This window comes from Camelus ferus, chromosome 12 (genome assembly GCF_009834535.1).
Source record: "Camelus ferus isolate YT-003-E chromosome 12, BCGSAC_Cfer_1.0, whole genome shotgun sequence".
NCBI lineage: Eukaryota > Metazoa > Chordata > Mammalia > Artiodactyla > Camelidae > Camelus > Camelus ferus.
Genome location: NC_045707.1, coordinates 5690135 through 5834313, shown reverse-complemented (window position 1 = coordinate 5834313; position 144179 = coordinate 5690135). Strand labels below are relative to the sequence as shown.

The 144179-nt window shown below is 38.9% G+C and overlaps 4 protein-coding genes and 1 long non-coding RNA gene across 8 annotated transcripts in view; 4 read left to right on the top strand and 1 right to left on the bottom strand.

Annotated features, from left to right (window-relative positions):
• Window positions 1-31993, bottom strand: part of XPNPEP3 (X-prolyl aminopeptidase 3) — a 46640-nt gene extending 14647 nt beyond the window's left edge. Inside the window, 7 exon segments of the mRNA XM_006174711.3 lie at window positions 389-502; window positions 1392-1454; window positions 8871-9073; window positions 10970-11018; window positions 11020-11378; window positions 21417-21533; window positions 31718-31993. Of these exon segments, the coding sequence (XP_006174773.2) occupies window positions 389-502; window positions 1392-1454; window positions 8871-9073; window positions 10970-11018; window positions 11020-11378; window positions 21417-21533; window positions 31718-31781 (969 nt within the window). The 5' untranslated portion in view covers window positions 31782-31993.
• Window positions 15109-20796, top strand: LOC116667529. Its single transcript, XR_004324348.1, has 3 exons — window positions 15109-15653; window positions 18956-19032; window positions 20269-20796. It is a non-coding gene; the product is annotated as an uncharacterized LOC116667529 (long non-coding RNA).
• DNAJB7 (DnaJ heat shock protein family (Hsp40) member B7) lies at window positions 25024-26325 on the top strand. Its single transcript, XM_006174710.3, has one exon. It carries the CDS (start codon window positions 25345-25347, stop codon window positions 26278-26280), a length of 936 nt encoding a protein of 311 aa, XP_006174772.2. The 5' UTR covers window positions 25024-25344; the 3' UTR covers window positions 26281-26325.
• ST13 (ST13 Hsp70 interacting protein) lies at window positions 31985-59861 on the top strand. 2 transcript variants are annotated; one of them, XM_032492311.1, is made up of 13 exons: window positions 32151-32522; window positions 37853-37910; window positions 39801-39876; window positions 41959-42029; window positions 46073-46139; window positions 50010-50094; window positions 50224-50334; window positions 52440-52542; window positions 52885-52989; window positions 53979-54095; window positions 55365-55413; window positions 56962-57095; window positions 57558-59861. In XM_032492311.1, the coding sequence occupies exons 1-13, from the start codon at window positions 32413-32415 to the stop codon at window positions 57684-57686; spliced, it is 1215 nt and encodes a 404-aa protein (XP_032348202.1). In that variant the 5' UTR covers window positions 32151-32412; the 3' UTR covers window positions 57687-59861. The 2 variants fall into 2 exon arrangements, with proteins under 2 accessions (XP_006174774.2, XP_032348202.1); XM_006174712.3 differs by lacking the exon at window positions 52885-52989 and having other exon boundaries at window positions 31985-32522; window positions 57558-57991.
• A 3261-nt stretch (window positions 59862-63122) lies between these two features.
• SLC25A17 (solute carrier family 25 member 17) lies at window positions 63123-126718 on the top strand. Of its 3 annotated transcripts, none has more exons than XM_032492310.1 (10): window positions 63123-63298; window positions 81860-81920; window positions 83731-83797; window positions 85201-85352; window positions 93573-93689; window positions 94614-94759; window positions 94845-94940; window positions 96578-96660; window positions 125699-125853; window positions 126048-126718. In XM_032492310.1, exons 1-10 carry the CDS (start codon window positions 63245-63247, stop codon window positions 126158-126160), a joined length of 1044 nt encoding a protein of 347 aa, XP_032348201.1. In that variant the 5' UTR covers window positions 63123-63244; the 3' UTR covers window positions 126161-126718. The 3 variants fall into 3 exon arrangements, 2 of the variants coding, with proteins under 2 accessions (XP_032348201.1, XP_006174776.1); XR_004324347.1 differs by having other exon boundaries at window positions 63124-63298; window positions 125699-125941; XM_006174714.3 differs by lacking the exons at window positions 125699-125853; window positions 126048-126718 and adding an exon at window positions 101502-102373 and having other exon boundaries at window positions 63128-63298.
• Window positions 126719-144179: the final 17461 nt, after the last annotated feature.

Below are 144179 nucleotides of genomic sequence, written 5' to 3'. Positions count from 1 at the left end.
AACTTCCCTCACAGCTAATAAGGTATCCTTAAAATCTGCCTGCTTCCACAATGTGCTTGGCCCACTGCTGCCACAAGTCCTTAGAGAAGCAGTGTTATCAAAGGAAATGAGCAGAGGCTTTAGAATAGAATAGATGGTTCGGCACTAATGAATTACCTAATTTTTTAAAGTTTATTTTCTTCATCTATTCAACAAGCATGTTAATGACTGCTCCTACCTCACAGTGCTAATGGAAGGATCAAATGAGATAATGCCTGTAAAAGCATTTTATAAACACCATGATTTATGAATGGCAGTTATTCTGTGAAAGCTGAGGGTGAAGGGACCGTGAGTTTTCTAAGAGGGCATCTGGACCCAGAGGGAGCAGCACTGAAAGCATTTTGTGTACCTTGATGAGTTGATTATTCTTCACATAGTGCAAAGTGTTTGACCGATTACCTCCAGCAACCACAGGCGGGTAGGCTAAGATGTCTGCACCACGGGCCCGGCATTCAAATTCAAACTGAAAAACAACAGCAAAGTATGACTAAAAGTCTAAACTGAAGAAAGGATTTCTTTAGGGCTGTCCCAGCCCAGGCTCTCTTCAATGGCCCATACGTCTACTCAAGTACTGAAGTCATTACTAGAAAACCAGCCGTCACATTTAACTGAAATTTTATGCTATAATTTCAGTCCATTTCTTTTTTTTCAGATGTACAATTTGATGAATTTTGATAGATGTATATACTCAGTCTATCTTTTTCATTCTCAGCCCAATACTGTTATTCAAATCTATTATTAAATCTGTTCTTTCCTTCTGAGTGCTCTAAATTTCCTATGATTTTCAAACTGTTAAGTCAAGAAGAGAACACAGAAAACCTACGATGAAGGCTGAGTACAGAGATAGTCATGTAAAGTTACTGTTTGTTTATTTTTATTTAGATCAACACTGGAATACAGCTTGCATTTTGAACAACAGCTCTCAATGAGCAATTTCAACCTTTCAAAAAGCTACCAACCTACAGACTCTGGAACTATGAAAAAGGATGCTAGGCAAGTGGTAAACTCTACTAACTTCATTATGTCCTAGGACAGAGCTGGCGACTGTTTCGTATCTGATATCTACCATATTGCCTCAGATTCTCTGCCTTCACATTTACTTGAACAGTATTCTTCTTACCTCACATTTGTGAAAGTCTTTCCTTCTGTATCTGTTATACTTTGCAATTTTCTCCTTTAGTTGTGGCTCTTCACATTTTAGGCTCATCTAATAAATTACTTGTGACATTTAAGAACCAAACCCTCTCCACTGATATTCTGCTCACTTCCATGAAAGCCAAATGGATGCCATGTGCAAATCAATGAAATTACATTTGCCTCCAGCAAAACTTTTCCAGCCATTTAAAGCTCACCTTAGCGTAAAGAAAGCCTTCCTCCACAGGGGCTTTACTAGCAAACATGGTCTCTACGAAAGCCTGCAAAGAGAAGGAAGGATGAAAAGAACAGTCTCATTTTAACTATGTTGCTTATTCAAATATTCAAAATACTGGAGCTCAAACGAAAAGCACGTTTCTCCTCAATTTTGTTGACCTGAAGCTGTGACTTTGCAGGCATCATAATATAGATTTCCAAAGAGGAAAAAAGTGCTTTCAGGAATAGTTGACTAGACAGACTTAGTGGCAGGGCACCCAACCTTCCCAGTTAGAATATACATTGTAAGCTAGAATAAGCTACATGGAAACGCTTGTCATTTAGGTTACAAGATGTTTCAACAGCCCTGGAATGTATGAAATTATGGATTGACTGGTCCAGTCTATAGCAGTGTTTCCCATCGTTGGCACTATCAACATTTTGGGCCAGATTATTCTTCATTTGTTGGCTGTCCTATTCAACATAGGATGAAAGTAGCCTTCCACAACTGTGATAATTATATTGCCAAATGTCCCCTGGGGGACAAAACTGCCCCAGTTGAGAACCACTGGCCTATACAATAAAGACTTTAATTCTCTGTGATAGTCACATTATATGTGTTACGATTTTTTTTTTTTAGTATTTATTTACTTTTAATTGAAGTATAGTTGACTATATGTTTTCTATTTTTATAAATATACATGTTTATAATTCACCTTGTTCTAGAAAGGATTTTGATTAACTTACATGGATACATAAAATATAACAGGAGAGCATAAATTCATGGTAGAGTTAAAGAAAATCAAGGTTTGAGGGTAATGGAGCTAGGAAAAAAAAAAAAATGGCACACCATAATGACCTTCACAAGTACTATGGCCAATGAAGACAGGGCACAAATTAATCCCTGAGTTTTCTAGCAGTCAACGTGGAAAGAGAAACTGTCAGCTATATAATTTCCAATGTCTGTGGGATAAAAACAAATCAGCTACACAGAGATATGATTATATGATACTACAACTACAGACTTCTCTTGACTTCTTATTCTGAGAGTAAACGAATTGTGGAAGGAATGTTTTTAATAACTTTTCTCAATACAAGGTAATGACATCATCATAAAGCCCCAGAGAGGAAAAGCAAGTGGGAAGCAATGGGATTATCTGCTTGGCTGCTCCTTTTTCATATTCTGATCTTTCCTTAAATGTGTCATCCTTAGAGAGGCCTTTCCTGACCACCCTATCTAAATCAGCACTTTTCATCATGCTTTATCTCTTTCCATTGCTTTATTTTTCTTCACAGCATTTAATTCCAGCTGACTATATATGTCTTTGAGTTGCAAGAATTCTTTACATGTTGTGAATACTAGACCCATATCTAAAAAATCCACTGACAAATTCAAGGTCATAAAGATTCAATTTTATATTTTCTTCTAAGAGTTTTATATAGTTTTAGCTCATAGGGTTAGGTCATTGATCCATTTTGAATTAATTTTTGTATATGTTATGAGGTAGAGGTCCAACATCATTATTTTGCGTGTGGATATCCAGTTTTTCCAGCATATCTGAATTATTATTAATTATATAAGGTTAAGGCATTATTTTGAAAGGAAAAAAGAATGATTCTGATAAAGGGGATGAAAATAAACTATGAGCTTAGGTGATTGCCAAGCCACCACTAGCTTGAAGTAGCACTGGCTTTGAAATCAGTAGAGTCTGGAAATGACAGAACCTGAATGTTAGGAGCTAGCATAAAATGGATTGGAAGAGAACTGCAAATCGATGGCAGTTCAGCTAAAAAACTCTGGTGTGGTTGTGGCTTTCAGCATTGTCTGAAAACAAGCTCAGAATCTTCTTTAGATGAGGTTCACCCTCTTTGGGCTGCAGGGGGAGCTCTAACCAAAGGAAGCTGGGCCACTACAAGTTTTGACAAACCAGCTAAGCTTGTGAGACACACTACAACTAAGATAATTCAAGTAGGGCAAAATGATAGATGGAGGACAAAAAAACCACAGAAGGGGTTATTCAGTAAAGGAAATGGGCCATTTTTTAGATTTACATGCAACACCCTGATAAACTTCTGCTAAAAATGGCTCCTAAGAATTTAAGATCAAGGAGCAATGTCTCTGGCTTTAAACACTGTTGAGTGGAGGAGAATGTTAGAGCTCACTTTTGTTACAGGGAAACCCCCAGTTGACGAAAATGGATTAAGGGAGGGGTCCACCATATATATCCAGAGATGGACAACTGCTCTGCCTCTCCCTTGTCTTATAAATGGACCCTGGTCTTCATATCAATCTTCTTCCAGGGTCCCTGGCAGGGGATTCAAGACCTTTTACAAATGTATACGTGAATGACTGGAGGTAGAGAAGAAATTCTTTTAGAACTACTGGGTACAGGAGCATAGTGTACAGTAGTGCTTAGGGCTGAAATTAGACACTTAGGGATGACAGAGTTAATTCAGGGGAACATGGGGATGCTGTGACAGGGATAAAAATTAAAGTCTGGTTAAAAGCTGGAATATATGATAGAACAATATATATTGTGGTGTCTCCCTTACCTGAATGTATAATTGATATGGAGATAACGTTTGAATGGAAATTCCTCCCCTCTACTGAGTAATATACATATATATACATAAGAGAATAACTAGGATCATCCCTTTATCCTGTACTCATCAAACAGGCAACATGGAGCCTTTAGAATTAACCTAAGCCAACTCAGCCAGAAAACCGAAAACTCTACAGGATACCTGGAAGGCAGTACTCCCCTGAATAAAGAAATTTCATGTGCAGTTATATTAGTGTCCATAAACTCACTGAGACAGCCCAGTGGCCTGTGAGGAAGGCTAATGAATCAAGTCACTAACAGTAGGCCATCGGGAGAGGGGGGCTCAATAACACCACATCCTCAAGACACTCAGCTGTCCCCAATATGGTCCAGACTACTCAACGGATACAACAAACTAAAGGAGACCAGTATCCCACACTGATCTCGCTAATGCATTTTTCTCATTATCAGTCACCAGTGAAAGCCTGCAACAATTTACATTCATGTAGAGTGGTTTCCAATGTACATTTACAGTATTACTTCATGCCAGAAAAGCATTCCAATAAAAGGGCAAGGCCCAGAGGCGTTCCATCATAAAATGGAAATGCACTATATGGAGCATGTCACCAGGGTACCCATGGGCCTTTTTTCTCAGATCCTTCCTCTTCACCAACTGCCCAAGGATGCTAGGCAATTGGTCTGGTTCACCAATGGTAGTTTCAGAACTGAGGGCAATTTGGTACTGAAAGCAGATGTTGAGTCCAGCAGAAGGTGAAATCCCTAACAAAAAAGGTAAGAATGAGTTGATCCACTAAGCTGAATTACATGCTATGTTCCTAGCCATGACAGAGGAACCGGACACAAATAAGAGCCTTATTATGTGGGTAAATACTGACTACTGGGCTGTTGCCAGTAGACTTGCAATTGGTCCAACAAGCGGGCCACAAATAACTGAACAATAAAAGATCCCCACATGTGGGCCACCACCTGTTGTAAATCTCTGCGGAAATTCTAAGGGCAAATCAAAGTAGGACATGTTGATGCTCACCAAAAAACCCTATGCTAGGGTTTGAAGGTGATTGGAATAACAAGCTGATGGCCTAATTGGATCTCCTGAAATAGCAACAAAGGTCCATGAAATGAATGGACATGGAGGAATTCAACCCAGGCAGATGCACTGGACAATGGCATGGACCACTGGCTCCCACTGAAGCTCATATTGTTAATAAAAATTGCCCCTACAGCTAATAGTATAGCCCCATTTTTCTGTAATTATCCAATCTTTCCCCTCGTTATTGGGAATGGACTAGCTCAGTGGCTGAAACAGAACATTCTACGTTAGGGGGAAAGGTGTGGGTTAAAATTAATGATAAATGGAAAGGCAAGACTGTTGCTGAGGGAAAGGGAACCAATAAATGGGTGCCACAAAAGGGAAAATTAACATAATTTTGGTGCCTCAAGAGATGCTTAAAGCAGGAGAATAATATTTCTCTTAGCTTTGACTCAGAAGCCCCTTGGGGCGAAGGGCTCTGATTGAAATCTCCTCCTCTTCTCAAGAGCCAAAAAGGGAGCTAGACAATAGTTAACCTAACAAACACACTTCCCAGAGTGCATGTGTCCTCAAAATGGATGAAGAGACAGGAGCTCTGTGTATGACTATATGAAGGTACCTAGCTTCTTTGATCCTCATTTCATAGGGTGGATCTATCATAGAGGATCTGTGTTAGGAAGCAAACTGTGGGACTATTTAACTGGTTGAACTTGAAAAACACTGATTTAATAATAAGGTAGGGGGGAGGGTATAGCTCAGTGGTAGAACACATGCTTAGCATGCACGAGGTCATGGGTTCAATCCCCAGTACCTCCATTTAAAAATAAATTAAATAAATAACCCTAATTACCTCTCCCCCTCAAAAAAACAAAAAATAATCTAAATGAACATTATGTAGCCATTGATTGTATGATGAAGATTTAAAAAAGGTATCACAATATGATGGTAGAATGACATGTCCCATCTGTCATAATAACATTATGTCTAAAAATAGCTATTTGCCCTGTTACTGTGGGTGAATAGGCCTGAAGAGGAGGGACATGTGGGACACTGGGATTACTGACAAAAAAAAGAGAACTAAGTGAAACTTAGTGAGGCTACATTCCTGAGAATTTTGAAATTTGTTGTGGTTGGTCATGAGAAGTGCTATAGAAAACTCAAACCAAAGTCTGTACAGGAGTGACTACTTCTCATATGATCTAGGTCTGGAGGGATTACTGCTTTGGGGTACCAAATTTATTTCTTAATTATACTAAAGCAGTTAGTAATTAATGGCAACAACACGTCTGGTGTTGGCCCATCTGAAATGAGAGCTGGGCTAGGAGTGTTGGCCACGCAGACTTGCTTTCAGTGAGGAAACACCTATGATTGAAAAAGACTACTAACGTGAATAGGGTGCCCTGAAGGTATCCCATTCCAGGAGTAAGGACACGTGTGGCAAGCCACTTGAAGGATGACACAGTGCTCACAAAGTGAATCTTTTAATTAGAGCACAGACAGACAACACGCCCAAATCAACCCAGGAGTGGGAACAGAACACGCTTGCATGCTAACATAAGTGAGGTCATTAGATATCTTAATTCAAATGGAGTCCAAGGCACCCCAAGCACTACAGCCAGGGATTCCCCAGCAGAAATCCAGGGTATGCAATTATGGGAGAGTTACAGGCCCTGCAGTCTACAGAAGATGTTAACTAGAGGATGCAACCTGTCCAGGTGCTCTTTACTGGCTTTAGTGCCCCAAATGAGTGCTAACCATTCTTTCCCTATAGAGCAGTTTGTGAGTACTGGACAAATTTGAAACAGCACTACAGTGCTTCCTGTGGCAGATAAATGGGTTCTGTTGCAGGGCTCTTCTCCCTGGGCACCAGTATCTGTCAAACCACATAACCTGGGAGAAGGAACGTGGCTATGTACTCAAGATGTTTTGACTTCTGAAGTAACAGATATGGCCTCTGATTTATACTCTAATGAGAAATACTACATGGTATATGGGAAAAGGTAGACTGGGTGGAGAACAACAAAATAATTATACCACTATTTTGCCTGATTTATCCTGTAACTACAAAGGTATTATTGTAAGGTGTAATATGGAGTCGTAAGTAAAATTAACATTGTAGATACTAATAAAACTTATGATAATAATGATACTAATGATCAAATATAATGGCAGACTGCATTAAAGCCTTCTCAGGATGTTATCCCCTATGTAGGAGAATTGGCTGGTGAATATTTACAGTTGATTCATGATAGATTATGATTCTTAATAAATCAGCAGACATATGCCAAGAAGGACAGAGAGATATAGATCCAAGAAGCAAAAGAATTGTACAGTTTGTACACAAACACGAGAAAGTACAAATGGATGGTTTGGCTATCTGTTTAAATCTATACCAACCCCACATTAAATACTGTAAATGTTTGGATTCAGCACGTGCATTTTGATTGTCTAATCTAATTATAAGACATTGTAAGGCAAGTAATTATTATTAAACTAAGCATTTTATCTTATTAGAAAAAGCCTTAAAAATGGATCAGGGTGGGGTAAACTGTTAATTCCTGGAATTAGTTGGAGCTGTTTTGCTAAATTTCTGCATGGTAATATTTTGGTTAAGGCATGGCATGAAACATACTGATTAAAAGTGTTTCGAGGGCAATCAGCACATGAAAAGATGCTCAACATTACTAACCATTAAGGAAATGCAAATCAGCCATAAAAAAGAACGAAATTTTGTCATTTGCAGCAACATGGATGGACTTGGAGGGCATTATGGTAAGTGAAATAAGTCAGACAAAGACAAATACTGTATGATATCACTTATATGTAGATCTAATAAATATAACAAAAAAAGTAGATTCACAGATACAGAGAACAAACTGTGGTTACAATGGGAGAGGGAGGGAGAGGGGCAACCTAGGGGTTGGGGAGCAGGAGGTGTAAGAGAGGCTACAAGGATGTACTGTACAGCATGGGAAATACAGCCAATATTTTGTAATAACTGTAAATGGAGTGTAATCTTTAAAAATTATATTAAAGAAAACCCCCAAATCAGATATCACTTCATACCCATTAGGATGGCTGCTACCGGAAAAAAAAACAAAAACAAAAAAACAGAAACAACAACAGAAAAACCCAGAATGTCATGGATATGGAGAAATTGGAACCCTTGTGAATTGTATCGTGGTTCCTCAAAAAGATTAAACATAGAATTAACATTTAATCCAGCAATTCCATTTCTCAGGATATACTCAAAGAAAGTTAGGACTTGACCAGATATTTCTACTACAGTGTTCTCAGCAGAATTACTCACATTGGCCTAGAGATGGAAAAAACCCAAATGACCACCAACAGATGAACAGATAAACAAAATGTTGCATATACATACAATGAAATATTATTTAGTCTTAAAAAAGAAGGAAATTCGGATATATGCTACAAACATCATGGATGAATCCTGAAGACATTATGCTAAATGAAATAAGTTAGAAACCAAAGGACAAATACTGGATGACTCCACTTATATGAGCTGCCTAGACTGGTCAAACTCACAGAGTTAGAAAGTGGGACAGTGGCTATTAGGGGCTAGATGAAGAGAGGATGAGGATTTACTCCCTAATAGGTACAGTGTTTCAGAATGAGATCATAAAACCATTCTGGAGAAGTACAGTTGTGGTGGTTGTACAGCAATGTGAGTATATTTAATGTTACTGAATTGTACACTTAAAAATGGCTAAAACATTATTGTGGTGAAATATATATATATACATCAAAGTAGAAGCTAAATGTCCATGTGCTGTGAGGTTGCTGCACTGCCTCAAGGTGCCCACTGAACCCTAAGTGATGAAGATTCTTTAATTTTGAAGGAGCTTTTTCAGTAGTAACCATACCTGTGATGTCAACTTCCCAGCAATCCGCATTCGTTCAATTTCTGCAGGAGATTTGATCAGCCTGAGGCGCTGCACCAGCTGCTGGACAGCCCGGACCTTGTTCTTGCTCCTGGCTTTGACCTCTGTCAGCTGCTGCAGGTAGTCACTGTGGAGCTGTGTGTGAGCTGGCCTCATCCAGTCATACCACAGTGTATGTGTCTCGGCTCAAAGTGAGAAACCAAAAAAGATTTAAAATAAAACACCACCTGTCATAATGACTTGAACAAGAATCAAAACTATAAAATGTGTAGTGCGGAACTCTAAAGGGTTGAGCACAAACTCTCTCAGGACTAAAGTAATTGAAGGATTTGATGAGAAATCACTTGGAAAGGTCATTCACTGAAAATAGCAAGATATTCTGAGACTGAATATACAGCTTTTCTGCCTTCAAACTGCGATGTTCTCTATAAAGGTGACAAATGAGACAGCCTTTACTTAAGCTTTGATTTTATTATTTATTAACTGTTAAAGAACAGTTATGACAATTAGTTCTCCACACCACAACTGAGCTAAAGGCATTGTTGAATAACTGAACACTCAGAAAAAAGTACTCAGCTCATGACCTTATGGGTAAAAATATTCCATCCCTTACAAACAGTACTGGTGAGAGGAGTTCTCGCAGTTGGTAACATAAGCTCATGCACACGTATCCATGGAATCTTTCCTTTCCCATCTGCCATGTCTCATTATAGACAACCACAGGTCACCTTCTCACTTTAGAGACCCAAGGAAATGGTCAATTTTTCCCTGATACAAGATAAGAAGGCTCGTTACGAAAATCTTTTCCACTTACACCAGGTCTCCACTTGTTCCCTTCTTTTTTCCTGACAGAAACCTGTAAGCAGTATTCCCAACAACCTAAGACTGAAGGGTTGTATGTTTTATACAAAGTACTTTGGCTCAGACGAGGAGAAAAGTCCGAATATTTCTGACTGGATAGGTACTAGTGATACAATCTCTTAAATATTTTTACTTTAAAACAAAAATGGTTTTCAATGTATATTACATGTAAAACTCCAAGCTTGTCTTCAGTAGAATTTAACTGTTGTAGTTTCTAAAAAGTAAGACAACCTCTACTACCCGATGTCCGCGTGTGAAAGCACAGACCAACTGTCTCGGTTTTACAGTCTTACTCCATGACTGCAGAAAACTACCTTGGAAGTCTCCTTTAGAGACTGACTTCAGAAATGGTTTATAAACCATACAAGAATATCAGACTAAAATTTTGCCATCATACATTATTTTGTCTAAAATCAGTATTTTCCAACTTGATCATCTATCTTATTTATCAAATTTGGCTCTAAGTGACTTTTGGACACTTGAAAAACTAAAATGCTCCCCAGAGCTGTTATGATTATGATCACTCAATGTTTTGGGACTTCTTTTCTGGAACTTTACAAGAACTACTAAGGATAGTTTATAATGTAGTGTATATTCTGAAAAGTTCCAGAAAAGAAGTCCCAAAACATTGAGTGATCATAATTTCACCAGAATAAATGTAGGGAAAGTGACTATTTTGAGAGGCAGGAACTCAAATGTTTATATGAACCACCTGAGAATCTTGTAAAGAGCAGATTCTGATTTAGGAGGTATAGAGTGAGGGCCTCAGATTTTACATTTCCAGTACCTATCATGCATTAGTAATTCTAGTATGCATCACCAGGTGATTCTGATGCTGGTGATGAACAGATAATTCTTCGAGAATAATGCCTCTTTTCTGAAGACTTGGCAAAAGAAGTAAGTAGTAGTCAAAGGTCAACAGACTAGTCAGTGATCTTGAAGAGTGGCCCATGCCCACTCTCCACTTTAAAAGAAAATTCTCTCTCTGGGATTTCAAAGTAGGATAGTTAACAGTCTCTGTAGATGAATAATCTAATGAAGATTTAGCAAATGAATACACGAAGTCTTTAAAGTTCTGTGGAAAAGATTTACATTCTTTCCATGGTGCTCAGGGAATGCTGCTATGATAATCATTTTATGAAATGAAGAACTTTGTCTAAATAGGCAAGGAAGGTCTTAATCACAATATGGCCTGTGATTTGACTTCCGTTCCCACTTACCTTTCAGTTTCGGTACTAGATGTTGGAATTCTTCCAGAGTATAGGCTTCAGTCCACTCCAGTTAGAGCTACTGCTCCATCAGTGCCAGATCGGGGGCCATCCCAAAGTTCTCGACTGGGGTCTCTCCGAGGCACAAAAAGAATGGCCTTGTGTGCTGGTAACTGCTTGCCGGGGAGGCTTTGAAGGACCAGAATGCTATCAGGCTCTTGGAATCCACACAGGTACAGGAAATTGTTGTCTTGATGGAAAGTATAGGGAATATCATTGCTCATGTAGTACGTAGGGTTGGACAGCAGAACCACTGTCTGGTCTGTCCCACTCTGCCCATGTGCTTCCTTGTGGATCAGAGACATTAGTTTGTGTCTGCGAAGTGCATATTCCACCTGAGATAGTCCTGGTGTCACCTCCCCTAAAAATGACAAACAACAATGATGTTTCATATTTCTATAGTGCCAAAGTACTTAAGATAGCTTAATACCAGATGGAGACACCTAAGTTCATTTTTTTCTATTTATACCAAATCTCCTCATAGCACATGGCAAATTAAGGATAATCCAGGTTTCAAATTTCTACTCCATTGCAAAAATTTGGAAGAAATGATAGTTAAATGTGGTCCTGCCTGAAAACTGGGATCATGACCTATTAAGGTCTCTTCCAGCTTTTTGGTTCATTCTTTTACTCATTCAATCCAATATTTGTTATATATTACTATGTGGAAGGCATTGTTAGTCAAATAATCCAAGTTGCCGTTAAATTTTAATATATAAGGTGATGAGAATGATAACATTATCTGTGTATGACTTCCCTAAAAGAATGCAAGCTCCAAGAAGATATAGATTTGTATCTATTTGCTCAATGTTATATTCCCAGGGCCTAGAATAACAACTGACATTAGTGGGCATTTGATAAATATTTGTCAAATGAGCTATAGTTTTTAATGTAACAGTGTTTAAGGCCAAAAAGTTCTCCCCAATTTCAAGAGCTAGAATAAATTTCTCCTTTTGAATTTCTAAGGCATAATAATACCTTTCTAATAGAGCTTTTTACTTTTTACTTTGTATTACCAGTGAGCTGGGTATACATAACCTCTCTGAGGGTCAGGGCCATCTTTGTAGCCTCCAAAAACTCTAGTAATATTATTTACCTCTTGGGGCTGTCATGAGAATCAAATTTGATAAAGCATATGGTTCTTAAGGATTTAAAGATGCCCTAGAGAATCTTTTAAAAGTTATGGACTTATTCTGTTTACTAAACTGCACATAGGCACATACAAATTTTTGACATACTGTTTTCAGAGTCTCAGATTCCCTTCAGCTCACCCAAAAAAACCCATATTAAGAAGTTTTGTTATGAAGTGTTATGTGTTAGTTCTTAGCATTAGTATTTAGCAGACTGCCTGGCTGCTAGCTCAGTGATGAATGGGTGAATGCTTCACTTCTGAAATAGAGATTATGCTTGCTTTCACTTTAGGTTCTCCAAAGAAAAGAACTATTAAACAATCACACACAAAAGCTGTATCTCTAAGCCTACACTTAATAATAGTAAAACAACATCTAATGCTTATTGAATGCTTAATACGTGTCTAGTTCTATTCTAATTATTTACATGTACCAACTCGTCTAATCTTAACAATGACTCCAAGATGTGGGATACTATTATTATTCTCTGGCAGTAGCCAGTCTCCATGTGCAAGTATGGAAAGACAGCCATGAAACACTGCAGTATAAAAAAACATAAAGAGCAAGATGGACACCATGTTATCTATGTTAAAAAAAAAAAAAAGGAGAGAGAGAAAAGAATTTTTTTTTAAATCACAATATTATAGTGGTAATCTATGGGAATGAGATAAATTAAAAATTTCTATTTAACAACATTTTTTATATTATTTGAATTTGTTTCAATGAGTATATACTTTTATAAATAAAATACAAATATAAAGAGAAAAAAGAAACTAAAAAAGAGAAGCCATGGATAGTCCTACTCCATATTCATAGCCTAAAAATGGTTCTTTATTGTCCATTAGATCAAATTCCAACTCTTAAGCCTAGATCTTAATGTTGTCTACCAGGTGACTCCAATTTATCTGGCTAACTTTTTTGGGTAACAGCTTTACTGAGATATAATTTATATACTATATAATTCTCCCACTTAAAATCTACAATTCAATGGTATTTTTGGTATATTTGCAGAATTGTGCAACCATCACCCTAACTGATTTTTAGAATATTTCATCATTACAAAAAGAAACTCCATGCCAATCAGTGGTTACTCCCTGTTTCCTCCAAATCCACCCAACCCTTGACAACCGCTGATCTATTTTCTGTCCCTATGGGTTTGTCTATTGCAGAGATTTCATATGAATGAAATCATACAACATGTGGTCTTTGGTGACTTGGCCAACTTTTTTCTTATCATTCTCCCAATTATTCTGAAATTAATTCCTTCTTACGTTTTATGTAAGTCAGTCCAATCTGTTCTTTCCCTATGACTTTGCTTACAATGTGTCCCCTTTCTAAAATTTCTTCTTTCTCCACAACAATTCCACTCCAAGATGCTGGGATCAATATATGCTTGTTTTTAGACTTTCCTCATTTAAAAGGCTTTCTTGATTAGCCCAGATCATGTTGATTTATTTCTTTAAATTAGTTTTCTTCACTTCTCTCTCTATATATATTGTAGTTGTGTATAAATGTAATCACACCACACTGAACTCTTTCAATAGTTAAACATTTACCCCCCTTTCCTCTGTTGTTTGAGTCCTCACTCCCCTTCCCTCCTTCCACCCACATAGCACCTTGCCCCTGTTTGTAAGTATGTAACCATTCCTATTTTTCTCAATACTCATACAATCACATACACATACACCTGCATTAAGGGTTTTTTGAGTCACTAGTGTTTCACAAAAATGGGATACTACACAGTCTTTTCTGTATGTTGCTTTCTAACACAACAATACCTCATAGAAGTCCCTCCCACCAAGTCATCCCGCACAGCTCCTATTCATTCTGCTTGATGTCCCCATAGTATTTCTTGGGGTTATCATAACTTACTGACCCATTTCCATACTGGTGGGCATTCATATTATTTTCAGCTTTTTGCTGCAATAATAAACACTTTTGTAGTTACATCTATAGGGTACTTTCATGCGTTATATACTGAAGCTTTTATTTCCATGGTATAGTCCTAGGAGAGAAACTGCTGGAGCAAAGTCCTTCAAGTTTTCTTAGTACTCATGTTCAGTACATGTAACTCAGCTGTTTATGATTACCTTGGAACTGTCTAGTTGTTTTACCTAAGCAGAGTTTATCTCTCCAGAAAATTCTGTAGTTTGTGACCCATTAATAATTTCAATTTAACTTTTATTTATCTATAATAGAAAAATTTACATTTTTATTGAGGAGGCTGATAAGAAATAAAAGAAATAAGTAAGAGAGGGCCTAACTGGTCAGTTTGAATTAGGCAAAGCAACAGAGTCAGTCTTAGAAGAGCTCATACCACATTTCTTTCTCGCAGGACTGAGTTGGCTAAGAGTCCCTTAGGGCTCTTGAGCAGAATACTGAACTATGTACCAGAGCAAAGAACAGCTTAACTATTTATCTCTCTGATAAATATTCATGTTAAGTCTGCCACTGTTACTCAATATTGGAAGTTTCCCAATTTACCCAAGTAGTAAATACTTTTATAAAAGCAGAGACTGGTTATAATTGGTGGTTATCCAATCTCTCCTTTTTATCTTTTTACTTTGTCCCTTTCCTGCATTTTGCTGCAGTCCATGTAATAAAACTAAATTAAAAAAATCAATTCATTTTGTGTGTTTTCTTCAAACTTTGGAAGATAAGAAGAAAACCCATAATATTAATGACCCTAACCTATGTATTATCTCTCATTTTCATTAGAGTATACATATACATACATTAGGAAGTAACTTCTGCAAAAAGATAAAAATTTGGAAATCAAAGCAGGGATTGCAAAACCATATTTTACACCCTTCAAAGCATTCCTCTTTGCTAAATCTAATTTCATACAAATGACTACATGAGAAATATTTAAAACACTGGCTACATTTTCCCCAAGCTTACTAATTATAAACACTATGGAGGGATAATTAACTAAATGTTTCCAAACTTCTGAAATTCCAAACAAAGAACTCTTGGTCACAACAGAAAAATTATCCAAGGAAAAACACACCTTTTCTTATCATTTGAAGGAGGGGGAAAAGCGATAAAGCAATGAACTTTAACCCTAGAGGTAAACCTGGCAGTTGTTTTGGCCTTTGATCACAGAACTAAACATTACAGTCAATCTAGCCTGAATTTCTTCAGATAAAACTATATCTAAATAGACATTCTGGCAACTTTGTCAAATTGTAAAGTATTAAGAAGCAAAGCCAGTATTTCATCAAGTGGAATCAATTAAGGATAGAGGGGCTACTCTAATAAGCTTATTTAACCAATCAAATGCCTAGATGTCACAGTCTGGACTCTGCAAATAGCAAAGTCCCACGATCAATTCTGAGATTTTGCAGCCAAGAAGAAAAGCTCTTCCAGGACACTTACAACTGGGCCTCTCAAGAGAGTAAGAAAAATGTTTTTCCTATTTTACCAGCCAAGGAGAAAAGCCAGAGAGGAAAGTTTTATAAATACTGAAAATGGATGAAAAGATACAAGTCTTCGCCACAGTCTAGGTATGTATGTTAATTATTTTCTGAAACTAACTAGGTTAGGATTTTAACATGGTCTGATTCTGAAGCAGTGTCCTTAAATTCTGTTTAGTATTAGTTAGTTTTCATTGTATATAAGGAAGTAGTTCATAAAATGATCTATTACTATATGGTATGGGGGTAAAGAAAAAGCTAACACCTGTTTCCTTTATAAAGTAAAACAGACCCCTCTGAAAAAATGAAATGACCAAAATAAATAACTTAAAAATACTCTAAATGGATTTTATTTGCATATGTTGACCAAAACAAGCCAGACAAGAAACGGTCCATACTGTATGATTCCACTTACATGAAAGTCAAGAATAGGCAAAACAATCATGTTGATAGAAAACAGAGCAGTGGTTAAGGATGGAGGTGGGGACTGACTCGGGAGGTATGAAGGAAGTTTCTAGGGTGACAGAAATGCTCTCTACATCTGGAACAAGGCACAGGTTACATAGCTGTACCTTTGTCAAAACTCACTGAATTGTGTATTTAAGAACTGCACAATTCACTGTATGTAAATTTTGCCACATTTTTAAAAAGTACAGTTGGCCCTCCATATCCACAGGTTCTGCATCTGGGGGATTCAACCAACCACAGAACAAAAATATTTGGGGAAAAAAAAATCCAGAAAGTCTCAAAAAGCAAAACTCAAATTTGCTGGGCAAGAGCAACTATTTACATAATATTTACAACGTATTAGGTATTATAAGTAATCTAGAGCTGGTTTAAAGTATACAGGAGGATGTATGCAAATACCACGCCAATTTATGTAAGGGACTTGAGCAGCCACAGATATTAATATCTGAGGGGGTCCTGGAACCAATCACCAGCGGATACCAAGAGACAACTCTAAAGCTGAAATAACTTTTACACTAAGACTTCTCTCAGTTGAACTTCTTACCAAAAATATTATAACAAAAAGAGACTTCAAAAAAATTCCCAGATCGTATTCTTTGGCACAAGTGTTATGTGCTGTTTTGTGGTTAAGTGTGGACTCACACTTTTGTGAGTTGGAATTCTGGCTTAACAACTTACTGAGTGACTTAGGGAGAACTACCAAACTGCTCTGTGCCTCAGTTTCCTCATCTATAAAATGGACAGTAATAGCACCCACTGCACAAAATGTCAGGAATATTAAAGAAGTTAACGAAATACTTAGAACAGTAAGCACTATATAAATATTAGTTATAATTACTACCACAATAAAGAATATACACTTGAAGAGGTTGTCATTCTGGTAATCCAAGGCTAGGCAGGATCTTGAAACAGTAAAATTTGCAGGGACAACCACTATCCCTAATCAAAATAATTATTTACATAAAACCCCGAACATCTCTGGCTTTTTCACACAACAAGAAGAATGAGTTTCAAGTGATTCAAGAGCTTTTTTAAATTCTTTTCTGGGGCAGATTCTTGCTAATCTCTACCACAGAGAATTTCTGGATACAAATGAGAAATATGCACAAAGGTTAAAGAGAGAAATAGACAAGTATATATTTTTAATGCACCAGTATTTAAACCACATGAAAGTTAATATATTTCAAAATTGTCTTTCTCCTCTCAGTATTAAAAAAAAGAGAAATACTCTATAATTCTGCACTAGACAGCAATTTATGGAATTTCTATAAGCTAGTTATCAGTATAATGGTACCTTGAAATGAGTAGCCAACATGTATCATATATACAAGTTAAATATAGTTTTTTTCACCTATAAACTTATATATGTAAAGACTCCAGTCTTTACTCTGCATTCAAATCTAATCACAAGATGAAGATGAGAGGAAAATATATAACTATGTCAATATGAATATACACTTATTTTAAAAATTCCATAGGTACACAGGGAGTAGGAAAAATATATATTACTTTATAAAAACAAGTAGACTTCAAGGTGAAATATCTAGGAAAAAAATAAGTCTAAATTTAAAAACTCTAGAATACAAAACTTTTTTAGACTACTACTCTGCCTATCAGGCATAATCTACAAAATGTGTTTTGAAATGGCTAGATAAATGTAATCATTCAGTAAATGTTTGATGGTGGTGATTTAAGAACTGAGTGTTTGGGGATGAGGACATCAGAGAGACATGGGGAGGGCACACTCTGCTTCAAAACATGGCCTGTGGCTAAAGATCTGGCTTGCCTCCTTAAGTCAGTAGGCATCCCATGTACCCAGCTGAGTGAGGACCCATTAGGCCAGTGGCCTGCATCAGAAACACCCAGGGAGCACTTCAAAACACATGGTCCAAGCCTTTCCCCTGAGATTCTGATTCAGCAAGTCTTTGGGATCCTGGCATGCATGTATAATTTGAAAAAGCTCACCCAATGGTCTAGACAGATTCAAGTCACTTTCAATTTTTTATTTCTTGGACATATATTTTTATGTTTATAAAAACCTCACCCTACCAAAATAAGTCTTGATCTTTTAGTTATTAAAGTCAATCATGTTTAACAAAACTTAAAAAAAAATACACCCCTTGCTTAAGGCAGAACTACAACTGAATTATCACTGAAAGATTGATACCTAACTGATTCTGAAACCTTTATGGGAAGGAGATTTGAGAATTATTATCTACAACCCACTCTAGAATCAATCTTTTCATCATTTAAAATATACTTGACAACAACTATATAGTCTCAGCCATTATTTGACGAAAAGGGACAAAAAGGTACATGGTAAAAGCATTCCCTCAAGTTGTGGGCCATACAGCTTGTATTCTGATTATTTCCCAATGAATCTATTCACTGCTGTAGTTGACAGAAAACCAAGAAGTGGTTCTGGATGTCAGACAAGTCATTTTGACAAGCCCAACTTTTTGAATAGCCCTTTCTTAAGCTCCAAATTATATCACATATTCCAAAATTAATTTTGTTCAGGAAGGTAAAAATTTTAGAAATTAAGTTTTTTGGGAACAATGCATAAGGCACTAATTCTTTCTATTCCCTGGAAGGGAGTTGTTTATGGAGCTGAACATCTTACAATGTCAGGGAACTATGTAAGTGTCTTTCTTGTACAGATATTATAAAAAGCAGATTCACAGAGACACCGCCTTGGGAAAGACCCCTGTTCTCCTTACTTTGCTGCAAGTAATAAATCCTTCCTTCGCCCAAGCCGGGGGAGTAGGGGTGGGGAGGGGTGAGGAGGTTCACGGTTCGTAATAGTATACAGCTCAGAATGCTATTTGCCTTCTTATATGGAATCACTTTTTCCCCTGGGTGATAATAAGTGGAAGGCATATTAATGATCAAGGAGGATGAATTGACATTTTCTGTCTCTACAGACACAATTCTTAACAGAGATGACAATGTCATAAAAAGAAGAAATGGTCTACAATGCTCAGATTTCTTTAAGAAAAGGGTAAGCTTTAAAAATCACTAAGAGGACTTGGGGGGAGTCAATCTAACTCTGTTTCCATCTAAAGCAGTAGTAATCACAGCCCGCACAGAATTCTTTTATCTCCCATGTCATTCTGCTGAATATTTTCCAAGTTACTGTTGCTTCAGGAAACTTGGGTAGATATGGCCAAAAGAAATACAAGGAAAACAGCTCCCCAAAATTCAGAAGGAACTGTAATTCCAGTAATTTCACTTCTAGGAATTTATTTTAAGGAAATCGTTGATCAGTATACAGAGTGTGTATACATGTACACAATATATATATACATATACTAAAATCTCCATAGTGGTTTTGTCTGAATGGTGGGATTATGAGTAATTTTTTAAAAATCATGCTTATCTGTATTCTCCAATTTGTCTATAATATACATGGAACCTGTAAAATAATTAGGAAAGGGACTGAGATACTTTTCAAAAGTTTAAAGTACTGGCAAGTATTGGAAAATATGCCAAATATGAAACCTTTTGGTCAAACCCCATAATAGAGACATAATTTTATACCCCAAACTAACAAACTGACTTTGACTTTGTAAAAGAGATTTTTTAAAAAGTATTACATGCCTCTTAATTTTTCTTAATAATTTACTCTTCCTCCACCCCTCAATTATTTTAACACTTCTATAAGTTTTGCATCTCTACATGGAGAAAGACAAGTGATTAATACTTTGGATACTTACACAGTTTTGGAGACAAAAACTGTATCTGATGGTTTTTTTTAACACTGATAATTCTGTTTTAAAATTCCATCTACTTTTATCCCTTCTAACTTACCTCAATGTCCAAAACCCTATTATCAAAGAGAATAAAAATTAAGGCAGACATTCCTCCCCTATCCCCATAGTTTATATGAACATATGTATGAACATGTATGTGTGTGTATTTGTTTGCATTCATTTCTTACATAGTTAACATGCACATAACATAAATAACAAACAGTATAGATACAGAAGCCATCATCTTGGCAATATGGTTACTAGTTTCAAGGCCTGGAAAATGCAGCTCACCATGTAAAAGTATCTCATCACGAGAAATCAGTAATTTTCAAAGCTGGTTAAACTCAATATCAATTCTACTGAAAAAAAAAATTGAAGCTACAGTTAGGTTGATTGGGTAGAGAAATACTTAAATTAATACCTACTGTATTGCTAGTAAGCTTACCTTACAGCTTTGAAAACCTCTGATTTCTTGTGTATTTCAGTGGTGAGCTGCATTTCCTGAGTCTCAGTCAACTTCCCAGCAGGAATTCCAGTCTGATGAAGAATCAGCAAAAGGAAGCCCTCACTGAGAGACACACTGGTATCATTCACTGAGTGGAGACAGTGAAAGAGCAACATATTTCTAAAGGCAATTTCGATTATTACTATGTGTACTTACACAGTAAGGACACATTTAACTTCCCATGGCAGAAGCAACAATTAATCTCCCTTGAAAACCTGACTGTTTTTTCTACAGAGCATTTGGTTTTACTTTACCTACCTCTTTGGGATGATATTTACTCACCATAGTTCATCCCTTAACTGTCTTTTTTAAAAGAAACAAAACCCTTTAGGTATGAATTTGAGCAATAGCTGATGATACATCTTCTAGCAGTAACACTGGAATCTTACAGTAGAAAAAAAAATTAATGAGGTAAACCTTTATCAACTTTTTGCATCACCTTTATCACTGTAATCACATCTCAAAGCTGTGACAATCACATCTGGAAATCTTGCATAATCTATATAGAGACACTTTTATTAATATTTTGAAGTGAGCATTTAACACTTTCAAGAAAAACATGTTTTCTAAAATGTCTTTAACAAAGTAGTTCACAAGGAATCAATAGTTAGAATACAGTTCTAGAAACTATGTTTTAGAAGTAACAGAACTTTTGAGGGGGGATGGGTGTAGCTCAGTGGTAGAAGTGTGTGCTTAGCATGCATGAGGTCCTGGGTTCGATCCCCAGTACCTCCATTAAATAGTAATAAAAAAAATAATAAATTTAAAAGAAAAAAAACAAGAAATAGAATTTTTCTTTAAAAACATCTTGAAATACATATTTTTTTACTGATACTTCTGAATTGTAAGGCTTATTGTATTTATTGTTCTAGACAATGCTGTCAATACAGTACTAGTAGCCACATGTATTTGTTTAAATTAAAATAAAATAAAATAAAACAAAAAATTGAGTTCCTCAGTTGCATTAGCAATGTTATAAGTATACAGTAGACACCTGTACATAGTGGCTACTATATTGGATACCACTGATCTAGAACATTTCCACTGCTGCAAAAATTTCTATTAGCACAGTTCTAGATAAAGCACAGACAAAGAGAGAAGAGAGTCACTACAGTTAAAAGGCCTCACCTGGTCTGAGGAGGTGTGGGTGTGTAAAGGGGCTGGGCTGGCCTAGGTATCGGTTTGGAATCCTCCTCTCTGGGATGGGCTGCAGGGAGTACTTTCGCTGTGAACATGACACACATCCTGAAGAAAAAAAAATCAGAATGAAATGGAACAATGTATCTAGAAAGCCCTCACAGTATACACACATTTATCTATCTCCAGCAAGATGCTTTAGAAAAACGCAAATTAGTATCTCCTTCAGTATTTACATGGCGCTTCCTCAGTGCCAGCCAGAGCCTGGGTTCCACTCTAGGAATACAGAAATAAGATCATCTTTACCTTTAGTGACTTTAGTCTACTACAATATAATAGAGGTATATATACATACACTATGATTAACGTATAAATGAGGAGCGATGGAAATGAAGGAAGGCAACAAACAAAAGCAGGGGAGGGGTTGGGAAGTATTTCACAGAGGTAGTGTTACACTGTGTCCTAACATTCAGAAAAAGAGAATTAACCTTTTTTTTTTGAGAATATGTGAAGCTTGAGAAAATATGCACACACTATCTCACTCAATTGTGGAATGTTAGAGCTAGATAAAATAATGTATGAAAAATGCTTAATCACAGTTAGCCCCCAGCAAGCAATATTATTAGCATTCATTCAACAAGCTTTATTAAGCATGTGATTGGAATACATGCTGGAAAACACACAAGAATAAAACAAGACTATCTGCTGTGGCCTTCAAAGAATATATAGCCTCGTGGAGGTGAGACAAACAAAGCATTACAATACTACATGGTGAACGCAGTGATGGATTCATACACAAGGGTTTTGAGAGTGCAAAGACTAATACAAGTCTGTGGGATGGGTACAATAACAAACAGGCACACGGTGCTCTGGGGAACAGAGAATCACACGTGAGGCATTTGTGTGAGACTGCAGAAGTAGGTGATGCCTATTCTGAATGGGAATTAGTCAACTGAAAGCGACAAGGGGAGGGGAAGGTATCACGAATAAGATCATGAAAGGGAAGGCATGGAAGGCACCACGTTGATGTGTGCACGTGCGTCCGTGCAGGGGTAAGAGAAGGAGAGTTTCAGGTCAGTGTTGCTGCTGGAGGGAGATGGAGAGGTCAGCAAGTAAGGCTCAGACCACTGAAGGCTTTGTCTGCCAAATTAAGGAATGTCATGTGAGGGAGGCATTTCATCACTTCTTTTTTGGTACAAACAAGGAATCAGACTCAGAGAAGTAATTTGTGCAATGCTATACAGTCAGTACTGGGGAAGCTGGGATTCAAACCCAGGTTTATTTAACTTCAAAATCTTTGCTCTTATCCCTCCACCCTGCTGCTCAATAGATCTTCTCTGCTGAATCCCAACAACACAATTAGTACTAAACAATCTCCTTGTGAACATACAATCACTGCAACAGCCGACTGGTTAAGTCTGGATCAAGTTAAAGGTTTTCATGGGGATTATGAAGTATGAATGACGGTGTGTGTATCTGAAGAGTTAAGTCTTAAATGTTAACTGTGAATTAAATTTACATTCACCGAGGATTATTGAGAACTTCTTGAATAATTAAAAAGACAGAGAAAATGGTACAGGTTTTCAGGCAATATGAAAATACAGGTAAGAACAGTGGAAATTGAGAAAAAGGAAAAATATTAAACAAGTATTTCCTGGAATCTATCTTAGAAAATGTACAGAATTAAAAAAAGAAAAAAGAAAAAATTGTACAGGCATATTAAGGAATATTCCCAGTCTATACACACTGAAAGTTTAACAAAGATGAGGCAATTTACAAAAAATACAGAGGAACTTACTAAGTGACACCATAAGAATGCAAATCAACACAGTCCAGACTGTAGAGGGCACGGTATAGCTCAGGGGTAGAGTGTGTGCTCACCATACATGGGATCCTGGGTTCAATCCCCAGAACCTCCATTAAGATATACAAATAAAAACCTAATTACCCACCCCCTCAAAAAAAGTTAAAATTAAAAAAAAAAAAGAAGCCCAGACTGTGGGAGACACTACAGGACAAACTCAGTTTCTTTCACATAAATTCCAAGGCAGGTAGGGGTGGTAAGAGATGGAAGAGGGAATCTGTAGATTAAGAAAACCTTAAAAGACATTATCAATCAATTGTAACATGTGGACCTGATATGGGTCCTGACTCAAGCAACAAACTGTAAAGCAAATACCCATTCACACTATTTATTACATTTATGAGATCATTGGAAATTTGGACAGTGATTGTATATTTGACGATATAATGGAAGTAATATTTATCTTTTTAAGGTGTGACAGTGGTGTTGCAGTTATGTTAAAAAGGAAGAAACTTATCCTTTAGAGATATAAATTGAAATATTTACAGATGAAGTGATATGATCTCGGATTTGTCTCAAAATATAGGGATGAAGTGGATTGGGGAGATGAATGGGGATTTGGATGAAACAAAACTGGCCATGAGTTGATAATTATTGAGTCTGGGTGATGGGTACATTGGAGTTTATTATACTTCTCTGTCTCCTTGTGTATATATTTAAATGTTTACATAATAAAAAGAAAAAAACAGAAAAAGAGATGAGGTGAACGTAGAGAAAAATGAAGGAACTAAGTATGCACTCTGGAAGGCAATCTAAGACAGTTAAAGGCAGCATGGCATAGCAGAAAAAACTGCTAGTTCTAGTTTAATTCTACTACCTGTGTGATCTTGGCATGATTCCTCTGCACTTGTTTCTTCACCCGTGAGATAAAGCCAGTATATTAGGTAGCGGCTTTCAAGTTTTTAAAACCAAGACCCACAGTAAGAATTATATTTTACACAATAACATAGTATATACACAGACCATTTTCTATATATGTATAGAAAATGTATATGTATATATTATGTATATATATATAATGCATATAGATGCATATAGAAATTTCACTAATACTATTCTATGACTATTATTTTTGCCGCCCTATTTCAAAGTTTGTCTCAGTGCACTAAAATATTATTGCAGTGTCTTGAACGGTGGCCTTAAAAAGATATGTTCATGTCCTAGTCTCCAGAACCCAGGACTGTTAGTTTATTTGGAAAAGGGGTTTTTGCAGGTGTAATTAAGGAACTTGAGATAAGATCACCCTGGATTATCTGGGTTGGTCCTAAATCCAATGACATGTGTCCTAAGAGAAATACAGAGGGAGATTTGAGACAGAAGAGGAGGAAGGAAGACAGAGACAAAAAGCAGAAGCTGGAAGATGTAAAGAACGGGTTCTCTCTTGGAGACTCTGGAAGGAGTACAGCTCTGCTGACACACAATTTTGAACTTCTGGCCTCCTGAACCGAGACAATACACTTCTGTTGTTTCAAGCCACCATGTTTGTGGTAGTTTGTTACGGTAGCCTCAGGAAACTAATACAATGACCTACTAAGGTTGAAGTAAATGTCAACTGCTTGAAAACCTTTTCACCTACTTCATGAATTTTTCATTTTTTCCAAACCAAAACATGGAAGAACTGAGAAGAAAGATATTAAGGTTCAGTAATCCAGAGGTCAGATTACACAAGGGGAATGCTACGGCCATCAACAACCGGTCCCACTGGTTTATGAGGCACTGTCCGAGGCTTCCAGGAAAACATGGGGGAAGTAGTCCAGAGGGTTCAGGATGGTCTGGTATGACTCTGGACTAGCTCCATTTGGAAGGTCTGGTCCCTATCCTAACCCCAGAATGACACCATAATGCAACCCTCTCTGACATAAGCTTGTAACTCTGCTTGCCACATAATCAGTGTCCTAATGTCTCCTAGCAGTGGCCCGTGGTAATAACACTGTCTTCAGCGTAAAAATGTGCCTATTTGCAGTCACTGCCTCTACCACCACCACCAGCAGAGCCTGAGCTGAGAGGAAACCACGGTTCTCACTACCCAGACGACCCCTTTCCAATCGTTAAAACATGGTGGATTACTATGAAGTTCTAGGAGTGCAGAGATATGCTTCACCTGAAGACATTAAAAAGGCTTATCGAAAAGTGGCACTTAAATGGCACCCTGATAAAAATCCAGAAAATAAAGAAGAAGCTGAGAGAAAATTCAAAGAAGTAGCTGAGGCATATGAGGTATTATCAAATGATGAAAAACGGGACATTTATGATAAATATGGCAAAGAAGGATTAAATGGTGGAGGCAGGAGTCGTTTTGATGATTCTTCTGAGTATGGCTTCACATTCCGTAAGCCAGATGATATCTTTAAAGAAATTTTTGGTGAAAAGGACTCTTTTTCATTTCATTTCTTTCAAGACTCACTTGAGGAACTTTTAAATAATCCAAGAAGCTCCTATGGAAGCGGAAACAGAGGTACAAGATCCTTTTTCTCTGCATCCAGTGAATACCCAGTGTTTGAGAGATTTTCTTCATATGATACAGGATATACACCATATGGTTCATTGGGCCAAGAGGGCCTTAATTCATTCTCTTCTCTGGCATTTGAGCATAGTGAAATTGGCAACTACGTATCTGTTACAACTTCAGGTAAAATTGTTAATGACAGAAATACTAATACAAAGAGAATTATTGAGAATGATCAAGAAAGAGAAGATGAAGATGATGGTGAGTTGAAATCCTTTCTTTTAAATGGTTTGGCAGATGAAGAGAGCTCTGCAGAAGAATGCAGCTGGAGAAGACAGTCATTCAACAATTATTCACCAAAGTCCTACAGCCCCAAACATGTATCTCAGTATACTTTTGTGGACAATGATGAGCAGGGTATACCTTGGGTCACCAGCAACTGGAATCCCTCTATTTTCTCATCAGGATTCAAAGAAGGTGGTAAGAGGAAAAAAAAGAAGCATAAAGAGGTACAGAAGAAGAAGTCAACCAAAAGGAATTGTTAAACTGACTCTTTAGACACACTATGTTCATATAACATTTGAACACAACTCTTTGTGTGTTTTGGTTAATTAGAGTTTTGTAGATAATATTTGTTTAATACTACAGTAAGATTATATTTTTAACGTTTTAGCAGGATTGTAGACATCTGATGAGTGGCTGTTCGGATTAGGTATGCTAGAAAAAGATGAGTTTGTGGTGACAGTGATGTCAAGAATTTAGAAACCAGCAAAGATTATTTTACTTTTTGTTTCTGAGATAAATGTTTATATACCATAAAATTTTTCTTTAGTAGAGTCTATGATCTATTTTATTTCATTCTTTTGATCTAATTAAAACTACTACAGCAGCTAAAAATGTTATTAAGATACACAGGTTTAGACTACATAATTATTCATGAAATGACTTTTTCCCAAGAGCATTTCACACATAAAGATACTATAATTAAAGTATAAAAGTATTTCATGTTAAAAATAGCTAGACTTATATTTGCACAACCATATTCACAGCAGCACTTATCACAGCAGCTGAGAAGTGGAGCCAATCCAAATGTCAATTTATGGATGAATGGATAAATGAAATATTTATACATATAGGTTTATACACACAGTGGAATATTACTCAGCCTTAAAAAGGGAGAAAGTCCTATCACATGTTACAACATGGATGAACTTTGAGACATTATGCTAAGTAAAATAAGACAGTTTTAGAAAGAAGACAAATAATTTAATTCATAATTCTACTCAAATGAGGTATCTAAAGTCAAATTCATAGAAACAGAAAGTGGAATTGTGGTTACCAGGGGCTAGGGGGAGGGGAGGGAAGTTGTTAATGAATACAGTTTTGAATTTGCAAGATGAAAAAGTTCTGGAGATCTTTTTCACAACTGTTTATTTAAATATGATCAACATGATAAATTTGACGTTACATGTATTTTACTACAATTTTTAAAAAAAAGCCAGACTTACCCTGGATTCCTCAGAGCAATTTGGTTGTATCATGTGTGGTAGGCCATCAATGAATCACACCAGATAAGAAATTTTCTGTTTTCTATTTTCTTTTTGAGTATGTACCCAGGATATACAAATACATTACTCTAAAATACCACCTTTAGCCATCATAATTTAGGGTTATAATGAAAGAAAAATAGATAAGTTATAGATACATCCAATATTAAGCAAGTTGAGCCCAGTGTTTGCATGCATTTGCTTCTCTTAAATGAACTTAGTTTAATTTTAACACAATTACTTCTTAGTTTCCTGCAATTATTGCATTTTCAATGTATATTGCTTTTTTAGCCTATTACTTTTGTTCTTTCATTCATTCAACAGTATTTTTTGAGTACCTACTGTTTGTGAAGTAGTATTCTAGGTACCTGGGATACAAAAACTAACAAATAGCAAAAATCTTAGCTATCAGCTTAAACTGGAGAGAGACAATAAATAGTAAGTAAAATATAATGTTAATCATAGGTGCTGAGGATAGGGAAAAGTGCTAGTTACATCTGATCACAGATCTAAAGGAAATGAAGGAGTTAGTCATGTGGATATCTGGTCAGAGAGTATCAGGCAGTAGCAGGACTAGCAAGTGAAATGTCCCTAAGGCAGGCTGTGTAAGGTATGTTTGGAGGAGACCAGTGTGGCCAATTATGAGAGCAAGTAGACAAAGTAAGAATGGTAACAGGAGATCAGATTATGCAGGGACTGCTAGATTACAGTATGGACTATGTTATAACATGTGAAACAGGAAGCCACTGGAGGCTTTGAGCAGAAGAATGACATAATCTGACATATTTAAACAGGCCTACTCTGGCTGCCATCATTGAAAACAGACTCAAAGAAAGCAGTAGAAGCAGGGAAATCAGGCTATTGCCATAATCCAGGCAAGAGATTGTAGTAGCTTGGTCAGAGTGGTGGAGGTGGTAGTGATAAAGAATGATCAAATTCTGGATACATTATAAAGGTAGGTTCAAAGAAAATTTGTTGACAGATTGGATGTTGGGTATGACAAGAGTCAGGGTTTTGAGTCTCAGCAAATGAAAGAAGGGAAGTACCATTAATCTGAGATAGAACTGCAGCTGTTAAATTTTGGATATGCTACAGTTGAGATCCCTGAATTTATTAAGCAACAACAAAAAAGAATTTCCTGCATTGACTTGCATCCTGCATGTTCCCTGTCACTGAATTCTTCTTTTAAGCAAAAAGATCTTATTGATCGTATTATTTTAATATTTTATCTTAGAAGTATAATTACTGTAAATTTTAATGTGACCAATAGATGGGAGTAAATAATTTAACAGCATGAAAACCCCATCACCTTTGGCAAAATACAATTCACTGGTATATAGCAATGCAATAAATTTGGAAACCAGAAAAAATTCTAACATCTACTATTTTTAAATGACTGCTATAGTAAAGTGGGAGCTTCTGTTGTGTTTTGATTTTTAGCTGGTAGGTAGGTGGGGAGGAAAGGTCATTTATTCTACAAGAGAGACTGGGGACAATTAGCATTTAAAGCTTATTTGCAGAAAATAAAAGCTTAGAGTATTTTAAAATGCTACTTATATAAAGTGCGATATTTAGTAGAATTTATCTGTTATCACATTTGCGGCACTAATCAGACTTTAAAAATGCAATTTTTCAACACAAAAGCAAAAACCAGTGTCTTTGAAAATTTGAGAATGCAATGCCATGCCTTCCAGCCCATTTTTTATGTCTATTCTTAACAGGTAATTAAAAATTCAGATTTAATCTACTCAATAGTTTAAAATTATTCAATTGTTTCCTCTTGCCTAGCGGAAAAAGCTCAATGTTTCTTAACATAATATACAAGGCCCTCTGTGAGCCAGCCACCAGCTTTCTTCCCAGTTTTATTTTCTATCACCTCTTCTTACACATCTCATGCTTGAGCCCAATGTTTTCCAAAATGTGTTCCAAGGGATATCAGTTCAAGACTCACCACAAAACAAGGGCTCCATGGTCAAATATGTTACATATGAATGTCAAATACATTTCTCTCTTAGAGACTTAGGATTAGTCTACTTTGAGCACTATGAAATGTATCATTCCTATACTTATTTGACCACAGAACCCTTTTGGTGTAACACCTATTAACATGCCCAGCAACATATTTCAAAAAAACTCCTCCAGGCTTACTAATGATTGCAAAGTCTTGCACAGTCATTCTGTTTCAGACTTCTGCGACTTTGCGTATGTCCTCTCTGCCAGGATGGCTCTTTTACTCTAGTTTGCTTGGTGAAGGCCTTTTTTCCAAGTCTCAAATCAAATATCTCCTAATCTTTAAAGACATGCACACATTTCCTCCTTGCCCATTTCTGCACCCAGAAAGTATCTGTCACTTTGTCCTTCTCCCCACAAGTCTGTTATATTACAAAAATTTGCTTTTTTGTCCATTTCCCATGATGTTAGAAACTTTGTGTGCTTAGTGCTCAACGCTAAGTAAATTAACTGCAAACAGGCTTTTAAAAATTATTTTCCACTTATTCTTTAATATTTTTAATGTTTCCTCATCTCACAATTATATTTATCTTAAATGATTTCATCTTTTAAAATATAATTTATGTATTATTGTTTTATTAAGCTTTTCCTCAGATGACTAGATGGTGTAAATATTTCAATTAATGAAAACAAACTCTTAATTAGCTAGTCAAAGCTTTTTACTTTAGGAATGCATGATTTTCACAGAAGAGAAAGTTACCTATGGTACTCAATACTCTGCACCTAGAGGATTTCTAAAGAAGGGCAACCAGGAGCCACAGACATTCAAAGTTCTATTTATGAGCACCTAAAGACAGTGGAATTTTCAAATTCTAAAACTTGGTAAAATTCCAGAATAACATATATACAACCCATTACTGCTTTTCTTGAGCTCCCATCTCACTTCAGTCAACCTTCTAGTACCATCCTTTGTCATATTCTCATTTCTCTGTTGTTTCTCTATCATCTGACTAAACTATGAGCAACTCCCGGGTGGTGGAGATTCATTCTCAATACCTACTAAATCAAAAGTTACTGAGTGAAGATACATTCTTTCTGGCTCAATAAAAAGTTCCAAAAGGACTCTACTAAGTCAGAGTAAGACCTAACAGAAGTATAATAGAAAAAGGACTAGATGGCAATCAGACAACTAACATTCCTGACTTGCTACTTGTGACATTGTGTTAGTTTCAGTTCCCCATCAGTAAAGTATTTGCTCTAACTTACTGGACCTGTGAAGATCCAAGGAGAGCATTCATTCGTTCAGAAAGACTAGATATGCATTTATGATGTTAATCTAAGAAGTATAGTTAAATTTACTTATTCCATTGAGGCAAAATGAAGCACAATGAATAACATTTTTCAAAGATCTTGGTGTGTATAATCCAGTACCTAGTCCTAAACCTTGATTAATCAGGTTTTACACAAAGCCTCAATAAATACAGGGAAAAAAAAAAGTCACAAGCGAATAATGGTTCCAATACTAAATCATAAGTTGTGGCCTCTGTGATTAAGGTTGACTAACTGCACATCTATTCACCTACTCCCACGCAGAGGGACAGCTTTCTGCAGCTTAACTATTAGAAGCAAAGAGCAAGTTCTGTGCATTGGACAATGATTACTTTTTATTTTTATTTTTTAGAGTAAGGAGTGAGTCTTAATATAATTACCATTCCATGTTCAATAAATTCAAGAATACTGACAAAAAAGAAACATACGCCAAGACATAGCTTTGATGTCAAATACAATGTGCTCTGGTTCACACATTGTTCACATCTTGGCCCAAAAAGCTAAAATATGATCCAAATGACAGATCTGCCTGAAAGGTAGATGATTCAGCGTTCACTGATCAAGCTTCATACTCATCAGATTAACTGCTCGCGACAGAGTTCACCCTAAAAAAACGATCCCCCATACTCCTGGACTACTCCACAAGCAGGGCTTTCAGACAGAAAAAGCCTCAGGAGCATTTCCAAACATTACCTCTTCTGAGAGGAACTACTCAAAAGATTTGTATTACTAAACATGTTTCTTGTACATTCTGGAGCCAGCTCTCATGTGAAGTCTTTGAGAACACGAAAATACCATTTTAGGTTAACCTAACAGAAACAAGAACTACTTGATGTGAGAGACTCTGTCACCTGAGCAAGTGTGAAAACTGACACAACTTCCACGAGTCCGAGTTATTTTGAAGACAGCCCCTCTTGGAAGATAGCACACACTTTTCTTTCTGCAGTGATTTCGACCTCCCAGAATACCTCAACGACAGAGAGAACACAGGGCCCACTCTGTTTCAGGAGCAGCCGGTAGAGAAGATATCCGAGGAGCACACAGGTTTGGGAGTGGAGGCCCCAGCAAAAGGGTCCGTCGAACCAGGGATCGCCTGAGACCAACTTGGATCCCCCTGGTGCGCCTCAGAAGGGACACTGTGGGAGGTGAGTCTAACCTGAGAGGCTGCGGGCGCTTGCTACGGCGGGAAGAAGCTTAGTTGTTGAGAGTAACCAAGGCATGACTGCCACGCTCACGCGTCAGGGAGAAAAACAGAAAAACAGTCGGAGAAGCTGCCGCCCGCAGGGATGCGTCGTCAGGAAACCCAGCCGAGAGCCCCTCCCCTTCCGGCCGGCGCCGCTTGCGGGGCTTTCCTCACGTGGCGGCGCAGAGTGTTGACGTCACACCCGCGGCTGCGACCACTGCTCCAGCCTGAGGGCCCTTTTGGCGTCGTGACGTCGTGTTCCATTTTACGGCCCCACTCACAGAACGACCTCTTCTAAATGACTCCCTGCAGGGGACTGCTCCCGCCTCCTTGAAAGCACCGGGTAGGGGCTTGACCCATTAAGAGAGCACTGGTTCTGAGTTAATATAAGAATGCGTAAGTGGAGAGGCAGGCAACAGCACGAACAGCCACACTTCTAGAAGGTTCTAGCTAGTGCGCAGGGCAGAGGTAGAGAGAGTAGGAATGAACCGGCGAAGGACCCGGGGTCACGAGACCGTTGGGTGGGAGGAGCCAGGGGCCGGGGAAGTTCTAGTCTGTTCTGCCTCGCGGCAGCCGCCCCCTTTACACGGTCACGCTGAACTAGCGCCCGGGCCTGGAATCGGGCCGAAGCTTCCGCCGCGCCCGCCGCCTCCCGCCGCCTCCCGACCATGGACCCCCGCAAAGTGAGCGAGCTTCGAGCCTTCGTGAAAATGTGTAAGCAGGACCCAAGCGTTCTGCACACCGAAGAAATGCGCTTCCTGAGGGAGTGGGTGGAGAGGTGAGACCCGGGCCGGAGGACCGTTGTGGGTGGGAAGAAGGACGGCCGGAAGGGGAGCTGGGCCGGGCTGGCGCGGGGCGGAGGAGCCTGGAGCTCTGCGGCGAGGCCAGTGGAGTCACCGTCTCTTTGTGGCTCGCTCCCTGGCGAGGAAAGGGAGGAGGCTTGAAGGGGCTAATGGAGGTTCGGGAAACTTAGATAGTTCCGAGGCAGGGAAAGCAGAGGCAGCGCTGGGTTCCCTGCACCCTGAGGTTGCCAGGGGTGTGTCTTGGGCGAAATACAAAGATGCAGACGGTTGCGGGAACTTGGGCACTGTAGACGTGAGGAGGAGGAGGGGTGAGAGCTGCTGGACTTCGCTTTCGCGTAGAGTTGTTTTTCTTGCGATCTCTGGTTTCTTGGGATGACAGGAGGCAGCTCCTTTACGCACTGTGCCTTTGAACAGTGTCGCAATAGTGATTGCTTGTTTAATAAGTTACAATAAAAGTGATGGCTGTGTTTGATTACCTCTGCATTTACAGCGATTCTAACTGCGTAGAATTATTTTGGGAGCCATTTACTGTACCTGTGTAGTGGCAGTGCTATCACTCCAAACACTAAGAAAAATGATTTTTCAAGGACCGGTATTTGAACACGATCTATTCGTGTTATTTTTATTTCTAGAGTACTTCGCTACGTGCATGGAATTAACTGAACAGGCATTGTGCCAGATGCTAGGAAGCAGTATAAGTACAACCTACTTAGGATACTGGTGAATAAATACGGAAATTCGTTTTGATGTTTAGCATGTAACAGAGGTTAGTATTCTGCGTATTGGAGGGAAACGTAAGGGAGAAAGGAAAAATTTCTCCGAGGTGATTTATTTTAAACCACTACTACTGGTGAGTTTAGAAGAGACGTACAAATTGCACCTCGCTGTGATAAATGTCGACAGTGCAAAGCACTGTGACCCGTAAGAGGTACTGCCCTAAACATTTTCTATTTATTTTACTAACATGTTTTATAGGGGAAGATGAACCCACGATTCGAAAGAATATTTCTTCCAGTTAGCTTGTTCTAAGCAAGAAACCTAAGCTCAGATCTGTCAGCGTTGCCGCTAAGAAGTTTCTCAGTCCTTTTCCCCCAACCAGTTTGCTAGCTACTGTAAGATTTTTGCTCTTGTTATTCATATGAAATTTTGAGAGCGCTTATGATTAGTTACTGTCGTAATTTAATAACGGTTGTTACTAGCTAAGAATACTGTTTTGCAAATTCTGCTTTTTAACAGAAAAAAAAAAAAAAGCCCATAAGATGTTAGATTTTCAGGACTAGAAATTTCTTCTCTATTGAATAAGTTGTTCCAAAAGCTTCACTTAAGATATTTGTATGCTTTTATCCTCTTGTTATCTACTCATTAGAGGAAAAGTCTACAATTAAGTTCCTAAAATTCAAATTAAAGCGGACATGATTACTGCAGGAAGAAATAGCTGGCACCAAGAGAACATTATACTGAGTGGATACATTATTTTGTTCCACTCCTAGAGAGGAAACGAGGACACTGAAGAGAGTTAAAACATACCTAAAAACAGTGTTGTAACTTGTGCTGGAGTGATTATGACTATGTGGAGAATTCCAATTTAAGATCTGGAAAATACTGTCAAGCATTATTTCCAAAAAATAGCCATGTATCTTATTTTTATGTTTCCCATAGATAATTCCAGTTTTCCTTTTTGGTTCCATGTATACATACCTTTTGGTATCCTAAATTGTTGGTTTACATATGGCTTGAAGGATTTTTGGTGTGTATAAGCGATTTATCCTGAACCTTAAATGGAAATACTAACATACAAGCTTTTGTTCTTTGTTTCAGTCTAAATCTAAACTTACATTTTTGTAATCGCTGAGGTGTATCAATTCCTCTCTTTTCTGCCTTTATAAAACCGTCTTCTTAAGGCAATTTAAGACTATAGAAGATTGGGCAGATTGTGGAGACTCTAGGCCCAGGAATATTTCTAAACCTAATAGTACTTGTAAGGTTCCTCAAGTAGAAACCATTTCAGGAGTTCCTCTACTCCATACTGAGTCAGTCATGGATACCCAGTCTTAGATATAAAAGAATAGTCCATTTGCTTATTTGCCATAATTTTTACCATTGTTTATGGCTTAAATTATTTGATTTTTAAGAATTTGTTAGTTTAACAAATTGGACAAAGAAAAAGAAGAAAAATAACGTCTCAATAGTCAGGATCAGGGAAAGTACAGTCTTTTCAACAAATATGTTTTGGAATATTTTTATTTTTCTAGAGGGAGAAGCATTTTTTTGGCTTTGTTTTTACCCATTTGACAACTTTGTCTCCTTTCTATCTTGTACATGCTTTTTCATTTCATTTCATGGTAATTTAAGAACAAAGGGAGTATCTTTGTATTCTGGCCTCCAGCACAGTGCTTGGCACCTGGCTTTTCAGCGAATATTTAAATGAAGTGAGAAGGATGCATTTCTACCCTCATGAATTCAGAATATAGTACTCAGTTTTTTGTGCATGGGTGTAAGTAACTACAGCACAGAGTAGATTGAATGTTACCAAATTAAAAGAATTATGACTGAAATCTTGTGTGATCCCACATGAAGTAAGCCTCTATACTACTCCTACTTGCTCACATAAAAAACTACTGGCAAAGTCCAATTTGCAATTTTTGGCAGGGAACTAGCTTGTTTTAATCTTGGAAGCATTAAATGAAACTTCTGTACCTATAAATTGGTGTTAACCTTCCAGAGCTAGAGTTTGACATGCAAGAAACTTTGAATCTAGTTTATGAATAAAGCCTCTTGTGTTTTCTCCCAAGTTTTAAATTTTTAAATTTTTTGGAAACAATTTCTATCTTGCAGACAAAATGCAATTATAGTACAAAGAATCTTTTTCCTGAACTATTTCCAACATTATGTCCCCAACACCATTTACTGTGTGTTTTCTACAAACAAGGACAGTCCTGTGCAGTACAACCATCAAACTCGGGAAGCTAATACTGATGCAGTAATATTATCTAACCTTTCATGTTACATTTCGTTGTCATGTGTCTTATTAATCTCCTTCATTCTGAAATAGTTCTTCAGTCTTTCTCTGATTTTCATGACCTTGGCAATTAATATTCAAATACAGACCAGTTATTTTGTAGAATTTAACTCAATGTGGGTTTGTTTGATCTTTCCTTAGGATTATAGTTAGCGTAATACATTACTTGGCAGGACTGTCACTTCCTAGAGTTTTCATGTGAATTAGGCTGTTGTAACTGTTTGCATGTCACCCTAAATACATATCTGGGTGCTGCATTTTGAAACTTAGGAAAAACACTTTAAAAAGTCTGGTGTTCTCATTAAAATTTAACTGCAAAGCTGGGGAGAAAAGGGGTGGGGAGGGATAAATTGGGTGTTTGGTATTTGCAAATGCTAACTATATATAAAATAGATAAATGTTTCTGCTGTATAGCACAGGGAACTATATTCAATATCTTGTAATAACCTATAATGAAAAAGAATATGAAAAATAGTATATGTACATGTATGTATGACTGAAACATGTTGTACACCAGGAATTGACACAACGTTGTAAACTGACTATATTTCAATTAAAAAAAATTTAACTGCAGAGAACTAGTACTTGATTACTGTGCTTTGTCAAAATTTTTTAGTAGGACAGAATTTTAAAGAGTTGTCGTGTTTGTGTGCTTGTTCCTTATCACTAAATTATTTTACTTTCCTGAATCACATACTTAGATGTTTTGGATCATTTAATGATTTAGTGATTGGCACATGGGAGCCATTTTTCCTTATCAAGGATGCTGAGTAACAAGATTTTTTTGGTTACTATCACATTAAATAGAATGGTAAAAGTGCATATTTTTCTTAATTGAATGGTACTTATAAGAAATTACAAATTTTGTTTCTTATTACATTAGTTATTTTGCATTTATACATTTGCTTCATGTTGGCTTCATCAAAAGATACCATGAAGTGAAAAGGCAAGCCACAGGGTGGGAGAAGATATTTGCAACTCGCAAAACTGACACAGAGCACATATGCAGAACATTCGAATATACACCTACAAATAAACATCATGGACACGCTAATAGAAGGCTAGACAAGAGCTGAACTTTACAAAAAAAGACTTTTCAAATGGCTAACACATAAATGAAAAAAGACTCAGACTATGATGAGATACCACTACACAGCTATCAAGAATGGCTAAAAATTTAAAAGATGGGCAATAACTAAGTGTTGGCCTAAGTGTGGAACAACTGAATTCTCATATACTGCTAGCGTAAATTGGGGAAAGAACTTTGGAAAATCGATATTCATTTAAATCCAACTTAACGCATACCTAAGACTAGAAATACCCACCAACTGAAGTGAACGTAAGCCTGGATATGATAACTCTAGTTACAAAGAGTCGATCTTAAGGGTGTTGTGGAGTAGGTTTCTTTCTGTTTTCCAAGTTAACATCTCTTTGTTTTACATAAAAGTTAATGGCCTTTTAAAAATTATTTTTCTAAGGCACATTTTAGTTAAGTCTTTATGACTTCCAGCTTTAACTCTTGTGGAGTGCCCTTAATCCACTGAACATTTTAGTCATTGGACTGTTGCTCATAGCCCACATGCTTCAGATACTGCCCCAAAAGGAGTATATGATGCTAGTTCTTTGTGATCTTTTTTCCTTGTTTTAAAGTTGTTTATATATAACTCATGGTGTTGGCCTGGAATACTTGGGAAGGAAAGACTTAAAAGACCAAGAAGTAGTTCTAATGGGTGAAGTTTAGAGGGAATGAGGCCAAAATCTACAATGTGAAGGGCGTATGAATATAAGCAAGAATTCTTGTAGGTACTAGCAGTCAGAAGAAACAAACATTTTGTATTGTTATACTGTGACTTCATAGTTATTTTAAACTGTCTATTTGAATTAAATTGAGCCATTCTTACTAAATGTCAAACATCAAGTTTTGGGTTTTATTACACATACTGAATTCTAAATTAACGTCTTGTACAAATAATTTTGTCACTGCATGTTTCTCTGCCTCTTTTCCTTTTTCTCTGGGAATGGGCAGAGAAGCTGTGTAACTATGCTTATTAGGCTTATTGAGGCAAGGAGAGGGTTAAGAGTTTTATTAACCAGTATGCAAAAAAATAAATTTTTAAGTTGAAAAAACTTAATCATAATACTGAAGATTCAAATTAATTGAGTTTACTCTCAAAGATTTGAAAAGGTAACTATAAATGCCTAACTTTTTCCCCAGCATTAATGTTGTTTGGCTTAGTGAAGTTTAATTTTCTAAACAAATGTCTTTTTTTTCCCATTGTCCTCAAGCATGGGGGGTAAGATACCACCTGCTACTCATAAAACTAAATCAGAAGAAAATACCAAGGTAAGTACGAATTTCATTTGTATGTTTAGTGATAAAGTACCAAAAGGTTTCTTAGGGATATTTTTTACCTGCTGCCCTCAAATTACCACTTCTCATTTCCCCAGGATCACTTGGAAATAAGATCTTTGTTAAAATCTCTTTTGGACATCAAATCTCTGGAATCTGATTTAAAACTGAAAATGGAGGGGTAGGGGGAAGGGTATAGCTCAGTGGTAGAGTCCATGCGTCCAAGCAAGCACAAGGTCCTAGGTTCAAGCCCCAGTACCTCCGTTAAATAAATAGACGAATAAACTTAATTACCTCCCCCTGGAAAAGATTAATCAAAAATATATAAATAAATAAACTGAGAATATGGCACTGGATGTTCACTATGTTATAGAATAAATGGGAATAAATGCTGTATGTATGTAATATGCCTGACCTGTAAGTGGTAAGCTCTGGAATTGTGTGCATTGTAGTGTTCATCATTACTTTCTTTTTAGCATGTAGCATAATGTTGTTGTAGCTACTTTATTAATATTTGGAATATAAACAAGAAAACAGCCCAAATTAGTAATTATCAATTTTTTCTGCCCTACCTAACCTGGAGGATATTTCTGAGTGTGATTCATGGTGTTTCTTTAGCATATTTGCCAAAAGGATGTGTATAATCAGGAGATTGCCAGTAGCTCAAGTTTAGAGGTGGGGATGAGGGGGAATAGTCTCTTAAAAATGTTCCCTTCAGTGTTCTTATTTTCCCACCTTCTGTCTTCATGACTAAAAGGTTTTTTTTTTTTTCAGAGTTTTCTGATTAGCTGTCTTAAATGGTTAAGAAAATTTGCTGTTTTATTATTCAGCATATCTTTGAACAGTGAAATGAGAGAAGTTAAGTAAAAGCTCCAAAAAGCAGTTATTATTTTTTTAGATGAGTCATTTGTCAGAGTTTGGTAGATTCTGAGCCCTAGATAGGATATTTTGCCATGTGATAAACATATGTGAAGACAAGATTATATTTAACCTTAAATCTTTGCTAAAATTTTTGTAATAAAAATACTATGATTTAGAATTATGACTAGTCTTATTCTCAGTACATGCTAAAGCATTTAGTACCTTGCACATGGTAGGGATTCAACAAATATTTTGTAATAATATGGGGCTCCAATTCCAATTTTTAAGAAACTGAGTAGCAGCCTAAATAACTGGTTATGGAACTTATGATATACAGTTGAATGAATAGATTTAGGTGGGCTGATCATGGTATATTCTCTGAGATGCACAGCATCGTTAAACAAAAAAAGGCAAAGTGTAGAGTTGTGTTATACTCAGAATTCAGAAAACCGCGTCAGTTACTTAAAAGGATGGGAAAGAAATTTTCATTCATCTGTATACTTTTAAGTTTTTTGAATTTTCATCCTTTGTGTGTTACAGTTCCATAATCCCTTATTTGCAATTCCAAACTCAAAAAGCCTTGAAAATGTAAAAATTGTTAGTAAACTTTTTTGGCACTAAAACATGGTCCGAACAGACTATAGTCTTTATCCCACATTATGAATGCTCAAGCTTTATTTTATAGAAGTAGTAGTGTGTTTGATTATGGAGAGTTGTGGACTTCAGTGCCCGTTACATAACGTATGGTGTTTCCACTTTATTAGTTTCCTAAAATACAAAATTTTTTCAATTCTGAAACTCATTGTCTAAAGGGTTTGGATGAGGGACTGAACCTGTACTTCATTTAAAAAGAGAAATAAAAATAGAAAACTAAAATTAGCCTACCAAAACAAAAGACGAAAGAGCGTTAACAAGTGAGATGCCATGTTTGTGACTAGTTTATATATAAATCTGTATAAATTAATAACATATATTGGGTGTGTTATTAAATACTGATAACATTGTTTGCCTTCCCTTTGTTAGGAAGAAAAAACAGATAGTAAGAAGGCGGAGGAAAACATAAAGGCAGACGAACCATCAAGTGAGGAAAGTGATCTAGGTGAGGAGATGGTAGTTTGTATTTGGTAACCTCATGATATGGTCCTGTGTTGATTTTTACAGAGTTAACTAAATCAGTGCTATTTAATAGAAGTGTAACTTGAGCTACATATGGAACTTAAAATCTCTAGTAGCCATGTTTAAAAATTAGAGACAGTTTAAAGTCAAAAAATATATTTAAACCTATATATGTAAAGTGTTAATAACATTTCAGCATTGTAATCAATATAGAAAATTTTTTTTCAGTTTTATGTAGAATTATAGTTCGACTGCACATACACATTATATTGCATGTAAATACATATAAACAGTATACTGCACATTTTTTTAGTTTTCATGTATGTACTAATTATTGTTTCTAAGAACAGATTAGATCTTTAGCTTTTTAAATATAGAAAAATTATTAATGAGCTATTTTTCTTCTTTATTCATACTGGGTCTTAAAATCCAGAGTGTATTTTCTGTTTATAGCTTAATGCAAATGTTATATTTTTGTTGGAAATACTTGATCAGTATTCAGACTATATGAAGTTTGTAGTAGAAGAAGTTGGGTCACATACACAAGTTTTTTTAGACATGTAAAAGTTTTCCAGTAACCTAATTGAATACCAAAAAATTATTTTTCCTTTAGTATTTGCATCTGTGTGTATAAAACTGGTTCAGTTTAGAAGAATTGGTATCAGTGCCACAGATTTGGGGTTTTATTTGTTTGGTTTTTTTTATGCTGCAAACTGACGAATTTCTTCATAAATTTGGAAGTCCTTTGAGACAATAAATATATATCCCAATTACTGGGCAGTCTTAATTCACAGAACTAAACTAAAAACTAAAGAGAAATAATTTGAATAATTTTTCAAATTTTGAATCAGTTGATCTTTGATATGCTAGGATTTGTTGTTTGAAGACTTAATAAGATCTTTTAATTTTTGGAAAATGTGTTTTAGTCTTAGATGATTCTTTAACAATTACCATAACTATAATAATTTTTAAACTCCATCTAGAAGCATTTTATGCATGAATGAAGCTGTTTTATAATTAGAGAGTTTATAACCTCAGTTCCTGTTAAAAACTGATTTAAAATTTTTGTGTTGGATGTTAATTCTGATTTCAGGTAGCTAATTTTTTTCATTCTTTTTTTACTGTTAAGAGGAAACTGCTTTTATCAAATTCACTCTGTTTGCTAAAAATGTCTAATATTGTCTTGTTTTTAAAATTTTTAATATATGTTATTTTGTTTTGCTCTCTTAGCAAATTATAGTTATCCATCATGAAATTTGCAACATAACTCTAGTCTCTTTACCATTTTGGTCAAAGTGCTATCTTTGAGGCTCAATTCTGCATTCATAGTATGCCTTTTGTTGAAAATTTATCCATATTATGTTTTCAAAAAGAGGAAATAGTAAAATAATTCTTCCTGATTAGCAGCAGAGTATCACTATACTTGTGCTATTTGCATAAAATGTTTTTTTCAAAACATTATAGTATATTGATGTGTAGAACAAAATATTTGAATCATTTTGTTGACACTAACTAAATCAGTGGTGCATCTATGTGTAATACAGTAGAAATTATGTTCTTGCCAGTATTCCTGATACAACATGATAATAAATATCTTAAATGATGTGACTGTTAAAATGAAATGTAGTCTTGGAGGAAGTGGGTATAACTCAGTGGTAGAGTGTATGCTTAGCATGCACAAGGTCCTGGGTTCAATCCCCAGTACCTCCATTTAAAAAAAAATTTTTTTTTTAAATTGTGTCTCTGTGATCATGTCAAGTTCAGTGCCTTAAGCTGCTCAGTAAATACTTGTTGAATAAATGGGTCAAGCTGCCACAGAGAATTAATTAAAAAAAATGAAATGTAGTCTTACCAAAACAATGAAGTTGTGTTTAACAGGGAAATATTTTATGGTGTATCAGTTTAAATAAAATTAACAAGGTAAAATACTTAAATTAACCTAGAGTAAAATATTAAGTTCATCAGTTGCACTAGTCAAGGTTAATCAATTTTTAATAGTCTCACGTGACTGTGGCTGCATATTGGACAGCTCAGGTCTTATTGTCATTTTTCTTAACTTTGACAGAAATTGACAATGAAGGTGTGATTGAACCAGACACTGATGCCCCTCAAGAAATGGGTGATGAAAATGTAGAGGTAAGTTCAAAGGCTTATTTTGTGCTTGTTGTAAGGAATATGAAAGCCTACCTATTGCAGTTATTTTATGATATAATTCTTCCAGGAAAAGCACATATTAAATCTTTCTCTGACTTAAGGCATTTAGGAAAGCATTCTATTTCACTACTTAAAATATTTGTGAAAATTCCCGTTATTTTTAATCACACTCTTAACAGTTTCTGAAATACCTGTTATTTTCTGTTTGCCTGCTCTTTAAATTTGTGACTGGTTGGACTGCTCTTGAGACTGTGGAGTTCATCTACCATATATTTATTTCTACAAGTAGAGTTGCCTGTTAGTGGAATATCAAATGCCAAATTGTTTTCTAAAATGGTTTTGTCAGGCACAAAATTGCTCTCAAGGTGGTTAGAATCGGTTTTTGGTAGGGGGACTTGGGAAAACGTAGGTGTTTACAATTGGTGGTGGTGCTGCAGGGGTCGTAGCACATTTACGTGTACGCAGTGCGTCTGTGGTGTTAAAATGGAAGGAGTGAGAGGCAAGGGAAAAAGTCTAAAGAGATTCTTTGGGGGTTGATAATAAAATAGAGCTTGAGAAACACTGTAACATACTAATTACAGCTTAAAAGATTGATCTAGATTCTTAGCAACACTTGATATTGTCATATATCATCTTTGCCAGACTTAACTGTGTGAAATGTTATGTTCTCGTCGCTTTTAATATGCATTTCCTGATTTGTAATAAAGTTGACATAATCTAATGTTTATTGGTTATTCACAGATATTTGTGAAGTTCTGGTCTGACTTTTCCTATTTTTTCTCCTGGGTTGTTTATCTCTTTCATGCAGACTTGCAGTTCATTTTATATTCCATGTACTAACAGTTTGTCATCTGTCTGCCCCACGTATTTTCTGCTAGTTTGTGATTTGTCTTTACTTCCTTTGCATTGTCTTTATAAACAAAAATTTTTAATGCAGTTAAATTGATAATTCTTTTATATGCTTTGTTACCTCAAGGTTATAATTGCTGTAAATAGATTGTTTTTTTCTTCTAAAAATTTTATGTTCACCTTTCATCTTTACCCATCAGCACCAGTATTGAAAAATCCCTTTCCTCACCAGTGCCAAACAGTGTGTGGGTCTGTTGTGGTGTCCTCTTAACATTCTGTGCACTAATGACACATTTGTACAAAGCTTTATACTGAGGCTTATTACCTGGTAGGGCAAGGACCTCTCCCCCAACCAATCCTTCAGAAGTGTTTTTGGTTGTTATTGGCCCTTTGTTCATCCATGCGCATTTTAGATTCAGATTGTCCAGTCCCTCTCGCACCCCATTAGAATTACATTAAATCTAAATCAACCAAAGGGAAGCTGCATCTCCTCACTGTCTTTGAAAACTTAACAACATGTTCTCCCTAAAGATGTACATCTTTGTTAAGAACAAATATAAATACTTTTGGTGACTATTTGTAAAATAAAATTTTTTAAACTGTGTTCTGTGTCGGTGGTGCTGTGTCACCTCAGCGTGTCTAGGTTCACAGCACTTTTTATTTATCCTACTTAGGATTTATTGGGCATCTTAAATCTTATGGTTGTTAACTTTTTTAAAGCTCTGGAACATTTTCAACTAGTATCTCTTTCAAAAATGGCCTGTACTCTCATTCTGGAGCCCTAGTTAGGTATATTTTAGACTTTTTCTCTGCTGAGTTCCATCTCTTAATCATTCCTCTGAACTTTGTATGCTTGCTTTGTCTAATTGGCTGTCCCATTTATTTTTGAATTTGAATGCTTGTTTTTCATTTTGATACTTCCCCTTGGGTTCTTTTTAAAGACCGCTTAGTTATTTATAAATCTCTTGCTCCCTACTCATTTTCAGAACTTGTCTTTATTCCCTTAAACACAGTTAAATTCTTTATCAAACTCTCTTGCTAGTCTTATTTTTCTGTTATTTTTTCTGACTCTTGGTCATTGAGACACTATATTTATTCGTGGGTAGTGTGAGAGTGTGTGTGTTTGTTGATATTTTGACTATGAGTTCTTTACCTGTGGAAAGTTTTTGAGGCCGGAATAGAAGGTTGTTCCTCCAAAGACAGATTGTTTGCTTCCATCAGGACTTTGAGTTGGTGCTCCCAACTCAAGGACCACTTTAAATTCTCAGCATAGTTTTTTGGTTGCTTGTTTAACTAAACAAGTAATGTGAATTCCACTGGAAAGGCTGGCATCTGCTTATGAATTTTCAGGAGAGATTTCTTTTTTCTCCTTTCTATGGCTGTCCCTTTTTTTGAGCAGGTTTATTTTTGTTTACCATTATGCTTGCAGATACAGGCATTTGGGGTTCCAGCTTTGTTTTGGAGGACGTCTGATTAGACAATTTAAATTCGTTTCACCTAAATCTAGACTTTGTTTCATGTGTCCTACACTATCTTCAAAAACAGATTTGAGGGGTCACCAGGTTTGACACCTTCCATGAGGGTGAAGGCAGATGGAGCACATGGCGCCTCCCTGGATTTCAGACCTTCACGTAATCTTTGTTCTTCAAAGATTTCTACATTCTTGGGTCAAAGATAGCCTTTAAAAGGTATTTTTTAGGCTTGTTCAGGGTATCATGTCCACCATATTGTCATAAACTGAAGTTACCTTTTTAAAAATTATCTTGGCTCTGTAGGATGTCTTACTGTCTGAAGAAGTGTATTTTCCTATGTTCTTTTAAAAAGTTTTTTTAGTTTGTCCAAAACTTGCAGGAATTGCTTTGAATTTACTGAGTAACTTGGGGGTAATTGTTACAGTCAGTTGTTTCATGAACATGATATGATACATATCTGTGTCTCCCAACCCCATGAAAGTCTTGTGTGGTCTTAGAATGGTATCTTGTTCTGTTATATTTTATAGTTGATTTTTACTGATGTGGAGGAACTCTGGGTTTGTTTTTTATGTTACTCTTATATCTGAGAACTTTATTGAATTGTCTTAGTAGGTCTAATACCTTGTCAGTTCCATTGCGTTTTCTAGGTAAATATAAATAAAGACAGTTTGGTACTTTCCTTCCAATTCTTAAACCTATCAAATCATTTTCTTAATGAACCAGCCAGTTCTTTCAGTGATATTTTTACACAGTGATGGTGATGGAGTAGATTTTTTTTTTTTTAAAGAAACTGCTTCTTTATGGGATGTTTGCTACAGGTTTGTGTTAGCTAATAATCGTACTGTCAGCATCTTGTACGGTATTTGTTCTGTCTAGTGTAGGTGTTCAGTAGATCTTTATTGGAACAAAAGAATGAGACATTTGTCTGCTGAAGATTCAAACTTCTTAGAAACTAGCTGTTTCAATTGCAAGGAGACTGGGTTTTAGTACAGGCATGCCTCCGAGATCTCATTGCCAGTAAGGTTCCAGACTACCACAGTAAAAGTTATGTCAACCCTATACTGTAGTTTATTTAAAGTGTGCAATAGTATTATGTTTAAAAAAAAAACCTTACTTTAATTTAAAAATACTTCATTGCTAAAAAAAAAAAAGTGCTAACCATAGGAGCCTTTCCAAGTCATAGGAGTAGCATCACTGATCACAGATCACCATAACAAATATAATAATGATGAACTTTGAAATTACCAAAATGTGATACAATGACACGAAGTGAGCAAATGTTGGAAGAATGGCACCAATAGACTCACTCATTGTAGGGTGACCTTCAGTTTGTGAAAAGTGCAATAGTGTCTGCAAAGTACAGTAAAACAACATATGCCTGCACTTACGAGTAACTAGAAAGGAGTTGGTAAAACTAGGGCAAAACAGCCTCTCAGATCAGGATGGAGGGAAGCAAAAGTCATAGTGTAAAAAAAGTCAGAGTGTAGGGAGTGAATTTATTGTTTGGTGTGAAAGATTAAAGTACGTCCTGTGTAATTTCTTTACTTACCATTTATCATAATTGTCCTCTTTGCTCCCTGACGACTAAAGAAGAATGAATGGAAAGGTGGGTTGTGACTACCACATTCCTAAGAAAGTCCGAATTGCTTCCTCCTCCTATTTGCTTTTCTGCTAGTTCTAAGGTGATCTTCAATTTCGCCCTAGGTAACCGAGGAGATGATGGATCAGGCAAATGATAAAAAAGTGGCTGCCATTGATGCCCTAAATGAAGGTGAGTGATATATATTATGATCTCTATTCAGTTCCTCTTTTTTTTTTCCTTTTTTTAAAGTATAGTTTCATTATATTTTAATGTGCATTATTGTTTTAAAATTGCATACTGTTACCGTTTTACAGATTAATGAGTAACCTGAGGGCTAGAGGGGTTTGACGTGTCCAAGATCTCACTGTGCCATACTGTCAACTCATTATTTCTGTCACTTATTTTGGCATATTGTCTCATTTTATAAAAAAGAGTTTTAATTTATTTTTGGGGGGGAGTAATTAGGTTTATTTTATTTATTTATTTTTTTAATGGAGATTGAACCCATGACCTTGTGCATGCTAAGCATGCACTTCTACCTATATTCTACTTCTAGCTATACCCTCCTCCCAGTCTCATATTTTTAAAAATTTACTTACTTATATATTGCCTAAACAACAATTAACAAAATGGAAATGAGGTAGCCTCCACCTAATAGGTCACATTCTTATTTTTTCTTATATTTTTCCAAGTTTTGTTTATATGTAAATACAGCCCAGTTCTAATTTTAGGAGAAATGCAATTTTATAGTATATCCTAAAGGAATAAAACACTAGTATTCTAAACTAGAGATTGTAGGTTCAGGTCCCACTTTGGGTTGGAGAAGCAGGAATATAGTTAAACCCTGCACTTAATGGAGCCCTAGTTTCTGGATTTGAATCCCAGCTCTGGTACTTACTAGCTAGGTAAACATAGAGAAGTTACTCTCTTTGCCTCTGTTTTTGTTTCCTCCTTTGTAAAATAAGGATAATAGTACCTATCTAATAGTGTCACAAGGAATAAATGAGTAAATATGTGTAATGTGCCTGGGATAGTACCCAGCACTATTATTAAGATACTGGTAGTGTTCTTATTAAGACCTTAGTATTTTCAGCTGTCATATTATTTGTGGTATTTTTATCATACTTTCTTAGTTTAATATATTTATTTAACAAATATTTATTGAAGGCTTACCATGTTCCAGGCAGTTTTTAGCTGCTAGATCTACAGTGGTAAACAAAACAGACCAAGTTCTTTACCCCATGGACTCATATTACTGGGGAACAAAAATAAGCAAATTTATAGTATGAAGTTAAATGGTAATTGTGAAGAGAAGTAGAGCTGAGTAAAGGGGTAGTCAGTGATGGAAGCTATATTTTATGTAGGTGATCAGGAAAGCAGCTCACGAAGTAAAGGGAGCAAGCCATGTGAAGAAGAGCTTTTGAGACAGAGGGGAGAACAAGTGCAGAGGCTAATTGGGGGAGCGTGGGGGTGATGACATGTCCAAGGGAAAGCAGAAAGGCCAGTGTGTTTGGAGTGTGCTGAGCAAAGGGGGAAGAGAGGGTAGAGCTGAGGTCAGAGAAGTGCCTGGCAGTGGGAGATGGCTGCTGGAAAAGTGCTGAGGAAGACAGGTGGTTGACAGCGGTTGGTAGATCACCAAAGAACTTTGTAGATCATGCTGAGTACTTAAGATTTTATTCTTAAGGATGATGAGAAGCCACTGAGGGGTTTTTTAACTAGGAGAGTTACTTTTGAAAAGGATTATTCTTGCTACTTCATGCAGATCAGATTGTAGGGGGCAAATAAGACTATGTTAGTTTATGAGAGATGTAGAAGCCAGGACAACAGTTGATATGCCAGAGATGAAAATACCTGTGAGGGAAGATGAGGGGAGCATCTGGGAAAACAGACTATCACCTTGGTAACCTTGGTATTACCCCTATGTAGGAGAGATGAAAGGTTTTGTCATGGAAGTTGTCAATTGTAGGTATGTTTCTTAAAAGGTCTTAGCAAGCCAAGTTGCCCGTTAGAGGAGTTGCGGGTCTCACAAGAATTGGCCTGCCCCTGTGTCCTTACTGTATTCAGTCATTAGCTGGGAGCAGCTTATGGACTATAGCCTTGAGCCTAAAAGATGGGGGGTTTTTTGTTTGTTTTTTTTAAATTTTTTGTGGCAGGGGGGTGGTAATTTGGTTTATTTATTTATTTTTAATGGAGGGACTGGGGAATGAACCCAGGACTTATGCATACTGAGCATGCACTTCTACCACTGAAGACGGGGTTTTCAATCAGGTGTGCTCACAGCAACAAATCTAAGGTGTATTTTCATGGCTCCACGGAGGGAGGGAAGAAATTGAGCTTTATTTTGTCCGGGTGGCTAATGATGGCTTGCAATGGCCAAAGGTTCTCAAACTTCCTCTATTTATAGTGTTCTTACCATTTTTACTTTTTCATAGCACTCCTAGGCCAAAAGAAATAGATTAAGTTTTACTTTCTAATGTAGTTAGTTTCAAACAATTTAATAAGTACCTATGTCCTAACAAGTTAGTGATTGTTTGAAGAAAATAATACACATAAATTGAAAGAAAACATTTAATTTCTAAATAACTGTATTTATTTTCTAGTAAGCTGTGGATATATGTTGGGCATTAGACAGCTTCTCAGATCTTAGATTGGAGACTGCCACCCTCATTGCCTACTCCACACCTGTTTTTGTACATTTCTTGCTTTTTATCCTAGCAACTACTTAAAAACACAGTTTTTTCCCAAAGATATCATCAAAAGGAATGTAAGTGATCTAATGTTGATACTGTGAACTACATCAAGGCAGTAGTTGGTTCAGTGCTGGACAAACTGTCTGTGTCTCTGGTGCACTGTGTGGAAACCTTGGGGCTAGGTGATAAGGTGAGGAGTGATTGGATACACTTTGAAAGTAGAGATGAAAGGATTTAGGTTTCATATTGGGGAATCAAGAATGACCCCAAAGTTTTGGGCTTGAGGTAGATTAGGAGTTCCAAACTACAGTCTGTATTTTTTGTAAAAACTTTAACATAGCCATATCTGTTCATTTACGTCTTGTCTGCGGCTACTTTCCCACTAAAATAGCAGAGCTGAATAGTTACGATTGTTACAGTCTGCAAAGGCTACAATAATTACTAAATGATCCTTTCTAGAAAAAGTTTATTGACCTCTAAACTAGACTGAATGGAAGAGCTATTTATTTAGTTGGGAATGTAGGATTAGGGAACGAATTTGCAGATGGGGTAGGAATTAAAGAGTCCAGTTTTGAACATGGTAGGTGTTACTTGGTAAGAGTTGCTTGTTAGACATCCAAGTGTAAAAACTTCTAGTAGTTATCTGTAGTAGTAACTACAGTAGTGGAAAACCATTTTTCTGGGTTGTTTCATGAGTTCTTTTAAGGTCCTTAACACATTAGTTAATTGGGTAAATATATTTTTCATAATGAAATGTGGCATTTACTTAACAATTCTCTCTTGTCTCCCCATGTTTCCTGTGTCCAAGAATTAGACTTTGTGCAAAGAACTGTTCTAATTCTATGCTATCTTTATTTCTTAAATGACTTTACTGAAGGGACTAATAAACACAAGAAGCTAACTATGAGAATGGAATACAATAAATGAATTTAAAATATGGGTTATAGTCTCCCATCTGTTCTAGTTTTCTTGAATTTTTGTATCAGCTCTGAATTTAGTATAGTTATTTTTTCCTTTATAAGTTTATAAGTTTAATTTTATCTTTTTAACTTAATGGATAAAAGAAAATTTAATTAACAGAATAAAATTGATTTATCCTTTAATTTGATCTTAATTAGAAACTCCTACTAAGAATGTGGTATTCTAATATTTTTTAGGGGGTTATATTACTCAAAATTGTGTGTCTTGAGTCATTTGCAGTATAGACGTGGTGAAGATTTGTTTTGAAGAGCCAGTTTTGTATATTAATTTAGAATCTAGTCTTTTTACTGGACTAAAAGGGAGATGTGAAAGGCTGATTTGATGAGAGATCAACAGTTTTTATTAATATATTTTATCCTCTATTTCTCAATAAACTTTTTCACTTTAGGTGAACTACAGAAAGCCATTGACTTGTTTACAGATGCCATCAAGCTAAACCCTCGCTTGGCCATTTTATATGCCAAGAGAGCCAGGTGAGAACTCTACTAAACAGAAAAGCTAATTTATGCTTATTTGTTTAAACGATTGCTTCTGTGGCAATCTCAAAGATGTTACATTTCATTTTGAAATGAAGATTTTCTAATATCATACTTATTTTTTAGTGTCTTCATCAAACTACAGAAGCCAAATGCTGCCATCCGAGACTGTGACAGAGCTATTGAAATAAATCCTGATTCAGCTCAGCCATACAAGTGGCGAGGGAAAGCACATAGGTAAATAAAGGAACTTAGTTTTTTTCACAGCTTTTTAAATTTAAATCTGATGTTTTAATATACTTTCTTTTTAAAAAATTGTCTAAGGATTTAATTTTAATGTAAAGCATGCTCAGTATGAAGAATTGAGAGAATATCATAAGGAGTATAAAGGAAAAGAAAAATTCTTTTCACTCCTTCCATTCAGTGAATTACCACTATTAACAGTTTTTGGCCACATGTAGCCGAATGTAATAAGGATTTTTCTCAGTTATCTCCAAGGAAAGAGAGTGGCTTTATATCACTTTTACAAACTTTGTTATTTTCAGACTTTGTCTTTGTAACTTAACATTAAACAATACATTATAGAGGAAGGAATACACTAGCTTCAAAATACTTCAGTAAGGTCATTGGAAAAATCAGATAAGGGGGAAAATACAGAGGTGAATTTAACCCAGATTAGTATTCAAACCTGGAATCAAAACATACAGATGAGTATTTGTGGTTTGGGAATGAAATACCAATGCCATTTACATCTTACACGGATTGAAAAGATACTGTGCTTCAAATGTGAATGGAGATGAAGATGGATACACTTGGGACAGCAATATTAGGTGACTCAAAGTGTAGCTTTATTGATTATGAAGACAGACGTCAACAATATAAGTAAAAGGTTGAAAATTTTTGTTAATGCTCTTTGGATATTCAAAAGCTCTTGTATTACTGTTGATTGTCTTGAGATCCACCCCACCCTATTAGTCTTTCAGCATTTCTTTGCCTTCCAGTACAAGAGCTCATCTTGTACTTTGACTTGAAATAAACCATTTCTCCAGGAAACTGGTTTGTTTTAGTGGAGATTATTTTGTAGAAACTGAAGTTTGGTCACTAGATACATTCATTGCTTCCAGGATAGCATTGCTTCTGTCATTTCAATGAACAGAGTCAGAAAAAATTTTTTAAATAATGATTTTAAGGAAAATAGTTTAGAAATTTTGAGTTTATACTGATAGTTTAAATTAAAATTCAACACTAAAATGTTTTTTCTTGCATTTTGTATTTTCAACAGTATTCTTCTAGAGTCAAAATCTTGGTCCCTAATATATTTACTTATGTTATCCTACAATATACATAACATTGTTTCAGAATCATACCTTAAAAATAATGTACCCTCTGAGTAGAGTTTAATGGGTTTTTTGGCAGTTCTTATCCCTCAGTTAGGAAATGCAGTCAAAATACTGGTTTTAAAATTACTTGAATTAATTTTTCCCATGTGGTTTACGTTGTCTCTGTGATAAAACAGCCTCTTTTTAGTTCTGTTTGTATTCAGGGTTTAGGTTTGCTTTATTCTGTGACTTTTCTGATTTAATTTCCTTATTTGGGTATATAAAACATTTGTCTGTTTAAAGAGTCAAAACTTAGTTAATAGGTATGCCCTGAGTTGTTTTTTTTGTCAGAATTTTAATGAACTGTCATCTTCTTATCCTTAAAAAGCAGTTGGCACATCTATTTAAAATTTAGAGTGATCCTTGGTCTTTAATACAAAGAATGACTTCCTGAACCCACTTAACAAATAGTGATTTATAAGAATGTTTTAAATCGATGACAAACATCTTTCCATTCAGATTTTCATTGCACGTTTTATATTCTCATTTCTGTTGTTATCTCCTCTACTCCGTTTTTACCAGTCTTTACCAACCTTTGGTTTCTGATCCATCCTGTCTCTCCTTTTGTAATAAAATGTGCACACGTGTATTGTTACTGTTTTCTATCTTATGTAGAAGGTGACATACTGAATACACATCGTGTTAACCCTGTCTTTGATGAGTTGACTCTACGTAATTTTTTAAAATTTCATGATATTCTGAATTAAAACAATTTTTAAAGTTTTTAAATTTTTTTTTTTTTTAAGTATAAGAGCAGTTTCACAGTTACCATGGAGGAAATTTAAACTTCTAAATTTTTATAGAGTGGAACATAGTAATTAAGTTGGTTCATGAAAATTTATAGTTCAAAATTTAACTTAAACCTTTTCTGTAACAATCCTTTATTTATAAGGAAGAAAAACACCATGCCACATAAGTGAATGTATGTAAAAGTTTCCTAAAATTACTTTAAATCTATTTCAGACTTCTGGGCCATTGGGAAGAAGCAGCCCATGATCTTGCCCTTGCCTGTAAACTGGATTATGATGAAGATGCTAGTGCAATGCTCAAAGAAGTTCAACCAAGGGTATGTTAAAGTACAGAAAGGGGAATCATTACTGTAATACTCCATGGCTCTAGTACGTATTCCAGTAGTAACTTAACTGTAAAACATGCAAAGAAACAAACATTTGGAAGTTATAATCTGTATCACTTAAATTTGTGCTGAACTTAGGAAATCTCGTTAGGTTTTCATGCTTTCATTTCGCAAGCAGTGTTACAGCAAGCTCTATTACTTTGGAAGCCTGCAGAATTATAATCAGAAAATTAGAAATGGAAAAGGGGGCATCAAGTTTACAGCAAGGAAAGAAATAGAAAATTTATGAACTATGACCCATGGTTGAGTCTGGTCTGTCCTTATGCGTTGTAGGTGTATACAGCGACTATAAAACACGAGGGCCCTGTGGAGTTAACAAGTGTCAGCCTTTTAAAAATGATAATTCTGAATCCAAAAGCTAGAATATTTTGTTTTAAGGTAATTTCTATTTAAAATTTGTTAGTTAAAATTACTTTAGTGGTAAATCTTTCAGCTTTGAGGGAAGTTACATTATAAAGAATTTACTCTCAAAGACTTAAGATAGTGGAAATTTTATTGAATTTAATCTATGAGATGATTTTGATTTTCTTTTCTATTTTTGTAACAGGGCCAACTCAGCAAGATTATTGTGTGAGATATTTTAGAACACATAGTTCTTAAAAATAATCATAAACAAGCTAAAGTAATGGTTAAATATGAATCATCTTACATTTATTTTATTCTGTGAATAAATAATTGATTATAAATGTGTGGCAGGGACCATGTACTAGTGCCTCGTGCACATATTTTCTCTTGATCCTTATAGCAGTTCTTTAAGACTAACTTCTCCCTGCCCGCTTATTTTATTGATGAGGAAAACTTAAATATAGTTAAAGTGTGGGAAATATCTGATATGTGTTCCCAGTCTCTGCCTTACTATGGCAGGTATCAGGCAAGATTTGTCATGCAATTTGACATTTATTCGTCATCCTTGAACTAGTTAATTAATGGAGATTTATAACGCTTCTAACGTCAAACCCCGAGTTAGGTCTTTTTCTGTAAGATAAATCATAGCTCATTATTCAGAACTATGTGTTGAATTAAAACCTCTCCACAAAGAAAAGTAAATTTTTGCATAAATTTTATTTTTAAATTTTTTAATACAATTTTTAAAGGTTACACTCCATTTACAGTTATTACAAAATACTGGCTATATTCTGTGTGTTCAGGACATCCTTGTAGTCTGTGTATTCTGTCTTAACACGCAGTAGTTTGTACCTCCCACTCCCTGACCCCTGCATTGCTCCCCGCCAACCACTGAAGTCTGTTCTCTGTATCTGTGAGTCTGTCTGTTTCAAGAGAAGTGATTCTTTAACAAAACCATTGATTTGTGTTGACCTTACTCAGCTTTTGGAGAGGATATCTTTCTATGGCTCCTTTTTCCCTAGGCCCAGAAAATTGCTGAACATCGGAGAAAGTATGAGCGAAAACGTGAAGAGCGGGAAATCAAAGAAAGAATAGAAAGAGTTAAGAAGGCTCGGGAAGAACATGAGAGAGCCCAGAGGGTAAAGTTCTATAACTCAACTACTAAGGAGAAATATAGTAGATTAGAGTTTTTTGGGTACCACTCTAATTCCTGGCCCTTTTATTTAATGCTGGCTGTGGGTCTGTACAGTAATACTACTACTTAAAGGGAATTTTCCTTCCCTTCATTGTCTCTTATTTGTGGGAATATTTTTAGTCTTCAGATTAAGTGAATTTATATTTCTCCAATTCATATTCTTGTTTGTGTTTTCCTAAAATCAAGACTTTGCCTAGTCAAGTCTTAATTCAGAACTTGCCAGTGTTGTTTGTTTACTTTAGGATGTATGCCGTGATATTTTAAGTTTTATGATTCCTTCTGTTTCAGTCGTGGATTCATAGCTATTTCAGATTGACTCTAGTTACTTTTTAGTTTTAGTTGTAAATCATACTATATAAAATTTCAAAGAAAAAATTATCCAAAATTCATCTACAGTATTGTTGCTACTGTTCTCAAGGTTTCTGCTAGTTTTCCTTCTTTCCTGTATTAGCTTCTTGTGTTGACACTATCAGTTTTCATCTACTTATTTCATGACACTATCAGCATTGTTGGAAAAGGATAGAAGACTGTATTATAGTTATATAACATTACATCCTAAGTTTTTGTCATTTAATACTTTTAGGCAGTAATCTTATTTTTTAGGGTTGTCATTCATAGTCCTCAGAAGTAATTTTTACATTTGTATATTTCCTTGATGACTTCATAATTGGTTGAGAGAAATTTGTGTGTATTTCCTTTTGTTTTGTCTTTAAGAAAACAGCAAAAACAAACCTGTAGACCTCCAGTTGCATTTGTTGTTGAGTTATGCAGGGGAGAGTATGGAAACAGTGAACCTGGGAAACAAAAGCATGGTAGTCTTAGTGCTCTAACCATGTGCTTTCATTTTGGAGTTTTAAAAACAGTAAGAATGTATTTATAATTTTCATAAGCATGGACAGGCATATCAGTACTGTGAATTGCTTTTCAGGTTTTTTTCCCTTCTCCAAGTAGATGTGCAACACTGCGTGAAATCATTACCAAAAGTAGTACTTAATCATTGAGAATCCAATTGAAAGTTGTTTTTGGTGGGGGATGGTGGTATCTCCTTTAGTCCAGTATTGCCATTTGAAACTTGTCATTATAAGTTCTCTAACTAGCTTATTTGACAATTTTTATTTTATAACCAATTCTGGTTTTGCATGGTTAGAGAAGGGGTTGGACAGCAGACTTTTCCCCCTCACAGTACCTAATTTCTTTCTTTTTTATATTAAAGGAGGAAGAAGCCAGACGACAATCAGGAGCTCAGTATGGCTCCTTTCCAGGTATTTTAAAAGAAAAATTAGAGCTCTTAATATTGTAAATAATAGGAGAATATTTTGATTTGGGGACTGAGGTATGTATATTATATTTAGTACTATTAGTCCCTGGACCACTGAAGAGTCTTAAGAATGTTAACCTATAGAAAGTTTCATTTTTGTTAAAGATTTTGTTACTGGAAGTAAAATATATTATTTTCCTCACTATGAGCAGTATAGTTTTTAAAAAATAGATAACATTTTGAGGCTGAGCATTGTATTTTATTAAAAGACTAAGAATTTGTTATGATGTAAGTGTTAAGTATTAAAGTATTCCTAAATTGCCATAATGGAATTTTGTTCTATTATATACTGATATTACAAGAGTAGTAGGTAAAAGCATGGAAATCATTAAGCACAAAAAATGTTTGAGTTCAGTGTAAAATGAATATATATTCTTCCCTGCAAATGTCAAGTGATCAGAAATTTCTAGTGAGGCAAAGCCTTAAATGATAGCAGAAGCCTTTACATAAACACTAGAAGAGATCTTTTTTAAAGTTCGTAATTCTAAGGGAAATCAGCTTCCCCATGGTAACTAGATTTCTCTTAAGTAAGGTTTAGAGTCAGCTACACACCACTTACGCTTTCATGCCCCCGCTTAGAACTTTAGGTACATGTTCAGAGGCCAGATAAGGTAGTCTATTCTGAAAGGTCATATGCTGAACAACTGAAAAAAGAAAGAACATAGTTTGGGGATGACTTGGAGAAAAAGCAATAAAAATACATTTTAGCTCATAGCTTGCTTTCTGTTTAAATTACAAATAATGATTATGTCAGGTATTTTTGTTTTGGCAAATTGGACTAGTAATTAATTGTGATTTCAGAATACTTCCAATGGACATAAAGGCTTATGGTAGTGAAAAACTGAGAGAAAATAGTTTAGGTTTGTAATCTGAAAATATGCTGGGAGAATTAAGTCCTTTTTGCTAGAGCATTGTTCTCAGTGTAAAGAAGAAACACCAGGGGTGCTTGTTAAAAAATGCAGATTTTCAGTTTCACTTTCAGAAATTTTGATTCATTCTGGAGTGGAGACCAAAAATCTGTATCTTTTTGTAACAACCATTTCAGGTAGTTCTTGAAGGAATAATTGCTCTAGAGGAGTATAGATTTTTTTAAGGGAAAAAAAAAAAAAAACTAAACTCTTGGGAATTAACTTTAAATTGAAACAAACCATATTAAAGAATGAGAAGATAGGATAAAATGTGACTTACTAGACTTCATAATTTTATAATTCCAAGGGACTGTTAGTTTTCTCTGTAAGACTGGTTTTCTTTTTCAAGTTTTATTACTAGGAAAAAATTATACAGCCTTATTTTCTTAAGAGAAAATTTGATTTTAAAAATTATGTTATATCCAGTTACAGTGTTCAGACTACTTTGTGTTTAGTAGCCCCCTTGTTCTTTGTGCATGCATGCGTGAGAGAGTATGTTATTTTAATCAGAAGGAAATAATACACTCTCAGACTACTTGGGAATATAGTTGGTGTCTATACAGATCTTTCATTTATTCTTACAGGTGGTTTTTCTGGGGGAATGCCTGGTAATTTTCCTGGAGGAATGCCTGGAATGGGAGGGGGCATGCCTGGGATGGCAGGAATGCCTGGGCTCAATGAAATTCTTAGTGATCCAGAGGTTCTTGCAGCCATGCAGGTAAGACTTGGAAAAACAAAGTTGAACTTTAAATCACTAAGGCGTTTCTTTCATGATTCTGTATGGAGATAGGGTACTCTGTTAGTCCTGTTTTATTGATCTGAATTACCAAGTAGCTAATTATGCAATTGTGACATTCACTTTTTTTTTTTCAGAATGAGCAGTTTAAGTCTTTAAAAAGTGGTTTGTAGGGAATACTCTGTAGTAGTTGGTAATTACATCCAGTTGTCCTTTGTATCAAAATTATGTCCTTTTTTTCATTTTCTAAAGTGACATAATTGAGTTTGACTTTGAAGTGCACATTAATATTTACACTTTGGTGACCTGTCCAAACCTGAGTTAACTTGGCCATAACAAAATTATAGGTCTAAATGAAGAGATAGGATTAGGATAATAAACTTGTTGACCCATAGAACATTTTTTTTTTATTACTAAAAAATTTATGTATACCTTTCTTTGCAGGATCCAGAAGTTATGGTGGCCTTCCAGGATGTGGCCCAGAACCCAGCCAATATGTCAAAATATCAGAGCAACCCAAAGGTTATGAATCTTATCAGTAAATTGTCAGCCAAATTTGGAGGTCAAGCATAATGCCCTTCTGACAAATAACAGCCCTCGCTGAAGGAAAAGCTACTTAGATCACCTAATGGATGTCGCAATAATACAAACCAGTGTACCTCTGACCTTCTCGTGAAGGAAGCTGGGGTGCTTTGAAGATAATCCCTACCCCTCTGCCCCAAATGCAGCTGAAGCATTTTACAGTGGTTTGCCATTAGGATACTCATTCAGATAATGTTTTCCTACTAGGAATTAAAAACTTTAAACAATTTTTAAACCTTAAAAATATTTAAAACAAATTAAAAGGGTGTGTTAATCCCTACATTTTTCTTTAGTAATCATTTTGGTTTTTTCTTTGAGTTAATTAGGCAAGGAAGATACATCAGTATGGAAGATGTATTCAAGTTTGAGTGAAACAAAGATTTATTACTGGGAGGCAAATATAACATTTAAATAGGTAAAGTTTGAGTTGGATATATGGTAATAGGCATTTTGGTTTGTCTTTTTATTTGGTTTGCTTTATTATTATTATTATTATTATTATTTTATGATTTGCTTCCATAAAACTATTGGGACCACCAGTATTGCAGTAGGATCTGGGTAGGGACTGGAAGTACTTGGCAGGGCAGCAGCAATCTTACTACATTTTATATAATATGTACCCTTGTGCAGATGCATTTAAATCTTACACTGTGGTGAAGGGATGATTTTTATAATGCAGTAAAATTGAATTACTTAGCTCTGTTCTTGTCTTGATATCTAAAATAAATGTTTCATATTATTTCCACATAGGGGAAATAAGAGAATACTTTTCTTTTTATATTTCTTTGTTTAAAATGTCCTTTTCAGATCAGAAAATGCCCAACTCTTTGTCTGCTTTTTACTTGTTTTCACTATTTCCCCCTTACTTTTCTTGGGCTGCAGATGGTCCTTTTCCTCTGGCATCATTTCTGCTATCATCATTCACAGCATAATTGTGCAAGCATATCTAATGCTGGGTTTAATTTACTATGTAATATATATAGTGACTTATGCAGGGTTATGCCTGCATTATTAGGAGCTATAGTTTCTTACTTGGTCAAGAGATTTCATATTTAAGTATTAAATTTCCACTTCAGTGAAATCTTAACAGGTCAAAAAATGTTGGAAGAAAGAATTCCCTTTGGTATTTGGTCTCCTATTTAAGAAATACTGTAGTTAGAGTTTATCTTGTAGTATTAATCTTTGCATTTTGGAGAATATGAGGTTTGAACTAATTGATACACATAGAAGGGAAACTAACTTCTTAATCCAGCATGAATTTAAAAATTGATGAGATTCACAGTGGTTCTTTATTGTGGAGTTGTTAGCATTGTGAAAGATTCATTGTTCTATTCAGCTCTTAAATTCTGCAACCATGTCCCACCTCTTTTTACTCTCCTTTCCTCTCCTTCAAGGATAAAGAAAATGGTATTTATCTGTTGTACATCCAGTTCTTACAGTAAACAAGGCCGTAAGTCCAGGCACTGTACTAGGAATTGCTAGGTTTCTGCTTGTTTTATTTCAGTTTAAAGTGCTAATGTTTAAAAGCAATTTCAAGGGATGAGACCCTTTGTACTTTGCTTATTTCAAGAATCAGTGGTGGGAGCAGTGAAGTAAATTCCATGGAATACATTTCTGAAATCATAAGTTGATTCAGGTTCTTCCCCTTTGCTGTACACAAGCAAATAGAAATGCATCTGTTAACATAAATGAGAAAAAGCTGTATGCTGGTTGAGCATGCTTCTTTAACCCTTTAAAAATAACTCAGCATATAAACTTGCATTTGAGCTTGCTGGTGTTCTTTTTGTTAATGTGTGTTCTCGTTTCTCAAAATTTCCAGTGTGCTGTGAACAACTCTAGACCAGCTGCTTCTGGATTCTTTATTTGATTTACTGAACTACATATTACCTAAGTGCATTCTAACGTTGCACTTATTACCATAAGTGGGTAAAAGTAAAATTGGGCTTCTGAAAATGTGTCCTGTGCTTTTAGACTTTTAAGTTTCACAAAAACAAAATAGTCTTCATTTTTGTAGAAACTTAGTATCATTTCTAAGCCAGAAATGTTTTCTTGTGCTAATATTGATGCTATAAGAAGGAAAAAAGTAAAGGAGTTTTTTTCTGCTTAAAAATATATAGTTACTGGATATTTCTAGCTATGTGAAAAATAAAGTGGTTTCAAACTGGATATTGACTCTTCCCACCACCACCACCACTCTTTTTTTCCCCCAGCACATGTTCTGGTTTTTGGGGGGGGGGGTGGGTTTTTTTTTGTTGTTGTTTTTTGTTTTTTTGGTCTCTGTCACTCATCCTAAGGTATCTACTGAGCACAGTAGACTTTATAGATTACGAAGTGTTGATAACAAGGACCCCTAAAAATATACTAGCCTAAGTAAAGTCAGATAGTAGTCCAAAGGGAAGCAGTTCTCCTGTACTCAGAATGGAGCTTCCATTTCTGCGTCCAAAGATGCTTGCTCTGGTGCTTATCTTCCAGCCTGAAAAAACAGGAGAGGGCACCAGGGAAGTGTATGTTGAGATGCTGATGCTATACATGGAATCAGCATTCTGTCCTCATCCCATTGGTCAGCTTTGTTTTGTATTGAGATGATAATTAGCTACAAGTAAAGCTAGGAAGTAAGTCATGTGCCCAACAAAAAGTTAGTACTACAGAGAAGTGGAGAGAAGACTCAGAGTAACAACTAGCAGCCTACTGCAGTAGAAAATGCTGGCCTAATGGGATAAGGGAGAATCATTTGAGATTTACTAATACCTAAAATTAGCGCACCCACATAGGCACAAGTATCAGGTGAGTAGTACTCAATCTGGGCCAAGCACTTTGTAATCATCCTGCAAGTGTTGACTTGCTTCTAATAATGACCACGGGGTGAGTACTTGTCCCCACTTTATATAGATGAGGAAACTCAAGCACTTAGGTGAAGTGCCTGGGACAACATAGTTAATGGTTTGTGGAACTGAGATTCTCCTCAGGCTTGTGACTTCAAATGCGTTCCTCCTAAATTCTATGCTCTGCTGTCTCTCTCTGTGTACAGGGTTGCTTCTTGTTCCAATGTTAAGAAATTGAAAACCCAACTGTACATTTGAAGGGCATTAGTTAAATAAGTTCTGTCACACAGTGGTGTCATATTGGGTGTACCTATGTGCACATCCACTGGGGCTTCTAATAGAGACATAGCATAATTGAAGTGCTTAGTCCACTTGTGACAGGCTCAGTAAGAGGGACAAGAAAAAACTAGTTTAAAAAGTTATAGTGCAGTAGCTTTAGAAGTTCAATACCAATATTTACAACTAACATAGCATACTTTACATGGAGTACATGTAGTTTCTTTTTGGGGGTGGGGTGAGTTCCTTAAAGTTAATAGGCAAATAGAACGATAGTTGTTAAACTTCAAAAAGGTCAAATCTAAAATGACTAAGGCATATTGAGTTGGCAAAAGTTCTAAAACTATGGATTCTAAGTATTAGGTGGCTCAGAGTAGCAAGGAGGTAAATGGAACCAATATAAACCTGTGTTTAAGCTCTGAAAATCCAGGTATCTTGTATATTTAGGATATCCTTAAGTAGTTTACTCAGGTCACTAGGACATTTTCAGGTTGAGGTGTAAGTATTTGGACTATAAATATGCTAGTGTAGAAACATGAAATGATCAGTTTTGGCTAGGTTCTAACTCATACTGATGACGTGTGTGAACAGAATGATGATAAATTTACGTTTCTGTAGTGTGGGTCTTCATGCTTACATAATTCAAGGGGCCCTCTAAGAAAAACTAAGATTAGGAATGCTGAGATGTAAAAGTGTTTAGAGCAAGAAAAAAAAGATACTTAGAGATTGTAAATAATCTCAAACATCACAACTATGGAGATAGTTTCATTTGATAAATGATGTATGTGTGTAACTGCTACGTTTGCTGTTGCCTACTCTTGAGTACATGACTTAACAATGTCTGGTAGAATAGAAAATTCCATCTTGATCAAAATATTTTTGATAGGTGGGATGCAAAAGATTTCACACAGGGACATGTTATATGTGCTAGGTCATGCCCTACGAATCAGAGTTCTGATAAATCATACCGGGTTGAGTCACCATCATAAAGGGGAAGTATCCATAAAATATGTTTCTATATCTGTATGCTGCGTGATCCAGTTCTTGAGAGAGCTTCCAATTTAATTAGGAGTCCATGAGAGCTGGGTCCACTGCTTAAATGTAAGCACCGGACAGATTTCTGTTTCAATACCAGAATCCTATCTTCGTTTGCCTTTTGGATCCACGCCTTCATGTCGTGACCCTGGGTGGGGTGGGGGTGGGTGGGTAGTGTTCCTGGAAGCAATTCCTACAACAGGACGTCTAGCAGTAACTTATATTAATACATAGATATCTGTAAATTCAACTGTGTCCCCAAGTTGCCTTTAATTTAGCTGGGGTCACTGTAGCACCACCATAAATGAAAGGCAGTTTAAGTGGAAAGGGGTCCTAAGCAATCGCGATTAAAATATTTTCTGCAAGTTGCTTGAAAACATGACCAAGTAAACATTGCTAGGGCCCTCTTCTGGGAGTGAAAGTCATAAGGGGGGTAAAGCACTGGGCCTGGTTGTAGTAAGCACTCAAGAGCTGTCAGCAAGAATAGTATGGAAGTAAACTTGCTAGTACGGAAACTGGCGGAGACACGTGACTATGGTGTCCAAGTAAAAAAGGTTGAAGGCCTGGAAACATGGTCTCTCAGTGTGTTCTGGGTGAGTGGCTAGAATGTGGTTTTTCTAGTTCTGTGTAGTTTGGTTTTTCACTTTGGAATATGGAAAAATGTTTTCTTCAGTATTTTATAAAGTAAGTTTACATAAAAATTAACATTTGTAATCCATACAGCAAGTGGAGTTATTGGTATTAATACTGTCATTTCACAAAGGAGGAAACTAAGAGGTTAGATCATTTTCCTCGTTGCCAACTAGTTTGTTCCCACTTGCATGTGGTCATTTTGATCTGAAGCTCAAGTTCTCTTCCTACCAGAGTTTTTCAGAGGGGAGAACCTAGCCCGATCAACATTTATTTCCTTTTGACTAAAATGTGACAAATTATTCGGCAAGAGAAAAGAACCAGTTAAGTCTCAGAGAAACAGAGACCTGAGTTCCCTTATCTTGCTTGTTTTCCGCTCGTCATTTACGGAAGTGGAGAAAAAAGGCGTTTGTCTAGGTTTCCTGAAGTCCCTAGTGCTGGAGTAGGTGTGAAGCACGGGTGCCCACGTCCCGGCAACGCGAGCGAACTCCAGCCTGACCCGTGGGTACCGCATTTCCGGCTGTTCCACTGCCCCGCCCCGCCCAAGCCCCGGGGGCCAATGAGAGGCAAGGGGCGTTCCCAGGCCCGCCTTCCCCTCATCCCTCTGCGGCCTTCCGCCGGGAGACTGGGCTTCCTGCGAACCGGAAGTAGTTGTTCTGGAGGCGGGCCTGTGAGGGTGGAGCTTGTGACGCTGTCGCCCAGGTCTCCGGCGCTTCTTTACTCACTCCGTTGGCGGCTGCTGCTCCTGCTGGAAAACTGTGGCGAGGTCTGCGGGGAACCGCACCTATGGCTTCCGTGCTGTCCTACGAAAGCCTGGTCCACGCCGTGGCAGGAGCCGTGGTGAGGCGGGGTTTTCACGCCCGGGCCACTGCGGGGTGTGGGGCTTCTCTGGGTCCAGACCCGGGATGTGACTGAGGGGTGGGGATGAGAAAGAGAACATGTGGGTTGGAGTGTCCTGTCGTGACTGCGGGACGAAGAGAAATGGGGCATAGGCGAAAAGTTGCTGGAAGAATTTGGGGTGAGGGCCAACACTCACCCTCCGCCCTCCGGCCACCGCTCTGGCCTCGGAATATCTGAGATGTAGGCAGCGGTGGTCCCACCCACCCACCCACCGGAGGTCAGGAAGAAGATAATTGCGGTTTTCTTTGCTTTCTGAAACGTAAAGGACAGTCATTCTCCTACTCCACCCGCACCGTACACACAGTTTGTCTAACTGGGCTAGAGGAAAACCTAGGTGTGAAGCTGTGTTGTTTAATCGCGTGCTTAACTACAGTCTGTTTTCATACACCTGCTGCAGACAAGTGGCAATACCTAGTCGGGATACCCCTGGCCAATGTAATTGGCAGAAGATACCTCTTTTACTATTATCATTCTTAAAAATCAAGATCAGAGTTGCTGTCTACGCAGGTGTGGTTTACTGTGAGGAATGTGATTCTTGGGCTTCTGGTTGCCTCACTTCATTTGACACCACTCCCTTTTCCTTGAAACTTTCCACCTTTGGTCTGAGTAACTTCCTCTTCCGGTTCTCGTCATCTTCTCTGACTGCTCTTCTCACATCCTTCTGTAGTTGTGAGTATGCGCCTGAAATCATTGGGACTTCAGAGGAATATCACTGAATCCTCTCCTCCTAAGGCCCCCAAAACTGCATTGAGAACTCGTGTTCTGTGCAACTAATGGGAGTTGAACCCCAACTCCATTATGTGTTAGATAGGTGGCCTGTAAACCTGACTTTACTAATCTGTAAAGTGGGGGTATTGACACCCACCTCACAGGTATGTGACTAGCTCATGGAAGTGCCTGATTAAGGAGTCTTGGTTCATTCAATTAGACCAGAAGAGCCTTACAGCCAGTGTAAAGTCACTGAAATGGAAGCTTGCTTGACATGCCCTAGGATCGGCATGAAGGCCTATGTGTTTGGAGTGGAGGGAACAAAGAGACAAATAGGCTTCAGGGACCAAATTGTGTGAGACTTAACTCTGAGTGTAAAAAATAGGTAACTAGGTATTAGAGGTTTTGAATATGCAGTAACTTGCTGATTTACATTTTAAACGTGATCAACCTGGTTGCTCTCTTTAGAAAAGATTGTAAGGGAGCAAGGACGAAAGCAGGGAAACTATCAGGGAACCAGGATGGTAGCATTGGAGGCGGTGAGAAGTGATCATTAACCTGGAATATATTTCTGAGATAGAGCCACCAGGGTTTGATGGTAGATTGGATATGGGGTATAACAGAATGAAAGTTGGATGACTCCCAAGAGCTTTTGGCTTGAGCAACTCAAAGGATAATATTCCTATTTACCTGATACGGTGAAGACTGTAAAGGAGCAACTTTGAGGGGAAAAATGAGAGTTTGGTTTGGGTTTTTGACTAGTTAAGTTTGAAATACCTAAGAGTAGTTATGAGACTAGATGAGCTCACCAAAGAAATGAGTGTGGACTGAGAGAAAAGTCTCAAAGACTTAGCCTTGGAGCATATCAACATTAAGAGATTGGGGAACGGAGATAGCATCAGCAAAGGAGACTAAGGAAGGGCCAATAGGGTAGAAGGACAAACAAGAGAAGGTGGTGTGCAAAACTGACGTGGAGAAGGGTGTAGACCAACTGGCTCAGATGCTGCTGATGAGTCAAATAAGATAAGGACTGAGAATTAACCTTTGAATTGATCCACATATTTATCAACATGTTAAATCCAATGGCTAACTGAGAAGACCTGTTTTGGTAGGTTGGTGGGTTAAGTAGCTGGAGTGCATGTAGAGAGAATGGAAAGGTAGGAAATATTTGTTTTCCTTTCTTTCTCTTAATAAATGCCATTCATTCAACATCTTTACTGAGTGCTTTCTACGTGCCAGGCACTGTTTTAGGTGCTAGAAATACAGTGGAAAACAGTCATTTTCTTAGTGAAGTTTGCATTCTAATGGGGCAGTCGGACAATAATTGAGTAATCAAAATATAAATAATTTTAGATAGTGTTAAGTTCTATGAAAGAAATAAAATAAAGGTTGGCAAACTTTTTCTTTAAGGAGGCAGATGGTAAATATTTTAGGTGTATGGTCTCTGGAGAAGCTATTCAATAGTGTCATGATAGTTTGAAAGCACCCATTGACAATAAGTAAATGAATGCACAGAACTGTGTTTCAATAAAATCTTATTTACAAAACCAGGCAGTGGATTAGACCTGGCCTTTGGGCTATAGTTTTCTGAGACTTGCTATAGTGACTGGGGGGTAGAGGTAGTATATCTCTATTTAACCTGCAAAGACATTTCTATTTTTTCCTCTCCTTGTTGCCTGTTTTTCTCTTGTTAAAAGCTCTGCTTAAAATTATGCACCCTGAATTTGCAATGGTTTTTCTTTCTCCCGTAATCTATGTTAGACTATCTAATAGATATACTTCCGTAAGAATAATTTTTTTCTATTACTTCCCCTCAGGGCAGTACTGTTCTAGCACATGCCTGAATGAGAAATTGCATTGTATTTTGCTGTTTGTTTGAACTATCATGCTGAAGAGTGGTTCTCAAACTCTTTTTCAAATTTCTGTGTTAAGGATAAACCATACAACATGGACCCTGCTTTCTTCTGGTTGCTACCAAAGGGAGAAAAATTTAACCACAAAAATGTTACTACATTTGATGATAAATTTGATGAGAAAAACTGCATTGCTTTTAATGGTATAGTATTGTGGTAATCCCTCATATTTAATTACATGTCCCAGCTGTGATGTTCAACCAGCGCTTTGATGTGATCAAGGAGAGCATAGTGGTTAAGAGCACTTGATTGCGTGAGAGCCTGACTTGAGCCAGGCAGCCTGGGTCCGAAACCTGGCCATTTCCCTCACCAGCTCTGTGTCTTTTGTATAAACGCCAAGATTGCCTGGAGTAGTTAGTTGCTACTTCTCTCCAAAAGATTGTTGGATCATTATTTAAGATGTGGATTTACAACCTTTCTGAGCTGACAAGTTTCATATTTGCTTATTCACTTCCTTCCAAGTTCTACACTTTCTCCCCTCGAGTGTGGTGTTGTGTTTTATACACACACACACACACACACACACACACACACTCTTTAAAAATTAAAATATTTTGAGTATTTTATGGCACACTTTGGTGTTAATTGCAGATAAACTCAAGTATTTGAAAAACAGAATTGTGCTGTTTCAGGAGAATGCTTTATCTCCAGTTGATGACTATTGTATAATATAATTAATGGCCTCACGTGTACATAATTCTCAAAATTTTGAGTATAATTAGATTTATAATTTTATATTTTTGACTATTAGATTAACTTTGAAAGGTAGATTTTATTTGTAGAAATATACATTTGTAATTAAAAGATTTTTTTAGTCTAGAATTTGGAAAGTGAGATTGGGGCAATTAGATGCTGAAACAAACTTTAGAAGTATAATGATAATAATTAATCAGTAACTTCCTTGGGACTTCTCTTTTCCCTACTGGTTATTTGAAAATTAAAAAAAAATGAAATTACATAATTTGTTTTAAAAAATTACATTTCATTGAATAAATGCTGACTATTAAAAATTCAAGTCATACAGAAATATGGAAGAGTTCTCCTTCCACTCTACCTATTACTGTTCTGTGACTCAAAACCCAGACACTCCAGTCCTTAGAATTCTGTAAGAAGGCTTATTCAGAGCCCTTTTCTCCAACTGATAACAAAAGAGAAAATTAGGTGCAACTGTATGACTCTGTAGCTCATACACTTAACAGTACAGTAGACTTTTTACCATGTAGACTCACTACCTGCCTTTTAGAAGTAGAAACCAAACAGAACCTGATGATTTTCTGTACAAGCCCTTCATAACAAGTGGTTAAAAGTGTAGACCCTGAAACCAGACTGCCTGAGTTCAAATCTCAGCTTTGCCGCTTATCACATGTATTACCTTGGGCACAAGCCCTTCTGGATAGAAAGGTCAGTGGAAGAGCCCGTCTCCTCAGGAACTCTTCCTAAGTGTGGACAAGACCCGTGGTGGTACCTAGAAAGAAGTGGTGGGCTGTACCTGTGGAGGTGATGGGAAGCCCCCAAGGTTGACATATTTAGACCTGGTCTTGAAGAAGGAGTTGAAGTTTGCTAGGTAAAATGAAATAGGAGGGCAGTAGACTTTTAGCCAGAGCAAAAAGTGTGTTCAAAGGCTGTAGTGTGTAAGTCAGTATTCAGGGACCTTCAGCTTAGCTGGTGTAAAAGGTAGGAGATGAGTAGAAGAGTGTGACTGAAGTTGGAGAGCCTCATGTACTACACCAAGAAGCTTGGGTTAAAGTTTATCAGAAACAGTACATGTCAAGAAATGGTTGTATCTTCCTCATTCTCTGTGTTTATATACAAATAGGTTATTTTTTTATTGTTGTTTATATGACTAGAGTGTCACATCCTGGGTTTTCTTGGTGTGTTTGTTTCAGGATATAAAGCATTTCCCATGTGTGACATTTAGGGTTTTCTGGTTGCAAGCTGGAGAAACAGACTTTGAGTGATTTAACAAAATGGAAGTTGACTGACAGGCTCTTTGGGAGTTCCCAGGATCAGTGGGGAGGCTGAAGACTCGGACTAGGAATGAACCAGTAGCCTCCAAAAAGATTTCTGAAGCATTCAAAGTGTCTAGGATCAGTGGATTCTGTCCCTGTTTCTTCTGCCCCTACAGCATTCTGCTCAAGATTCAGAGCTTGAGAGTCCTTGTTAGCTGTGTTCAAGGTCATGTGCCCACCCCTTGTTTGTAACAGGTGGGAAAAGGAAAGGTCTAGCAGAAGGAGCCTTCAGGAGCTCACCTATTGTAGTGGAGGGTGGGCACCAGGATGTACCAATCCTACCAAGATTGTGCACCATGGGAAGAGGTAAAGAAAACCAGCCTACCCTTAGGAAAAGGGAATGATGCTGTGTGGCCCAGAACATCAGATACCCACTATATCATGTCATTAAAAAGACTTGAGAAATCATTGGGGTTTTTTAATATAAAATACTCTATCACATGATTATTCCATAATTAATGGACATTTGCATTATTTCTAACTTTTCATTATGGTAAATATTTAGTGTAATGTAAATGTTAATAAGACCTCCAACCACTCCATTATGAAGAAACTATGGGATTGTTTGGTTAAATGACTTCCCAAATGTCACTCATTGATTTATAGATTAGATACAAAAACCTCTATTTTAAGATTCAGTTTAGTTAACTCTGATTCTAATTTGTTAAATGTCAATAACCTCACAGGTTTCTGTGAACATTAATAAAAATTACTTAAGTAAAACAGTTTTTATTACTATATAACACATAATAGGGGCCCAATAAGTGAAAGCTATTAATCATTTTTGTCCACAACTATGTTTTCTAATATTTTTATGCATCCTAACTTGTTTGAGTTTAGATTTAATAATACTGTTTAGTACTTAGAATTCCTTAGCTTCTCACATCTATAACAACTTTGATAGTTAGGCAGTATAATGAGTGGTTAAAAAGTGTAGACCCTGAAACCAGACTGCTTGAGTTCAAATCCCAGCTTTGCCACTTATCACATGTATGACCTTGGGCATGCCCCTCAACCTCTGTTGCCTCAGTTTCCTCATCTGTAAAATGGGGAAGATCATAGTACTCACTTCATAGGGTTGTGTCTGAGGCTCTTGGACAAGTATCTTTATTCTTGTATAGAGACAGGAAAGTGGAAACAGGGGTGTTCAGTGACTTTGCCAGGGTTACCAGGAAGTTACTTGGTTATAGGCCTGGGGCTATATAGAACCCAGGTCTCCCCTCTCTGCTGCTCTACCACTGCTGTGCATAGGCTCCCTTCTTCACACTACTTGTCCCTTTCCTCCCATCCCTTTGTTTAGTTCAAAACTAGCCTCTGAATATCTTTAGATTATCAGAAAAAAAAGTGACATTAAATATTAAGTATACATACATATAATCAAACTGGAGGTACTTGGACATTAATTGTTCATCAGGAACATTTTAAACCACATTTCTAACCATTTAAATGTTCAGTTTTCTTTGGAAAGGTTTTCTTTTCCACAGCTGGCTCATCTGGACCCAGAGTTTGAATCTAGCTGCTCAGATTCTCATAGAATTAAGTTAGGTTGGTATATATCTGAGGGGCATTATAATACTTTGGTTTAGAAATCTTAAAAGGAAGTAATCAGAAAAAGTCTTTCTTGTATTGTCTTTACTTCCTTGCTGTTTTTTTTAAGACTTAATTTTTTAGAGCAGTTTTAGGTTCACAGCAAAACTGAGAGGAAGGTACAGAGATTTCCCATATATCCCCTGCACCCACACATGTGTAGCCTCCTCCATTGTCAACATCTGCCACCAGAGTGGTACATACGTTACAATTGATGAACCTACGTTGACAGGTCATAATCACCCAAAGTCCATAGTTTATAGTAGGATTCATTCTTGGTATTTATTGTACCTTCTATGGGTTTCGATAGACTTTATCATACATATCCACAAATACGTTACTATTTGGAATATTTTCACCGCCCTAAAAATCCTCTGTATTCTGCCTGTTCATCTCCCAACTTGCCCCCAGTAAACTTTTTAGGTAAAAGGGTCATTTCAGTTCAGTACTCTTAATCTTAAAGGTTCTTATGTAGACTTTATTGGAATTATTTTTCTAACTTTAATTTGCTTCTTTATGCCTAGGTTAGAAAAACATAAAGAAAATTGTATTGCCATACATACAGTAGTCTATGATTTTATTTTTTTAAAGAAATAAATATGGTATAATTGCTAAAAAGAAAAAGGTTTTGGAGTAAAATATAACTATCCATATCATATCGGATCATTTCTGTTTTCTTTCTGAACCTGAGTTTTCCCAGCTATAAAATGGGAACAATAACACTTCACTTACTGGGTTCTCCTGAGAAGTAAATGTGGTTAACACTTGTGGAGGACCTAACGCAGTGCCTGTAATAGTGTAGTAAGGCCATAATTCACTTGTTTCTTTTTCAGATATATTCTTAAAATACAGTGTTTGTACCCAATTTCAAAAATTGAATGGAATTGAAATTTTCTCTCATTTCATATAGCCAACACTACCTATTCACTTGTAGAAGGTGGTCTCACCTTTTGCTCTGGATATAATGAGCTTTCTCACTTTTCCTTTTTTTCTAACTACAGCATCAACTGCAGTTGTACATAGTATTTCCTGTATTGTGCTGCTGGTCTCGGGAAAAGCTGAGATGTAGCTCGTCTCTGCTGCTTTTGATATTGCTCCTCCCCTCTTAGCTCACCATCTCCAGTTATCTTTTGGGACTTTGCTCCATTAATTTTCACTTCTTTCCTATTGCTTTCATCTTCTTCCAGTGTTCGCTTCCCTTCAGCCCTGCCCTGTGATAAAACCACACCAATCTGGTCTAGAGGTGCCCTCTTCTTAGGGGCTGCTCATTCTCCTTCCCTTTATACTAAGTTTATTTAATGACTGTTTTGTACTTACGGCCTCTCCTCCTCATCTTCCTCTGATCACTGGAACCACAGGCCGTCGCTGACTTCCTAATGGCTTAGTCTACTGACTCTTTTTCCAATTCTTATTTGATTCTACTTCTTTGTAGTATTTTACCTTGTTAACTCTCCTACCTTCTTGAAACTCCTTCTGAAAGAGCAGTTACTCTTTTTTTTTTTTTTTTACACTAAGTAACAATTACTTTTTGGGAAGGGTCTTAGGTAACCATTACTAATTTTAAGGCCCTGATTAGTATTGAGCCCTAGTGCTAAAAGGTGCTACATGAAAAGGATACATGGGAAGCAACATTTGTTGAGTTACAGCTGTGTCCCTGGTGTGATGCTAGGTCTTTGCATAAGTTAATTCTCACTTCTCACAGGAACTTCCACAGTTAGGTATCGGTCTCAAAATTACAAATGAAGAAACTGAGGCATGGCGATTTGATGTAACTTATTATGCAGTATGTACGATAGCGAGGGGTTGACCCTTGGTTTGCTTTATTCCAGAGCCCATGCTCTTTCTGTTACACACTCAGGTGTGTTTTCCATTAGGCCTTTTGTTTAACTTGTGTATCTGTGTATAGGTGTGAGAGTTAGCTTGATTGTTATACAAGGGGAAAGACATTCAACTCTGAGTAAGTGGAATAACGTTTTTGAATATGAAAGCCTAAGTGGCTTTCATCTTTGGAATTTCATTAGCTCAAGATCTACCAGTGACTGTAACTTTAGTTGTTTTTCTTTCTTTATAAAAGAATCCTTCTGTCCAGTAATGCCATGTACTCCGTTAGGAGATGTTGTACACCGATTTCAGTGGTGCTGCTGAGACTCAGCTGCCATTTCTAGATGCCTCTCTGGAAACAGACTTTAGAAATAGCATGCATTTTTAAAAATTATTTTTCATCCTTTAAGGGTGAATTATCATTTTGAAAATGATTGAATTTGGTTGATAGGCCAACCCAAACATCATTGTTCATGCTTAAAGGGCATAATACTCTGCCTCTGTGTTTATGTGTGTCCCTGCCTGTTATTCCCATAAGATTGCACATGCTTGGGAAACCAAGTCATGACCAGATTTACCCTGCTGTTTCTTCTGACTTTGTGGTGTTAAGCTCAACTCCATGTGTGTTTGTGTTGGCCAAATTGAAAAGTAGACTGGATATTTATTGACCTTTTATAGGGGAGACATAGTCCAGAAAATGAATAAATCATCTGTTTTGGCAATGTAACCTGAGATGTAGGAGCTGGTAAATTATTAAGGAATCCAGGTGCTGGCTATGGGCTTGTTCACAGTAGAGAGAGCCAGAAATGCCCAGGAACTTAGGCTGAGAGATTTATACGACTCTGCTTGCCATTTGTATCTCTAGCTGTGATCTCTCTCCTAGGCTACAGTATGGTATTGCCAACTGCCTGAAGGTTTTTTTTCCTGTTTAATCATTAATTAATTATTAGTTAATTAATTGTTGGGTTCCTACCCTTGAGGTGCCATAGCCTTAACAAGGAAGACAAACTCATTAACAGTTAAACACAGTACAGTGATTGCTGTAGTAGAATTTTGTACACAGGATGCATAATACCATTAGAACCCAAATGGGAGAGTACTTAATTCTTCATCATCTGAAATTCACTATGTCCAAGACTGAACTAGTAATTTTTAAAAAACTATATCCCTCTTTTCACTTTCCTGTTTCTGTCAATGGCATCTTCATTCTTGTGACTTTCTCTTCTCTCTTACAATCCATATCCAGTAAGTCAGCAAATCCTGTTGATTCTTTTAAAGTTCTGGTAGATATCCCTTCTCCATTTTCCTACCTGCCACTCAAACTGATTCAAGTCCTTAGTGTTTTAAATGAGATGTACTTTGCTAAAGTAGTATTTGTATTTGTGCTCTGGTCTTTCAGGTTGAATGCTCTTGAGGCTACTTGAATGGCCCCCTAAAAGACCTTTGGTGTCTTTTGATCAGATACTTATGTACAAAGGGCCTAAGTTCAGATTTCTGGAGTTTTTCCTCCCTGATTTTGATTTTCCTATTTTTTTATATCCAGGGTAAAATAGTAGCTATTTTATGTTTGTTTTGATTTACTTCTGTTTAGTGTTTGTTACTCTACAAAATTTTATAATTTTTTTGGAGGTAGGGGGATTGTTAGGAATCCATTTCTTAGTTTATTTGTTATATATGAAGGAACATAGAAGGGTGTTAAATGCTATAGGGTTATAAATTCAAAATGTGAATATATTACCAATCTGCCCTTTTACAATCTTATCAAGACATAAGAACAAAATAGAATAAACAGCAAAGGAATAAAGACATTCACAAATATGTTAAAATATTTATTTGCTAGGACTATCAGTAGTCCATTGTAAAATACTTAAAATGAGATTTCTGTTTCTAACTAAGGAGCTTATCACACCTTCTCCTGAAAACCTCCCTTCATAAAACAAAATTTTTTTAAAAAAACAATAACTTCTTAAATGCACTGATAATGTGACAAGAAAGTAAGGAACTCTCAGAACTAAAGAGTGAGTGGTCAGGACCCAGAGTCAAGGAGGGCAGTCTGCCCTGTAGGAATTGCTTAGCCAGGTAGACAGAGCTTTAGATTTGTAGCTTCCAGAGATACAGGGAACAAGAGAAAAGGCCCATTCTGTCCAAGACAAGAAGTCCAGTAGGGAATCACCCATAAACTTGGAATCCCAAAGGAATATGCTAAAAGGGAAATGCGAAATAATCTTACTCCTTGCTGGGAAAATCAGCTGTCTCCAACCTTGGTGCTAATTTGAGAGAGAAAAATCACCATTGACATTTTGAAGCCATAAGCCCTCCCTTAGGTTGCACCCTGAATTCTCATTATTTATATGATTTGGAAACCTACAGCCAGTAACTTGGAGTGATTCTAGGTTGGTGGGCCTCCAGAGTGCCTGGCAGAAATCTTTTCCAGAGATACTTATCTTTAATGAGGTCTAAAAAATGCCCTAAAATAGAAATTTAAGGGAAATGAGGAGCTCAGTGAAAACTTACAGAGAAACAAGGCATTATGAACAAGAACAATAGACAGGAGCAACAGCAATAGACAGGAGAAGATGAAATTTTCAGTTGTAATCTAAAAAAAGGCTAGAAAATATGTAAAGGAACAAGACACTAAGATTGGCTAAGCAGATTTGAAAATTAACCAAGTAGAATATTTAGATATGGAAAGTAAAATAACTGAAAATTTAAAAATTGATTCATGGTAGTCATGGGAACACTAAATATTGATTTAAGCAAAAATCATAACTCTTAAAATGATGACACAGGAGGCAGAGAAGAATATGAAAGCTAGAGTCTTACCCTCCATAATAGAAGGTAAATAATGGCTAAAATTGATGAACCAAAAGATATCAGGATATTTTAAAATTTTATGGAGATGTGTAAATTCCAAAAGAAATAGCTAAAAGAAAATAATCGTCTCTGGGGAGGCAGATGGAGTAAAATGGGCAGGAACTACTTATTTTGTCATTTATATTACATGGCTTTTTAAATTATGTGCATGCTTTACTTTGATCAAATAAAATTTTAAATTTAAACATTTAATGCATAGCTATAAACTGATAATTGTTGCAGCTGAGTAATGGGTTCAAATTCAAGCACAGGTTTATCAACATATTAGACACAGCTGAAGGTAGAATTAATGAGCTGAAGGATAATGGCACCTGATTCTCATTTGCAATGATCTTAGGAAAACTGTGGAATGTTTTCTTCATTTTGCTGAGAGATAATGACTTTCTGCCTAGAATGCTATATCCAAGGAAAAATTTAAAAACATACATGAAATAGAGACATTTCCAGGCCATCAGAAACAATGTTCTCCTGGCAAGATCCTCACTAGAAGAAATTCTAAAGATTGTTCATCATGCAAAGGGTGGGTGATCCCAGATGGAAGGTATGAGATGGAAGAAGGAAGAAAGAGTAGAGGAAGTGGTGAATATTGTACATGGCTAAATGTGAACAAATATTAACTATCAAGTAATAAAACAAATTAACTGCATGTTTTGTGGACATTAAAAAGAAAAAAGAAGTTAGAATTAAGATGTATAACAGTAGCATGAAAGTGGGTGGGAGTCAGCAGAATTAAATTTATATTGTTCAGGAGGAGGATAAACCAGATGAATATTTTTAGAATTGATAAGTTAGGAGTATATGTTATAATTACTAGATAGCTTGTAAAAGAATTAGAAACTACATATGTAACTTCCAAAAATTTATTAGAAACTGGTTAAATAAGAAAGCAGGAAAAGGCAGAAGAGGCAACATAGAGCATTATGACATGTAGCACAAAATAAGGTGCTAACTATAAATTCAAATAACTGTTAATGATTCAGTTTAAAAAGTGTGTGCTAGATTGGTTTTTAAAAAGAAAAAACTATAAAAGATACGTCTAAAAAAGATACAGAAAGTTTGAAAGTAAAAATGTGAGAAAAGACATGTCAGACAAATAGTAATCAAAACTGTCAACATCAAACAAAATAGACTTTATAGTAAAGTGACTACTAGAGATCAAGAGGATGACATCATAGAGAAAAAAGGCCCAGTATGTCAGGAAAATAATTTTGTGTTCATCCAGTAATACAGTTTAAATATGTTCAAAGCAAAAATTAACAAAACTTGAAGAAAAAATATATAATCTATCATCAAAGTGGAAGATTTAAATATATCTTTCAGTAATTAATAGAACAAACAAGGAAGGAAAAAACTAAAATATAGAGGATTGAATATATATTTAACAAACTTGATCTAGTAGATGTATACAGAACATTGTACCCAACAACTGTAAAATACACATTCTTTTCAAGTCAAACACAGGAAAGTTGTGAAAACTAACCATTTACTGGGCTGTAAAGCAAAACTTAAATTTTGAAAAAGTTTTGAAATTGTACAGAATATATTCTTGAGCCACAGTGCAATCAGGCTAGCAACCAATAACAAAAAAGGTAAGAAAAAAAAAATATATATATATATGTGTGTTTGGGAATTAGACACATTACTGAATGATTTGTGAGTTAAAGAAGAAATCGTAATGGAAATAAGAAAGCCTTTAGAACTGATCAGTAGTACAGACAGTGTGTACTAAAACGTGTAGCTACATTGAAAATGACAAGTCATCATTGAAAAAAATTGAAGACCTGAATAAGTGGAAAGATATTTCCTGAATAAGTGGATTGGAGAACACTACTGTTAAGATGGCAGTACTCGCCAAAAGGATCTACAGGTTCAGTGTAGTCCTTATCAAAATTTCAATTTGCTTTTTTGCAGAAATTGGTAAGATGATCCTAAAATTCATATGAAAATGCAAGGAATCCAGAATAGCCAAAACAACCTTGAAGAAAAAAAAAGAAAAACCCAAACTTGGGGAATTCATATTTCCCAATTTCAAAACTTAATGCAGAGGTACAGTAATCAAGAGACTGGTACTGGTGTAAGGATGGACAGGTAGATCAATGGAACAGAATTGAGAGTCCAGAAAACAAACCAAGCTAATTTGCGTTCAGTTGGTTTTTGGCAAGGATGCCAAGGAACATCAATGGGGAAAGAACAGTCTCCTCAATAAACGGTGCAGGGTCAACTGGATCTCCTCATGCAACAAATGAAGTTGGACCCCTACTTCACACCACACAAAAATTAACTCAAAATGAACCACAGACCTAAACAAAGGGATAAAACTACAAAACTCTTAGATGGAAACATTGGCATAACTCTTCATGACTTTGGATTAGGCAGTGATTTCTTACATATAACACCAAAAACACAAGTAACAAAAGAAAAAATGTCTATTTAGGTCTTCTGCCCATTGAATGAAGTTCTGATTCTGTAACATGGTTGAGCCTTGAAAGAAGCTAGTCTCAAAAGGTTACGTGTTGTTTGGCTCCATTTACATGAAATGTACAGAATAGGCAAAACAGAGACAAAATCGATTAGTGGTTGCCAGTGTGTAGGAGGAAGAGAGGATGGTGAGGGACTGCTAATAGATACCAATTTCCTTTTAAGGTGATAACAATGTTCTGGAGTTAGATAGTGGATATTGTACAACTCTGTGAATATATGAAAAACCACTGAGTTGTAAGGAAAACAACTCGTCGGACACAACTGAAATACCTAGAAGGAAATGAGTAGCTTTAAAATCAAGTTTGGAAAAGAAGAAAGACTTAAAAATCAATGAGCTAAGCATCCATCTTAAGAAGTTAGATAAGAATATCAAAATAAACCCAAGCAAAGGAAAAGGACGGTAATAAAGAGAAATTAATAAAATAGACGATATAGATACAGAACATCCTGCCAGGTAGTATGTTTTCAGTAATTATTTGTAGAGAATGAAAATTTGGTTCCCTGTGTGTGTAGGTATTTACCGTATACACTTTTACAAGTGGAAACATGAAAAGTCACTTATGTCTTAATTGGAAATAGGTTGAGGATTGAGGTAGAACAGGGAGCAGAAGAACTTGTAGCACAGGAGACCTCGGATCTAGCTTTGCCTCTGCCATCCTGGCTTTGGGCAGACCTCTACCTCCCAGGCCGACGCCTCATTCACAGGGGACGGTCTGCACCGCTGCTTGACCTCTAAAGGCTTTTCCAGCTCCAGGTACCAATGCGTTGTAGGAATTAATTTGTTATGCCAGCACCAAATGGTTAAATGCCAGAGGGTGTTGTTAGACTGTTGTAACTAAAAATGTTTGGTTTTGGTGAGATTTAAGATTGCTTCTCTGGAAACAGAGTCTTCAACTGTAGTTGTTGTCAGCAATAGAACTCCCACTCAGATGGTTAGAATTCTGTGGGACTCCAAATAATGGATTGATTTGTATACTTCGCTGGTGCAAACTTATTGTACATTGTAGTTATCTTCCCAGTATTTTGTCCTTTCAAATTTTATGTAAGTGAACAGACACTCTTAGATTAAAAACAAAACACTGGGTATTTATGAAAAAGGGAATTTAATTCAAATTCTGAAAAATCGTATGATTATATAGCTTGGCATAAGATTTGCATATATAATAAATATTTTCCTTCAGGTAATATTGCTTATGAAAACAGTCATCTGTGTGTTTGCTTGGTGAGGAGACAAATATAGCAAGTCCCCAGAGTCCCCAGTGTCCCCAATGTACAGAATAGCTGTGTTCTAAATTTACCTTTAGCATTTGGAATACATTTTCTTAGGGATGTTAAGTTTACTTGTAGGTGAATACAATCATGCATTTATTGACAAGCTCAGGGCTTATGCTATGCCAGGCTCTGTGCTGGTTGTCTAGACTAGTCCACAGAAAAATATTTGACACACAAAATAGGTCTCATATTACTATATTACCTTTTTAAAAGTATACTAGTGATATTTTAAAAGATTTAATTACAACAATGGTTAAGTGTGGACTCTGGAGCCAGACTGCCTATATTCAAATACTGGTTCTGCCACTTGCAAAGTATATGACTTTAGAAAAGTTGTAAAACCTCTTAGTACCTTTTTTCTCATCTGGAAAATGGAGAGAATAATAGTACTTACCTCACTGGGTTGTTGTGAGGATTAAATTTTTAAAAATTGAGGTGTAATTCACATAACAAAATTAACCATTTTAAAGTGTACAGTTTGGTGGTACTTACTGTATTCAGTGTTGTGCAACCACTACCTCTAACTCATTCCAAAGCATTTTCAATGGATAAACAGAGTATAGTATATACATAGAAGGGAATATTACTTGACAATGAAGAACTGATACATACTACAAGGTGGATGAACCTTAAAAACACTGTGCCAAGTGAAAGAAGCCAGACACAAAAGGTCACATCTTGCACGATTGTTTTTATATGAAATGTCCCGAATAGATACATCCTTAGAGACAGAAAGCAGATTAGTGGTTGTCAGGGCTGAGTGGAGGGGGAAGTGGGGACTGTCTGCTTAATGGGTACAGAGTTTTCTTTTCAGGTGATAAAAATATTTTAGAACATGATAGAGGTGGTGGTTACTCAATATTGTGAGTGTACTAAATGTCACTGAAGGACGTACTTTAAAATAGTCAGTTTTATGTTACGTGAATTCCACTTCAATTAAAAATAATAATAAAGCCCCTCTATCACTTAGACTGGCAAAAAATCCTCAGGCAACCAACGCCAAAGAGCCTGAACCTTGTGGGTTTCTACTCTTCTTTCTTGCCCCAGTGAAGTTTAGCTAGTTTAAATTTTGAAAAGTATTTTATGTTTTATGGAACAGTTCTAGGTACTCTGTAGTGTGTGGTCTAGGCCAACATATTGCTGGAAATGGAAACTGCCACTTCAGCCTTAACTTTTTGATTCTCACATTTAAACTTAGGTTTTCTGACAAAGCCTTGAATAAATTTGTGTGTGTGTGTGTGTGTGTGTGTGTGTGTGTGTGTGTGTGTATCCTCTCCTTAAAACTAGTAAGCTTTTTATTTCCTTGCCACTGCACACCCCTCCCTCTTCCTGGGCCTGTTTACTGCTGCTGGCCTCCGGGGATTGTGGTGAAAAGGGGGCATTGGTCCTGGCAAGGTGTGACAGTGGGAGCCGGATTGCCTGGCTGTTTGTCATGGGGCCAGCCAGTCACCCAGAAAGTCATCCCAGAGCTCCCTTCTGCTTCCCAGTGCTTGTCCCCACCATTTGTAGTAATTCTCTTTATTAGTTTTCTATTGCTGCTGTAACTAATTACCAGGTTGGGTGGCTTAAAACAACACAAATTTAATATCTGGTAGGTCTGTAGGTCAAAAGTCTGATGCAGGGCTCACTGAGCTAAAATTAAGGTGTCAGCAGGACTGCGTTCCTTTCTGGGGGCTCCAGGAGAGAATCCATTTCCTTGCCTTTTCTGGCTTGCCATTCCTTGGCTGATGGCCCCTTTGTCCATCTTAAAGCCAGCAATGATGGGTTGAGTCTTCACATTGCCTCACTCCCACCTACACTTCTATTTTTAAGGACCCTTATGATTACTTTGGGCCCACTCAGATAATCCAGAACAGTCTTCTTTTTTAAGGTCAGCTGATCAGCAACCTACCATATAATGTGTTCACAGGTCATGTGGATTAGGATGTGGTCAACTTTCAGGGGATCATTATTCTACCTGCCGTATTTATCTTCTGTGCATTTTGGTCTATGATTTCTTCTTTCAAAACAGCCTCACTCTGCTGTCAATTTCTGGTCCACCAATCAGACCCCTCTCTGCTTTTCTACACAACACTTTTATATATGAATCTTTTTTGTCATTAGTGATTGGAATGGGGAGGAGGCAGAAGTGGGTTTTGAACTGGATCAGTTCACCGTCTTGATCCAGTCTTTCTAGTACTAACACATTTTAAGTGTTTTTTAGATTTACAGATTTGAATTTTTTTATGCCAGTCCTTGAGGAGGCGATAGACCTTTCAGTTCTTTGGACTTACTGATCTCTTTATCTTGGTATAAGTTGTGCTTTAAGATTTCAGGATAGGTAGGGCAAGGACTTCTAAGTTAGGAAACTTGGATGTCTATTTAAGCTGGCAGGGAGGAGGGATGGAGGTCTAATTGTTTGAAAAAGTAGTGTCCAGGCAGGACTTTTCTGCCTGGACTTGCCCTGTCTATGCAATACCCTGCATACATATGTTCAGACCACGTGATGGGAAGTAAATGCCACAACCTTAATAACCTTGAAAAGTGTTCTCCAGCTTTCCAGCCCCCATTTTTCTTGGAAATTGCCTGTAGGGGGAGCAAGGATGCCAGAAGCACAGATTTGTAGACTATAAACCTTTGCAGATCGACTGTTTCTTGAGATGTTAAATATTAATCTATTTCTTTTTAGGAAAGAACAGCTATGTGGAAGTCATCAAAACAGCATACATAACTGAAAGTAGAGTGAATTTAATAAACATTTAAGAATCTCTGATATCAAAGAGAATGAGTATTCCTACAACCCAGAGGAAGAGTTAGATTTCACTGTAATATCAGTGCTGTAAGAGACATGTAAACAAATGTTGTGGGGACATAGAGGAAGGAAGGAACAGCCAGTTGTAACCTGATGGGTAGGGATGGTAACATTTGATCTGAGTTTTGAAGAATACTAGTAGGAGAGTACAGTGTTCTCTCTTGTCAAGCAGGCCGACCTATTTAGATAAGGGACCTAGGAAATTTCTGTTCTTATCTATGATGTTGACCGAGTTTCCAGTTGTTACCATGATAAAAAATATTGTCTGTAACCGTTATTAGATCAATAGCCTAATGCTTGATCTTATGCCTGAGAATATACAGCAGTGGGTCTGCATCTAGGCTGAGAACCATAAACCCACCTGGAGATTTCATGTGTATAACTTTATTCCTAACTATATGCTAATGGTTTTTATCTGCCATAGGGTCTTAGCAATGGAAAGACTGTTGGCTTCTTTTTTTTTTCTACTGATAATTTTTGTCATCGCATTATCCTAGATGCATTATTTGTAGAATTTGTAGCAAAGGTACTGCCCCTATTTTGTTTAACACACAAGCAAACAACTATTTTAAAGAACAATATGACTCTGACACTTCTTACTTTGTGTGAATATATTGATTGAGCAGAGCGTATGGAAGTATGTATTTGTTTGGTTACTAGATATTTTGGTTTCTGGTGGTATCAGAGAAGGCTTAGGAACAGTAACTGACCAGTAAAAGTTTAAAAGTCCATTTACCTACTGTCTTTGACATGTGTCCTGGGTTGTAAACCCCAAAGTTTGTTATCTCGAGGGGCCCTACTACATTTTCTTTTTCCATATCAGAGAGAGAGAGGAAAAACATTTTGAAAATTAAGTATTTCTGTTCAAGTATGTAACTATAGAAGTTTGAGCAATAATGATCCCAACAGATTAAAATATTGTGTATATTTGTTCGCTGAAAATTTGATTTGACTCATTGACAGTAATGAACTTTTGTTCATTTAAAAGTTGTGGCTCATTATTTTTGTGATACTCTAATGGCTAAAGGCTTTTCAAACTTTTCAGGGAAGCATGACAGCAATGACAGTATTTTTTCCCTTGGATACAGCTCGACTTCGACTACAAGGTGAGTGTCTTATGTCATCATATTTGTGTTCATATGGTGTCAGGAAGCAAACATTTCTATAGTAAGTTCTAAATTAACATAAGGGTATTCTTTTTTGTTAGAAATCTGTTGTCTGTTTTCCCTGACTTTAAACACATCGTTGCTGTTTCCTAATTAACAGCAAAGCGTTCATGGGTGAGTCATAGCCTCAGTCATTTTCTAATCTGAGAAACCTGAGTGGGCTTGCATTAGTAATTTTTGAATCATTACAATTCGTTATAATAAACAGTACAACTTTTTAAAAGTACAATTTGCAGAATTTTTTCCTGGGGGTAGGTTTTCTGGAAAGAGAACACAGAAAAGGAAACGTGGTGAAGCCAAGACCGTTGTCATTGCTCATCTAGGCATATCGTCCTAGTTGGCCTCATTCATTTTATAGGACTTGCAACTTTCTACAACTCTTGCTTGTTTTTCCCTCAATATATTTCACTTTGAAATTATAAACCTATGCCAGAACTTGCATGAAGAGATGAGTGAGTTTAACTTTGAGTAACTAATTCCTATGTTAAAACCCTTCATGACTACTATTTTAAATTAACTTTAGAGGTTTTGGAAAGGTGATAATTTTATATAGCTCAAAACCCAAAATACATAAAAAGATACACAGTACAGTGAAAAAATCTCACTCTAGTCTGCCTCCTTTTCTCTCCCATCTAGATAATGTTTTTATTAGTTTCTCAGATAGCCCTGCAGAGTTTCTTTATGGAATAACAAACAAATAATACATGTTCTTAATTTTCTCCCTCTCTTACTCAAACAGCATACTTTCCCCACTGTTCTGTACCTTGTATTTTTCACTGAACAGTGTATGTGGGATGCCTTCCAAATCAGTGCAGTGGGGGCTTCGTCGTTCTCGTTTTTAGCTGTGGAGTGTTCCATGGTGTGGATGTGACATAAACTGTTTACCCTCCCCTGTTGTAGATTCTTGGATTGGTTCTTCTCTTTTGTAGAATAGACCTGTTCTTATACCATTTTGTTTCTGTAAGTTCTGTGGGATAAATTCCCAGCAGTGGGGTTGTTGGATCAAAGAGTAAATGTGTTTATAATTTTGATAGTTATTGTCAGATTGCCTTCTCTAGGGGGTTTCCTAATTTGTTATCCCATGAGCCATACAGGTACCAATTTTAATTCTTAAGCACCTGGTTCATTTTCCCATTTTTATGTTTTCAAAATATTCTTCAAATGTGAGTAGGAAGTTTGAAGTTAATTGAGGTGGGTTTTGTTTTCATTGAGAATGACAAGAAAAGCACAGTTCTCATCTTTTTGAGACCTTTCAGTTTTTAGATTAGGAAACAGCACAAGCTAAAACTTTGAAAACTTTTAACCTTGACTCTGCTGCTAACTACATGTGTCTTTTATAGACGTGTGTGTCTGTAGCCTATTCTCTAAAAAGGAGATGGTAATTTATTTCCTCTCTGCTTTATAAGATGTTAAGATAAAAATGAGAATATATGACTGGAAAAAACCAAGAGAGCCCTATGAAATATATAAGTAATAAATTTCTCCTGTTACATCTTTTACTTTGGAAATGAATTGAATTAAAATGTCTTTTGGTTCATGAATAACAGATGAAACCCAAGGGATCTACAGTTGGGAACTTAGCACATGGGAATGCAGGAGTAACACTGAGTTCTGAGGCAAACAAGGGAGCTTAAAGATAGGGTGGGAGATTGCTTGTGTGAGGTAAATGGCATTTCAGTGAAACTTGCTGATGCTGGAGATAATAATTCTCAAAGGATTGAGTTTGAACATATCCTCTTTGGTCTTGTAGTTGATGAGAAAAGAAAGTCCAAAACAACACACATGGTGCTCCTGGAGATCATTAAAGAAGAAGGCCTGTGAGTACTGCGTTGTGCGTCTTTGTCAGATAAAGCAGCTCCTGAGCAGGTTCACGGGCCTTTCTATCCATTCTCATAGCCTTACAGTGTTGTGAATTTGTAATTGCCTGACTTGTAAGTATATAGTTGTTTTCATTTCCTCAAAGTTCTGTGGCCAGCCGTTTTGATTTTTAGATCGTAGAGTCTTCCACGAAACCAATGCTTTATTTGTACAGTAAACTGAAGAAGGTAATAATTGTTTGGTTCATTCCTATCAGATGTATTCAGACATTGTGTACCTTTTTAAAAAACTTTTATTCGGAAACAATTTCAAGTTTACAAAAGCTGCAAGACTGAAAGTAGTACAAAGAATACCAGTATATGCTCTACCCAGATTCCCCTGTTGTTGACACTTTTTCCATTTGTTTTCCCATTGGTACTTGTGCTTCCTCCCTCTCGTCTTCTCTCTTTACAACCAGACATACACAGACACACACACACCACACAGACTGTCTCAGAATTATTTGAGAGTAAGTTACATACCATACATCAAAGCCCTTTACTCCTGTGACACTGACATTTTCAAAGAATATGGGCCTTCTTCACCCCCCCCTTTTTTTTTCTTAAATAAAGTGTTTCTCATTTTATGCTTGCCTCTTGTTTCTTCATGATTAGATTGAGGCTGTTCATTCTTGGCCAGAATAATGCATAAGTGAAATTGTATCCTTCTCATGGTGTCACATCTGGAGTCACATATTGTCCACTTGCTCTTCATGGGTTAATTATGTGAGTTAGCCACTGAATATTTTGTTTTTCCTCTCTTGCAACTGTAAGCAGCTTATGAGGAAATACTTAATTTAATGTCAGTATAGACCCAGATTCCTGTTTTTTTTTTTCAATGATTAACAATTGATTACTATACTTAATTATTTTGGTGCTCAAATTATCCCAGATGTGGCCAGGGGATCCCCTTCAGTCTGGTTCCTCTGCCCTCATAACATGCCCCCGTCACTTTTTTTGTACTTCTATATTTACTTCATTTTAAATGTTCTTGCCTTGTAATAAAATGTGAGTAATGCTATATGAATCAACAACCATGAGGAAATTGTCTCTAATTTTACGTTGTAATTTGCTAAAGGAAATCAAAGGGGAAAAACCAGTCCTTGAATGTGTGTTTTTAATTTGGTGTCATTAATGCTAGAAGAGATTTCTTGGGCATCCTTCAGAATGTAAGATACGCATACAGTTTGGAGTGACAGTAGTGAAGGAGTGAGCTTTGAGAATACGCGAGTGGTGATCAGCCTTTCCTAGGACTCAGCTCATTTCTGCTCATGAATAACAGATGAAACCCAGGGAATCTGCAGTTGGGAACTTAGATGGCTTTTGTCCAGCATCTTACTTTGCTTACTGTGTTCTTCCCCTAGCCTGGCACCATATCGAGGGTGGTTTCCAGTTATCTCCAGTCTCTGCTGCTCCAATTTTGTCTATTTCTACACTTTTAATAGCCTCAAAGCAGTCTGGGTCAAAGGTCAACACTCTACTACTGGAAAAGATCTGGTAGTTGGATTTGTTGCAGGTAACAAAACTTTCTGAATGTAAGATGTGTTTATATTTTATTGTTTATCTCATGGTCTGTATATCCTTTAAGAGGTTATTTTAACACAAAGTAATGCTACAAAGAATGTAATTAGTTTTCTGACTTGACTGTGTGTGTGTTAAAAATGCACATCATAAAGTTTACCATATTAACAGTTTTTACATGTACACTTCAGCAGTAGGTTTATTCACATTATTGTGAAACAGACTTCCAGAACATTTTCATCTTACAAATGTGAAGCTCTATACCCGTTAAACAACAACTCCCTTTTCCACCCTCCCCCCAGCCCCTGGTAACCACCACTCTACTTTCTGTCTCTATGAATTTGACTACTGTAAATGCATCATATAAGTGGAATCATACAGTATTTGTCTTTTTGTGAATGGCTTATTTCATTCAGCGTAATGTCCTCAAGGTTCATTCATGCTATAGGAAGTAACGGGATTTCCTTCCTTTTTAAGGATGATATTCCATTGTATGGATATACCACATTTTGTTTATCCCTTCATCTCTCGATGGATATTTAGGTTGTTTCCACCTCCTGGTTACTGTGAATAGTTGCTGCTGTGAACATAGTTTGTGCAAATATCACTTTGAGTCCCTGCTTTCAATTCTTTTGGATATATACTCAGAAGTCAGAATGCTAGATCATATGGTGTTTTTTTTTAGTTTTGAGAGGAACTGCGGTACTGTTTTCCACAGCGGTGGCACTATTTCATAATCCCAGCAGCACTTATTTCTGGTGTCTTCACATCCTCACCAACACTTGTTATTTTCTGTTTTCTTGATAGTAGCCATCCTAATGAGGGCAAAGTGATATTTCACTGTCGTTTTGATTTTCACTTCTCTGATGAGAAGACATTTCTTCAGAGTTGATATACAAATGGCTAACAAGTATATGAAAAGATGCTCAATATCACTAATCATCAGAGAAGTGCTCTCGTGAAGTGTATATATATATTGTATATATATATTATATATATGTATATATACATGTTATATATAATTATATATATATGTATATATATATATTATATATATATATTCCCCCCCTTGCTAAAGTCTCAGTAAGAACAATTCCTAGCATGTAGTAGGAGCTCAATAAATATTTGCTGAATGAGCAAAATTTTTGTTGAATTAGTCAGGGTTTTATTAAAGAGATGGGAGAAAAAGGAGATCTATTTCCTATGATTTTTTGTGTTTATCCATTTTAGTCTGTAACTAAATTAATTTATTTAAATGTTGCACATAGAGTGTTAGTACTTTGTGGAGACACTTTTTAATATGTTCTTTGAAAAATTACTGATTTGAGAGCCACACAATTGAATAAATAAAATGTCTATTTGAAATGAAAATAATTTGATTGAAAAATAGCTACCAGGCCAGGAGTATTCATGGTCCCCAAGTTTTCCTCTTTACCTTATGAGACCACTGCTGTTCTTTAATTTGGTCTCTGAGCCTTTCTTCTGCTTAATACTCTCATTTTAGTCTTAGGTTGATTTTGATATAATTAATTTTCACTTGCACCAACTTTTTTTCTAATTGAGATATAACTGACATATAATATTAGTTTCAGTTATACAACATAGTGATTGTTATTTGTGTATATTGCGAACTTGTGAGAACTTTTAAGATCTATTCTCAGCAACTTTCAAATATACAGTTCAGTATTATTCACTATAGTTACCTTGCTATACGTTACATCATCATGAGTTAATTATTCTGTAACTGGAAGTTTGTACCTTTTGACCTCCTTCACCCCTGTTCCCTGCCAGACCAACTTCAACATAAACAGTATAACACACAGGATTTCACTCCCTGAGGAGATGAATGAATAGTTAGGTAGGTAACTCAGGCTAGAAATCTGGAAGTCCTCAGAGAGGGTGCTCTCTTACCCTCCATGTCTGCTTGGTCATCATGAATCGTCCATCAGTCTGTCTCTTAAATATCTCTTGAATGCATTTCCTCTTCTCCATATCCATAGCCATGTCCCCAAATCAAGTGCCATCATCCCTCACCTGGACTGTTGCTCTATTCTGATCTTCTTACCTCTGAAGTCTTCCTTACTAATGCACTTTACATGGTTCTGCCCAAGTAGCCTTTCCAGAAGAATAGTTTTCAAACACTGACATAACTCAAAGAACTCAAGTTTGAGCTTTCTTCACTTGGAAAAACAAATCAGAATAGATCCAAGGTTATCCTGTAGAGAAGAAATCTTCTTTTTTATTTAACTGTAACAAATGGCAATCTAGTATGATCTCTTATACTTACACTTAAAAGTATTTGTAATACCTTAATTTTAATGCATTTTAGTTTATTGCAGCTCATATGTATTTACATTTAAAAGGTTATGATTTTAGTTATAACTGTTTAGTCCAGGACTAACTCATATAACTTTCCATGAAGCTACTAATTTCTGAAATGTATGATTAAATCTTTCCCTTGTTGTTTGTCTGAAGCTGTTTGTTTGCTGACACCTTGTTATCCACTAAGTACACATCATGCCTTGTTCTCTCTCACTGTGCTCTGCTCACTTCCTTTCTAATTCTTACACAGTTTGTAATTATAAGAGATTCTTCCATACCTAGAACAGCTAGACTGGTATAGTAGGGCAGTTAGATTTAAAAAGTCAGTGGAAGTAGGGAGTATCATAAAATGCCTATTATATATCTAAATATTTTATTTTCACCTCAGATGTATGAATACATACTTCTCCAGTTTTTGTGATGAATGGCCAAGGCATATCAGCTCATTGATGAGTGTTTTGTCCTTTTTTTCTTATATAACCATACCTATGATGCTTTCCCTGCTGTAACAGATACAGGTGACATAAGCAGGCTGAAGAAAAGACACAGTTGACTCTTGGTGAGCTTAAAACCCAGCGGGGTGGGAGTGGAAGGGCATGGGCACACTGGTCACATGTCTTCATGTGCTGTGGCACCATAAGTGTGTCCCGTAACGGGAGAGAGGTTTATCTGGTGAGTCCAGTATGTGGAACTGGTTAAAAGTGATCCCCGTGTAATAATGTCATTCTAATTCACTTACATTCTGAAATGTTTTCTTGAGCTTGTGAGAAAAGAATGGAGTTATGCTTAACGTGCAGGGAGAGCCCATAGGTCTGTGTCGATTCTGAACATCATCTATTACATGTCTTTTCAGAGAAATAGTTGAGATCTGCTATTCTAAAATCCCAATCTGGTTATGTTACACCCAGGTTCAGACCCTTCGGTGTCTATCGCTTGCATATGGGATGAAGTCACGGACACCCTTGGCGTATGAGGCCCCTCTCGTACACGTGCAGGATGCGAGCCTGACATGCAGGACCTGCTGTGATACTGCTTACCTCTCTAGCTCTCTCCTGTGCCCTGCCCCGTGCCAGACTGATTCCTCGAGTAGACCCAGCCGTTTAGTGTCTTCATTCCTCTACAGCCACTCTTGTCTGTCTGAAGCAGTCTTACTGCCTTTTTAAATATTATTAACTCCTATTCATCCTTTTATTCTCAACTCAAGCTCCTCCTCTTCAGGAAGCCTTCCATGTTTCTCAAACCCACCACCCCCAGGTTTTATTCTGTGTTAGGCGCCTACGCTTTGTGCTCCAGCACGTTGTGAATAATCTATACTCTGTCTGTGGGCTTACTCTACTGAATAACAACAGTCTGCCTGTTATGTCTTTATCTTTTCCTAGACAGTGAACTCCTTAAATTTAGGCAGAGATTACATTTTTTTATCTTTACATCCCCAGTGTCTTAATGCAGTGCCTGATACATAGAAGGTGCTGATTAAATGCTGAGTGAATGAATTCAATTTAAAAGACCACTCCTCCTGTAATCTTCCAGTTGTGTCACGTGGCATCTCTAGACTTCTGGTTGCCCTACCAAAAGTCTTGAATTGGTCCTCTTTCTCTCTGACCCCACCTCCAATCTATGAGCAAATCCTATTGTCTGTTTCTACACGTGGGGTCTAGAATTCAGCCCCTTTCCCCACCACCACCTGAGTCCAAGCCACCATTAAATCTTACCAGGATTATCTTCAGAGCCCTGCTTCCTCCTTTGTCCTCTTCAGTATGTATGCAACACAGCAGCTGCTGTGACCTTGTTAAAACACAAGTGAGATCGTATTATTTCTCTCTTCAAAGTCCTCCAGTTCCTTCCCTTCTCACTCAGTAAAAGCCAGAGTCCTTACCTGGTCCTACCAAGCCCCATGTGACTTGGCCTGCCTACCCTTCTCCCCACTCACACCACTGCAGGCCGCACTGGCCTCTTCTCCCTGAACACTCCTGGTTGCTTCCCCCTCCAGGCCGTGTGCCTCCTGTTCCCTCGGCCTGGTTCCTGCATGGTTCACTCCCTCACCTCTTTAAAGTCTTTCCCTGAATGGCCACACTGTCTAAACTGGTGTCCTTTTCCATCCCTCTTCTCTGCTTAAATTTTCTTCTTAACCCTTGTGCTCTCACATACTGTGTATTTCACTTGTTTGTCTTGTCTCACACCTTTCCAGTGGGACCTTCAGAGGACAGGAGTTTTCATTTTTTAATTGCTGTGTCATCAGCACCTACTTAGCACATACTGGACACACAGTGCATACAAGATGAGCAGACCATGGCTGAATGGCTTGCAGATAAGCATTGACTTCTCCTAAAATACACAGAAAGTCATTTAAGAAGTGCTAATTCATACCTCAGGTAAAAAAACATCTGCTAGCTAGTTTTACATGTGTTTCCAGTTGACTTAAGAAGGTAGATTTAATATCAAGAAGAGTAAAATTTCTAACAGCTCTGAGAAGAAACAGGCTATTGGGGTGAGACTGAATTCCTATCTTTTGAGAAATTCAAAAATAAAGTGAATAAACGCTTGGTGATTGGGTTAAGTTAGTGGTTCGCAACTGAGACTGATGTTGATCCACAGGGGACATTTATCCATGTCTGGAGGCATTTTTGGTTGTCATAGCTGGCAGGTGCTGCTAGCATCTAGTGGGTTGAGGCCAGGCTGCTGCTCAACATCCCACACAGTAGCACCCCCGGCCCGCCCCAAACAAATGATATCCCGCCCCAAATGTTAGTAGTGTCCCAGTTGAGAGACCCTTGATCAAGTGAATTTTATAGTCCTTTATAATTCTGAAATTCTCTGATGGTAGGTTTCCCTTTTTCTGAAGATAGGGAATTCCTTGGAAATTACTTTCGTGAGTTTTAAACTTCTCCTTATAACATGTTTTTATACCTTAATACCTGCATATTTTTACAATAATTAGAATAGCTTTTTCCTTCCTGCTGTGAACCCTGCCACTGTATTACAATCCCTGTAGGAGTGAGTTTCATTATCTCCAGGGAAAGCCGGAAACAGTATTATTATTTTTCTAATTCTTTCTAGAAACTTAGAGATTTATTATTATTTATTGTATTTTCACAGGAAAAAAAAAAAGCCATATAGCTTAATATATACCCTGGGGAAGAATTTGAGAACAGAACCTTACAGATAACTTAAATGAAGATGATACTGGCTATTTTTATGAAACTGGGGTTTTTATCACTAACTCCTTTTGGATGCAAATGGTGTTATCATTGTGATAGTTGAAATTAACTTCCTATGCTGAGACCTTAAACCTGGTAAGGCAGTATTGTTCCTGCAGTGTATCAAGCTGCATTCCTTTGTAGGGAGCCAAACACTTAGGTTTGTGGCCCTGTCTGCCACTGCAGTGGTCACTGCCCATACATCCCAGAAGTGCACAGCCACTTAGCATACTACATTTTTGTCTTCTCTCCTCAACAAAGGAGACTCATTGCTAAAAAAACTATTCTCAAGATTTCAGAAGTCAATAGCTGTGTTCTGATTTTTCTTTGAATCAGTGAATGATTTTAGTGAGTATGTTCAATTGCTGTTCCCCATCTCTGAATTTTGGTTCTGTTTTCTTGTAAATGATTCTTTATGAAAGAAGAAAGAAAATAGAATCATTCGAACTAGAAGAGAAACAATCTCCTATCCTTAGGTAGGTCACGTTTTCCCACCTTAGAGCTGAAGTAACAGCCACAGCTTGGAACTGGCAGGAGACATCTGCACGTAAACAAGCGGACGGCGTCTTTATCCTGCGGCCACATCCGTCCTGCCTTAGCAGGAGTCTGACTTGCTCATCATGTTCTTCTGTAGCTTGTTTTTCCTCCACGGAAGGCTGTCCTTAGTTTGATTGTATAGGTTGCAAGTTTCCAGTAAAGTTTGGATCCTCAAATATTTTCCCAGAACTCATAAAATGATAGTGGTTAAAAAATACCTCTCCATCTCTTTTGGCTTAGAGGATGAACAAAGTACTTCACTTCTCAAATAAAAGCTGTGAAATATAAAATGTTTTTGTAAGGACTTTGTACTCTTCAGATGATAATAGTGCATTTGCGTGCTTGACCTTGTCCTTAGAATCCTCTCAGTCTTTCAGCTCATGTTGATAGTGGGGATATGTAAGCAGAATTTTAAATAATAGCTAAATCTTAATGTTGGCTGCATTGCCTTGGAAGTGTTTTGTGTGTGCCTACCTCTTGAATAGAACATGAAGGGAACTTTGATTTCTACAGAATTTGTTTAATGGGCAGGCTGCTTCATATGTTTAGAAAGGTGGGTGTACTGTACCTGTCTCCGGTATCCACAAAAGCTCTAGCTCTGAACCCTCCCGTCGTCTTCATCAACAACAACAACACAAAAAGCAGTGGACTACTTAAGCACTTTCTAGTCTGATTTTTCTAGCTGTTGATTTTTTTTTGTTAAGTGATGTGTACTTTGTATTGACTAGGGATACATTATAAAGTCTGGGCAAATGGATGTGTGTTGATATTCTTCTGTCTTGGCCTCTTGGGCACTGCTTTTTTAAAATGAGACTAGCAAGAATCTCTCAGTAAGACTTTTTCAGAAAATAATCAATGCCTCAAGTGACAACGTATAAGTACATTGAATCATGGCTACAGATGACTCCTTGGTGTTATATGTAAAAATATAACAAGTACAACTCATAAAATTATTTGATAATGCCTTTTATTTTGAGAAATATATTCTCATAATGTTCCTAAGAGAGAGGTTCCAAAATATCTTACTTTTGCAGCTGTATACAACTAATGAAAAACCAGAATTTGGATTTCCTGGCAGTTTCACCAAGCTTATCCTTAGTATGTTCTGAGATTCCTTAAATCAAACATTTTTAATCCTGTTGTATTTAAGTGGCTATTAGTAAAAGAAAGTTTCTCTTCCTTATCATTGTGCCTCTTGGTTCTTCAAAGCATGTCTGGAGCCAGATAGCTTGATGTATGGTTGTTTGCTGAGTTTGTTCATTGGTTTACTTGTTCAATATTTTACTTAACAAACATTTATAAAGTGTATACTACTGTGTGTCAGGCACTTTGTTACAACTCTGTCTGGTATTTTTCTTTAATCATTTCAGGACTGATGAGGAATATTTTATTATCTCAAGAAGGTGTTAAATTGGGATCATGTATTTTCACAAAAGAAGCACCTGGCTCATTGTATTGTTCCACTCTGAGGCCACCTTGGGGGGCCAAGATCCCCATCCTTAAGCTTGTAAGGATTATGCTTGTGAAGCTGTTTCAGGTGTTTTTGTGACAGTTCATAACTGCTGCTTGCTGCCTGCCTATCCTAATCCCCCAAGCCATGAGGAACTCTTCCATGAGCCTCTAGTCCATGTTGAAGCACTCTCAAATGTCACCACTTTCTCCCACCTGTCACCCATTGTACTAGATCCATACTCACTTAAAACCATGTGAGCTACTTATATGAGAGTTATAAATGGTGTGTTTTATGTGATATTGTCATGGACTTATTTAGCATGTGATCAATAAGCCACTTCCCCTGTCTTAAAAAGCTGTTTTTAAAAATTACGTATACTTAAAACAGTATCAAAATTGCTACTTTGGATGCTCTATAAATTGACAAACAGATTGCCTCCTGTTATATAGGTGAGGAAACTCATTACTCTTTTCATGTGGAGAGTACTGTTGCCAGCCATTCTGCCATCACCTAGGCTTCTGAATTGCTTCTAACAGTACTGGCTTGTGTTGCACCCGGGCACAGAGGGACACCTTACCTTAGGTCTCCTAGGAGGTCAGTGGCAGAAGTATAGCTGGAAGATTGGTGTGTAGCTTTAATATAAGACAGCAAAGCTTCAAAGATTACATTTTGCTTTCCCTTTGTCTCTCCCTCTTTCTTTCTAAAGGGGTAGTGAACGTGCTGCTAACAACTCCACTCTGGGTGGTAAACACCAGGCTGAAGCTGCAGGGGGCAAAATTTAGAAATGAAGACATTGTACCAACCAACTACAGTGGTATTATTGGTGAGTGTCTCTTGGTCGAGTTTCCATGATAATGCTTATGACAGACAGCCTCACATCTCAGTGTCGAGAAGTAAGCATTTGTTTTGTTCATGTGTCTGTGGATTGATGGGGATTTGACTCATCTAGGCTGACTCCAGCCTGGGAGCCTCAGCTCCGCGTGTCTCTCTTCCTTCTCCTGGGACCAGCCTGAGCGTATACTCTTGGTGATGGCGAAAGCAGAAGAGGACGCGCCCAATCGTACAAGCATATCTCAAGCCCTGTCTGTATCTTGTCTGCTGACCTCCTCTAGACCAAAGCCCATTCAATTTCCAAGCCCCAGGAAGAGGGGGAGAAATATCCCATGGAGTGTAGTGGGAGGGGGTGAATATTTCTGAAGAATAATCTGCTGCACCTTTTTTCTTCTAGTGTTGTCTTTGGATGAAGATACCAAAGTAGTGTAGGATATCTTTGAGCTTCTGCTTTTTAATATATCACATGCCAGGTTCTCCTTTCTCATGTTTCCATCTTTGTAATGAAAACAGTGGTTTTCTTATAAGGCAGTCCTATAAAACGGACTCCAGGAAACTATCTTACTGTTTTCTGTACTAGACTTTGTTGTGAAACACACAAGCCATCAGTTCTCAAGTCTGTGTAATACAGAGTTCCCAGTGGTGGTGATTACTTAGGAAAATTTGACATGTTAACCCCAGGTTTGTCAGGAAGAGTTGCCTGTGATTGAAGTTGGTCTCTCAGTAACTTGGTGACTGTCAGTATCTGATGATTATTCAAAAGTAGTAACTGATTAATTTGCCTCTAAAATGTCATGGCAAGAAGGAAATCTGGATAGAACCGGTATGGTTTGTGTCCTGGGTACATTTGAACAGAATTTGTGTTGTTTTCTCTGGTTAGGGGATTGTCATCACAGGTCCTTGATTTCTTGCTTAGATGCTTTTCACCAGATCATTCGGGATGAAGGAATCTCAGCTTTATGGAATGGCACATTTCCTTCCTTGCTGCTGGTCTTCAATCCTGCCATCCAATTCATGTTCTATGAAGGTTTAAAACGGCAGCTTTTAAAGAAACGAATGAAGGTAATCCCTGATTTTGAAAGCAGCAAATAATCTCTGACACCTTCTTGTTTAGATTGATGTAGTTCATTCTTTCTTTGCTTTCCAGCTTTCTTCTTTGGATGTGTTCATCATTGGTGCAATAGCCAAAGCAATTGCCACCACGGTTACCTATCCCATGCAGACGGTACAGTCAATCCTGAGGGTGAGTCCCTGGATTTAGTCAAACAACATTCTAAAATACGTGGTTTCTCTGTGTGAAGCAATGTTAATGAAGTAGTCAGTTGTTAAGCCAGAGCATTCCTCTTCCATTTTTCCGTTTGTCTGACATTTTGCTAACCAGTCGGGCTATCAGTTGGTTTCCTATTTGGCTTGGAACAAAGTTTACATTTGCAATTTCTTAGGTAACATGGTATCTCAGAAAACCCAAATATGGAGGAAGGTTCTTTAAGGACCTCAGGAAAATGTAAGTTTCCTTCCTTTCGTTCAAGTTGATTTGTTTGGTGTCAGGGTAGATTATCCTTTACAAAATCTTGATTCGTTTAGTTCATTCAAGAGGAATTAATGATTTAGCTTTTCTGAAGCACTTTCAAATTTCTAGTTTTTCATTCATTCAGTTATTTATTCATTGAGATACGTCTCTTTTAAGCACCCACTCTGTGTGAGGAGCTGGGTGCACATGATGAATAAAAGAGTCCCCGCCCTTAGAGGGGTAACAGAGGAGAGAATGAACAGATAAATAAGCGAGATATAGATAATTACAAGTTCAGGAAAGGACTTACAGGAAGTGAACAGCATCCTGTGACTTAGTGGAGAGCAGCATGGTGGGGAGCTTCCTAAATGGCATGACTGGGAATGGGCTCCTTTGTGGAGCCACGTGTAAATCAAGACTTAAGGGCAGCTAAGGATCCAGCCGTGCCAAGTGCGGGAGGAAGAGTATTCTAGACGGAGGAAATGCGATGTGTCAAGAGCTTGGTGAGTCCTAGGAACTGAAAGGAGGCCATTGTGGCTGGCGGTGGCTCGGGGAGATTGGGAAGTAGCAGGGAGGCTGTAGGTGAGGACAGTGGGAAGCCTTGCAGGGCTTTAGACTGGGGCGTAATGTGGTCTGATTAACAATTTGAGAAGATTACTGTGACTGTTCAGTGGAGAGATAAGAGGAGGCTGTTTCAGTAATACAGGGGAGACATGATGGTGGCCTGGACTTGAAGTCTAGCAGTGGAGAGGAGAGACCAGGTGAGGACAGATTCAAGGTCTGTTTGGGAGAAAAAATTCAAAGAACTTGCTGATGAGTAAAATGAGGGTGGAAGTGAAAGTATTTCAGTTCAAAAATATGATTACCTTCTGTTAAAAGTATTTTTACTAGTGTACTATTTTTAAATTGGTAGCTAACATAAAGGAATTCAGTAGCGTTCAGATAAATTGTTTTGACACTTTCGTAGTACAGAGATTTAATGTGAAGAGCTTGGACTACAGAGATTCTAATTGATGAGTGTTTATCAGAACTTCTTAAAGAACTGAAAGCCATGCCATCAATATCGACATCATCACGGGCATGGTTTTTAATTTTGAGGTAGAATTTTCCCCTACGATTCTCTGTAAAATGAAAATTCTCATGCTTGCTTCACTGAAAAAATGTTTCTTATTTTCACTTATTTCATTGAAATATTTCATTTATTTCATTGAAAAATAGAGTATTAATGAAATCTACATACTAATTGGATATTTTTATTACCTTATGCTGTAAGATATTACTCCAACATAATTTCCTTTACAGGTAGAAATTAAGAAAAAGGAAGCAGTAGCAAAGAGTAATTATTTGATTTTTTTTTTCTTCCTCCTCAGTTTGGACGTCACAGACTAAACCCAGAAAACAGAACCCTGGGGAGTCTTCGGAATGTTCTCTATCTTCTTCACCAGCGAGTAAGGTGAGCTTCGTAGATGTTTCACATTCTGTCCTCTCTTAACAGCCATCTCTGCCAAGAAGTGGTTGTGTTTGCTTATCTTGCACCACTGCCTTGGCAGTGGCAGCCCAGAAACTTCTCCCTTGCCTGCTGTGCTCACAGATTTCTCACTTTTGGGGCTTAGTGAGATATGACAGCATTTTGGAAATATTACAGAAAAGTGCAGGGCCTTATTCTTTGTTCGTTACAAATATTCAGGACACCTTCAGAAGGGGAATGCTCCTGTGAAATCCTGCCATTTGTGACAACATGGCTGGACCTTGTAGGTATTATGTTAAGTGAAATAAGTCAGGCGGAGAAGGACAAATACCATGTGATTTCACTCATGTGGAATCTTTTTTTTTTTTTTTCATGTGGAATCTTAAAAAAAAAAAAAGCTCATTGAGGCAGAGAACACATTGGTGGTTACCAGAGAGGAAGAGGGTTCGAGGGCAAAATGGATGAAAGGAGTCAACTGTACGTAATGGATGGTTATTAGACTTGTGGTGGTGATCAGTGTGTAGTGCACACAGATGTCAAATTATAATGCTGTACACCTGAAACATGGAATTAAAAATAAGAGAGAGCCCTCCTATAATCTAACGTAGAGACCATCCTGCTGAGTAGTGCTCCGTCAGTGGCATATCCTGTGACCTCTCGTAGATAGAAACAAGCAGCTATCAGAGAGCCGCAGTCAGAGTGGGAAAGCGGGGGGAGCAGGAAGAGTTACAACAACTTCATAATGGTGACAACAGTGGTGATGGTGATGACAGTAGCTAACATTTTTGAGTGCTCGCTGTGTGGCAGGCACTGTGCTGAATGCTCTGCATAGGCAAGCTCACCTAATCTGAACAATTGCCCTGTGAGGCAGGTACTATTGTCATTTCTCTGTTTCATTTAAAGAAACTGATCCCTCGGGAAGTCAGATAAGTCAGAGCACCTTTGAAGCAAAAGCTGCTATAACTTTATTACTGTTCCTAGATGTAAGATATTTTGAAAATAAACTTATTACAAAGATAGAATATGCTTGGGATTAAAAAAAATCAAAGATAAAGAAGTGGTATAAAGTAAAAACTAAATGCCCACCATAACCAGTGTTGGCAAAAATGTGAAGCAACCAGAATCTTCTTGTGCTAGTGGGAATTCAGAATGGCACGACCACTTTTTCCAAAGAATGCAGTTTGACATTCTGTTAAGTTAAACCGACACCTACCATAGACCCAGCCATTCTCCTTCAAGGTATTTACTGGAGAGAAATGAAGTATATCTACACGAAGACCTGTACATAAATGTTAATAGCAGCTTTCTTTGTAAGAGTCAAAAACTGGAAACACCCCAAATGCCCATCATCAGGGGAGGAGGTACAATTTGTGATATATCTATACAGTGGAATACTATTCAGAAATCAGAAGGAAGGAATTACTGATACATGCAACAACATAGATAGATCTCAAAATAATTATGCTGAGTAAAAGAAGTCATACAAAAAAGAATTCATACTGTATGATTCCACTTACATAGAACTTAGAAAATGCAAATGATCAATAGTGACAGAAAACAGATCAGTGGTTGCCTGGGGCCAGAGTAGGGGAAGAGGGGGAACGGTTACAGAGGGAGATGAGGATAATTTTGGAGGTGATGGATATGTTCACTACGTTGAATGTGGTGATGGTTTCACGAGTGTACATCAGTCAGAACTCATTAAATTGAAGTCATTTAAATGTCAGGAAAGCTATAAATACATGCATCCTTACTGTTTTCTCTCTCTCCTTTCCCTTTTCCAAGAGGTAGTCACTGTTAACAAAAAGTGTATAGATTTCCAGAATACTGCATAAAACATACATTTTTGGGTATTTGTTTTTATACAAATGGGATTATATGGGAATATTGCTTTGCAAACTTGCATTTTTATAAACTTAATGTTATAAAAAAAATAAGTAAACTTAATGTTACAAACAAGCCTCCATATCAATATCTATATTAGATTATTTTTTAATGACTGCCTTGTTTTTTGTTACATAACATACCATAATTTATTGACTAATACACTTATGGTGAATATTTAGTTTGTTTCCAAGTTTTGCCTTTATAAAGATTGATAAAAGAATAGCCCATAAATTCAGCTTTGCACACCTGAGTGATTGTATTGCAGAGAAAATTCCTTCAAGTAGAATCACTTGGTTAAGAAGTTTGAACGTATAAAATTTTGATAAGTGTTGCCATATTGATCCAAAAAAAGTGATACCAATTTCCATAGCATTGTGAGAGTTAAGAAAGATGTAGTTAAGAAAATTAAGAACATAGTGTTAACTAGAAATCTGCAGGGTTATATAGTTTTCAGATCCAGTGTGTTTTCACATCTCTCATCTTGTTTGGTTTTCACTCAACCTTGTGAGTGTGGAAGGGTGACTGTATTCCAGTTTTTGCAGATTAGGAAACAGATTTAGAGAAGGAAAGTGATTTTCCCAGCACAAGGCAGATGGAGGCGGAGCCAAATGTTCAAACTCATATGCTCAGTAAGCACTCAGGAACTTATTAATGAATGAATGAAGAACTTTTCTTCATCCACTAGAATGTTCTACAATGATGGAAATATCTGTGCTGTTCAGTAGGGTCACCACTAACCACATGTGGTTGTTGAAGCACTTGAAATATGGCCAGTACAACTGAGGAACTGAATTTTTAATTTTACTTAAATTTAAATTTCCACATGTGGCTAATAGCTACTATATCGGACAGGAGAGTATACCATGCCTCGCCTCTCCAGAATTCTGATTGATTAAGAATCACCTGAAGTGCTTGTTAAAATACTGATTCATGCCTCCCCTCTGGGGTGGGACCTGGCAATCTTCATTTCTAAACAGACGCTGGTGATTCTGATGTGAGTGGATATAGAGAAAAATTCACACCAGTCTATCTTTCCTTTACTGCTCACACAGGACACTTCACTTTGGGCACTTCTGGTCACCAGATGTGGGGGTGGGTTCCTGCGCCAAGCAATTCTGTGTAATACCAGCTGAGTGCCCTAAAATTTAACTCAATTCTGACACTGTCTACCTGGAGATAGCATTAGATCCCACAGGTTCAGTAAGGGCTCACTCCCATGATACTGACCCCCATTTCAGGTGACAGTCACAAGTAGTAGGTCCCCAGGTTACACAGAACTTCTGTCTGACTTGGCTGCAGATTAGAGGTTGCCGTGACCTCCTCTCTCTTGGATTCGATTGTTTGCTGGAGCAGCTCACCGAACTCAGGGGAACACTTATTTATGTTTACCAGTTTATTAAAGGCTATGATAAAGGGTTCAGGCTAACAGCCGGATAAAGAGCTCTGGGAGGCTCCTAAGCACTAGGGCTGCTGTCCCTGGAGTGCTGGGGTGCGTCTCTCTCTTGGTACGTGGGTGTGCTTACCAACCTGGAAGCTCTCTGAACCCTATACTTTGGGGATTTTTGTGGAGGCTTCATCACATGGGCATGATCCATCATTAACTCCTTTTGCAGCCCCCTTCCCTCTCTGGAGAATGGTGGGTGGGGCTGAAAATCCCAAGCTTCTGATCATGGCTTGGTCTTTCTGGTGACCAGCCCCACCCAGGAGCCCTCCCAGAGCCTTTAGAACGAAAGACACTGCTATCACCCAGGAAGTTAAAGGATTTAGGAGCTCTGTGTCAGGAACTAGGATCAAAGGCCAAATATTAGAGTAAGAAATGCTCCTAGTGCTCTTACCACTTAGGAAATTACGAGGGTTTTAGGAACTCTGTGCCAGGAACTGAGGAAGGAGACCAGTATATGTTTTTTCTGTTATCTCACAGCAAACCTAATCTTGAGAAACACTGCAGTGGACTTTCTTGGGGGAACGTAATTCAAGTTGGTCAATGAACTAGAAATCATGAGTTAAGGCTTTCATTCCCATTTATGACATGATTTGTTCCAAATAATAGATTTTCATACATAGCAAATATATAAAACATAGACTAGCTTCTGAATAGAGCACTCGATTAGCTTTAATATCTCAGTCTGCCTGCCATATGTAGCCCTGGACTTGCTGATGAACTTGCATGTGAGATGAACTCACTCTCAACAAGGAACTTTGGAGGCGGCATTTCCTCTGAATTCTTGGTCCTAGCTGGAGCATTCTTCATGTGGTTGGAGCAGTGGTTCTAAAGGGCTGGTCTCCAGGCTAGTGTCATCCTCCTCCTCACCTGGGAGCGTGTTAGAAATGCAAATTCTTGAATCCCATTCCAGACTGAATGAATCAGAAACCCTGGACTGGACCCAGCAGTCTGTGGTCCACTGAGCCTTTCAGGCGATTCTGGTGTACGCTAAATTTGAGAACCTCAAGGTTAGACAGTCATATGTATGGGAAGACTCAGCATTGGATAGCTTTTCATTTCTGTCACTTTCTCTAGTTCTGTTGAGGCTAAAATGATGTAAATCAAATGGCAGCTTTCCTACCACTTAGGGACTGTTAGGTTGAAATAGCCAAGTTAGGAGAACATTAAAGTAAAGCTCTAAAAAGTTCTTTGTCATATCCCAGACTTTGGCATTAAGATGATTTTAGGATTTTAGGATCTGCACCCTATCTGTGGGATATTGTCAGCATTCTACAAATTAATGGTGGCTATGAAGAAATACTAAACATTCACCAGTCCCTGAATACCTTTAAAGATAGAAAATACCTAAACAACAGAAGTCTGTTAATATTTAAAACTTCCATTGCTTGTTTTGATCCTAAGGATAAACCTTTGCAAAGTAGTTTGTTTCTTTAAAACAGGAGTTGACTTTTATAAAGAAAATCTTCTGTTTTTTTCCAAACCTCTTCCCTTTTAGGCGTTTTGGAATAATGGGGCTCTACAAAGGCCTTGAAGCCAAACTGCTGCAGACAGTCCTCACTGCTGCTCTCATGTTCCTTGTTTATGAGAAACTGACGGCCGCTACCTTCACGGTGATGGGGCTGAAGAGCGTGCGTAAGCCCTGAGAGCCCTTCCACTGCCGAGCGCGCGGTGGTGCCCAGGACGAGGGCTTCCTTCTGTGTGTCTTTTACTTGCTCCTTCCACTGAGAACTTTACCCTCATTGGCTTGAAACACATCTAAGGTTAAACATGGGATATAGCCGGCCTGACCCATTACCAACTTAATTTTGATGATGGTTGGTTGAATTTTGTGGGGGAGGTTGGACTAATGGCCATATGAAAAGAAAACATTATTGAAAACCTAAAAATGACAGTTTGTGGGGTTTATTGGTTTCTTGAGGGGAATGGACTATGACCCTCATGTATAATCTTTTCCAGTGAAAATCTTTCTTAAATTTACCAGCCATTCTGTCTCCCAGGACCCTCCCCCAGGTTCTAGGACAAATTTGCTACCATGTAATTCCTCTCATATACTTTTGTAAGTCTTCATCTTGGCACTTTCCTTGCTAAAAATGTTATGGCTATGCCATGGGCATGACTTTTTTTGTTGGGGTTGTTTTCTCCTGCTTAAAGAAAGGTGTCTTCTTCAGTGTGTGAGCTATTTATTTTGTGGGGGAAGTGAAAATTATTAATCCCAAATGATTCTCTTTTAAACTATTTGTAAACATCACTTATTCTTTAGTATTTGATGTAATTAAAAATATTTATTTTGAATCAATTTTTTATTACAAAACTTGAGGTTTCATAAATTCATCCATACAAACCCCAATAAATTGTCAGCACAAAAGACATTCTTAGACGTTGCCCTTATTACAGTATTACATTGGGTTTGCAGCCAGCTGATAAGAATCACAGAAAAGGGGGAGGGAGCAGACACTTTGTTTAGGCTCTGGAATATCATCTTTCTTTACAAACTCCTGGGAGAGGCTGTATGTTTTAAGAATAAACATCTGATTGCGGTTATTTCTTTTTGGAAACATTCCTTAGAGTCCTGCTGCTCAGAGCGTTGTGTCTCTGAGTAGCATTGACATCACCTGGGAGCTTGTTGGACATGCAGTCCCAGACCTTCTGGGTCATATTCTGCATTTTAACAAGATACCCAGGTGATTTGTACTCTCATTAAAGTTCAAGGGACCTTAGGAGCCCCTGACCCCACAAGAGATAAAATTGGTTTCAATTATAGAAACCAAAACAGATTGTTCTCAAAGGAAAGATAGACTAATGTATTAAAACAACCTCTGAAAAAGCTGGGAGTCCTAGTCGTCATTTACTTTTGCCACATAGCACGTATTGAGGTTGGATGGACTTTTGTTATGTGGCCAGGAATGAATTTAGACATCTCAGGGCACTCAAGAAGCAAACTCTCTTGACATTAGTAGAACAACAGCTCTTTGGGTTCTTAACTTGGTTTTTGTCCCTGTAACAAAATGACAGGTTTTTCATTTATAAGTCTAATTCATTCAGAGTCAGAGAGAGTGGTAATGAAGTGTCTATGGACTTCAGTATTTAAGTTCAATTTTGAGAGTGGAAGTTTCCTTTCTCTTATTTCCCCTCTGGTCCCTGTGGTAATTTCAAAATATGTGATTATTAAACTAGTAGTAATTGAAAGATTGTTATGTTGTTCCAGAAAGCAAGACTTAAGAGGAACTAATAATCTGGAACTAGACTGAACACTCCCCTGTTTAAGCTAGAGAATTAAAGACAGAGGATTGGCCCTATTACTACTTTTTTTTAAATTGAAGTATAGTCAGTTTGCAATGTTGTGTCAGTTTCTGGTGTACAGCATGTTTCCATCATACGTATACATACATATGTTTGTTTTCATATTCTTTTTCATTATAGGTTACTACAAGATATTGAACATAGTTCCCCACAGGAAAAGAATGATCATAAAGGTGCCATGTGTACTTTTGTTACTGTTTTAACTATGCTGTTTGCCTTGGAACTTGAATTTTGAACTCAAGGTATTATAGGTTGATTTGTTAAAATAATTTCCAAGTCAAGTTATATAGTTACATTAGATGTTTATGATGTGACAATGTATTTGATGCTTCTTTTTTTCTGATTTTATGAGGGAACAATTTCATACTGAGGTTTTGTGTCCCCTTTGGAAGCTACCAGACTCACTACATAGTTGAAACTAGGTAATGACTCACTCAGTTTTGTAACCTTTGACTAATAATAACTTATGTGAGAAAGCTAAGGAGTTGAAACCTATGCTAGGGAAATGGAAAGATTTTCTTTTTGAGTCTTTATGCAGTTTCTTTAGAATGTGAGGAGTAAGAGCCTTAGAGATTTATATTAGTGTCACTGCAGTAGAAAATTTAATTTCTGTAAGTATTTAATCTGTGTGTTGAAGTGGACACTAATATTTCCACTCTTGTTTCTTTCACAGTTAAGCTTGAAACGCAGAAATAGGATTTACCATAAGAACATAAGCAGTGGGCGTTAGAATCTCGGGTTTTATTGACTAGCAAGTTACGTCATCGCCTTGTGCTTCAGCTCTTTGATAAGTGGAGATAATAATACTCACTACCCACTTCAGAGGATGTTTGAGAGCGAATGATGTCAGCTAAATCTTTTTATGATCGTGAGAGAGGGAAGATGTGAGTGAAACTTATGACAAGCCTGGATTTGTCTAGCAATTTATCTTCCTGAAGCTTGTACACTTTCCCATTTTATAGTCCCAATATCTCTGTGAAATAAGTAGGGACAAGTAATAATGTCCCCATTTAATTAACAAAGAAATTGAGACAGTTTTTGGAGCCACTGTCTTGCCTGGTTGGAGCTGGAACTAGAATTGAGTTTCCTATAGTCTAGTATAATGATTATGAGAACAGGTTCTGGAATTAGACAGACCCAGGTTCAACCCTGGTCCTGCTCCTGAGCAGCTGTGGGAACAAAGCAATTACTGAACTGGTATAAAACTCAGTTTCCTCAACTGTGAAATGGAGATCTTGATAAACCTACCTCATAGGGTGATTGTGAGGATTAAATGAGATCATAGACATAAATTGCTTAGCACAATGCTTGCCACATGAGAAAAGCTAGATAAATGTTAGTGGTGGCCATTATTATATTATTATTATTGATGAGGGATATGACTGTTTGAACAGATATAAATGCGGTTCAGTGGAAAGCACTGTGGATTCTGAGCCAGACCTGGGTTCAGATTTTCATTCTATCACTTAAAAGCATTGTGGGGCATAGACAAGTTATTTCCTCACCTTTCTGAGTCTTTATGTGTTTATCTGTCCAGTAGAAATGATTATCTTGCAAGGCTGTTTTATATTTATTTTTTATTTTTCTTTAGTCCTTTAATCTTGCAAGATAATCATTTCTGTTGGACAGATGAGGATGTAGATATAAATACATACATGCACCTGGCACAGTATATGACATATATATGGGCTTAATAAGTGGCGGGGTTTTCTATTGACATGTAATTGACACATAACATATCAGTTTCAGATGTACAACATGATGATTCAATATATGTGTATATTGCAAAATGATCACCATATTTAAGTAACTAAACATCTGTCAAAATGTCCATCAGATAAATGCCGTTTGAACCAAAAAAACCAACTAGGTTTTACTTTGGGGCCATGTTTCCTCTTTCCATTTGTTTTAATTGTGAACATGTCTTTTCTGGGAGGCTTTGGTGTATCTTCAAAAGTGAAGCCAAATCCGGTAATTTTATGTTTTATCCAGTGTTCAAAGTAAGTCCCCCAAACATTTATTATTAATCAGTAAAATATGAACTGGTTCAATAGCAGAAAATCACTGACTGAACTAGTGTCTCATCTTGGCTCTCTGGAAAAGCTAAAGAATAGTGACTTCATGGCTCCAAATGCCACACTTCTCTGGAGAGCACTCCCTCTGGACAGGTAAATTACTTACCTGGCTCGGATGACTGTCACTAGAATACGAAATATATATGAAGGCTCACTTGTATGATATTTACATATGCAGTAAATGTAATTGTACCCCAACAGGGTTTTTACCACTATACAAAGAAAAGGCCTTGTGTTAGTGCTGATGTTCGTGGGGCACACGTAGCCTCTGAAAATGATGTTCATTGGGACATAATGCACAAGAAAATAACGTATCCATGGGCTAGGTGAGAAAAGAAAAGAAAGGAAATTACTATGTAAAGACAGAGTAAAGAGGAAATTAGGAGATGGACATGAGGATCAAGGGGAAGGAGGGACAAGGTACCAATGCCTAGCACAGCACTCAAGAAGACATGCTCAAAGAGTATGTGACAACTGGGCATGAACTGTGGAACCCAGCAAATGAGATCCAGTCTGTAGTGAAGGGGAAAGGGAAGGAAGCTCAGTTTGGAACTAACCATGAGAATGGGTCATGGAACTTCCATGCATTGAGTGCCTAGTAATTTACATACATCTTGATATCCTTATAATAACTAAATATATGAGGTTCATTCCCATTAACAGGTAAGTTACTTAAGGCTTCAAGAGTAACTTATCTATGGTCACTCAGTGATTGGGGGGTCAGGATTTAAAATGTAGGCTGACTCCAGAACTTTCTACTTTGCCTCAGTACATCCCTCAGTTGTTCATAAAAGTAAGCCTTCTGAGCCAGTGCGTGGTTCCCTTTTATAACCTGGAGGCGCACATGATTCGAGACGTGTGATTCTTTTTGTGATGAACTATCTGAGCCCCATATGATGCTACCAAGCTCAGGGGAAGCCTGTGGCCTCTGGATCCAAGGGTGGCTTCTTAAACCCATGCTGTTTGGGGCCCCAGTGCCTGCATTTATACTTTGTGGTGTATTAGGAATCTCTTCCTACTATTCTTGCTGAACTCCTGCCCAGGTCAGGCGTCAGATTTCCTGAAAGCGTTTCTGGAGCTTTCTACCCACCCACCTTCAAAGACCTCTGTACTCCTATACTATTTCGTGCAGATGTCTATCACTGCACCTGCTCCACTGAGTTTTGAATTGCAGTAGTCTGTCTGTCTCTCTGTCTTCTCCTGGATACCAGGTTCTTTAAGGTAGCAGAATGTCTTGCTCATGGTAGGTACTCAGTTGTTGCATGAATGTTTTTGGCTGAAGATGGTGCTGACCTTTCTCCAATCAAGTGTATCTGTTAATTAAGTTTACATGTTCTTAGTGGGGAGGGTGTAGCTCAGTGGTAGAGTGCATGCCTAGTATGCTTGAGGTCCTGGATTCAATCTCTAGTACCTCCATCAAAAAAAAAAAAAAAAAGTAAATAAATAAACCTAATTACCTCCCCTCGCACACACACAAAAAAGAGTTTACATGTTTTTAGAATTCTTGTAGCCTGGCATTTTCTTGGTTGTTGATTATCAGTTTTTCATATTTCTTTCCCTTAGACTAATTAGTTCATACTTTTTTGAAGCATACTTTATTTTGCTATTCAGTTGGCTTTTTTAATCTTTAAAGATTCATTATTTCTTTGCTTTAATTGGACTCACCAAAGTTATCTGCCATAGTAGTATTGCTTATCTAATTCTTTCATGTGTACTTCATTCTTGGTTTTCTTTAGTTTCTGTAGAACCTATTGACAAAGTAGATGGCCAGCCAAATAAGTGACTCCATATGTGGGTGCTATATGGAGGACCTTATTAAATTGCAAATTCCTATTCTAGGAAAAGCATTCCATTCATTTATTCAAGAAATCATTTTATATTACCTCCCATATCCAAGCATTACATCAATTGTTGAGATTATCGGATGTGTAATACCCAATCTCTGCTTTTACGTAGTTCACTGTTCTGCATGGAGTCAAACAAAAAACAGCTTGGAATTCTACCACTGATGAGTTCTGATAAGAAATGTGAATGTTCAGGAGGTGCTTTGGGAGCATGGAGAGGTTGGGCCCAGCTCTGTCTTGGTCTGTGTAATCAGAAGGCAACATTTGAATTAGAACACACCAAGTAGTGGGTAGAGCACCTTCCTAACAGAGGCAGTAAGTAGCATTTGCAAAGTAGAAAGAGGATGACGCCTTACTGTACGTTGGTTTGAATTAGATCCAGAAGCTTCCCAACCTATATCTCTGAGGGGGACACATGTGAGAACAGGGGTCACTGAGAACCTGCAGCAAGGGAGAGGAGATGACCAGGACCCTTATCCTACTGAACTGTTTTGTCTGCAGTTAGATTGGGGTCTAAACAAAGAAGATACATCCCCTGCATGCTATGAATTTAAAATCCAATTTTAAACGTACTTTGAAAATTAGACATAACATGAATTGCTTAGTTCTGCCTCTGTGAAGATTGGCCAGCAAGCGGTGTAGGCTTACTGTGAGTTGCTGTTACTGTCAAGGTCTGGAGGTATACTTTATCTTGATCAGTGGGGACATGTTTCCTTAGAAAATAGTTCAGAGCCCAGTTGAGGCTAAAACCCTAAGTGCTTTATCGTGCATGTGTCAGTGTGTTAAAAATTATGAAAGCAGTGATGACTTAAGGAAAGGGGAATTTAAAAACTGAGAACGTCCTCTCTATTTCTGTTTCAATTTGCAGCAAGTTTATAGATGTGGCATTTACAGATTTTTTTTTCCCTAGTGCATTCATTCTCACTTTGTTCTTTCTATTATGAGAATTATTTTCATTATTTTTATATCATATAGATGGGGAAATTGAAACACAGATCTGACTCAGGTCACATAGCAAAGGTTTGGGAGTCAAAAACAGGAATTCACACCTCCTGATGTTCTCTCCAGTAATCTCTCACTGGCTTGTACTGCTGGGATGTATCTATATATTCTATTTTGGTTTAAAGTGGTTTTTTTTAGTTTTAGAAAGGTCTTTTACAAAAATAATATGCAGCCATTAAAATTTTTCAGAGAATTCTGAAAAGAATGAAGAGAGTAAAGATATATTCCTGTATACATGTGTTTTTATATATCTTCCTATGTTCCTACTGCTTAGAAATAAATGCTAATATTTTAGTTTCTCTATTTTCAGACTTGTTTAAATGTATACATTTACAGGTATATTTATAGACAGGGTTTTTTTTAATTGAAGTAGAGTCAGTTTACAATGTTGTGTTAGTTTCTGGTATGCAGCATAGTGATTCAGTGGTACATATGTATATTCCTTTTCATATTCTTTTTCATTATAGGCTATTACAAGGTATTGAATGTAGTTCTCTGTGCTATACAATAGGACCTTGTTGTTTATCTATTTTATATATAGTAGTTAGTATCTGTAAATCCCAAATTCCCAATTTATCCCTCACCCCCTACTTCGCCCCCCCATAACCATAAGTTTGTTTTCTATGTCTATGAGTCTATTTCTGTTTTGTAAATAAGTTTATTTGTGTCTTTTTTTTTTTTTAGATCCCACATATAAGTGATGTCATGTAGTATTTTTCTCTCTTTCTGGCTTATTTCACTTAGTACGGCAATCTCCAGGGCCATCCATGTGGCTGCAAATGACATTATTTTATTCTTTTATGGCTGAGCAATATTCCATTGTGTGTGTGTGTGTGTGTGTGTATACCACAACTTTTTTATCCAGTCATCTTATAGTGTTTTTTAAATGAGATCAAACTATGGCTAGTTTTGTAACTTTTTCATCTCAAATATAATTTGTCAGTAAATATGTCATGATTAAGAAGTTGTTACATAGACTTGCATTGTATGAATGTATCATTATTTAGTTAGACTCCTATTGATGGACTTCTAGGTTGTGTCTAATTTTTTGCTATTATAAATAATGTGATAAAACCCTTAATATATGACTCCTTTTATGTTTTCTGATTACTTCTTTAAGAGAAATTTCCAGGAACCCAGTTACCGGGTCAAAAAGTATGCTATGACATTGTGTTATTAAATTAAAACTCCACCCCATCTAGTCCTTTATGTTCATTGTCATTTTGGACTCCATTTGATAACATTTTCTTTCGTCACCTCTACTTTGGCAAGCTGCAGGAGAAATTGCATTTTAGTGTGATAGGGAAGAAGCATTGTACGCCAGGGGCTGAGCTTTACATACTTTTTCATTTAATTCTCATAAAAACCTGATGAAATTCTGAGTTAAATGAGGTATATCGAAAGTAAGTGTTATAGGAGTTTAGATTTGCTGAAAGATTTCTTTCCGCAGATGGTTGGGATCATTAACTGTCACACCCTGAAGTATGATCGTTTATTGAGCACCTGCCATGCACCACTGCCATACTAGATGGTGCTGTCTCGTATCTTATTTAATCCTCCTACGATGGCTGTAAGCCAGTGTTCTTTCTGCAAGTCTCTGCATCTTCACTCCAACCACCATGAATATGGGGTTACACTGGACAAGTGTCTCTGTAGAAATGCTTTATGATTGTGATGGTTATGAATATCAAAGTGACTTTTACAATTTATCTTTCTTGACTTTTTAATTTATAAGTAAGCTGTTTGATAGGAAATGGCTGGTTTTGGTTTTGGGTTTTTTGTAGTTGCAGATATGAAGAAACCTTTAGGCCACCAGAGGGCATTGCAGTCGGCCTCTCTCATCTTTATTATAAAACCACTGCTGTCAGGGATGCCTGGTGAAATTTGTTTCCCATTAAACCAAAAGCAGAAGCATTCTTAGACTCGATGAGCAATCTGAGTAGGACCTGTGGCTTGAACTTGGTGAAACACTACCTTGAAATACCCTTTTATCTGTAAAAGCAAAGAGCAAAGTAGGTGGTAGTCTGCTGAAATTATACTCTTTTACTTTTTCCTTTTCCCAGGCATATGCCTAAATTTGTCACCCCTAATTTATAACCTTCTTGTGGCCAGATAATAAAGCCAGCAGCTCTCAATATCAATAGAAATTGAAGGCAGAGAAACAACAGGCACAATTTTTGTCCAGTAGCATCCACCAATTTACTGGTCTTTATTGACACTAATAAAAACTTGCAAAATTGACTGATCCACAGTTGAGTAACTGCCTCGTTTTTGTTTACCATCTGATAGAAGCACCAATAGGTAGGAAAATGATTAAAAGGCAGAACAGCAGGGAGAAGAGGTAAAAGGCATTTTGACAAACCATGAATTTAAAAATCAGTTAAAATCCTTACTAAACAAATGGGGTGTTTTTTTTTAATGTAAACAGATAAACCTTCCCACATAATTTGAAATAAAATTTTTAAGTCTTGAGGCTTCTAAGTTGTGGCCAGCTAGAGCTCCCATTGATCTGTGCCCCAGGAGCATTTAAGATACTAATTTATTTCACAGATATTTTTTAGTACATTTGTACTAGGCACTTATTAAGCACTGGCGTACAAATATGAATAATGACTAATCTTTATATGTAGTTTATAAAACCACCTGGCATCTACTGTCTTACTTGGTACCCACTTCATACCTCTGAGTTGAACTGGGCAGATGATATCTCCATTTTATAGGTGGGGAGATGGATTCAGATGGTGAAAGGACTTGTTCACGGTTACACAGCTAGTGACAGAGTTGCACTCGGACAGAGGTCTTCTGACTCCAAATCCCATCCTCCCCCACAACACCTTTTTCTTTTTTTTAAATGGAGGTACTGGGGATTGAACCCAGGACCTCGTGCATGCTACGCATGTGCTCTACCACTGAACTATTTCCCTTCCCTCTTGATTACTTAGTTTAATAAACAACTTAGCAAATAAGTTCAAAAGCTTACTAATATTTTCTTTTTTCCAAGCTGGAAGGTAGATTCAGTATGCAAGCAATGAAAAAAAATAGATTCTTTTGCACTACTTGGTTGACATATTTACTGGGACTTTAACTCTTTCAAGCCTATGAGTCCCTGCATCTTTCCCTAAGGTATGTTTTAAACAATAATGCCCGTGTAAAGAAGAACAGGCCTGTCGTTTGAGTATGGAGTTTGGGTAAGGATGTCCCTAACACAAAGGTCTCTGTGTGCGTTTCATTTCTCTGGTAGTTTTGGGAACATAATACCCTGGCTAGAGCTCTATCAAGTAACTTCTGTATGGTTATATTTCTCTATTTACTTACCTACCTCTCTCAGTAGGTTAGAAGCTCTGAATCCTCATCACCATTACTATATCCCAGGCCTTACTAGGAGTACTCTGTAAATATTTGTCCAGTGAGTATATATATTTGAGTATATATATTGAGGGAGGTGGGGTATTGTGTTGAATTTAGGTTTGTCTAAGCCAGAGTACGTAGAGTTGCCATCTCTGTGATAATATTGTATTTTGATAAAAAGTAAGACATAGCTTTCCTAAGATTTAGTGTCTTAGTAATTTCAGCACACTAAATACAACATGGTAGATGTAACCCTACCTTAGTCTAAACTGAATAAAGTGTCAGCTGTGTCCAGGCAGAAGGGAGCCAAGAAATAAGTGCATAAGCTTAGGAGTGTGTAAGCAGAAAGAATACTGTGTGATGAAAACAAGGGTGCTGGTGTCATCCTTGTCCCATTATTCCTCTGTTGCTTCTGTTCCTGGAGTGCAGTTCTTATTTTTGTGTCTCCGGTACCCGACAGTTAGACTTAATAATGGTCCTTAACAAGTACTGTTTCCTTGTACCAAAGATACTGCTGATCAAGAAGTCAACAAAAAAAAAAAAGGAAGAAGAAGAAGTCAACAAATAATTTTTGAGCATCTGCCGTGTGCCAGCCACTTTGCTGAGCAGAGGGATACACTGGGAGCAAAACAGATGGGGTCCCTGCTCTTGTGGAACTTGAGTTGGAATAGAGGGAGACAGACAGTGAGCATGGAAACCAGTAAGGTGATTTTAGGTACAGATAAGTGCTGTAAACAACATAGCGTAGGGAGCACATGCATCTAACATACTCCAATGATATTTTAGTTACCGGCATCCACGTGAGAGAGCCTTCATACAGTGTGTGCACGTGCTGATGTGAGGAAGGCGGGAGAGAATCAGAGCAGGAGAACACCAAGCTGTGCAGAGGTGGAGAAGGGCTAGAGTGCAGCGTAATGTCAACAGCCAAGGGGATGTATATGTGATATTAAGTATATGCATACGTTATTATGATAACTGAGACTCTTCTCTCAGCTTTGGGCCTTTGTATTTGACTGTGCAGCAGATGATACAATACTACCCTTTCTCTGCTCAGACTTCACAAACTCCATGTTTAAAGTTGATTCGCCATCCTCACAAGCAGTATCTCCTTTATCTGAGATGCTGGATTGGGCTTTGCACGTGCTGAACCAAATTCCAAAATACTGATTCCAGCCAGATTATTGGGAAGCCATAAACAGGGCCTTCCTGACCATTCTATGTCCAGCATGCAGTGTCTAGAGGCTGCTGTGATTCTACACCCACTCATGAGCTTGGTGCCCTGATCCCCACTGACATCAAGGTATCAGACTTCCCCAGATCAGAGCCTGGTTCAGAACTGAATTTAGACATGACCAGTGAAAACTAAAGTACGTTAAGCAAACATTTTTTCATTTTTCTTCTTTTTTTCTTTTCTATTTTTGTTTATGAGCTCATCCTTAGTGGTGGTGCTGCTCTTTTTTGTAACAGTTTTATTGAGATATAATTCACATTCCATATAATTCACCAATTTAAGGTGTACAATTCAATAGTTCTTAATATATTCACAGATATATGGCACCATCACCACAGTCAATTTTAGAGCATTTTCATAATCTCAAAAAGAAATACTATACCCTTTGGGTATCACGTCCTCATCTCCTGATTCCCTGCCTCCCACTCTCCATTAAGCAACCACTAATCCATATTCTGTCTCTGGAGTCCCCTGTTCTAGACTTTCATGTGAAGGGAATCATACATGTGGGCTTTTGTGGCTGGATTCTTTCAATGAGCATAATGCTTTTAATATTCATTAAAGTTGTAGCATGTGTCAGTACTTTTTATGGCTGAATAATATTCCATTTTATGAATATACAACATTATTTTATCCATTTATCTGTTGATGGATATTTGGATTGTTTCCACCCTTTGGCTACTATGAACAATGCTACTGTAAACATTCAGGTACAAATTTTTGTGTGGATATATGTTTTCATTTCTCTTGGGTGTATACCTAGAAGTGGAATTGCTTGGTCATGTGGTAACTCTGTGTTTAATCATTTGAGGAACTGCCAGATTGTTTTCCAAAGTGGCTACCCCATTTTACATTCCTATAGGCAATGTATGAGAGTTCCAATTTCTTCACATCCTTGCCAGCACTTGTTATTATCTTGCTTATCCTAGTGGGTGTGAAGTTGTATTTTATAGTGGTTTTGATTTGCATTTTCCTGATGACCAATAATGTCAGATTTCTTTGCGTATGTTAATTGGTCATTTGTATATCCTCTTTGGAGAAATGTCCACTCAGTTCTTTTGTTCATTTCTTTAATTACATTTTTTTAATCTTTTTATTATTGAGTCATAAGAATTCTTCACATATTCTGGTAAGTCCCTTACCAGATACATGATTTGCATGTATTTTCTCCCATTCTGTGGATTATATTTTCACTTTCTTGAGAGTGTCCTTTGAAACACAAAAGTTCTAAATTTTCATCTAGTCTGATTTATATGTATTTTCTTTTGTTGCTCACATCTTTGTGGCATGTCTAAGAATCCGCTGCCAAATTCAAATTCATGAAGATTTACTTCTATGTTTTCTTCTAAGAGTTTTATAGTTTTAGCTCTTGCATTTAGGTCTTTGATACATTTTTAGTTAACTTTTGTATGTGGTATGAGATAAGGTTCCAACTTCAATTTTTGTTCAGTTGTCTCAGCCCCATTTGTTGAAAAGACTATTCTTTCCCCATTGAATGATCTTGGCACCCTTGTTAAAAATCACTTGACTATAGATACATGAATTTTTTTTATAACATCACTTTATTTTATTTTATTTACTAATTTTTTTTTGGTTGGGAGGAGATAATTAGGTTTATTTATTTTTTAATGGAGGTACTGGGGATTGAACCCAGGACCCTGTGCATGCGAGACCCGCACCCTACCACTGAGCTATACCCTCCTGCCTAGACACATGAATTTATTTCTCAGTTCTATTCTATTCACCTATGTGTCTATCCTTATGCCAGCACCACACTAACTTGATTACTATAGCTTTGCAGGAACTTTTAAAAGTATGAATCCTCCAACTTTGTTCTTTTTCAGGATTGTTTTGGCTGGTTTAGGTCCCTTAAAATTCCACTTGAACTTTAGAATCAACTTATCAGTTTCTCTAAAACAAAACAAAAACAGCTGGGATTCTGATAGGGATTGCACTGAGTCTGTGTATCCACTTGGTGAATATTTCCATCTTTGGATCCATGAGCATGAAATATCTTTTCCATTTATTTAGATCTTTTAAAATTTTTTGTAGTTTTGTAGTTTTCAAAGTATAAAAGCATGGTATTCTTTTGATGCTGTTGTAAATGGAATTGCTTTCTTAATTTCACTTTCAGATTGTTTGTTGCAAGTGTATAGAAATACAACTAATTTTTGTATATTGATCTTGTATCCTATAACCTTGCTGAATTTATTTATTAGTTCTAATAGTTTTTTTTTTTTTTTTTTACTGAATTCCTTAGGATTTTCTATATACAAGATTGTGTCATCTGAACATAAAAGACTTTTTACATCTTTCTTTCCAATCTGGATGCCTTTCCTTTATTTTTCTTGCCTAATTGCTCTGGCTAGAACTTCCAATACAATGTTGAATAGAAGTGGTGAGAGCAGATATCCTTGACTTGATCCTGATCATAGGGAGAAAACAGCCAATGTTTCACAACTGAGCCTGATGTTAGTTGTGGGGTTTTTTGTAGATTCCCTCCATGGTTCTTTGCTTGCAGTTAGTCAGTTAACTTAGACTAAGCACCTGCTTTGTAGTCAGTACTTTTAGCTGTTCTCAGGAATATGTGAGAGTACACTAACACACTGTTTTTCTAACGTCATTTGCAATGCTACTTCTTTAGGCACTAAAATGTTTTCACTTATCACTTTGGTTTGTTTAAACCATTTGTACAGAAATCTTACAAAATGCTAAACATCCCTGGTACTTTAAACATAATCAAATACATATGACTTAACCATTGCTTTAAAACCTGGGCATCACTGTAGTGTGTCACTGTGTTGGCTATTAATGTGGTAATACCTTTGGGAGATTATTGGATAGTTTGGCCCTTCAAAACAATCACTCCAAACTGCTGTGTGTTTTGCATTTCTGTATCTGCTTTTTACAAATACAGATTGTCCTGTCCCTAGTTGTTAATTGGCACGTTTTCTGACCTTGATATGTCTGCTTCTGAGAACATTATCTTCTAATAGGCAACTTCTAATATGCTGAGGACCAGTCTGCCAGAAAACCAAGATATTCAGAAATTTTTGTAAAATAAGAGTAAATGAACTGTGGAAGAAATTCTCCTGTTGAAAAAAGTGCATGGAATTTTCAAAACCTTGTTTGGCTGCTTAAATGCCTCTTATTTCCTAGGTTCTCAGCTCTGTTGTAAATGAATCAGTGTTGAGTGTGCGGTGTTGCTGTATCATAAATAAAATTATTTTTTAAAGGCTTTTTCTAGTCCCCTCCTCCTCACCTCCACTCCTAGTCAGTTTTCATTAGTTGAACTCTCCCTGTTTCTCTTACTTCTCCAGTATGTAAATGTTCATAGCAGCCTTATTCATAATAGCCAAGAAGTCAAAACAACCTAACGGTGAATAAATAACAGTTGTCATATTAGTTAGTACAACAGACTACTATATGCAGGAATGAAAGTGAACAAATACAGCTGTGTGCGCTAACATGGATGAATCACACCATATTGAGTGAAAGAAGCTAGACATAAAACGTTACTTAATATATTATTACATTTAAATAAATTTCAAAAACAGTGCTAGAAGTCAAGATACCAGTTATCTTTAGGGAGGTGGGTAGGCACAGTAAGACACCACTAAAAAGGCAAAAAGGTAGAAAGTGAAGAGATGAAAATAGACATACCAAGTAAATATTAAACTAAAGGAAAATTGGCTGATGTTAAAGGAAAGAGCATTTTGCAGGATAGGAAAAGTCATGAGGTAATGGTAAAATGGATAAATCACCAGGAAGAGATAAAAGTCCTAAACCTAGATGCACCTAATAACATAGACTCAAACGCGTAATACAAAGTTGGTCAGAAGTACAAAAAAAAAAAAAAAAAAAGTGACAGATCCTACAATCAAATGGAAATTTAACACATTTCCTTCTGAAAATTAGATAGCCTAAAGAGTTTAAGCAATATCTCATAATTAATCACCCCCAAATTAGAAAATACATTTTCAAGCACATTTAGAACACTTATAACAATTTACCATCACATACTGAGCTGAATTCTGCCTCCCTGAGGTTACTCCCTTCCAGTCATGTCTTCTGGTTCTGTCTTCTGTCTGTTCAGTGAAACTGTAAAGAAATGTTACTCTTCCAATGACAACCCTTCCAGTTTTTAAAGACAGCGTATATGTGCCCAGTGAGTCCTCTCTTCTTACTAAACATTTCCATTTTTCTTTGTACTGTTCCTTCCAGGAAATGGATTTACTTTCTCTCTCCCTCCAGCTTATTCTTCTCTGCATATATCCATTTGACTGCTCTCTATATCTAGAGCATATCTCTCATTTTTGGAGCTCTTGATCTCCTAGATGCTAGATGCTTCATACGCATTGCTTCACTTAATCTTTGTAATAACCTCATGAGGCAGGTGGTGATATCTTCATTTTACAGATCTACAAAGTTGGGCCTAAAGAAGTAATCTCAGTGTCACATGTCTGGTTTGGCCAAATAGGGGTGATAGGAAGATTACCACCACATCTGGGTGGATGGTGGTGCCATTTATTGGAATAGAAAACATTGATGATCATGATGAAACAGGTAACAAAGATCTCCCCTTGGATGTTAGTAGACTTCTGAGAGTGTCCAAAAGTGGTCTCTGTTCCTGAATGAAAATCTGCTGCCCTCCCAGTGCTCCTTCTGTCTGTGAGAGGTACCACCACTCACTCAGTTGTTCAGATAAAAAACCTTATAATCATTCTTTCTCTCTCACTCCACTACCAGCAGATCCTTCCAGAATATATTGCAAATCCTGCCATTTCTCCCCTTCTCCCCCTCCACTGCCAAGTCCAGGCCTCCATCACGCTTGTCTAGACCACAGCCATAGCTTCTTAACTGATCTCCCTGCTTCTACAGTCCCCCCATGCACTTTCTCAACATTGGAACCACAAAGATCCTTTTATATGTAAATCAGATCCTGTCTTTCTCCTGCTCTCATCCCTGCAGTGACTTCCAACAAAATCAGAATCAAGTCCAGAGCCTTTGCACAGCCCCAAAAACCCTTCGTGATCTCAGCCCTGGATACCTCTCTAACCACATCCCATCCTTGCTCTCACACACACACGCGCGCGCGTGTGCACTTTGGCCATGTTCATCAGACTCAAGCAAGTACCTGACCCGGGGTCTCTGCACTTGCTGTTCCTTCTGCTGCTTTCCTACGTTGTCACCTCACTCAGTACCACCCAGGTGTCATCTCTTCAGAGGCCCTCCCTGACCACTCCATCGAAAACAGCACCAGCTACTCCCTGTTCCCTTAGCTTGCTTTATTTTTCTGCATAGCATTTATCACTACTTCTTGACATTTTATTATATATTTGTTTATCTACTCATGGTTAGTTTCTCTAGGATTAGCTTCTTGAGGGCAAGACTTTGTTCAGTTCAGCACTGCATCCCTAGTGTCTAGAACAGCTCCCGGCACATAGAAATCACTGTGTAGGTGTTTGAGTGAGTGGATATTACCTCGCTGTTCAAAAATCTTCAGTGGCTCCTCATTGCCTAGAGCAGGGTTTTTCAGCAATGACACCACTGACATTTGAACTGGATAATTCTTTGTGGTGGAGGCCTGTCTTGTGCGTTGTAAGGTGTTAGCAATACCTCTAGCTGCAGTCCCTGCTAGCTGTCTGTAGTACCACCCCCAGTGACCGTCAAAAACGTAGCCATATGTTGCCAACTGTTCCCTGAAGTAGAAACCATCCGTTGAGAACCTCCAGCCCAGAGCAAGCCAATCTCTAAATTAGATTCACCTGCGGAGCTTTAAAAAAAAAGCCAATCCCAAACCTTATCAGAGGCCATAGGGTCAGGATCTCTTAGGCTTAAGTGTAAGGCGGCTGGTCACCAGGTACCAGGGACTTGCTGGACTGGGTGAGAAACCCGAAGCCCTTTATCAGCTGGGCCCTCCCTGACTTTCTAAACATCGCTTCTTCTGTCACCTGACCTCCCACTACACTGTGCTGTCTGGGAATCCCTTTCACTGCGTGTGTTTCTCCTTCCCTGCAGCAGACTGCTCAGATGCCACTTTCTCTTTCTTCATTAGTGACAAAATCCCTGTATCGTTGACTCATGACGCATTTCCCAAACTTCCTTACAGATGATGGTGGCCTCCTCCCCTTCTCCTCTGCATCCTTCTTAATTGGCAAAATTTACACAAGAATACATTCTGGTTTTACAGGCTTCAAACAATACAAATGTACATCTTTGACCTGCCGTCCACCCAGAAATAATTACCATCAACAGTTTGATATATAACTTGACAGTACCCTCCTATGAATTTAAATCCGTTTATTTCCTACGTAGTCATCCTTTTTTTTATCCAGTGTTTTTGATTCCTTATTTCCTAAATAATGTTCATCCAGCCTTTTTTATTGAAGAATTTCAAAGCACTTTAAAAAATATATCCCTTTCTAAGGAGATGAAATCCCGAAATTTTAGGTTAGAAGAGCCTTGTGGAATGTACTGCCCTTTTAACTTCAATCACGTCTCTCCAGAGTTTAAGTTCTTGTTTTCCAAAGAATAGTGAAAATCTGTTTTTCTCTCTTAGTCCTCTAGTAGCCAGGTCAAAGCTAGGTCATCTTGACTATATTATCTTCAGAGAGGAAGCACCTTACCTTACTTAGGATAAATGCACCCACTGGCTAAGTAGGCAACAGGGCTACAGATTTAAGGGTGACCTATAATTTCCAGTCCAAAACACTTATCAAATATAGAGCATGGCTGTATTCCAGGCATTGTGGAGACACTGTGAGGTATATGAAGAAATACAGGGCAACTCTTGCCCCCAAGAAGCTTACAATTTATTTTGGAAAATGACCAGCAATACAAGATCATTTATGTTAATGTAAAAGTAGTGTCTGTAATCTTTCCTATATTGTAATTTCTTCATACGTAAATATCTCATCATTGCAGCTAAATTGTAAACTCCGTGAGAACAGAGACTGTATCCTGTGTTTCACTACATATTCCCACACAGCAGCTCTCAGTTTGGGAGTTTAATGTTCCCGAGTTTAAGCCTGTCCCTTGCATGAACAATGAGTTTATTTTGAGGGGGAAAAAATAGCAGCAGTTGCGAGAGGACATCTGTGCACTGTCAGGAGTCATGATCAGCAGGACCGGACCAGCTGCAGAGCATAGACGATGTCCCGTGTTCTTCCTCTTCCCGTCCCTCCGCTCCAGCCAAGTGGGCAGAAAGTTGAGAAGGAAAACTCAGACTCAGCCATGAGAGACACAGGTGTGCTGTTGGTGACCTCCCTCGGCATGTGTAACTCCGAGCAGAGAAGAAGGCTGGGGTTCCGTGGCTCACATGGGACTGTGGTCCGCACAGTCCCGACACCTGGCATCACCACCCACTGAGCGACAATCAGGGTTGTGTGCAACCATCACATCCCCCTTATCGTGCTTTCTTCCCGAGCTAACCCACCCATTGAATGCCAAGTTCTACAACCAATCCTGTTAACAGCAACCTGAACTTTGAAAATTTTTTCTAATCCATTCCCTTTACACCGGGCAAATTTTGCCTGTATTACTCCCAATTGTGACATGATTTAAAATTTCATACCTTCATTATACAGATTTCCTCACGGAAGAAGACTGGGGCAAATTAGATAAATGGATGAAGCGTTCTACTACCCCCAGAACAACCATTGTTAACACTTAGTGTATTTCTCATTTATTTGCCGGTGTGTGTATATAAAGCCAGGATGGAGATGTACGTAATTACGGTTTTAAATCAGAGTGCAATGCGCAGTTTGGGGTGCTATTTTGTCACTCTGCCCCAGATTATACCTAGTTCCCCATGTATGACAGGGTTTGGTAAACGTAATTTTTAACGGTCCACCCCATTGTTCATGTAAACCCATGAGTGCTGGAGGGACCTCCACCTCTCACCAGTTAGGAACCAGAGAGGGGTGGGGAGAAGACCCAGAAGTCTTCTGTCCAAACTGCTCCCCTCAGGAAGAAGAGTCAAGGGCATATCAGACTCGGTCTCATGGTTGAGACCCCAGCTGGCCCCAAGACTGCTCAGGCTCCAGTCTCAGCTCCACCGTGCACTGGCTGTGTGACCTTGGGAAAGCTGTTTTGCCTTAGTGTTCCCATCTGCAAAGTCAAGATGATGTAGCTGCTTCTTCCTAGGGTGTTTGGGAGGATTGACTGAGTTAATGTATGTAAACTGCATGGAAGTGCCTGGCAAATCCTAAGTGTTACATAAGTGTTGGCTGTTTTTCTCAGCCGTGGTTGGAGGTCCTGGAGTGAGATTGGGAGACTGTAATATTTTTATTTTGTATGCCTCTACTGTGATTTAATAGCTTTTATGCCTTTAGATGAAGTCCTCTGTTGCAGTTAGGAACAAATGTGTTGTTGCTTCAGTATGAATATTAGAATTTAATTTATTTTGGAAGGAAAGGCAATAGATTCAAGGAAGAAAAATTCTCTCATAAACTTAGCATATCATTAATTTTTTTCCCTCAAAAATGCCAAAAGCCTGATTCCTCTTGATAAATATGCCACAGAGCTCTCCTAGGGCCCTGAGACCCCAGTTTGTAAAAACCTCTCATGTGGACCTTTATGTGAGCTCCCAGAAAATCATATTTGCTCCCAGAAAATCATTCCCATCTAAGCTGCTTTCCCATGGACTCAGACAGAAAAGTGAGTTATTTTTTTTAAATCGTCACTGGGTACAGTAGCAAGCACACTGGATGCAGGCTCAGGAGACCTGGGTTCAAGTCCTTGCTGCTTCCTTAGTTCTTTCACTGATTTTCTAGGTGGCTTCTGGCAAATCACATGACGTTGTTGAAGCCTGGTCTTTCTCTTCTGTAAATGGGAACGGGTTTTGTACATAACAGCCTTGGAAGGATGCTAGAGAATTAGGTTAAACACATAAATATGCAAGAAAGTGTAGCAGAAATGAAAAGGCCTCATAGGGGTATGCGTTCTTATTATTAGATGGGGTAACATAAACTTGCTGCTCTGAGTCCCCATCTGAAAGGGTTTTGTTTTTTCACTCTCCTGCGTGTGCCTTCTGGAAGCCTGCAGTGTCCGATAGCTGGAGATGTATCACAATGAACAGATAATTGCAGGGTCCGGCTTTGTGTTTCCTCTTGGCTCTTGCAATGGACTAGCCTGTTATTTCCATCCAAGGGAAGCAGACCCATTATTTTTATTGGCTCTTCTTCTGTCACGTTCATTAATTATAAGTTCCGAGGGAAAACATCTCTATTTAGGCAAAGATCTACGTCTCCTATGACTAGCATGGCCTTTTTAGGGCACCTACTGTGTGGTGTGCTCCCTAGGAAACAGGCTTGTAGCTATGGTAACTCAAAACTCCTCTGGGCCCACGGTGCGCATGAGGCAGCCTGCAGGGCTGACTCTGTTGATTTCTCTCTTCTTTGCTGTGGTTCTAAATCCCCTGGGGACATTGGTGGGATTTACTGAGAGCTGATTCCCTTGGCTTTCGCTGCATCTTTTGTCCTTTTATAATATGAGATGTAAGACTAAAGATCGTGCACAGAGAATCGCATGTTTTAATACCCTTGTGCCAAGGTGATCTATGGTGCTGAGCACAGCACCCTCACCTAGCGGGAAAGGGGATATGGTTATTTATTTGTCGAAAAACATTCATTGAATGAATGCCTTTTAGATGAGTGTGAACCCTTTTGTAACATCCACATCTGCAAAGCCTGTTTTCAGGTTCTTTTGCACCAACAGTAGAACATACATTTTGATTCTTACAGTGAAGAGGGAGCAGCTGTGGTGGTCTGTCTTCGCCTCTCTTGCCCAGTCCTCCTTGTGAACTGCAAGGATTTGCCAAAAGGCTGGAAGGGGTTGGGGTGAACCCCCCACTGCCGCCAGACCTGAACGGGGGCCCAGTGTCACTTGATCAGCATGTGTTAAGCATTATAACAGCGTAACAGGCGTGTGCTAAGTGCTGGGAAAACAGAAATAAATGGGACCTGGCCTCTGTCTGGGCTTCCCTGATTCAGTGGGGAACACAGACATGGAGTGAGTGGCTACGAAGGGGTTGTCTGGGGCGTCACAGAGTGCGGTGGGGACACGCAGCCTTGGTCTGGCCTTCCAGGCCTATGCTCCACAGCCCTTCTCTTACACCTGCTGGTCCCCTGCCTTTCCACTTGGACAATTCTCCATCTGATCTTCCAAATTCAATTCAAAGGTCACCTTCCTGACATTCTGCCCACCCTGAACCTGTTTTCTCAGAACCTGCATTAAATTGTTGGTTTGCTTGTCCAGATCACTGGTTTTTGACTACATACTATGTTTAGCACTGTACTTAGCACAAAATTAATCAGACCCCTGAGGATTGACTCATCTGATTCACACAAAGCAAACTCACAAGAATCTAATCTATTAACCAGAGAGTCATTTTCCTCATTTCCTGGGGGAGAGGGGACACAAAGGGGAGAGCAGAGGAGAAGGCTGTATGTTCCCATGGTCCCTTGTGGGCTCCCTTCCTGTCTGATGGGCACCTCGCTTCCACAGCAGGAGCACATGGGAGCCTTTTCCCAGCTGGACTGAGAGACCCTGAGGGCAAGGGCAGGGTCTTCTCAAGCAGTGAAAGAAGAGAACAGGGATTCGACTTGAGGGTCACATCGATGTGGTGGTTAATTTTATGTCAACATGGCTAGGCTAGGGCACCCAGCTGTTTGGTCAAACACCAGTCTAGATGTTGCTGGCAAGATATTTTTCAGAGGTGATTAACATTTGTATCAGTAGACTTGGAGAAAAGCAGATCACCCTCTGTAATGTGGATGGGCCTCATCCAGCCATCTGAAGACTGTAGGAGAAAAGACTGAGGTCCCCAGAGGAGGAGGGAATCCGGCCTCCAGAACCGCCTTAGGACTCAGGCCTGACTCCTGTCAGAATTCCCAGCCAGCCAACCTTTCCTGCAGATTTCCAACTTGCCAGTCCCCAGAATCGTGTGAGCCAATTTCTTAAAATAAACCCCTCTGTATAAATACATCCTTTTGATTCTGTTTCTCTGGAAACCTGGACTCAAACACTTGATCTTACATGGGGACTTATACTGGAACCACAAGAATTAGAACTCGGAAAATTGGGGACTTTTGACCAAAGCCATCAGATCTTAAGCTTTTAGACTTGAAAGCACTCTAAAAGGTTATCAAAATTACAGTTTCATTTCATGATTGAGAAAACTAAGGCTCAGAGAAGCCAAGTTTCCTAACCAAGGTCACCCATTGGAGAAGTAATCATAATAGGCAGGACGGGTACCTGGTCTTGTCTCACTTTTTATATATTGAAAGGACAGCAGAGAAAAGGGAAATAATGTCTTTGCACTGTGCCTCAATTTTTATGACGGCATAGGTAATCAATATCCTTTCAGGATCCAATTTATGCGTAAAAGAGTCATTTGGGTTCCAATATGGAGAATAAAAATGTGGAGGGGAGGAATTGTACAATTGGACATTATAAATGGTTATTCTTTTCCATGTTGAAATTCACCCATCAGAAGCTGAATCATCCATGTTAAGTATTGTTCCGAACAAGTGATGAAATTTGGCAGCTTTGAGCAAGAGACCAGAAAAATTGTTGTAATATTTTGGTTTATAAAATTCTTGTGGGAGGATCTGGGGAAGATGGTGGAGCAGGAAGCACCAGGAATGTCTCACCACCCAGACAACAGTTGCACTGGCACGTCTGTCTGGTGTAACGATTTTGAGACTATGGAGTCTGCTGAAGGCTCACAACCTTCAGGCTTTGGCTCAGAAAGAGAACTTATACAAAAAATCGTTTTTCCAATTTTTTTTAATTGTAAAATATACATAACATAAAATCTACCATTTTCATAATTTTAAGTATACAGTTCAGTGATATTAAATACATTCATAATATTGTGCAACCATCAGCACCATTCATCTCCATAACTCTTGCCATCTTGTAAAACTGAAACCTATACACTTTAAACACCAGCTCCCCGTTTCTCCCCCGGGCCCAGGGCAACCACCATCTACTTTATGTCTCTATGAATTTGACTCCTCTAGGTACTTCCTATGCATGAAATCATACAGCATTGTCTTTTTGTGACTGGCTTATTTCACTTAGCGTCATGTCCTCAAGTTCCATCCATGTTGTAGCGTATGTTAGAATTTCCTTCCCTGGTGCAAAGGAATATATGCTTTCTGCTTCCTGTATTCTGCTTTATATAGTAATTTCTTATAAGTTTAGGTATGAGCTTGATAAATGTGAAGCAGATGACTCAGTCCCTAAGAACCTGATCGGTTTTGTTTGCACTCGAAAAGGTCTCTTTCTTCATCTGTTCATTCATCTGACAGACATTGACTGAGCACCTATGCTAGGACCAGACCCTGTGTAGCGCTCACAGTACAAAGAGGAATAACTTGGTCTCTGCCCTGAAGTAAAGGGGGCCCTGCGTTAAGTAAGGAGGTGAACTGGAAAACCTTTAAAGCTCCTTTTATGATAATAGGTTGTGTAATTTTATAAAAATCACAACTTCTTGGTGCTAGCAAACTCCGCCCTCTCTGGGGCTGGACCCAGGCATCACCTCCCTTGCCCAGCAGCCCACAATTCCTGACTTGCCTCTGTTGGGGCAGATGACGAGGGAGCTGGGGTCCAGTGGTCCCAAAGAGAATTCATTTTGTCACTGATACAACAGGGAAAGCAGAAATTAATATAGTGAATATCGCTTTTCAACCAAGTTTGCTAGAACATCGGGAAACTCCTTGTTTTGGAATGACAGTATCAACGGCCATTAAAGTGAGCATAAGGTAAGGTAGTACTTCGTTTTGGTGTTGGGGTTCTCCTGTATCTCAGACCCTTTCACTAGTTCTCTAGAGAGCTGTCTGGATGTCGTCACTTCCCTGAACATTTTTTATTTCATTTTCAGCAGACACACCCTTGTCCACCACGGCGTGGCTCCCAGGAGAGCACTGGGCTTGCTGCCGGACAGAGGGAGACTGGCCCTGCGCCTGGCCACTGGCAGGAGAAAGGCTGTGAAATCAACAGGCCTCAGTTTCCAGCCTGGTTCTGCTCCATTTACGTGTGAGTAACTTCGACCAAGTTAGTCCATATTCCTGACCCTCCATTTCAACATCTGCAAAATGAAAGAAGCCACACTCCTCCCAAAAAGGTAAAGGAAGGACCATGGTGGGTCTTTTCCCAATGGTACCTTGATTTTAAATTGGGGACCCCTCACTCTTTGCCGTGTGACATCCAATGCCCCCCCCCCACTCTAGTCACAGGAATATGTCTGCTGCTGGAATATACCTTCATCAGAGCTGATGGGAGACAGAGAAACATGGGCGGGGAGTTCTGGAAGGAAAAGCTTCTCTCCTCCACGTGGTCTTGAATGAGGAAACACCTGACCCCAGGAGCAGCTGACAGCTCTTCAGACTGTAAGGGAAGAGCCTGCCTGGGAGTGGAGCCGGTCCTCATGCCTCACCTGGAGCCAGAGCTGCCCTGGACCATTCGTCTAAGGGAGACAATAGACCTGCTTTGTTATTTCAGACAGCTCAAGATTAGTTTTCTGTTTCTTGCAACATCATTAAGTCCTAATTGATCGTAGCAGGTTGAATGGTGGTCCTGCAAATGATATGTCTACAGCTAAACCCCTGGAATCTGTGAATGTGACCTTATTTGGGAAAAGGGTCTTTGCAGATGTAATTGAGTTAAAGGGTTATCCAGGCAGGTCTTAAATCCAGCGACATGTGTCCTTATAAGAGACACACAGAGGAGAGACACAGAAAGATGGATACAGAGATTGGAGTTGTGCAACCAGCGTGCACCTGGAGCTGCCAGAAGCCGAAGAGGCCAGTCTCCCCAGAGAGAGCACAGCCCTGCCAGCACCCTGATTTTGGACTCTGGCCTCCAGAACCACAGGAGAATAAATACCAGTTGTTTTAAACTACCAAGTCTATGGTCATTTGTTATAGCAGCTGCAGGAAACAAGTACACTGATCAATGTGCATTTAGAAATATTAATGTCCTTTTTTTTCATACATTTAACTTCTTTCCATGCCTTTCCCGTTCCCCCTTCCTTAAAGGGGTTGAGACAGTCCAGGCTTGAGCCAGGCTGCCTCAGTTACATACCAACTAGGTCACTTCCTTGCTGTGTGACTTTCAGCAAATTACTTAGCCTCTCTGTGCCACAGTTTCCTCTTCCATATAACGTTTCTACTAGGACTAAATGAGCGAGTACATGTAAGTACCTGGCATGCAGGAAGCAGTGCATGTAAGTGGTGGTTATGATGTCTTCTCCCCTGCTCTAGGGTAATTTTCTTCCCTCATCAGAATGCTAATCTTTCATGGTAATGAGCCCAGTTTTGTTCCTTGCCTAGATTTTTAAAATTATTATTTCTTGTGATTCATTCACCTCATTATGCTTCTAGGCCATCGAAATAGGGAAAATGTCATTCAGAAAAGTATAAACTAACCAAACCCAGTGGGATCTTACTAAGTAGCCAAAGTTAATGATTAGAAGATTCAAAAGTCCACACCATTAGTGAAACAAAGACAAAGAGCCTGATTTAACTAATAAGCTGTTCAGCACCATGACTTCTAATTGGCTCTGCCTCTCCAGATTTCCCTTTGAAACACTTATTTCACAGGGTATAAATAATTTAATTGATTTTCAGAATAACTGACTTGTTTTCAGCATGTACTTGTATGTTTGTTTGGTTTGTGGTGGGGGCATATGATGGGAGAAGGAAGGGTTGCTAGGTTTAAGGAGCCTTCTGACTATCCTATTTTCCAAATTTTAAAGTCAGCATTTGTTTCCAAAGCAATCATTGTCTCTCTTTCTTCAAGGGAATTTAAAAGTAGGCCTTATCTTAAAAATCACTTAGCTCAGAACGGACCAGCGGCTCTCATGATTGTTCTCCCTCCAGACACTGGCAATTTCAGAAAGTGTTTCATTTCCTAGGACCACTGGACTTCCAGAGCTCTCCTCCCATGCTGCATTAGCAGCGGAGTGTCCCTAATTCTCTGCCCATCTACAGGGCCTGCTCATCTTAAGATTGGACTATGTTCTTTTCCTTTCACTGTCTTTCCTTCATATAAATGAGAAAGGAGAGAAGGACAAAAAGGGCTGCTCCCCAAGCCAATTCCTTTACCATATATGCAAAACCAAGAGCCTTTGATGGTACACCTCGGCACGGCCGGAAGCCTTGATTTAGACAACATCAGACTTCCTAAAAGAGGGAGGCTTATCTGTGGCTCTCCCCTAAGACCTTCATGGGCAATTACTGAAGCAAGTGAGAAAAAAAAGATTGCTACTCTGTCATACAAAAAACAAAACAGAAACCCAACTGGTGCCATTGTACCAAAGCCATCTTTGAAAATGAAGACCTAACTTGGTGCACTGTGATACGACACCTGGAGGCTGGTATTCAGTATAACCGGTGAATTACTCGTTTTGAAAAAGACATTTTAATGGCTCTGTGACGTTGGTAAATTCTGACTTCTGTCCTTGACCTGGCTGGCCGCGACTGGGTACGCTTCCACGATGCAGCAGTGAAGCTTTGAGATGACACCTTATCCTATTATCACCGGAAACCTCAGAGCAGGAGGCCAGCCATACCTTCGCCTGGACTGAGAAGCATCCTCATGGTGGAGTTAAATGGTGGGCGAGCGTGAGGGAAAGAGGGAGGATGCAAATGAGGATGTGAAGAAGAGGAAACCAAAGATCCCACGTTAGGGAGAAAGAAGTACAGGCCTGTAACAGTCCCAGTGTCATCCCTCAGCCTGCGCGTGTGGTTTGGGTGATGTTAAAGAGACAGGAGGCGTGCGGGACAGTCAGATAACATTTTCCTAAAATAATATAATTCTAAAAACAGGTGGATTGCAGTGAGCAGGGTCAAAACTCCTGCTTAAATTCTTTTCTCACTATTCTTGCCTTTTCCTTGGACTGGTGGTGTGGTGTCTTGGAACAGGATGTGGTCACCATTTCTGGAAAGGCTGAGGTCAAAAGTGAACATAAATGTTTTCTGATCTCTTACTTTCTGCCTCTCCCTGGCCTGCAGGCTGTCCGGTGGTGTGGGGAGATGGGAGATGGGTGGGGTCAGTGCAGCTTGTGTTTGGCTGCATACAGTAGAAACCTAACCACAGTGACTTTGCCAAAAGGGAGTTATTTTTCTTATATACCAACTCTGGAAGTAGTCGGTCTATGATTGTCATTTAGACTTCCTATTTATTTGACTATCTTTATCATGAGCTTCTCACCACGTGGTCATAAGATGGCTGCTGAACCTCCAAGCATTGCATTCAAGTTCCAAGCAGGATAGTTAAGGGCAAAAGGTAAAAGAAAGATGTAGCTGATTTTATCCCTTTTCCACAAGCTTTTATGCCATTGTCCATAACTAAAATGGGCATCGCCATCCCAAGGTGCAAGGTAGATGCTACCCCGAATAAGCCTGGGGTCATTAACAGGGAAAAGAGATTAGAATGTGAACAGGCAATTAGCAGTGCTTCTTACACAGAGTCCTTAACCTGGGCTCCATGGACCGTCAGAGAGCTATGGGGAGTATCCATGGAAACATTTGCACAGATCTGTTTGTGTGTGTTTTTCTGTAAATTCTCAGCTTTTATCTCTTCAGATAGTTCCTCTCTTCTATTCTCTTCCATCTTCCCTTCTTGGACTCCAAGCAGACAAACATTAGACTATCCCACTATCAGGTTATTCTCTGACATTTTCCATCTCGTTGTCTCTCTGTGTTGTATACTGTGCGATAGCCTCACATCCAATTTACTCATTTTCTCTTCAAATTGTCTATAACCTCCTGCTTAATCTGTCCATAATTTTTTTAATTTTTAAAAGTTCTAGTTAGTTCTTTTTTTTTTTAATTTGCTGGCTCACTTTTCAATAGTCTCTTGCTCATCTTTATTCTGTCTCTTTTCTAAAATTTTATATAAGGTTATTTTACATATTCCAGTATCTGAATAGGTTTGAGTCCCAGCCCTGCCACTTATTAGTTATATAACCTTGATCAAAGCATTTAATCTTTCTGAATCTCATTATCACAACCCTAATGTGGGAACAATAATAGTCCCTATCTCATGAATTATTATGAGAATTAATGAATCCATGTAAACATAGAATTTAGAACAATGCCTGGCACATAGTAAGCACTATATAAACTTGTACAGTTTTTATTATACTTAGTTATTTCGTTCATTGCCTGCCTCAGCCTCCTGGAGTGAAAGTCTTGGGAATCTTGTTTGTTTTGTATTGTTACATCCCCCTTACCTACAATAGTGCTTGGTACAAAGCAAACACTCAGTGATGCGTTGAGCACATGAGTGAATATGAAGAACCTTGCATTCAAGTTAAGGATTATGCCCCGATTAGGGAATATGCATTCTTTCAAACCCATATGGAACATCCTCAAAAATTAACTACATGCAAGATCGAAAGTTAGTCTCAACCAATTTCAGTGAGTCGGTGTTATACAGACCAGATTCCCTGTCCACCAATCAAATGAGTTAAAAATGAATAAGCAAGAGATCAATTTTAAAAACATGTACTTGCAACTTCTTTAAACACCTCTCTCAGTGGCCCTTGGGTCAAAGAAGAAATAATGGATACTACGATTGTTTAGAACTGAATGCCAAGGGGCATGCTTCGTATTAAAACTTAGGAGATTCCGTAGAAGCCATACTTCAGGGGAAATGTTTGGGTGTAAACGTTTATATTAGAAGGGTAGGAAGGCTAAAAGTAATGAGATAAACATCCAACCCAGTCAACTCAAGGACAGGAAAAAGAAGTGGATGACAGGGAGAAAATCGGTAATTAAACCGGGGACCTAAGCGCAGAGGCCAGGGTCACCCGTCAGAGGCCACTGGTCTGATACCTCTGATGGGCGCCCTGGACACCCTCTGTCTGGCTGCAGGCTGCTGCCCTGGGGGCCTGGGGCTTCTGAGAAGAACGAGCAGACCAGGCCACACCGAGTCCTTGCCAAGCGGCCCGGGTGCTCCTGCCCACCAGGGGCCGCCCACGTTGCTCCTGCTTTCTTTCCCACCTGCCTCCCACTAAGAGGCAAACGCTTCTCATTGGAACCCCGTTCAGCAGGTGAACCACGCATGTCTCCTTCCTCATTCACCTCCCTGCATATTCTCTCCTCTCCTGAGGTCACCCCCCTAACCCCGCAGCCTCCTAGGAAATCCCATTTCTCAGCCCCCAGCCCCGTCAGACGTAGGGGTCTGGGGATGGGTTTGCATCCTCCTGCATCACCGCCCACAGCCAGTTGAGCTCGCCCCTCCGTTCATCTCCCACAGGTCTCCTCCCCTTCCCCTTCCTCACCAGCCCTGCGTCTCTGTCCTACTTCAGACCTGATTGCGTCTTTATCTTGTCCTGATTATTTTAAAAGCCTCCGCATGGCTTCTGTGCCTTCAGCCTGGCCCTTCCTTTCCATTCTCCACACAGCGGGCGCCCAGAGCAATCTTTCTGGAAGCAGAAATCCTGTGGCCTCCTTCACTCTGGCTCACGTGTCCTGGGAGGGCTCCATTAGCTCCCCAGGCCGTCAGGGGCTCCCTCCCTCCTCCTGGAGCACCCAGAGCAAACCTCGGCCCTGTGACCTGTCACGTCCCTGGCATGTCTACTGACCTTGCTGAGGGGGACCGTGCGGGTGTCATTGGCTGTTCAAAGTGCGGTCTGTGACCGGCAGCTGGGGCATCACACGGGGGCTCCTTAGGAATGCACAATCCCCCTGTCCTCACCCAGACCTACAGTCTTAATTTGCACTTTTAAAAGACCCCAGGTGATACATTTTCACCGTAAAATTTGAGAAGCTCTGATGACCCATGAGAAGCTTCTGCCAGGCGAGAGGGCAATAGAATCTGAAGTTCAAGTTGGCCTCTCCCTCGCCTTTCTTTTGGGGAGCTGGGCGTGGGGGCGAGGGGGTGGGCTGTGGGGACAGCCTGTTGAGATGACCCGCGCACATTCTAGACGGAATACAATCAATGCAAGCTTTGAGACTTAGATCTGGAAGAGAACTGATCATTCCGGAAGCACCAGCAATTTCAGGTTGATGCTGTACCACCCTGATCGAGGCAGACAGATGCCAGGATGTCAGCCCAAGCGCCTGTCACAGCACCGACTAAGAGAACTGCTGAGTGCTCACCCCTTTGTTGAAGCCCAGCGTGAGGGCAGTGCGGCAGCAGGAGGCCGAGGAGAAGGGAGCTGGTTCCGTCCTGACGCCAGGAAATTGCCCCGGGAAGATGGATCTGCGTAGTCATGTCATTATTAGACCAGAAAGCGCTTTGTGTTGAGCCTTTTGTGCATGTTTGACTCAGCCAGGTTGTCCCACCCAGTACATTCTTAGCACTCCTGCCACTCAGCCGGCAGTCACAGGCAGTGACACTGGAACAGCGGGCCCTGAAGCCTGACTTCTGAAAGGCTCCAGTGGTCTTTTATTGCTACAAAATACATCTCCAGGGTAGATCTAAGCCCTCCAGTGAGAGGCTGCTTGGTGGTGTGGCGGGGAGGACAGGGCTGTGACATACCCTGTGGGGACCCGAGAGAGCCCAGCAGAGGGGAGCAGCCCATGGTGGGAGATGGACAGAAATGACCCCACACGTTCCCTCTTTCTCCCTGGTGTTCTCATTCCTACAGCTGAGGAAGCCGAAGCAGGCATCCCCCAGCTAAGGAACAGCAGAGATGGTATTATGGGCTAGATTGTGACTCCCCTCAAAAAAGATATGCTGAATCCTACCTCTAGTACCTCAGGATGTGACCTTATTTGGATATAGTTTTGTGGCAGTGGTAATTAGTCAAGATGAGGTCATCCAGGGTTAGGGTGAGCCCTTGATTGAATGCGACTAGTGTCCTGTGGCTGTGTGACAACAGAAGCAGATTGGAGTGATGCATTTACGAGCCAAGGATGCTGGCAAACACCGGAAGCTGGAAGAGGCAAGGAAGGGTTCCTCCTGGTGGGTTTCAGAGGAAGTGTGCCGCTGTCAGCACCTGGATTTTGGACTTCTAGCCTCCAGAACTAGGGGGCAATAGATTTCTGTAGTTTGTGGCACTTCGTTACAGCAGCCCTGGAAGCTAATGCACATGGGAGCGTGGTTTCCCCATTGCTGTCACCCGGACACAGAGGGGCTGTTCGGGATCTTCAGCTCGATAACATTGCTGCTCATGTGCCCACTCCAGGCCCCTCCCATGCACGTGGGAGATGGTCGTCATGGAGGGAGGGTCCACAGTGCTTGGAGGGCTTCCAGGGTGGAGCTGACAGCTGAAAAACAGGAGGGCCAAACTCCTGCCTGGAGGGACCCTGTAAAGCCCATGACTTCATAATGAAAGCCAGCAGGTGAGAGTGTCGTAGCCAGGCCCCAGAGGAGCAGAACCTGAGACTGTGCTCGTGCAAGGGATTCACAGAAGAGGGGCTCGCAAGAGAAAGCTGTCTGGGGAAGCTGCTGGAGAAGGATGTGGTTTCAGGAGAAATCCAGCCTCAGCCTAACCCGTAGGGGAGCTCTGGAGCATAACTTGTCCCACAGAGGTGCTTCCCCCCAAAAGGCAAGGGGCTGTGGTGTGACCATAATCTCCCAGCATCTCCTCGGCCAAGAGCAAGGCTTTAAAGGAGGGCACAGGTGTGAGCCGTTAGCAGCCAAAATCTGCAGCAGCTGGGGATGCGGGCGGCCCAGGGCAACAGCAGCCGCTCAGTGCCGGGTATCGGAATCCTGACTCTGTCTCCCACTGGCCGTGCTCAGGCAGTTCCCTGTCTGCACAGTGTGTTCACCTGGTGACGAGAGGAGACGGGGCATTGGGGTGAGGCAGAGAAGGAACTAACTAGAAGTCAATCACGGTGTCTTCTTTTTCTGGTGTGTCTGTGGAGGCGTACAGGGCGTTGGAGAAAAAACAGTTGGTGCTGGCAGAATTCCTCACGGTTTAATGATCAGTGTTCCAAGAACAACACAGCCTTTGACTTCTTCCTCTGAAACTCATTATTTAAACAGAATTTTGACGAACGGTCAAAATAACTTAAAAAAAAATTTGGATCAATTAAGGAGTGCAAGTTTTCTTAATAAGTCACAAAGATCCAGGGGTACTCGGAGCACATCGTCACCTGTCTGAAGTGATGTGATGCCCTCCTCCTTCCCTGTCCCTGTGCCTCAAAAATAAAACCAAAAAAACCAAGGCGTCCCTTTGTTCTGCGTTCCAGGATAAAGTTGAGGGCTCAAGCCCTTGCTTGGTTGGCAGCCAGCGCGGTAGGGTGAGTGGGAGCAGGGGCGAGGAGACCCGCATCTGTTCACAGGGCAGGAGGTCCCCTCCGGGCACTTGATTCTGGGGACCATGCAGAGCCCCACTGCGGAGCTTCTTCAGGGCTGCCTGTGGGCCCTGGTCCCTGCTTACTCATCTCGTCTCAACAACTTTATCTGCTGCCTCACTATCTGGGAGTCCAGCCAGCTTCTGCCCTCATCTTGCTGGCGATGGAAATGAGGACGGGGCTGGACATAGACCAACCACAGATGCTGGACTGGCCTCTCCGCACAACCCCTCCACGGTGCCCCCCATCACACACCCCTCCGGATACCCCTATCCCCACTCCCCCCAGAGCTTCCTCACTGCTCACCCCACAGGGCTCCAGGGCTCTCCCCCACTTCCCCACACCATGTCTTTGCCTCGGGTTACCCAATTACCTGGTTGGTAACCAGACCGAACTCGGTTAGTAATCATGCTCCTCTCCACACTCCCCAGTTTCCCTCACACTTTCACTCATACCCAGGTGCACGTGGCTAACATACATCTGCCTTACTCTCCCTGGGCACGGGCGGGGAGGGTTGATATATTTTTGCATCCATCAAAGTGCTAAACTGAACAATGAAGCCCCCCAGGGAAGAACTCAGGCAGTGACCAGCAGAGAAGGGAGGTGGAAGAAGAGGGGAGTACATTTTCCTGGAGCCCCTAGAACCACACCTCAATTAGTGATTCATTTCACAATATGTACCAAGGCATTTTGGGGGAAGGGGTATAAACAGAACTGGCAAATTTTAATTTATGTTTTAAGCAGATCACACAGGCGCTCTCTTGCTCTCAATTCGTACATCAAGCGAGGCCTGAATGAACCAACTCCCAGCGGCGTGAGTGTGGGAGTGCGTGCGTGTGTGATGGGTGTGTGTGGTAGATGTGTGTGATGGGTGTGTGTGGTAGATGTGTGTGACGTATGTGGCGTGTGTGTGAGGTGTGTGTGTGGGGGGATGGCGGTGTTTTGTGTGTGGGATGTGTGATCTGTGGGTGGGAAGTGTGGTGTGTCTGAGATATGTGTGTATGTGTGCGCAATGTGGGGTGTGTGTGTGTAAAGGAGAACCTTCCCTGGCACTCCAGCTGGCACAGGATACTCACCTTTTGTCAACACCCAGGCACTTATTCCATCTCCAGCTCTACCATCCCAAGCAGCTGCTGGGAAAACTGGGACAAGTGGGGACATTCAGTCTCTCGGCACATGTTTATCGAATTTCTGCTGCAGGTCAAAGATGCCTGTTTTGCATTCATTTTTGTCTGTGGTGTGAGGGAAGGTCCAACTTCGTTCTTTGCACGTGGATATTCTGTTTTCCCAACACCACTGATTGAAAAGACTCTTCCTTCCCCCTTTGAATCATCTTGACACCCTTGTTGAAAATCATTTGACCATACACAAGGGGTTACAAAGTTTTATTTCTGGGTTCTCTAGTCCATTCCATTGGCCTGTATATATGTGTTTATGCCAGTACCACATTGTGTTGATGACTGTAGTTTGAGGTCTCAAGCCTTGTTCATCTTTTTCAAGATTTTTTGGACTATTCAGGGTCTCTTGAGGATCCAAATGAATTTTTGGATAGATTTTTCATTTCTGCAAAAAAACGTTGTCAGGATTTTGACAGGGATTGCACTGAGTCTGTAGATCGATTTGGGTATTAAGGACATCTTAACCATGTTAAGTCTCCCAATCTATGAACATGGGATGTCTTTCCACTCACTAGTGTCTCCTTTAATTTCTTTCAGGAACATTTTGTAGTTTTCATTGTACATGTTTCTCACCTCCTTGGTTAAATTTATTCCTAAGTATTTTATTCTTTTTGATTCTATAGTAAATGCAATTGTCTTCTTAATTTCCTTTTAGGATTCTTCATTCTTAGTGTACAGAAACAACCAATTTTTGTATTCTGCAAGTTTGCTATATTTATTAGTTCCAGCAGGTTGTTTTTGTGGAAAAGTTTTTGAACTTCCAGTTGATGAGGAAAGTGGTGGACCTTAATCAGCAATATAGACCTGCCCCCCAGATTCTCGGCAGAGAACGCACTGGGCAAGTGGCTTTCATGGACGACTGAAGCTAGAAGGATGTGCGGGCCTTCCATGCTTCTGGGTAATCTATATGTGGTCCTTAACTTGGCCATAAAGGAGTATCTATTTAGAGCCCCTGGTATAGCCCCTCTCAGATTATTTTTGCTTTCATTTTTTTTTTTTTTTACAATATAGAGAATTTTTATTGTTTACTTTTTCCTTCTAATTCAGTACTTTTAGGCATATATGGTCTTACAAGAGAAATCAAGAAGCCAAAAATACATGATCGTGATTTCATACATCCTTAATTTTTCTGAACCTGATCATATATTCAGCAATAAAATTCAGAATATTATATAAAACTGTGTCTTAGACTAGATTTCTATTTGGACTGATTTAACATACGGTTTTAGTAACTATTATTCAACATGTTAGTAAATTTTTATTTTGAAAATAGCATGAAATAAATTGGTTTCATGTCTTAAATGGATTATTTAATGATGCTGAATACGTAACATACTCCTGTGGTACAAAATTCAGACGGTGCAAAAGGCTGGATAATGAAAAGTCAGTCTCTTACCTCTATTGCCCTCCACTTGGTGCCTCTCTCCAGAAGCGTTATTACCAGTTTATGCTTCCGTCCAATAATGATGTGGGGTATATATATACAAGCATTCAAGTACATATATGCTTTTTTTCATTTATAGACATTGTTCTGCCCCTTAATTTTTTTACTTCCCAATATATCTTGGAGATTGTTTCATATGAGTCCTAAATTGCTCCCCTTTCTTCTTAATAGCTACGACCACTGGATGCTGGTACCTTAGTGTATTTGATGGACATTTAGACTGTCTCTAATTTCTGATACCACAAAGCAGAATGAATATTAGGATTACTCCTGAGTGACATTTCAGTGCCACATGTCATACTGAGGGACATTATGAGAATGATTATTATTGTGTCTATTGTCATGGTGCCCCTGAGGGCATCTGCCACCTTCTACATCTCAAGGTCATCTGTAGGTGGACCCTGGAGGAATCCTCCCAAGTGTCAGTTCCAAAGTTAAGGTGGGGTCGGGTAGAGCTCAGCGGTAGAGTGCATGCCCAGCATGCACGAGGTCCTAGGTTCAATCCCCAGTACCTCCATTAAAAAAAAAAAGCTAAATAAATAAACAAACCTCATTACCTCCCCCCCCCAAAAAATAAATTAAATTGTACAAAGTTAAGGTGGTGCTTCTCCTGAGAGGTTCTGGATTTTTTTCATCTTATGGACTCTGTGGTTCATGTATTTGTTTGCATTTCACTCTCTGGCGACCAGGGTTCTCAGAACCAAGTTTCTGGGCCTTGTTACGGATGTGTGCAGGGCTATTTATCCTGCATTTATGGATACTGGTCTTACTCCTGGTTGCATCATTTCCCTTCCGTTTAGTTTCCTTTCACTTCAGTCCCCAAAGCCATCTGTTTTATTCCTTGACGTTGCACACATTTTTGTAAGCCATCTCAAGTTCTTCATGTACTGAACTGTGTATAAATAAACATATGCATACGTAAATATCTCCACCATACAAAATAAAATACAAATTTGAGTTAAGAACCCAGAGGCAGACTTGACCTCTCTTCAACCCACCCGACCCAGGGAGACACAGCGGCTCCCCCTCCCGGAGCCTCTAGTGGGATCCCCTACCCCCTAGTAAGTCCTCTTCTGCCTCCTCTCTGGCCCGAGCAGTCTGCTTTCCATTTGCTCAAAATGCATCAAAATGCCTCCAGGCCCTCCTGCCCAGACCAAGGCTGAGGAGAAATCTGACTCTTTGTAAAATGTTCACGTGCAGCAGGGTGGAGGGGGAGGTGAGGTGGGGAAGCAGGGGAGGAGGAGGGAGGACTCTGGGCAGCTGCCCCGGCCCTACATCGTGTCCCTGCGGCTGCCCTCCCTCCAGCCGGTCTTCCATCTGCCCGCCCCAGCCGCCGCATCTCACCCACCAGCGTTCTTTTGCATCAGTGTGAGAAAGCAATTTGCATCCAAAACCAGCAGGATTAAGATGGATGGAGGCAGCCTGCCTTCTCATCTCAGAAAACTCCTTTCATCTCACGGAGGCCACTGGGCAGACGGCAGGTAGCACAGTTGTGTTTTAATGTGGCCCCTGCAGGCTGAGTTTCAGATTTGTGGCCCATTGGCCTCAGAGACGCCGAGTGAGTGAACAGCTGGGGATGCTGCAGTCTGAGGACCAAACACCCTTGAGCCCTTCCCACGTGGCCTCTAGCTCCTGCACGGGGCAGCTGTTTTAAGTCACGGGAAGGTCCAGGTCTGTTTGCAATGCCTGGGGTGGGAGTGGGGCACCTGAGCAGTGCTGTGGAAAGTGGGATTCAGGCCTCAGCTGCGCCCCCCAGAGTTGAGTGTCATCTCTGGCAACCTCAGTGTCTTTACCTGCAAAATGGGTATTTAGTATTACTGGGCTCACAGAGTTGTTGGGAGAATTAAACAATAATAGCCAGTGCATGGATGACTCTTACTACATGCCAGTCATCATTCTAAGAGCTTTACATACAATAACTGGTTTAATCCTTACAACACTCTTAGTTATTGATGTTCTTCAGAGGAGGAAACCAAGGCCCAGAGAGCTTAAGCAATTTGTCCAAGTTTACAAAGCTGCTGAGTGACAGAGCTAAGATTTGAACCCAAGTCATCTGGCCCCAGAGTCTATGCCCTGAAGAGCCAGGGCTCTTATAAGACTTGTCTGCAAAGACCCTGGGGCGGTGCCTGGCACCCGGAGGCTCTCGTCAAAGGTGGATCAAGTTCTGGTGTCTGAGCCTCTGAGCTGGTTTCCTGGCTCCACCTGCGAGATGAGAGCCAGCAGAGGTGATCCTGGTGATTCTCTGGCACCCCCCCTCCTCCGCCCCCTCCCCAGGTTGGCAGCCCTTCCGGCCCTCCAGGTGCTGCCTCCACTGATGCCCGTAGCACCCCGGGCTTGGGTGATCCTGACTCTCTGTTCACGTCTCTGTCTCCCGTGCTCTTCCGCTGGCAACTCTTCCCTCCAATCTCCCAGCCCTTAACATAGTTCTTGATAGAGAAGAGGTACTTAGTATTTACTTAAAGATTGTTACTTCTTTGTCTTGCCCTGGAGCCAAGAGGTTCCCCAAGGAAGTGGTGAGCCTGTCGCTGGCTGATGTCGCCCTCCTCCTCGTGGCCTGGGCCAGAGACAGCCCTTCCTACTCTGTTCTGCTTGGCCTGCTCACGTCTCAAGCAGGCTGTTTCCAGGGCCTTTAAAAAATATCTTTATAACTGTTATTGTTTTCCAGGACGAAAGCAAATCTTGCTTTTTAAAAAGGAATTTGAACATTACAGCAACTTGGAGAATGAAAGTCTTCCATACCCTGCTCTCTCAAGTGTGGTTCCTGGCTTGGCATCACCTGGGGACCCCTCAGAAATGTGGAGTCTCAGGCCCCTCCCGCCCTGCCCTGATGAATGGGAATCTGCATTTGACTGGATCCCACTGGCTCACAGGCACCCAAGTGCGAGGAGCTGGTAGCAGCCCTCCTCCTCCCCAAGCCCAGCTAGGATGACACTGTCCCCATTTTCATGTGCACTTTTAAAAAGCACACTTTTGTAACCACTTTCAATAATGATCTGCAATTTCAGGCCTCATCTAAAACCAAAATCCTAGTCAAAGTCCTTCAGCTGGAAGCTTCCACTCCTGCCCCCTCTCCAACCCCGGCAGCCATGGTGATGGCTCTAAAACCACAGATCTTTGCCACAGATCATATCACTCTCCCGCTTAGAATGTCTGCCTTTGCCCTGGGAACACTGTCGCCCTCTGCTTCCTGCCTGTCACTCCTGACACCTTGACCTTCTCTCTTGTCCTGCTCTGGGTCTTGGCCATCTCTGCTTCTGTGCCTGGATGCCCTTTCCTCCTTCCTCCCCGACTGGTTCCTTTTCATCCTTCATGTCGCAGCTTAAATGTCACCTCCCCAGAGGTGTGAGATGAAATGACCACGTGGGGAAAGCATGCCTTGCCCGCCAGGGCTCTTTATCACAGCTGGCATCTGTCACCGGCAGTGGTCAGGACTGGCTCCCTGAGGCAGTGTGAACCCCACGAGGGCAGGGACCGTCCTGCCTGCTCGCTCTCCCTTGGACCGAGTGCTTGGCACAGCGTCTGCACGTGGTAGGTTAGCGCTTAATAAGTATCTGTTGAATTAACGTCTGCTTCCTGGATATCAGGCATAAGATACCATCACCCTGTCTGTATTGGCTTATTGAAATTATAAAAATAATAGATGTTAATTATATATATTTTAAAATTCTGCAGGAAGGAATAAACTGAAAAGTAACATCCTTTCCCCCTCAGTTCCTTCCACCTGCAAAAGCAACCACGGACAACAACTTATTTTGTCTCCTTCCAAACTTGCAGAACCCTTTAAAAACCACACACAAGATCATGCTGTAATGATTAATTCTGTTCTACAACTTGCTTTTCTTTAAAATTGTGGTAAAATCCACATAACATAAAATGTACCATCTTAACCATTTTTAAATATACAGTTCAGTCGTGTTAAGTATATCCAGGTTGACCTGCAGCCGATCTCCAGAACTTTTTCATCTTTCAAAACTGAAACTGTACACCTGTGAAACTCTAACTCCGCATTTCCGCCCCCCCCCCCCCCGGTCCCTGACAACCACCATTCTTTCTGTTTCTATGAGTCTGAACGACTTGCTTTTTGAACTTAACAATACATCTTCCCACGTGGGCACGTGGGCTCTAGCTTGCTCCTCCTGACAGCCGCGTGGTATTCCGCAGTGGCTACAGCTGATATTTAACCAGTGCTGTGAAGGTTGCTCCCAGCTTTAGGCCACGGCAAACAAATGCGGCAGTGCCAGGGTTAACCCCCCAGAGCCGTGAGGTCAGAGGGTACACACTTCCATTCTGCCCAGTTGCTGCCCAAAGAAGTTGACCAGTCGACCCTCCCACCCACAGAGGAAGAGAGGGGGACTCTTCCTGATGCAAACCAAGTAACTGCTGTCCCATCCCAGGGACAGGCGGACAGGCCTCGAAGGGAGAGGAGAAGCCTAGGGGGTGAGCTGTTGGCGAGACGGGGAATCAAGCCGCCAGACATATACACAGGAGGAAGTCAAATTCAAAAGCCATATAATGAGTGGACTCAGGAAGGAGCTGGTTGCTGTGGCAACCTGATTCCCCTGCTGCCGAGAAGGAGGGGGTTCTTCTTCCTTCTGCACCTGGCAGGAGCACTCTCCCCCAACATTACCTGAGAAACACAGAGTTCGGCGTCCTTTTCGTGAGGTCGGTGCACAGTTTCTGACGGTAATGCCTCCATCACTGGCACAGTGCGATTCTCGCATGTTCTCTCTGGGCAAGGAGCTGGCTGAGCCCCGTTCCCGCAGGGGCAGAAGCCCTGGCTGTGTCGCCTAAAACCCTGATGAAGTGCCACACACACACACACACACCTGCCCTCAACCTGCGCTTTGTCTTACTTGATACTCCAAGAGGTGCCAGGTGGGCCAAGCCCCCAGGGAGACTGCTCTGTTCCCTTCACCAGAAAAGGTTTTTTAGATTTCTGTTTTTGAAGAACACCAAAGGTCAAGGTCAAGGGAAGCTTGCTTGAGCCTCTCAAACCCATCTCATTCTGAGCCACTTTGCTTCCTCCAGGGTATTTAACCCTGAAAATGCAGATTGGAGCAGAGCTGGGAGAGGGGGCGGCAGATGGGTGGCAGAGTTAAGAAAAGTTCTTTTCACCTGTTCCTGCGTCGGGCTCCACGCAAGCCACGCGGTTTACATGGCCAGGTCCAGCCCTTCTATCCACTCAGTAAAAGGTGGGAACTGTTATCCCCACAGTCGTAAGGATGAAATCCAAGCTGACACGTGCTTTGCCCAAGATCTCAGCACACAATATGACCCAGCCTCTGCCTGGGTCTCAAGGTTGTGCTCCCTGCTCCCAATGGAGACGGTTTAGAGATGCCAGCCAGTGGGGAGGGGGTGGGGGTGGCGTGATGGCAGCTGACTTGAAATCTCCCCTGGAGCAAAGGGCTCTGTGGGGGCTTGTCCCTTCACCTGACAGTCCTCTCCTCCTTTAATCAGGCAGCGGGCTAAGGTGGGGAAAACAGGGACATGGAGGTTCAGATCTGTACCAGCCGTGGCTCCTGAACTTGTCTGAACCCCAGCCTCAAAGCAGAAATAGGGGGAAACGGTGTCTCTGGGTTTTGTTTGTTTGGTGTTTTGTACAAACACCTAGCGCTGTGGGGTGGATTAAGTGAACCAAGGGGACGGTGCCCAGGCCATCACTCTTCTATTAAATTTTAACAGGCCTGGGGCCTTTTCTGCTCTCCCTGCCCAGGGCTCCCTGGGGGAAGGTGCTTCCCCTTAGCAGCCTCCAGGGTATATGACAGTATTGATTTGTTCCCTTGAAGTTGACTTTTCTATGTCCTCTCCCAGAGGCAACCATCCCCGAGCCATTCCCAGGAGAGTCTTGTTCCACTCACACGTACACTTCATCTCCTCATCCAGGCTCCCAAGAGCCCTCTGCCATGACACCCCCTTGCCCGCCCCCTCTGGCAGCTGCAGAAATGTTGCTCCGGGTGCTCAGTGCTCCCCAGCCGTTGGAGCACTGCCTTGGTGATGGTGGCCTGGGTGGCAGGAGCACAGATGAATATTCAAGGAGAAATGCAAGGACAAACAGTGCTTCTCAGTTTCCTGTGACTAATCCGATGAGCCCCTGCCTGGCTGCTGGGAAGTGGGAAGGGATCCTCATTTGCCAGTTCACGGTGCTACAGCGTCTCCCAGTTTAAACAGTCTCTCTTGGATGACCCAGTCTCATTGGCTAAGTGCTCAGTCCTCAAAGTTTCCTCTTCTCTCCGCTGCCACTGTCCACAATGGTGGTGGCCAGGTCCACTGAGGCCCTGCTGACACCCAGTGCTGGCATCATGCCCCGTGCATGAGGGCCCCACGAGAGTGGTCTCTTTTTCCTGTGCTGAGACTCCGGGGCCCCTCAGTTGACATCCTCATGTCCCCATGCCAGATCCCAGAGTTATTTCAGGATCCCCTGCAGCCCTAGGGAGCGGCTCAGTCGTCTGGCCATTTCCCTACCAAAGATTCTGTCGTGTCCAGAGCTCTCTTCCCCTCTCGTCTCCCCAGGCAATCACATTCATTCTCACTGTCTCAACAAAGACAGCAGAGTCAGCCTGGGTTGCAAAAGGCCACATCATTGCAGATTTGGGGGCTAGAATGGGTCTTTGACTTAACCTGATGGTAATGGAACAGGACTATCATAGGACAAAAGGATGTGACAAAAGAAACATAATAATTTAAGAAGATTTCTCTGGTCTTGGTGTTTGGGATGGATTGGACTGGAGAATAGATTAGAAAACTGGCGGCGCTTTGGGGAGTTACCGCTCTAACTAGCCATGTGGTGAGGAGGGGTTAGGCTAGGATGCCGCCAAGAGAGACGGTGCAGGAAGAAGAGAATTCATGTTTCATGGGGCCTGTTCTATTTTATGCCACTTTATCCGTGCTTCACTTATCACAACAACCCTGCGAGGAATATAGTCTTACCTCCATTTTACAGGCTTAGAAAAGCTCAGAGAGGTTAAGTGACTTGTCCAAGGTCACAGAGCAAGTTAGTGGTCATACTGGGGTATAAATCCAGCTGTCTTTGAGTCTAGAAATCAGATAGAAGGAATGAGTCTACAAAATAATTCAATATAAAGCTTGGCAAGACTTCGTTTTTTTAGGACTTTATGATGGAACAGATATAGGGGATGAAGAAGAGCAAGGGACACCATGCCCTGGAGATAAATGGGGAATTTTGGAGGGTGGGTCAGTGTGGGTGGTCAGCAGTAGGAAGATAATGAAAATATGGTTTCCCTCATCGAGTGTGGGATGGAGGAAACATCACATGGACACATGGAAACACTGGACTTGGGTCATGAAGGGAGGCAGGGGTCTGAGAGGCATCAGTAAAAGCGGGGCCGTGGTTGACCGAGCGGTCAAGGAGCTAGAAATGAGGACAGAAGGAAGGTGGTGACAGGTGATGGTGGCAGTGCCTTGCTGCTTTACCTAAAAGGTGTTGCTGCATTTAAGGGTCCCTTCCCCATTTCCTTCAGAAAGATA

Coding starts and splice junctions, on each gene's coding strand:
- DNAJB7 (XM_006174710.3), top strand. CDS start 25,345: ATGGTGGATTACTATGAAGTTCTAGGAGTGCAGAGATATGCTTCACCT.
- SLC25A17 (XM_032492310.1), top strand. CDS start 63,245: ATGGCTTCCGTGCTGTCCTACGAAAGCCTGGTCCACGCCGTGGCAGGA. Junction 85,353..93,572: donor GGTAGTTGGATTTGTTGCAG/GTAACAAAACTT, acceptor TTCTTTCTAAAG/GGGTAGTGAACGTGCTGCTA. Junction 96,661..125,698: donor CTTCTTCACCAGCGAGTAAG/GTGAGCTTCGTA, acceptor TTTCATTTTCAG/CAGACACACCCTTGTCCACC.
- ST13 (XM_032492311.1), top strand. CDS start 32,413: ATGGACCCCCGCAAAGTGAGCGAGCTTCGAGCCTTCGTGAAAATGTGT. Junction 32,523..37,852: donor CTGAGGGAGTGGGTGGAGAG/GTGAGACCCGGG, acceptor ATTGTCCTCAAG/CATGGGGGGTAAGATACCAC. Junction 50,335..52,439: donor TGGCGAGGGAAAGCACATAG/GTAAATAAAGGA, acceptor AATCTATTTCAG/ACTTCTGGGCCATTGGGAAG.